The 103326-nt window shown below is 31.8% G+C and overlaps 9 protein-coding genes and 1 long non-coding RNA gene across 17 annotated transcripts; 7 read left to right on the top strand and 3 right to left on the bottom strand.

Annotated features, from left to right (window-relative positions):
- Window positions 1-9839: 9839 nt before the first annotated feature.
- On the bottom strand, window positions 9840-12115 carry LOC133698993 (putative cyclin-D6-1). 2 transcript variants are annotated; one of them, XM_062122116.1, is made up of 6 exons: window positions 11694-12115; window positions 11522-11608; window positions 11334-11429; window positions 11026-11230; window positions 10810-10940; window positions 9840-10687 (listed from the first exon to the last, which is right to left on the bottom strand). In XM_062122116.1, the coding sequence occupies exons 1-6, from the start codon at window positions 11868-11870 to the stop codon at window positions 10466-10468; spliced, it is 918 nt and encodes a 305-aa protein (XP_061978100.1). In that variant the 5' UTR covers window positions 11871-12115; the 3' UTR covers window positions 9840-10465. The 2 variants fall into 2 exon arrangements, with proteins under 2 accessions (XP_061978100.1, XP_061978101.1); XM_062122117.1 differs by having other exon boundaries at window positions 11522-11618; window positions 11694-11871.
- An 11769-nt stretch (window positions 12116-23884) lies between these two features.
- Window positions 23885-25536, bottom strand: LOC133700000 (protein PAL OF QUIRKY). The gene is made up of 2 exons (XM_062123551.1): window positions 25218-25536; window positions 23885-25119 (listed from the first exon to the last, which is right to left on the bottom strand). Exons 1-2 carry the CDS (start codon window positions 25459-25461, stop codon window positions 24101-24103), a joined length of 1263 nt encoding a protein of 420 aa, XP_061979535.1. The 5' UTR covers window positions 25462-25536; the 3' UTR covers window positions 23885-24100.
- Window positions 25537-31745: 6209 nt separating this feature from the next.
- Window positions 31746-35758, top strand: LOC133698424 (equilibrative nucleotide transporter 3-like). 3 transcript variants are annotated; one of them, XR_009843132.1, is made up of 11 exons: window positions 32265-32427; window positions 32507-32566; window positions 32666-32770; window positions 32978-33133; window positions 33226-33369; window positions 33464-33569; window positions 33944-34122; window positions 34251-34411; window positions 34742-35000; window positions 35095-35433; window positions 35579-35758. XR_009843132.1 is itself a non-coding variant. In XM_062121335.1 (10 exons), exons 2-10 carry the CDS (start codon window positions 32516-32518, stop codon window positions 35206-35208), a joined length of 1275 nt encoding a protein of 424 aa, XP_061977319.1. In that variant the 5' UTR covers window positions 31746-32246; window positions 32507-32515; the 3' UTR covers window positions 35209-35492. The 3 variants fall into 3 exon arrangements, 2 of the variants coding, with proteins under 2 accessions (XP_061977319.1, XP_061977318.1); XM_062121335.1 differs by lacking the exons at window positions 32265-32427; window positions 35579-35758 and adding an exon at window positions 31746-32246 and having other exon boundaries at window positions 35095-35492; XM_062121334.1 differs by lacking the exon at window positions 35579-35758 and having other exon boundaries at window positions 35095-35492.
- Window positions 35759-39175: 3417 nt separating this feature from the next.
- Window positions 39176-42487, top strand: LOC133699036 (equilibrative nucleotide transporter 3-like). The gene is made up of 9 exons (XM_062122157.1): window positions 39176-39587; window positions 39700-39804; window positions 40263-40418; window positions 40511-40654; window positions 40764-40869; window positions 41061-41236; window positions 41319-41497; window positions 41758-42016; window positions 42109-42487. The coding sequence occupies exons 1-9, from the start codon at window positions 39543-39545 to the stop codon at window positions 42208-42210; spliced, it is 1272 nt and encodes a 423-aa protein (XP_061978141.1). The 5' UTR covers window positions 39176-39542; the 3' UTR covers window positions 42211-42487.
- Window positions 42488-49722: 7235 nt separating this feature from the next.
- On the top strand, window positions 49723-52900 carry LOC133699966 (equilibrative nucleotide transporter 3-like). 4 transcript variants are annotated; one of them, XM_062123512.1, is made up of 10 exons: window positions 49723-49910; window positions 50196-50239; window positions 50331-50435; window positions 50743-50898; window positions 50994-51137; window positions 51245-51350; window positions 51646-51815; window positions 51905-52065; window positions 52327-52585; window positions 52679-52900. In XM_062123512.1, exons 2-10 carry the CDS (start codon window positions 50198-50200, stop codon window positions 52787-52789), a joined length of 1254 nt encoding a protein of 417 aa, XP_061979496.1. In that variant the 5' UTR covers window positions 49723-49910; window positions 50196-50197; the 3' UTR covers window positions 52790-52900. The 4 variants fall into 4 exon arrangements, with proteins under 4 accessions (XP_061979496.1, XP_061979494.1, XP_061979495.1 ...); XM_062123510.1 differs by having other exon boundaries at window positions 49724-49910; window positions 50110-50239; XM_062123511.1 differs by having other exon boundaries at window positions 49724-49995; window positions 50110-50239.
- A 3821-nt stretch (window positions 52901-56721) lies between these two features.
- Window positions 56722-57406, top strand: LOC133698335 (uncharacterized). Its single transcript, XR_009843093.1, has 2 exons — window positions 56722-57120; window positions 57318-57406. It is a non-coding gene; the product is annotated as an uncharacterized LOC133698335 (long non-coding RNA).
- A 1204-nt stretch (window positions 57407-58610) lies between these two features.
- Window positions 58611-66864, top strand: LOC133699937 (lysine-specific demethylase JMJ28-like). 2 transcript variants are annotated; one of them, XM_062123457.1, is made up of 13 exons: window positions 58611-59806; window positions 59888-60027; window positions 60333-60438; window positions 60531-60663; window positions 60776-60839; window positions 60947-61682; window positions 62668-62997; window positions 63626-64156; window positions 64229-64301; window positions 64390-64475; window positions 64882-65001; window positions 65087-65154; window positions 66449-66864. In XM_062123457.1, exons 1-13 carry the CDS (start codon window positions 59162-59164, stop codon window positions 66471-66473), a joined length of 3057 nt encoding a protein of 1018 aa, XP_061979441.1. In that variant the 5' UTR covers window positions 58611-59161; the 3' UTR covers window positions 66474-66864. The 2 variants fall into 2 exon arrangements, with proteins under 2 accessions (XP_061979441.1, XP_061979442.1); XM_062123458.1 differs by having other exon boundaries at window positions 58613-59806; window positions 65087-65184.
- Window positions 66865-74914: 8050 nt separating this feature from the next.
- LOC133699653 (uncharacterized) lies at window positions 74915-79054 on the bottom strand. The gene is made up of 5 exons (XM_062122995.1): window positions 78781-79054; window positions 77104-78442; window positions 76713-76982; window positions 76046-76201; window positions 74915-75345 (listed from the first exon to the last, which is right to left on the bottom strand). Exons 1-5 carry the CDS (start codon window positions 78786-78788, stop codon window positions 75226-75228), a joined length of 1893 nt encoding a protein of 630 aa, XP_061978979.1. The 5' UTR covers window positions 78789-79054; the 3' UTR covers window positions 74915-75225.
- Window positions 79055-92359: 13305 nt separating this feature from the next.
- On the top strand, window positions 92360-93175 carry LOC133698631 (major strawberry allergen Fra a 1.08-like). The gene is made up of 2 exons (XM_062121624.1): window positions 92360-92624; window positions 92749-93175. The coding sequence occupies exons 1-2, from the start codon at window positions 92438-92440 to the stop codon at window positions 93048-93050; spliced, it is 489 nt and encodes a 162-aa protein (XP_061977608.1). The 5' UTR covers window positions 92360-92437; the 3' UTR covers window positions 93051-93175.
- A 4231-nt stretch (window positions 93176-97406) lies between these two features.
- LOC133698632 (major strawberry allergen Fra a 1.08-like) lies at window positions 97407-98240 on the top strand. Its single transcript, XM_062121625.1, has 2 exons — window positions 97407-97682; window positions 97814-98240. The coding sequence occupies exons 1-2, from the start codon at window positions 97496-97498 to the stop codon at window positions 98113-98115; spliced, it is 489 nt and encodes a 162-aa protein (XP_061977609.1). The 5' UTR covers window positions 97407-97495; the 3' UTR covers window positions 98116-98240.
- The last annotated feature ends 5086 nt before the right edge of the window (window positions 98241-103326 follow it).

Here is a 103326-nt window from a genome sequence, read left to right as displayed (position 1 = left end):
TGTTTATATTCACTATCCTCTTCCAAATGCATACCACAATATGAGCCTGTATATTCAATTATCCAAGGAAATCTACTTACAAATTAAAAATCATAATCTCCCAAAAGTCCCACTACTTAGCCTTTCGTGCTTGTCTGCATAGACCATAGTCAATAGTTTAGTCATAAAAGTGGAAGGTAACCACATGCATTTTGATGAAAGGGAAGTGCTTTTAAATTTATTAAGCAAGGGAAGCCCTGGATCTGGATCTATGAATTTTCAATAATTATAACATCGTCTCAACCTACCCTTTTCTTAATATAAAATCCCCACTTTGAATTTTGATTATGCAGACATGAAAAGTCTTGGCCTTAGCTAAATTCTAGAGTACGTACATGTTTTAATTAGACATTAGTGAAATGTTTAGTCCTCCAGCAATATTATTCTGCTACTTGTCGGCTGTTTAACCTTGCTGTTATACAATTGTTACTGAACTTTTCATAGCTTAGTTGTTCAAATTAAAATCTAATTTTAAATCAATGTTTTTGGAATTATTTTTTTTAGGACATCTTAAGATAAAGTTATGTAGGGTTTGGCATCTCCTATTACTATTAGTTATTAAATAAAAAAAATTAAGGAAAAATCACTCTGATTTTAATAAAGTTTGCACGCAATTTCACTTTCCCCTGTAATTTCAGAAATTAAACTTTACGTTAACACCATTTTTAAATTTTAATAAAAAATTAAAATATTCCTTATTTTCTTTTTTCCCCCTTTTTCCTTTATTCGTTTCCCCCTCTTCTCCTTTCCTCTCCATTTCCTTTTTCTCTCCTGATCTCTTCTCTCTCTCTTTACTAGTAATATTAAAGCAACCAACACAATCCTGAACATACTAAAAATCGTGGACACCTGCTGCGTGAACAGTCTTCCTTGCTGTGGGCACCGTTTCTCACTGTTTATATGTTGTAACCAAGTAATGTTGTTTTTGCTTGTTCTTGATGCATCCATTCACCTCTAGTTTGTGAGCGCCTGGAATCTGGCTCTGTTTAGAGCTTTGTAAATATCACAAGGAAGGGAATGATGTTTTCAGGTTAGACTACATAGATAATTATAGAAGGAAAATATGAATAAATCTTGACTGGATCCTAAGACAATACTAAATTGCTTTCCCTATTAACATAAAAAGTTTGATTGATACTTCAGTAATTCTATCATTCACACTGATGAAAGGAGAGTATGCTGTTTGCAATAGTTTTTCTGGTGTTTGTTTGAACTTGAATTTTTTTTTTTTAAGAGAAGAAGATACTGATAATATCAGTTGAGTTATATAATTCATTGGTTTCTTACTGCTTTTAAGCTAAAGTAATTTTTGCTAAGAAAGATGCCAAAGACATGGTGGCTAGTGTTTTGTCAAACAAACGCATGCAAGAGCCGAATACGTGTAATTTACCATTAATTACATTAAAATTACTGTATAGTTGTTCCATGAAAAGTGTTTTGGGTATATATATATATATATATCTGTCTTGAAATGGAACTTCTGACCGTGCATGAGAATTGGTCGGCCGACGTCGAGAGAGAGGAAATAGAAAAATTAATGTCAGTTGCAATTTTCAATTACAATATAGTTATATTTTCCACACCCACATGTATGTGTGTGTGAACGTGCAATTTTCAATGTTTTTGTGTTCCCTTACCGATGAACGAATCACCTTTGAAGTCCTTTCTAATGTGAAAAAAAGAAATTTATTTTTTATGATATTCTAAAATCTAAGATATATAAATAACAAGTTATTTAATGTTTTGAATTGAATAATTAACATGTCCAAGTATTTGGATTTCATCTTTTTAGTCACATAAATTTCAGATTTGTGGTAAAATTTTGAGTACCTGCAAAGACAGTTCTAATGAGGGGGGGGGGGATAATAAATATCTTAAAAAAACTTTAAATTCAAGGAACACAAATGTGTGTTCTTGAGTTTTAAGTGGGTTAATGCTTTGAAATCTGGAGAGATAATAAATATCTTTAAAAAGCTTTAAATTCAAGGAACACAAATGTGTGTTCTTGAGTTTTAAGTGGGTTAATGTTCTGAAATCTATAAGAATTTATCTTATAGGATAGAAAGTTATGAATCTTTACCTGGATGGTTTAAGAAGTATTTATACCCCCTAAACCATCCCTGTAATAAATGTCTTAAAAGATTTTTAAATTCAAGGAATATAGATATTTGTTCTTGAGTTTTAAGTGGAATAATGTTTTAAAATCTATAAGAGTTTATTTTATGGGATAAAAAAGTTATGAACCCTCACCCGGATGGTTCATGGGGTATTGATACCCCCTGAACCATCCAGGTAATAAATGTCTTAAAAAAACCTTAAATTTAAGAAACATAAATGTTTGTTCTTGAGTTTTAAGTGAGTTAATTGTCTGAAATCTATGAGGGTAGTTATACTCCCTAAACTTTATCGTTTTTAGATAAGGGAAGGACTAGGAGGTCGAATGTTTTCGACGACATTAATAAGAAACAAATATCATTTACATATATTAATGAGATGATAAATATGATAGGTCCCTTTAGAGACCTTGTATACACCTATGAGTATAGCGAAATCATTATATCAATACAAATGATTATGCTAGATGGAGAGGCATGATAGTTTATCATACCTTCAATACTTATATTTTAGGAGATCATCTAGTATCAGATATATAGCCTTAAAACTTGGTAATGGTTGAATTCAAATGCTTTGGATCTTAACATATTTGTCAGACACACGCTGCCTTGGACTTGGTTGACTATCAAGTCCAAGCTTTTTGGGTGTAGCATATTTGTCAGACCTACGCTTCTTTAGGTTTAATTAATTGTTAAATCCAAGCTTTTTGGGTCTAGCATGTTTGTCAGACCCACGTTACCTTAAGCTTGACCGACTACCAAGCCCAAGTTCTTTGGGCTTAACTTGTTTGCCATACCCAATTTATATGGTTAAGATTTTTTCTATTTATAAAAATCTTAACCAAATATTTTAACTCATCACTTTTAGTACGTTGTAATTATCTCCCTCTCTTTCACACACAGGCATAAGATGGACTTTAGACATTTCAGCCATGATCATAATTTGGCTTTTTATAAGTAGACTGAGGAGAAAGTGAAAGAGAATGTATAGCTGACACATAAGAATGATGTAAGTGAGGCTCTCACTTATGAGGGGTGCATTCAAAGCATTCATGATCTTGCCTACGTTTATGAAACTTATGAGTATGATTTTTGTCTGTACAAATCGTGCTTTGAATTGCCAACAGGGCTAGTACATCATCTTCACTTGCCTAATCACTCTCTCACTCTCTATCCCAAAAGGTATCGATTTTTAAAAAATAAACTCGATTTCTGTTTTTTTTAAATAAAGGAATTAGTCCACCAGTTGGAAATCAATCAACCAATTGGATTAAATAAATTGGTCAACGAATTGAGAAATGATTGACCGATTCAGTAGGTAAAATACAATTCCTGCTTAGATTGAGATTTTCTTGTATTAGTTTAATTCATCAATTATCTAAAACTTTGTGATTATAAAAAGGCTTGTATTTCAGTATTATTAAATAACACATAAAAGAGAGAGAATAGATAAGAGAGCTTAAAGAGAAACACTTAATAAAACTTTATGATTTTAGGTTTGATTATTTAATATAGCCAATCCAAACTTCTCACTTCAATGTCATAGGTTGAAAAATAACAACTATGAAACTTGGTGTCTTCAAGAAAAAGCTTGGCTAGGTTCTTAAGATGTATAGGAGATGATTGAAAAAGACTTTAAGGAGCTTATGGATGGAGGAACGTTGACTTCACCCTAAAGGGAGACTGTGTAAAAGGCACAAAAAAAGAATCAACAAACACTAACAATCATCCGTCGAAGTTTGGATTTTGCCAGTTTTAAGATAGTGGCCAACACAACAATCGCCAAGCAAACATATGAAGTTTTGCAAGAATCAAACCAAGAAGCTGACAGTGTGAGAAAGGTATATCTATAAAAGCTATATGGTGACTTTAAAAAATTACATATACTTGAATTAGAGAATATTTCATAATATTTTGCAAGAGTATGCAAAGTATTGGCCAAATACAATCAAATAAAAAGATATGAGGAGAAGATGAAAGGGACACATGTGGTAGAGAAGATCATATTCTCGCCGCAAAAAAAGTTTCATTATATGGTGGTCGTGATAAAGGAGTTATAAAATATAGATGTTCTTTCAATACAATGTCTCATAAGAAAATTACGAGCAAATAAGGAAAGAGTCAATGAGGTTCAAGAGGATATGAGTGCACAAATACTTTTTTTAAAGCAAGATAGTTCTGGATATTCCCAATGGGGTAAAGGATGTGGACAAAGTAAAAACAAGAGAAGGAAAATGCAGATTTGAAAGAGAAGGTCATGACAGCCTCAATAAGTTGATCGGTCGACTAGTTACATTAAAAGTGACAATCCAAAATCCAGGCTTGATAAATCAATGGTTAAATGCTATTGTAGATCAGAAAGGAAAACTTACTTGTTAGAATTCGCTTTCTTATTCCTGGATCAATTACTTCAGTGCCACTTCAATTACTAGAACCAAAGTGATATTCCACAGTACGAACGTCTTTATAAATCTTATCAAGTTAATACAGAGAGTCAAGATGAGAGAAGAGAAAGAGACAACTATGTTCTTTCAATAATGAATAGTTGTTATTCCATATGGGTTATGTCCCTTTTATATATAATTAGAGAAGGTGGTTACTTCCTTGAGTAACTTCTCTAATAACTTGGACCAGGCCCATCCATCATGGGCAGACCAGGCCTAACCCAATAACCAACATCTCCCACTCGCCCATGAAGGACTGAATCTCTCTAATACATTATACTTCAAACTTGCACAAGAATTTCATACTTGACGAACGGACCGTGCTACCTGAAGCACACAATGAAAGGAGCTCTAATATATAAACCTAATTCAGGCCATATAGGAGACATCAACCTTATAATTAATTATTCCTTAAAGTGTACTAATATACCCCAAACATTTTTAGTTACACATGACTGAATATAATTCAATCCCTCAAGAATTTCATATTCAATCCATCCTTACAATTACAAGTATTCTAAATCATATCAAATCTATTCAAGTGATATGATCCCGGCCGGTGAATACAAGTAACAAGTGTAGAACTAAAATTACTTTTTTCTTTCACTCTCATATCAATCAAATCTGAATTAACTCGCTTTCCTAAGAGTATTCCTTTAAGTCGAATCATTCCATGACCATAGGATATACTCCTAAAGTAGCGATCATTAATACATTACCTAATGATATAATCAAAAGTCATAAAGGGTAAGATTTTGAGATCTTAGATATGATCTTCAGGACTCACATAATAAAGAAGCAAGGATCCATTCTTTATTCCTGTAATGGTCGCTAACACATGTAGTATGAAATACATGTTATAGTGGAGCTTACTCTTTTCTTTTCTTAAGACAAAGAGTGTATGTTGTTACTCTCCTTGTTAGAGGAAATACATTATACGAGTCTTAGTCTTGTTGCTAAAAACATAGACTTCAAATCAGAAATTCTCATTTGCTTATTTTTCATTAGTGGCAGATAAATAATTTCATACTCGGCTTCAATCATAATAGACACATGAATGACGGGAATTCATTCATGCCGATTCTTTTATTTAAGAACCTCATCTTGGTCCTAGCCAAGGTGACTTTTTAATAATCACTTTGAGTTAAAATTGCTCCCACTGCGCCCAAGTCGCTTATTGAGCATTAAAACTCAAATAGTCTCATCTCTACTCACCTTAAAAGTGCTAGAGGTGATTGCTCATGTGAGTGAGCCAATCAAAGTCTATCGACATACTTCAACAAATTGTACTATACAATACTTAATATAATCCATGAAACAAATAATGAATAAAATGATATTCTAATGGCATTTATTCATTACTCAATCATTGTAAGCTTTTGTATGATCCTTGAAACTAATTACATTCTACATAAGCCAAGGGATCTCACATGTCTAACAAATGCATCCCTTGTTATTGGTTTTGTGAGTGGATCTGCAACCATAGAATTTGTAGAAATGTGTTTTAGGATCATATCTTGTTCAGTAATTGCTTCTCTAATGTAGTGATATCTCATCTTAATGTGTTTGGTCTTTCCATGGTATTTTGGATCTTTGGCCACAACTATTGCAGCAGTGTTATCACAGTAAATTGTCACTGGGTCTGATGCTAATTTGACAATTTTCAAATAATACAGGAAATTTTTTAACCAAACAGCATCTTGTGTTGCTGCGGAACAAGCTACATACTCAGCCTCCATGGTAGATAAGGCTATGCAGGATTGTTTCTTGCTCCTCCATAATATTGCACTATCATTAAACAAGAAAGCAAATCCTGAAGTTGATTTGGATTGGTCGACATCTCCTCCCCAATCAGCATCAGAGAAACCAATCAATCGTAAATCTTTCTTTCCTTGGTAACATAGCATGTAATTTGAAGTTCCTTTCAGATATCGTAGAATCCTTTTGACTGTCATCCAGTGTTTCTAACCAGGGTTTGATTGATATTGGCTAACCAATCCAACGGCATAACATATATCGGGACGTGTGCACATCATTGCATACATCAAACTACCGACAGCACTGGTATAAGGTACTCTGGACATTTTCTTCTTTTCTTCTAGAGTCTTGGGACACATATCACAGCTTATGCTCAAACTTTTATCAACAGGGGTGTCTATTGGTTTGCTATCTTGCATGTGATAGCGCTCTAACATCTTTTTTATGTAAGTATCTTGAGTTAAACCCAAAAGCCTTTTAACGCGATCTCTTATGATTTTCACACCAAGAACATAGTTGGCCTCACCCCTGTCTTTCATTTCAAAGTTTGATGATAACCACTTTTTAGTAGTATCAATCATCTCTTTGGTATTTCCAGCTATTAAAATGTCGTCAACATATAAGGATAGTATTATAAAACTATTGTTAGAATGTCTTAAATACACACAATGATCTTTTTTCATCATTGTAAAACCATCCTTAAGGATAGCTTGATGAAACTTGACGTTTCATTGTCTAGAGGCTTGCTTAAGACCATATATGGATCTTAATCCTAAAGGTTGATCCATATAGATCTCCTCATTAGATTGCTCAAAGCAACTACTAACTTTTCTTCTAATTTCTGTAGATCTATTATATATTCATTTCTCATATTTACTTACGAGGTTGTTGGTTTGCTATAGTATGATGCGACTACTATCATGGATGTTTGTGAAAATTATTTTTTTCAAATCTTCGTCCGACACTTGTTCTTTTTGACTTCTTTATTTTCAATTTCAGAAAAACCTGCTCAATATGCCTAGCCAAGATGAAATCTGTTTTTTTTTCTTTTCAATTAACCGAACCGAACTGAAACTAGTCGGTTTAAACCGGTTTTGGTTTTTATTTTTTAAATAAAAATAAATTGGTTTGGTTAATTTTTAAATAAAAACTAGACCAAACTGAAAATGTTCACCCCCTAACCACTAGAACAATACCTTGATGTTGTCCCGTGTCCAGATGGATTTTGTAAAAAAAAGAGTACACTAGGAATCGAAGTAAACTTTCTTATCAACTTTGATAGGTAAAAATGCTGACATGAGGCCAAAATGTTGTCGAGGCCGTAGTGTTTTGACACAAAGTGCTATGATTTAAACCGGTGACAATCATGAAGACGAATATTATATCTCAAAACTAACGGCTACTAAAGTTAATTATGCTTTTTGACCAAGGTGAATTACAGTTTGAAAAGAAGCCAATCGGAGCATGTGCTATCTCTTTATCAATATTGTGGAATAAATTAACATCAGGATCCTTCATCTTTTAAGCTTCACTGTGGACTTTTCTAGTTCTGTTCGTATGCTCTACAGCTGCAAAGGGGTGTGCTTTTTCTTCTTGTTTTTTTTTTTTTTTACCCATTTGCTAAGCTTAATAGCCTTCCCACTGGGCTGCTTAGTGCTAATCTTGTGTTAGGAGTTTGATCCCCTCTCTAACAGGCAATATTACTTTTTGTGTGTGTGTGTGTGTGCAAGCAGAGAACAGGCCATATTTCATTAATTGCTCGAATATCAATAGTACTGATGGTGATGACCACCAGTCCCCAGTATCATAGGATCCCTTTCTCTTGTTATATTCTGCTGGACCAGACACCCTCAGCTTCTCTTTCCCTACAAGACAATCGTTTGTGGTTTGGGCACTTGCTTACTATCCTATCCCCAGTATCAAATCGTTCCTTTCTCTTAATTCAACCAACTTTCAGGAAATGAAAAGGTTATGAAAAATAAATTAAAAGGGAAGTTATTGTTGTTGATCTGTGCCTTTACTTAACGTTTAATTTAGTTACAATATATCTCGGGGAGCGTATTTTACTGTTCTGAAATAATAAAAATTCATTTTATAATCATCAATAAAAATAGATTTATAGAAATAATTATATTATTATGTGTTTGATGATAATTTTTAAAAATATTTTATTATATGAAAGTACATTCAGTAAATTAAAAATATATATAAAAATTAATATTGTTTTTTAAAGCAAAATATTTTGAAGAAGAAGTCAAGAATAAAAGCTTCGGTCCTTTCGAAGGTGTAATTATTATACTATAGGCCAATCAACGTAGGCTTATGGGGCCTTGGCCCATGTCGAAAACAATTAGGACAGCCTTCACCTTCAGTTACGTGCTGTCTTCTAACTTCCTCTGTCTTCTTTGTTTCACGAGTGTACTTTTTATGAAAACATTCCCAGAGGTCCAATTGGTGGTGTTGTGATCGCACAAATCTACCTGTTTGCCACAAATCTACCTGTTGCTTTCAATTCATTCACAAGCAGAATCTAGCTGAAGTGCTATTAACATCAACAAATTTTCTCTCCTTTAATTTTTGCACATTAAAACTAGGTTAAATTTCTCTTTCGAGTAGTCAAAAAAATTATGTGAAAGATGTGCTATTAGCACGGAATATTTTCTACTTTTTGTACCCTATTGTCGATGTATCGGCACACTCTTGGCTACGAGGTAAATACTTATTTAAGGTGTTTGTTTTTATATTTTAAATTATGTTTTTAGATTGTTTTGAGGTGTAGATGTGAAAAATAAATTTTTAAAAATAAAAAATAAATTATTTTTATATAAAAAATACTTTGAAAAACCACTACTACTATAGTACTAAAAACAAGTTAAAAATAATTAAAATATTATTTTTAATTTTAAAACATAATTTGAAACGCGACCTTCGCCGCCAAACAAACGGGTTCGTCCTCTTATTCTCTCGGCATTATAAACTAGTCCTTGTCCGATTCTCGAAAGCAAAAAGAATTTGAGTCTAACAGAAAATGAGGGCTCATTAACCATGGTCTAAAGCCCGAATAAAACAAGGTCAACAACGACCCATAATTTGCTCTTAACCAGACAAACCACATTAAATTATAAGCAAACAAAGGCTATAGCGGTCTTGAGGGTAGGTGTTTTTTTATTATTATTATAATTATAGGAGCTGTTGTCTTTTAAAAATTTTATATTTAGAAAAATGTTGAAATAATATTTATTTATGTATTTTTGATATTAGTATATTAAAACAATAAAAAAATACTAAAAAAATTAAATTAAAAATTAAATTTTAATAAAAAAATTAAAACTCAGTCTCAAACACTAATGAAAATCCAACTGCTTTCAAGTGTGAAGCACATGAATAGGTTATTTCTTCGACAAAGATACCATAATCTTAAAGAAAGCTACGTGTCTTGTACGTTGTTTTCTTCTCTCTTATCCCCACAAACACATGCACTTGGTTTTGATCCATACAACCACTGCGACTGCTACAATTTATTTCCCTCAAAATTCTTTACTGACTTTTTTTTTTTTTCCTTACATCATTTAATATTCTCCTATGCGTTGACCCAAAAAATGCACTTCATTTCTTGCAGTTTTCAGGTAACAAGACATTATCTTGGTAAATATAGGTAAATATACGTCTGTCTGTCGTCTCTGCCACCATGCGAGGGACACAGCAAAACTCCACCCCATAAACAAGAAGCACAAACAAAACTAGAAGTAACATTCAAAGTTGTCTTGTGAGCTTGTCCTTAATTCGTGGTCCCATTCCAATACCCTTCTCAGTACATCCCTAAGATCCCATAAAACCAAATGATTTGTTATTTATTTATTTTTTTGAGAAGATGGTCTCAATATTGCAAGCAGGAGCAATAATTTTTTTCTTTTTCTTTTTTTGACACAACCAACTGAGATAGCAATGAGTTTCTATTGCTTGAAAACATAGCTCTTTCTTTACTTTTGGCGTTTTTTATCGGGGGGGTTTTCTGTTGTGGTGGCGACATTGATGATGCTAAGAGATATGGACCGATTACAGAGTCCCAATATTATCAGAACTGAGAAAAACTGAAACAAAATATTGCCATCACTTGCTGCTGTGGCCATTCAATCTTCGCCGCTTGATCTCTGGCACTGTACTGCCATTGGTGATGCTGGTGGTGCTAGTGGTCTCACTTTCTGATTTTGTACATTGCCTATCTAGCACGCTCAATGGGGTTCTTGTGCATGACATTGTATCCAACATTGACTCGTACCATTCCATCTCCTCCATTTCTTGCACTGCATTAAAGCAGCTTAACAGCGTCTCCTAAATCATGATTAGTCATTAATTAATAATCATCAACTCTGAGCAGAGGATATAAATATATAGATATACAACCTAAAACATAATAAATAAATAAGTGGGGTGTTGGTTTATTTCTTGCTTACTTTATTTACAAATGCACAGGAGGAGATTGAGCACTTGAACAAAGGGAATTGCAATGGGAGTAGTTCATTGGATGCTACAAGAAGGGCTGATGCTGCAACAATAGATGGCTTGAACTCTAGAAACTTGATTTCTGCAACAAAAACGTAGGGTGAAGCTCTATAAGAAGGATAAAGCTAAAAGTAATTGCACAAAAGTTTGTGAGTGCAATGAGTTACCATTTTGTGCCTTAAAAATAATCTCTGTAGCTCTGTCTTTGAGAGGTTGTGAGGATGATGGATCTTTGAGTTCAAGTACAGAAATAAAGAAATGCACAAAGGAGAAAGGTGTAATCGATCTCATTCTCCAATTCAAGGCATCAAGAATGAGAAGTTCCATGCGATTAATGGTTTGTGTGTCAAAGATGAAACCAGCCTCCTCTCCCTGTTTCATTGCTTAAACAAACTATGCACATAAGTTTCCATCGCCAACTTTGTGTGACATTTTTCCAACTAATAATAAATGTGGAGATACGATGGTTTGTTACCTGAAAATCAGAGACTGAGAAGTGGGCGTTCCTCATCTTTGCAGCTAGAGAAAGGCAAGAGATTACTAGAAGTCTAAGAATCCATGGCTTCCCTTGCTTCAAAGAACCAAGAATTCAGCAAGAATAAATCAAGGATTTTAACAAAACAGCAAGACATTTTATATATTTTAGCTAGCTCGACTGCATACCGGAATTTCTTGTTTGGAAATGAATCGATCCATGTAATTAACAGCAAGGTAAGGTATGAAGGCGTCATAGTTGCAAGAATATTGTGCCTGCCAAAAGCTAAGACAACATTATTACAACACAAAACACAAGATCCATAAAAGTAAGTTACAGTCATTAGTGTTGTGTTTTTACCTGTAAAATGAGGGAAATGGCTTCTTGACGAAAGGAGACATAGAAACCAGAGGTTTTCAAGCATTGTAGGAAATTTCTTGAAGGCATGTGATCAGATTCAGAGGCAAAGAGATTTGGGACTGTATCAGATTGGTGTTCTTCCAAGCTTGTCAAAGAGTTCTCAAGATCAAACTCCATTTTTCACCTTTTGTTTCGAGTCTCTGTGAAAGTGTGTTTGTATTTGTATGGAAGTGTGTTTTTATAAGAAATGAGAAAGAAACAGAGTCAAGAAGAGCAGCGAGGGAGTGTGAGAAAAGTGAGGCAAAGAAGGTGAATAGTAATAATGATGGAAAGAGAAGCTTCGCTTTCTGTGCTTAAAAACAGAAGAAGAAGAAGAAGAAGAAGAAGAAAGACAATATTTTAGTCTTCAGCTTCACTTCTCAGTTTCCATTACTTTTTATATGCAAAAGTTGTAAGATTGGGTTCGGGTGGACCTTAAAAAATGTTTGGGTTATTAAGTTATTAGATTAACTTAATGGTTATCATGTAAATTTAGATTAATTATTTTTTTATTAAAGCAATGTTGTTTTGTTTTGTTTTTTTGAAAAGAAAGAAAACTGTTGATGTTAACCTAGAAATATATGTAAACCCTCTTAATTTACCAAATTTATTGGATAAATATCTTTTTCTGTCCAAATTAAAATATGATCTAGAATAGGTTTTGAAAAATAATTTTTTTTCATATTAATTTATCAGGACAAGTCAAATTAAATTAAAAATAAAAAATAAAAACAAAAAAAAATAAAGTTTTCATATAACCATAGGAATAAATCCATGGAATAGTGATTTGACAAAAATACCTCTAACCTGAAAAAAAACCTTTAATCTAGAGATCGGGGGCAAGATGGTTTTTTTTTCATTGTATTATTGTCTTTAACAATTTATGCATGGTTAAGTTAGTAATTTTTTTTTGCACAGTAAAATTACCAATTTAATAATACAGTGAAAAACACAAAATGTCTTTCAATCATAGATATTATGGTCTTTTTATTTTTTAAAAAAGATTAAATTACTTTGTTACTTTTAAAAACAAAATCAACGTAACTCTTTCACAAGATATTAACCTTTTACATTAGTTTGATTATTAATGTGAATGTTACTTAGTGGTATTATTGTAATTGACTATATAATTAATATTATTAAAAAAAATAATAGCATGTTACGCCTTTCAGGTAATTTGTGTGGAGCTTTCCGATTAGCAAACATCGCCTTCCGTGGTGGTGTTTAGAAGGTTTCGGTGCCCCTTCTGTTATGGGGCAGCACATACGCCAAACACGCCTTTAGTTTGAAGCCAACAACCATTTTTTTCCTTCACATTTGGTCTCTATTTTTTTTATTATAATTTTTTATTTTGAATAATCTAGAAAATTACAAATGTTTTATAATTTTATCCCCTTCTATTTTTTAATCTTTTAAATTTGACCTTTATTTTCTTGATTGCTATTTGTTTTGGTTGGTATCATTTTTTAGATTTCTTTTCTTATAATTTCATCCTTATTGGGTTTTTTTTTTATTAAATTTGATCTTCATTATTTTTATTGCTACCTTTCTTGATTTGACAAGTTTATTAAATTAATATTATTTTCATGATTTCATCATTTTAAATTAAATTGGTTGAGAATTAAACTTTTTAATTGAACCCAATGCTAGGATTTCACGAGTTACGAGTTTTAGATATTAGATCAAGTCTAGGAGGTTCACCCAGATTTACTTGTTTTGTTTCCTCTTTTTTTTAAGATAATGTTTTCTAATTTTTTTTAGAGTTTTGCTATTTTATTTTTATAGTTTGTTTTCTATGAGTTAGTCTCGGGTTCACAATCAAAGTCACCATTTTTAAAGGTTAATGAGAGTTGAGTTTTTTTTTATTTTTTTAATTTATTCATTTTAGTTTCATTATTCAACATTTGATTTATTAGAATTGGGTTATCCCGATCATAAACCCGTGTTTACGGGGTTAACAGTTAATTTAGGTTGACTTATATTTTTTTTTGTTTCTTTGTTTAATTAATTTTTTTTTCATTTTCATCTTTTAACATTGAGTTATTCGATAATTGAACTTTATGATTTTATTCAGCGTGCTTTTAAATGATATTACTATGGTATCACGATTGGATCAAAGATTTTGCATTTTGACCAAAGTGAGCTCGGATCGAGTTTTTTTATATTTTTTTCTTCAACATTTTATTTGATAAAGATTAAGCTTCAACCTTTTTTTTATATATATATAGAGTTATCATGTTCAACATAAGAAATTGATCTTTAGACTTTTTTTTGTTCCTATTTTTCTTTCTATGAGATTATCTCAATTTTATACCCATAATCATAGAGTTTGCAAGTTAACCTGGTTTCACTTAGATTTTTTTCTTTTCTTCATTTTTTTTATTTTACTATTCAAAATTTAATTATTTGGTAATATAGATAGCCTCAGGGTGAGTTTTTTTTGTTTGTTTTTTATTTTTATTTTTTTATTATTACATTTTTTTATTCGTATCATTTTAATTTATTTTATTTGCATTCTCTTTTAGGTGGAAAAAAAAATTAACCGGCCTGTGGTACAGCACTAGCCACAAATATCGTTTAATAACTATGCTTATACTGGTACTGGTCCCAGTCTCGCTCTCTCCGTTATTTGGAAAGAAAACAGTAACATTTATTGAATTCTTTTGTTTTTACAGTAGATAGACATTCAGAATAAATACTGTCAAGTAAGTAAGGTAAAAAAAGAAAAGAATTTCCGGTGTAAAGAAGGTCTGTTGAAAAGTAATTCCTTGGACCAAAATGAACGAGGACAAAAAAATAATATTTGGTTAATGATTATGTCTGAAAAAAAAAACAATTAAAGAATTAATCTTTACTAACCTGTGATACATTAAAAGTCAGATTAATTTTTTTTAGAATCTAAAAAAAAAATTTAGATATTATCAATATTTTTTTAGTACAAAAATAATAATAATATAGAGATAGATCTGATATGACTCAATAACCTTGACAGGTCTAGAAATAACCTAAATAACTGGTAAAAATATAGTTTGATCCAAAATAGATATTTAAGATGAATTATTTTTATAAATACTAAGACAATAACATACTGGATTGATTCGGATCTATCCAAGTTAACTTGCCAACCCTCATGTCCAGTCATGAGAATATGATAATTCCATACAAAAACAAATTATGAAACTCAATTTTTAATAAATCCAATGTTGAAGGATAAAATTAAAAAAAAATCAATTAAGAAAATCACTCGAGTCAACTTGATTAACCTACCAAACTCGTATTCTAAATCATGAGACTGAGATAACCCAATAGAAAGCAAATTAAAACAAATAATTAAGCTCAATTTATAATCAACTTAGTGTTGAAAAATAAAATTAAAAAAAATCTATTAAAAAAAGGACATAGAAAAATAACTCGAGTCAACTCTGGTTAACTCACCAAACTCGTGACCGAGGCATAAGAGGGGGATAATCTCATAAAAAGAAAACTAAAATAAATCATGAAACATAATTCCCAATCAACCCAATATTAAAGGATGAAATTGATTAAAAAAATGAATTAGAAAAAAAGAGTCAAACAAGCTAATCTGTCAAACTCTAGCCTGGATCATGAGATTAGAATAACCATATAAAAATTAAATTAAAAACAATTACGAAGCTCAATCCCCCAATAAACCTAATGTTGAAGGATGTAATTGAAATTGAAAAATTAATTAAAAATAAGATATAAAAAAAATAACTCGAGTCAATCTAGGTTAACTCACGAAACTCGTGACTCGAGTTATGAGATGAGAATAACCTCATAGAAAGCAAAAATAAATAAATATCGAAACCTAATTTCCAATCAATCAAATGTTAAAAATTGAAATTGAGAAGAAAAAAAAAAGTCAATTGAAAAAAAAACTTTGAATCAATCGAGTTAACCCATCAAACCAAGGTTAATTCGGATTAGAAGATTGAGATAACCACTTAAAAAGTAAATTATAAAAATTATAAAATTCAATTACTAACAAAACTAATGATGAAGGATGTAACTGTAATTGAAAAAAAACACTTAGATTAAAAAAAAACTTTAAGACAAAAAAGTTAATTAGAAAAAAATAACGTGACTTAACCAAGTTAAATTAAAATAAAAATAATAATAATAATAAGTAGTATTTTATATGAAGAATTACAATAAAATATCATTTTCCTTTAGTGTTTTTTTTTTTTAAATGTTTGCACAAAAAGCAATACCAAGGGCAGTTAGCTATACCCAATTTGGACTGTTGGTAATTAGCAATATTTAGCACTACTTGGCATTTGTTATCCATCACATCAACTGTAAATCAATAGATTGCAAGATATATTTAAATGTACATTTAAAATATTCATAGCACTGATTATATTTAAAATATACATTTAAATTATCCCTTCTGAAACTTTTAGGATTAGCTAGAATAATGCTAAGTAACTCAACGAATTATTAATTAAGCTATTTTAAATACGTACTCTCAAGTACTGTAGAAATGTTGCGACCCCTAACCTAAGTGATCACCACCCAAGTTTGAATCCTATCCATATACTATATATTTAACTCAATTAATATTAATTAAGATCTACAGATTAATTTTCTTACTAAAAAATGGATAGACACATGACTTACGTAGCTTAGTCAAACCGTTACCTTCTCATTCGCGTAATGGCCATTATTCAATCCCAACTGGTTACTTTTACTCTTTTAAAACATGAGATGCAAGACTAGGAACTTAAACTAGTGATTTCTTTATATACATAATGATTAATGATTAATTATCTCGGGCAGAAGTTCATTGGACTTGAAGTGTGATCAAGCATAAGATCGAGGAAATTTATGTTCTTGCAAGTAGAATTGCCAAGCCAATACAACAGCACCATACCAAGAGGAAGCAGCACCAAGATTGTAACATTATCAAAGATTGAAGCTTTACCATTCACTTGGCAATGGTGAGAACAGAATCTCATACGAGTAAATATTGGAATGAGTTAGCTGAGTAGCCTTGAGTCAGATAAGGATGCAACAGAGACCCATCATACTGTGAGTTCTTTTGCTAATTTAGTTACTGGACCATCAGATTGTCCTCCCCATGTAGCATACCTCTGCATCTCACTCACGTGTGTGTGATAAATGCCAAACTTGGTACAAGCTTTCCTTGTTTTTTCTTCAGAATTGCTTTTCCTTCTAGGAAAAATGAATTAGACAAGTGAAGATCCTTTGTGAGCAATTTCTCAACACCAAATTGCAGGGAACATGTTATCTGCAGAACCCCACCACTATAGCAGCGTCTCAGCGTCACAGAAATTTCCTAATTCTAACAGTAGCAAAAATATAAAGTTCACTAAAAAGACAATAGAAAAAAAAATGATTATAATAACCTCAAACTCAAATTTAACGCATCTAAGTATATGAAAGTCTTTCAATCTATAAAGAGATTTCTTTTTCAAATACTAACTATCAATCATATTGGTTTAATATACACCATCAACTACCAATCATCTAAATTTTTCATATCAAGCTATTAAATATCTTAATTAGAGAAAATAAATTAAATTACTTGAATTAACAGATGTACTAATTATTCAATACATAAATTTTATTTCTAAGTTGCTAGGATATTTTAGAGCCTCATCAACTTACCATATATATTTTTATTTTTATTTTGGGTCATTTGAAGAGAAATTATAAATATATATATATATATATTGGCAATGATATAGCAAGACAGAAACCATTAAATGTTACCTTCCAGAAAACAATACAAATGTAGATAAAGCTAAAGCAGTCCTGGACACCTCCATTCATAAATATCATTTACGTGGAAGATAAGACAAATAGAATGTCCTCCGACTGCACTACCAACCATATAGGTCACTCCAAGAGAAACCTTCAAACATCTTAATGCAGAATTCTTATATTTAGTAGATTTACAAATATAGTTAACGGTCTTTCCTTGTCATGGCAGGAAGACAGCTTGGTTTCATGTCCTAATGTTTAATGAGAGGTCCCATGCACAGTACAGGTCACGCCTTATTCATTGTGTTTTTTCTTCTTCATTTTATCATCCTTGCACTCAATTCAAATATCTCTAACATACCCTAAATCCCATCTTGTAATGTTTTTACGTTAAATATTAGGGTTCTATTCGTAGCAAAAACTCATTAGTTTGAAATTAACCAGAAGATGGCATTGCATATAAATTATTTAATATATAGACTTGAGAGCTACACGGGCTTCTCTACTAATCAAAACAAATTAAATTAAGGGAAAAGAGTTGGACTAATGCTCTTATTAACAAGCACCTCATAGCAATTTCCTCACTTTAATCCTTCATTATATTCCATCAATCCCATGATACACACACACACACACACACACACACAAGCCAGTCCCTATCAATAGTGATAGGACATTGTATCAGTAAATTCTGCATTTATTTTCGATTGATCCAGTGAAAAAATTCAATGTGTGATAGATATAGTAACAACACATATCAAATTCCTGAATGATTTGAAATGTATGAACCAACAAATCTTGCAACAAATATAGCTACCACATAAATGTGATATAGTTCTTATTGGTTGCTAACATTCTGCACCCCTTAAACCAAATATTTGTGATCATTCCTTTCCATTGAATAATAAGACATTCATTCATCAATTTGCACAGGCAAGAGTCCCCACTGTATTATGTGTGCATGTCAGTACTCACAAAAAATATCACAATCTAGCCACTTCCAAGAGTATAATACTAGCCAGCCCTCCTCTAGTACAATAATTTGCATGCACGAACAGGGCAATTAATGAGTCTTGCAAGAGATTCCAATATTATCAGTAACCAGGAATTAAACATATGGGATGTCCAACCTTAAACTTTTTTATTAAGACATGCGAAACGAGGACATGTATGCACGGAAGGAATGATACCTCGAAAGCAAGAACAATCAGTTCGCTTTAAGAACTAATTAAGCAAAATTATTATAGGGACACATTGCATCACTTGTTAACTCGAATGCCCCACGTTTTGCAATTGCTTTAAAGCAAAATTGGAATTCATTATCGAAGTAGACACAATTAAACAATGGCTATGAATCTTGGTTGTGAAATGTCGAAATGCATAGCCTCTTTGCTTCTTTTTTTTCTCCTCAAATGTACGTATACTGACCAAATCAGACCAAATATCAGAGAATTTCAACGTAATCTTTATTCATGATGTTTTTTAGAAGATGCTGTCAGAAATCCTAGATGTTGAGTAATTGTGACAATCATTGTAGGATTTGCAAGGAATTTTATTTAAGACGGGATTTGAAGAAGAAAATGACAGAAAATCTTGTTTTTAAAAGAAGGAAAACATTAACCACGTATTGAAAAAAGAAGGTAATAATCAGACAGTCTCAACAATCACCTTTTGGCCATTTCCTCTTTGTGGACATTGCCTTCAGGCCTCTTTTATCATTGTATTCTTCAATCATCATTGCCCTATGGTCAAACCATTTGAACAAAGTCTCTGTTCATCCTGAAGACATGCAGAGCATATCATCTTAATTACAATTGCAATAAAGGTGAACAAATCATTAGTAGCTTTGAAGACAGGAAGACTAAGTGAAGGTCTTCTTTTCATCAAGACCTTACCCCTTTTTTTTTTCATAATCATCAAGACCTTACCTTAAAATCATTCCAATTAATATTCAAATCATCTCATTTATTTTGGTTCACATGATATCCATATCATTTTACCATCATTAATTGTACTTTTAAGTCCAATTGGGAAATGTCTAAGGTTCTAGTGATTTAAATGATTGCATATCATAAAAAAATGTTATAAATGATGATTCCATATCATAAAAATTGCTATAAATGATTACATATCATTCATATTTCTGCCATTGAGTCAAATATATCAAAACCAAGAGAATGTGTATATATACCAAAGAAGTGAAGTTTCCTCACAATCAATGGCGCTAAGACATATATAGGTGTTCATACTAACCATTCTCTGATATTTTGGCCTAAGAGCTTAAGCCATTCATTATATATACATCTTGAAACCTTTAAGATCACAAAATGCGGATTAGCATCCTCATGTTAATAATCAATTTGCTAATACAAAAGGGAATTTCGTTTAATCTAATATGACATCATCAATATTAATCAAACAATAATCAAAGGGCCATGCTATAGCAAAATTACTCAGACAGCACGTGATTTAGCAACGTTAGGTGTTGGTATGCGACAATAAATTAAGTAAATCAACTGAGTAATGCAAGAGATCATGTCATTTTCTATATATTTATGAATACCAAATAAAGTAGGATTTGATGAGCAAGACATAAGAAGATATATAGGGATAGAGAATAATCTAAGATAGCTTAATTTAATCTTGACCCACCTTAATTTAGCCTAGAGAATGTACCTTTTGTTACATCTTACCTTTTATTTGTTCTTTCATTACTTTAATTTCTTATAACGTGTCTTTCTACTTTGCGACCCCAATGGATTCTCTTCTGCTCATTGATGCAAGAGAAAGCCCTAAAGCTGGTAAAAATCGCCATTTTATACTCATTAGGAGACCAATATACTTTTGCTTTTACTTTTATGTGTCTCAGGCGCTCCCCCCCCCCCCCCCCCCTCCCTCTCTCTCCATATGCATCTTTCTTATATTCTAATTTTTATGCCTAACTATATATGTATTCATAACTTGCCATGATTTTAGAGAAAAGTATGGTTGGTTAGGGTTTTTGGTTTTGTTGTTTCCAAGGGAATAGAGAAACTTGGTGAGGCTTAGATGGTAGAGACATTCATGTGAGAGTATGAGTTCATGTCCTTCACCCCATGCAGATAGCAGCATCATTATTAAGTTCTTGTGTAAGATAGTCAATGAAAAGCCCACTTCATCTAGTCTATGTTTGGGACAAAATCATGGAATTGCCACCATTATTCATGCCCTTTTGGCTAGTCTTGCATGGCATGTTGTGCTGCGTGCGATCGAGAACCGTTTGCATAATTTTTACTGGATTGTAAAGTCCTGATTTTGCATATAAACACACCTCAAGCTCGTGTATGAAATTTGAAAGGAATAGATAAGAGAAATACTAGACTAGCTAGTAATTTCAGGACTTTACAAAAATCAAATCAATTCATACCTGAAATCGAAATAAGAGAGATTAGGGAGGGTGGGGTTGCATAAATTAACCTCTACCAGCTTGTGCTAAAAAATCTCATTTTAATTTAGAAAAACAATGGAATGATATGTTTGATTATATAGTAATTTAAGAGTTTAATGATTAACCTCTTAAATGAGCCAAAATAAAGGAAAAACATTGACAAATTAATCATTGGATTGATTAAATAAGATTTACATTACCGATATATGGCATCATGGAAAAGGGTAAATCCATAGATAAGGTGTATTTGAAATATGTGTTTATGTAATTTTATTGTACCAATAAAGAACAAAAGCAGGCTTAATTAAAGGATTGTATATCTAATAACTTTTTTATAATAAAGGAAGATACGAGATGACATAAGTTTTGATGACTGTAAATTTTTTCTAGAGTAATTAACCGAAAAATAACAAAGTTATCTATAGTAATTAACCGAAAAATTGACTAGAAAATTTTAAAAAAATAGTTTGGTTTTGTTTTTTAGAAATCAAAAGGATCAAACCGAGCAATCAAACTAAAAAAACAAGAAATCAAACTAAAAAACCACCCGAGACTGTTTATAATTAAACCAAATCAAGCATCTTATTTTTTATCTAAAAATAACCAAAGCTCTCATGAAAATAACCTAATTTTTTCCCTACCAACTTGGACTTGTGTTGTTTTAACATAAATAAAAAAGAGGTGACCCGTTTAGTATTTTTATTTGATTCGGTTTGACTAGAACTTTAAAATAAAAATCAATTTAATTGATTTTTTTTTAATCTAAACCAAATGGTTTGAGTCGGGGCTCACCTCTAATCCATCTTCAATTGGGTAGGTGAAGGCCTCTCCGGCCTTCTAATGAAAGAAAAAGAAAGAACAAGAAGATGTGCAACTACAAGCCTTCTATTGTAGATCTATCTGGGCAAAAACCTGAAGACTTCCGTTCTAAGAATTTTGTTGTAAGCCCACTCATGTTGCTAGACTAGAGGGTTCCTTTTTTTCTTCTTTTTTTTTTGTCAGAACTGGCCTGCTCGATCCGACTTTCATTTAATAATTGGCAGCCCAAAGTCCTGATTCCGAAACTTATAAACCTTGACCATGCTATAAATATATTCCTTATTTAATTTGATTTATGCAAATTCCCAGGATTCTGTATTTAACTATACCTTTAATGGGATTTTTTATGGTGATCATAGAAGAGAAATAAAATAAAGATGTGAAAGAAATTTATATTCGGTTTCGTCAAAGAGTGATAAAAACTCTCTTTCCTATATATATATATATATATATATATATATATATTTTCTCTCTCTATTATTTCTTTTTTCTTTTATATATATATATATCAAATAAGTATACAGCTTTAATATCATAAAATATCTCTACCTTTAGCGACGTCTCAGCATTTGTTGCGACGGGGACTAAACTAAAAATGTTTATATTTTTCATGTTGTGTTAATAAATACCACCTCCATGAGCTCATGAGCTGAGGAGAAGGGAATTTTTTTTTTTTCCTTTTGCATTTATCTTGCCCAGGTCAGGATAATGATTATTTTGCGGAGGATTTCACCCTCAGTAGATGGCCTGAAACTCCTCGCACGTACGTATAACCCACCATTTGAATAGCCTAGGGTTTGATTGGGCCATCGGTTTCCAGGTGAAATCTGCATGAATTTTAGCTGTGTTCCTTATCATGTTTTTCTGTTTATACATTATAGTTTAAAAAAATATTAAAAATTTTGTATTTTTTTTCTTTGATTAAAATTAATTTTTTTTAGTGTTTTCATATCATTTTAATATGCAATGTAAAATTAATTTTAAAAAATAAAAAAAATTATTTTAATATATTTTTAAATAAAAAATACTTTAAAAAACAATTATATCATGCTCTCAAACATCACATCCATAATTTAACAATATCTTTTCTTTTTTATTTTTCAGGCTAGCTGTAATTTATCTGATGATGGTCGTCAAGATCTTGGACACGAAAAAATAGAACACCTGGGCTAGAACTCAGTTACTTCACTTCTAAAATGATAAAACTGAGAGAAAGAATATTCCTAAAAAATATATATATCCTCCACTTCCTTAAAAGTAGGGTGATTTTTTCGATTTGATTTAGTTTTTATCAAAAAAAAATAACCAAACTAAATTTTTTATAAAAAACCGAAACCGGGTCAAACCGACCGGTTTTGGTTCGGTTTGGTTTTTTAGGGCAAAAACCGGTTCAAACTAGCTTGGCTCGGTTTTTTCGGTTTTGGCTCAGTTTTCTCGATTTTGGCTCAGTTTTTTCTAGTTTGGCTTGATTTTTCTGGTTTGGCTCGATTTAGGCTAGGTTTTTCCGGTTTGGCTCGATTTTGACTTGGTTTTTTCTTGTTTTTTCGGTTCGGTTCGGTTTTTTTGGTTTTTTGCTTATAAAACCAAAACTGAACCAAACCGGCTATTTTTTTCTAAATTTTAATTAATTTTTTTGGTTATTTTTTTTAATTTTTTAAATTTAATCAGTTTTTTAATTTTTTTATTCACCCCTGCCTAAAAGGTGAGAATCGTCTTTTGCAAGAGGGACTGCCCTCCACCGCATTGCCCAATAATTGAAGCCCATAAACCATGTCTAAACCCAGCTGTCAATTATTCTCTTTTGAATGTACATGCATTTCTCTCTCCTGTCACCTCTACGAAAAAAAACAATTACAAGCAGCAATAATTCAATTATAGTTATTAAATCCCGTCTGTGATTTGAAAATATGTAACATGAAACCTCACCTCAGTTAAATTTTAAATTTTAAATTAAATTAAAAAAAAATCCAAGAAATTCAATTGACTTGACTTATTTCTTAATTACTCGATAAACCTAGTTAGATTTAATCATAACTTTATTATATTAATTTTTTTAAAAAATAAAACAACACTATTTTAAATTAAATTATTGATTTCGGTAGCTTTGATTTTTTTAGATATATGAATATGAAAAATATAAATAAAATGGAAAAATTGATAATAAAAAAAAAGTGATTTTATATAGAAAATTTATAAATCTCACCTACAGACAACCCATTCCAAACCATTCATGTTTCTCAATACAAAACGAACTAAATATAGAAAAAAAGAAGAAGAAGAAGCTAATTACAAGCCCAATTATCTGTTGTTCATTACCACCGAAACACAAAATTTACACAAATAAAGACTAGTCGAAATACAACATATACCGGGATTACTGGGATACCCGACCCGGATTTACATCGGATGCGGTCCTTTTCAAATCCTCCCCACCCGGGATAACCATGCCCGGATACCCTTGAACCATACCCGTGCTTGCATTCCGAACTCCGTAATAAACCTGTTGATTCACCCCATCAGAAACCACTCTAGCACCATCATACGGATCCATTGCCGCAACGGGCCTCATTGTCATTCCACTATACACTTGACCCATTCCTTGCACAGCTTGGTGGTATCGGATTGGCATTTGCCCAGTTGCTATCGGGTATTGTTGAGCGTATGCTGAGCGCATTTGAACATTCCCTGGTGGAATTGTACCCTGAACATAATAAACTGGCATTTGTTGTACTGGAGCACCAGAATAACGAGAATCCGGAATATAATGCATGACTGGGTTACCCGGATACCCGGCTGGTTGTGTCATCGGTGGTGGCTCCATTGGTTCAGAATAACCCTCAAAGGGTGTCTGCTTCACCTGTACTGTTATCGGATCTGGGTAATCGGGTTTGGTCTTAACAGGTGGAAGATCCGGAATTGAAGGCATAGTAGGCACAACCGATGAAGTTGAGCAATACGGGGAAGAAACAACCGGGGCAGGAGAACCCGGATCGGAAGCTGAAACATTATCGTTCATAACGAAACGGGACTTTTGTTTGGTCTCATCCGAATTCTCCAACCCGAATAGATAATCTGGTACTTCAGAAATAATTGAAGAAGCCTCAGACCTTCCACGTTCAAGCCTCCTGGCGCCGGAATTAAGAGCATCAAAAAACCAGTTTTCACGGTTAGTTGATCCGTCAAGAAGTGAACTGATACTACTTGCTCTTGATGACTCCTCATTTTCTGTAGAGAACAAGAATAGCCTAAGGCGAGCAGAACGGGGGTTTTGATTTTGTAAAACACGATCATATTCATCCATCATGTTCTCAACATCCTCGTCAGTTGTTACAGATATCAAAGCATCAAGATCTTCATTTGGTAGTTGATACTTGACACTCAAGTTAACAATTGCTGAGACAAATAATATTATAAACGAATCAGAACAGCGTAGAAGTACTGAATTAATGTTTATTTAGTTATGAATTAGGGTTATTTTTAATTCACAGTACCTGACAATTTTGATAATTTAGTGATGAGAGTAGAGAAAGTTGTGGAGCGATGGACAGCAACTATGCGAGTGTCACCACCAACATATCGGAGCTGATTGTCGTGAGGGCGGGGGAGAATTTTACCTCCGAAGCTGCACATGAAGCGCACGCGTGGATCATGCAACGAGTGATAATCGGACCGAGGAGAGGAGGCTACAGAATCTGTGGCGACTGAATCCAGCTCTGATGGATGCAGGGACGACATGTCTGAATATTACAGTGGTTTCGTTAGAAAACCAAGAACCATGTAAATATTGTAAACGAGGGAGTGAGTTTTGCTGCTTCGAATTTATTTAGGATGTTTGTCTCAGCAACGCAGAAGAGGCTGACATGGATAGGGGACCCACTTACTTTATATAATCATGATTTAGTATTTATTTATTTATTTATTTACTTACTTGTTGATAGCTGAAAATCAACATCTTGATGATGATGATGATGATGTACCCTACCTCGCAGGGAAAGAGGTTTTTATTGCACAAACGGGACTCGAACATGGATTTGCATTTTCTTTTATAGTGTTTGTGGTGGTGGGAGTTTGGGCGGTGAGATTGCTGTCTGTTTGATTGGTCATTGCTTGAATAAAGTTTTGTCAAACAATAACAATAATGATGCAAAGGAATCTACCTCATATATATGCTTTGATTTTTGTCAAGATTCATATGAACATATCGATCAAAAGTTCGCATTGCCGAAGTAGGTATTGGTCACCACTACAATCAAGCAACGGACATTTTCCTAATCCAAATTACTTAAATTGATCTCATCACGATATATAGAAATATAAATAATTCAGGAAATTAAATAGTTTTTTTTCTATATATATATATATATATATATATATATATCCATTAGTATATTTAATAAAAGGGGAGTTAATTGGTAGGTCCATATATATGGGGCTTGACGTATTAAATATTTTATTTAAAACCAACATGAATGATCTTGATATAAATTTCATTTTGCATATACATATATATATATATATATATATATATATATATATTGATCAGATCAATCATTTTATTCGACGATGCTTCAGATAAGATGAAGGCGCCTCCCTTGCCTTATTAATTCAATAATTTACTACGTGAGCAAATTAAGGAAAGGTCCAAATTAAGAAGACATATCACCCTTGAATTCGATGAAAACAAACCATATATATATGTCCTTACGATCATGGAAAGATCATATGCTTGGCATCAACGAACAAGATTTTGATCGATCGTGTCAAGAAATATAAAATAAAAAGGCATTTTCAATGAATGCTGGATTAGTTGCTAAAAGGTCTTGTTTTTTACAAACTAGAGATTGAATTGTCGATGGTGAAATGAAGGCTTCAAATAATCCACCGCGAGTTTGAGAAAGGACTTTTTCCCTTTGGCTTTTGGTGTTAGGTTGGGCACTTGGAAGAGGCAAGCAGAGCTCCACCAAATCTAGACCGGCTCGGTACGGTTAGGTCCCACATGTGTAACTGTGGCCTTGTCTGAATGGGTGCTTTAACGTGGTGGCTAGTCACCATTTTTTGTCCCTGAGGATAATGCTAGCCCCACTCGATTGCTTCCACTATGCAACTTACTGTCCAATCACATAACAGTAATCGGTGTGTCTTGTAGCATAGCATTGCATACTGTGGGTCAAGGCCCCTTTTGGCAAGTTTGTAATTGGTCATTAGGGTTGGGAACACGTTCATCGTTTCTGGTGCCTCAAGTACTGGAAAATTGGTCGTGAATTGCTCACGTGTGAAATATAATATATATATATATATATATATATATATATATATAGCCACTGCCCGTTGTAAAATTATTATTCATTGCATAAAGGTCTTAATAAATGCCCTATCGTTCTATTTACCTACCACCTCAACCCTTAATTAAAAGCTTTTTTGGGTTGGGAATAAAATGGAAAAAAGGGGACGAAAAGGAAAGAAAAAGAGGTGAAAGGAAAGTTATTTTTCTTCTTCTTTTTCTTTTTTCGTTTGAGTAGGTGAAAATGAAGAGAAAAAAAAAAGGAGACGGGAGAGAAAGTAGACGTTATTTTTTCCTTTGAAGGAATTTTTTTTAAAGGGAATAATTCTCTAGATGTGGAGCCATACTGAAAAATATCTGGCACTAAAAATCAAGAAAAACCAAGTCTAAATTAACAGTTCCCTGACTATACAGCGAATGAATCTTGATTGAGTTTTAAAGAAATTATTTTCTTTATTAGATCTGCAAAATTTCAAAAGGAATCATTAAAACTTATAGATGCGAAACAGGTTATGTTATTAGTCATGCCATGCCAATCTAACCAATATATCTTGTGCTGCTCTGTAACTTGTTCTTCTTGTATTATTAACATATTAAATATATATGTACTAAAAAAATCTGGGTTTATTTTTTGCCAAGAGCTTGTTCATAACTTGGTTTTTTTTTATCATTTTAAAACTTTTTTCTTGCACTTGAATCCTTCTTTAAAAAAAAATAAATTAAAAGAGAGAGAATTGATGATGTGTTTTAGCTTGTATAATGCATTTTGCCTTGATAAATAATACATCACTTTTAGATATACTGTTATGCTTTCTTTTAGATACTGTTATACTTTTATAAGTTTTAGATATTTTTTATTATACACTATAAATCTCAATAAGTAGATCAATAAAGAATTGTAAGTTTGTATAAACTTAAACGAATGAATTAAACAATTCAAAGTATGACCTTTTTTTTAATCATGAAGTCTAATTTCTGGTTAGATCATATCTTAGACAAATTATGGGATTTTCTATAGAGATATCATAATTTTATAAACTTATTTAAAAAACTATATATGGTATTTAGACATAAATACATGATGGATCAGACTTAAAATATGGTTTGTCACTCTTGTATATAAAAATATCCCTATAGAATAAGAATTTTTAAAGTTTTGTTTCATAACAAATAATTTTTTATTTGTTAAGAAGTGTTTAAGCAAGATTATGTTTTCTTCTTCCTTTTGTGCTATGATTGAAGAAAGAATTCACGGGTACAATTGTTTGTGGGGCTTATGCATTAGCGAGTAAACACAAGGACATGTGACGAGGAAGATAAAAATTAAAAATCTAAAATTATTGTAAAATCATAAAATTGATATTAAAATCATGATTTTACCGATTTTACGCTATTTACATGATTTCAATCTAATTTTATCATTTTTTTTATTTATACATAATTTTATATAATAAATATATATTAAACTTAAAAAATTTTAAATGTCAACTTACAACTTTAACATCCAATGTTATTTCCTAGTCAATAAAGGGGAAAACAATAAACCATGTCGTTTTGATTGACGTTGAAGTGCATGCATATATATAGTATTAGTTTGTTAGAACAAGTTGAGAGAGGGAAGTTATAACAAAGAAAAAAAAGGGACTGCTATGGCCATGGCTAGGGCTAGGATCATGCTGGTCGGTGACTAGCTGAAATGCCATTGGATGAGAAACCAAAGTTTAAAGTGCATTGGGCCAATGAAAGCAGAGAAAAAATTAAAGCTAGTACAAAAGTGATAAAGAAACGTAGAAAGCAACCTGCCTGTCCTTTTAATCTTAATTAGTTTAAAGTTACCAAACATTAGTGCTGTTTTTTTTTAATTCTTAATTAGTTTTAAGATTTGTTATGTATTTCAACACGAGATAAAATATCTATCAATGAACTCAGGTTAATTTTATTTTATTTTTTAAATGGTTATATCAATGTTATTTTGACCAAAGTTATTCTTAAAAAAAACACTGACGAGTTTTTTATCCGAGTTTTTTCTTGGATTAATTAGATAATGAGAAACGATACAAGTTTATTTAGATGAATTTACATTAATATTTCCTTTAATTCTTTAAAATTCAAATCAGTCTCCCGAATTATTCTATTTGTCCGATCTTATAACTTGATGTTATAACCTGGCTTGTGATAATTAAAAAAAAAAAAAAAAGAAGGAAAGGAAAGAGGAGCTGAGCTTATTTGACTTTGAGGGTGGGCTTTTCTCAATCTTATTCGTTTCTTCTCCGACCAAAAAGAGAAACCAACTCATCGTATCTTTGAAAAGTAACGAATGGGCTCAAAAGCTTCGGCCCACGGAAAAGAAAACTCTAAAGCCCATTTCGTAGAGATCTTTTGAATATTAACAAATTCGTGGAGTGTGTTGTTGGGATGTCAAATCTTACTTTGGACGTCACCCGACTCGAACTTTTAATCAAGAAATTACGGTTGTGTGAATGTACGAGAATTTGTGTTTTTATGTACTGTTTCTCTTTAAAAAAAAAATTGTTTACACAAACAAGTTGAATATATCAATTATACAGTGAAACGAGGTTCAAGCGAGTTGATTAATTTTTTTATATTATTAATGTGGATATTTAAGTTAGTTTATGTGTATTTTGACTAATTTTATAGATCTTAAAGTTAACGATTATATAAAGTTTTAATAGCTCTGAAATTTATGAGACTGAAACGTATGCTTTTTAAAAAATAAATTTTAAACATAATGGTTAAATTATATTTTTTAAAATTAAATTAATAATTTATAGCGGGAGACTGTGTTGGGTTAAGAAATGTGCCATGCACCTCACAAACATGACCGACCGTCTGTTATGAATTATGAAAATTCCAATTCTATTGATGTGATCTCGTGTGTACTCTGTGTTGTTAACGGTGTTAGACTCTCGGGATTTGACTTAGAAAATGGTGCAAGTTCTAAGAGATTAATTTGTCGGTCACTAGGTAAACCTCAATATATTATTTTAATTGGTATTGACGTAGTTGAGTTTGTGCTAATTTATAAGTCAACTAGATTTTATTAGGTAAGTATTAATATCAATTAAATTTGAATTAAATTTGAAATCATGAATTTTCCACTTCGTGTAATCAATCAAAAAATTAAAAAAAAACAAACAGAGTGAAATAATATATGTTGCTTTCAAGTGGAGATTACCCTGTAACTAGTTAATCACTTAGCTTAAGATGTCGGCATCTCTCGTCTATTTAACATGCAAAGGCAGTCTTGTTAGTTGACTTGTTCGAGAAACCGGCTTTAGATGATTTCTAATTTAAATTAATAGTTTTTTAATTTTTTTTAATGATCTTATATTAAAAATAAAAAATTATTTTAATAAATATATATATATTAAAAAATACCCACCAACTACAGTAACAAGTATATTATAAAACGTGGGCAGTATCTTCCAAATAAAAAATCACGACATGGTCCGTGCGTGATGGAAACAACTGCTTCGATAAGAGGGACTCCGCACCAATCATTGCCGTTTATTTGAAGATATTATTAATTGATAAAATACTTTCCGCCAGCTTTGGCCACCATCAATGAGTCCACACTCCACCACACTCAAAGGATTGGCTATCGTCGGCGCTCTTTCTTGAATTTCGTTTTATATCGTGTTTTATAAAAATTTATTTAAAATTAATTTTTATATATTTTTTATCAATATCTAAAATAATTTTTTTAAAATAAAAAATATATTATTTTAATCAATTTTCAGCTAAAAATTCATTTTAAAAAATAACTCTTAGTACATTCTTGAATATTCCTTCCTATATACAGCGTGATCTTTTACTGATTCAGGTTAGTTTTAATTTTAAAAAAGATTGAAAGAGGAAACAACATGTTCTTGGCCATTAAAGGTACATTCTTTATAGGCAAGTTGACCATATATATATATATATATATATATATGAAGATTTGGAAGTTGAGGAGCGCATCCTGTTCACATTCTGCGTTTTATAAGAGGTGTGGATGCTAATTATTATAGGACAGCTAGCACAGCATTCAACGATGAATCAGGAACAAATATATTAGGAAGGTCGGAGGATCCTTTCTTTTGATTCCTAGCTACGTAAATAACAGCTAAAATCAATATTCTAACATTGAATATTAATTAGTTCTTAACTAATTAATTCAGCATTTGAGATTGTAAACCAACCAATATTGTTATCTTATTTAAGTACTATATTATGAAATAAAATAGTTTTATATCTTAATGTTAATATATTAAATCATGGTTTTTGTTAGTTTATTAAAGATTTTAATGTGACTAAATTGGATGATGTCTTTGAATAACTGGTTAACTCAAAGTCATTTATGCATGTATATATGCGAGAAGTAATCAGTTTTTTATAGAGGTAGCCTACATTTAAAATTTTTGAGATTTTTTTTTCGTTTAAATTATATATGTGTGTGTGTGTGTGTGTGTGTGTGTGTGTGTGAAACGGAAGGCCTCAAATACGAAGATGATGTCAAGGAGATGAAGTCGCAGAGAGGCATCATATTATAGCCATAGATGCAGCAAGATATATATTCACCACTGCGATAAGGCGATTCACCACTGCGATAAGGCGATTCGTCAACTTGCAAGGGTTGATAAGATTTGCTTTCACATCAACAGCTTGTTTGTTTTTTTATATTTAGCCGTTCTCTCTGATTTTATTCAATTAGGGCATCTCTAATTCTGGAGGGTAACACCCACATGGACACAACCGCTTATTTTTGTACATCCACATTGGTCCTTTGAACAGCCACCTCTTCCTTTCACATTCCAAATTTATCTAAAATTTTGGAGTATCTTAAAGAATCTTTTCATCTCCTGATTTGTTTCTTAATCATAGCAACCTTTTATGTTAACACAATAGTATTCCTACACAACCTTAAAGATTGCTTGATGTCAGCATTTATATTCAGTGCTCAGAGCGAATAATGGGGTCAAACCAATCAATTTTGTTTTGGATACAGAGAACTTTGCTCTGGCAACACCACCTCCACACTCGAAGATTTAAAAGTGATCAAGATTCTTTGGGTTCCCTTTCTTATCTTTCCTAGCTTTATAAGGAATCTTGAAGGGCAAAAGCAAGGCAACATTGCTGTCTTATCTGCTTTAACGCGGCAGCCCTCCATTTCATTAACAGCAGTAGGAGTTTGCTTTGCAGATCATAATACAGCTCTCTTCAAAGATAAAGAAGGGAGGTGAGCCCGTCACTTCTTTTATGTGCTAATCTTGATACGGTGTCTTCTTCTATTGATATTATATGTGTGTAGATATTACATGCATCCATGTATATATTCAAAGTGGTTTCTTGAATTGACATTGGCTACCAGGATTCCAGATTCCGAATCGCAAGGAACTGCACTATTTTCATGTTCTGCTGTTAAGATTCCAGATTGATAGTTCTTGTTTAGTCATGCTTTTATGCTTCAAGATATAACGTTGGCTTATAATCTTGTAGGGGCTAGCCATGACTATTGCAAATGGAAAAATTGATGCTCCTACTCCAACAAGACCTGGGGTTCGTGTCAATATTTCTTTGCTTGCCTAATCATGGGATAGTGAGTTTCTTACAATCAATGAAGTTAAAAATGATGCTGACTCTTTCTGTGATGGCCAGGGAAAAACTAAAGGAATTGTAGTTTGCTGGTTTCTTGGACTAGGGTCTCTGATCTCATGGAACAGTATGCTGACCATAGGAGATTACTACTATACTTTGTTCCCGGTAGGTTTCTCATAAATATTAATTCAATAATTAATTTTTGAAAATTGCATAAGTACTTATATTTGTCCTTGTTCTTAAGAGTATGGTAGCGTTTAAGGTTTTGAGATTCATTGTTTAAACAGTCATTGAGCCTAAACAAGGTAATATGGTCAATTAATTGGAGTAGCAAAACTATCTGTTTGATTATCCTTTTCTTTGTGTTTGAAGAAATACCATCCTTCAAGGGTACTTACCCTTGTTTATCAACCATTTGCAATCGGAACAATGGCAATACTGGCATATAATGAGGCAAAGATCAATACTAGAAAGCGGAACATAGCCGGTTACATACTCTTTACTGCAAGTACTCTGATGCTTATGGTTGTAAGTAACATGAACAACTCCTATCTATTATGGTTTAATTTATTTCCCATCAATTTCAATTCATGACTCATTGATTCTGATAATTGTGACAGGTGGATTTGGCCACGTCAGGAAGAGGAGGCGTTGGACCTTTTATTGGTATATGTGCAATTGTTGCTGCTTTTGGAGTTGCAGATGCTCATGTTCAAGGTGGGATGGTTGGAGACATGGCTTTCATGTGTCCAGAATTCATGCAGGTTAGATTTCATGGCATTCGTTTTCAATTGGTCTTGCACTCTAAAATGCAAAGAAATTTGCATCTTACCACACCTTGGATGTCTTTTCCTGCAGTCTTTCTTTGCTGGGTTGGCTGCATCAGGAGCTCTGACCTCTGGTCTGAGATTGATCACAAAAGCAGCATTTGATAAAACTAAAAATGGTCCTCGCAAGGGAGTTAGTATGTCACTTTTCTTTGAGCAATAGAGAAACTTGCTATCTTATACTGTTATTTCTTTTATTGATCAGCTGGAATTTCTACTCGACACTTAACACTGGTCATATGACTCCAATTAGAAGAGATTAACCCTTCTCCTATGCTGTTGTGGTTTGTAGTCTCATAGTGATTAGTTTGTAATTCCTGAAAATGGAACTAGACCTTTAGCAGAAATGGTAAAAGGAGAATATACATGTTATATAACTTGAGCAGAAAAAAAATAATAGCCACACAACTTCAGATCAGTTGGCAAATCCGATTCGATTTTTTTCTTAGGACTTCTCGTTTTGTGCTGCAGACTTGATTGATGAGTATTTCTTGATTGCCAATGTTTGCAGTGCTATTTCTAGGAATTTCCACTTTCGCGGAGTTCCTATGCGTGTTGCTGTATGCATATCTCTTTCCTAAACTGCCAATAGTGAAGTACTACCGCTCAAAGGCAGCCTCTGAAGGATCAAAGACTGTTTCAGCTGATCTTGCTGCTGCTGGCATCCAAACATCAGCAGACCTGCATCAAGTATTTCCACTTTTTTTTTTCTTTGGTGTTCATTTTCTTGAAAAGATGACCTTTATTTCTCATATTGCATGCTGCTCAGGATAAGTTCCATGGCCTTGTCTAAAATTTATTTTCTTCCGTTCTTGCAGGCTTCTGATGTTGCCAAATCTCCGGAGCGATTAAGCAACAAACAACTATTGTTCCAGAATATAGATTATGCACTTGACCTATATTTGATATACGTGCTGACACTGTCGATTTTCCCGGGATTCTTGTATGAAAATACTGGTGAACACCAGTTGGGAACATGGTAAGTTCTCATTTGTCAAGCAAGATTCATTGCCATTGGGGACTGGTTAATCTGTAGCACTTGGAAGTGATGCTGCATAAGAAGAGGATGATATTTTTTTCCCATCTTGTTAAAACAACTGCAGTACCATTAATGTCTTCTACGTGGCATGTCATTTCTGTTTGATACTCCTAGGTGCATCCATTATACTTTTCTAGGACTGCATTTTCAGTTTCCTTTCTGATTTTTTAATGAAAGAACTCTACATGTCCAAACTTTGATCATGTTACGCTAGAAAATTCATGATTTGATCTAGAACTTTCTTACTTATCATGATCAATGATGTTTCAGGTACCCTCTTGTTCTAATTGCAATGTACAATGTGCTGGATCTCATCTCAAGATACCTCCCCCTTGTTCCATGGTTGAAGTTGGAGTCCAGAAAGGGCCTCATGATTGCAATTCTCTCTCGTTTCCTACTCGTTCCTGCATTCTACTTCACTGCGAAATATGGTGATCAAGGATGGATGATTTTTCTCGTTTCTTTCTTGGGACTAACAAATGGCTATCTCACTGTCTGTGTCCTAACAATTGCACCAAGAGGCTACAAGGTTAGTTACCATATACTATGATTTTCAGTGCTTCAAATGCAATATCTTTGTTTTGCTTACACATGACAATCTGTTGATGGCTTTGGTTTTGTAGGGGCCTGAGGCAAATGCACTGGGCAATTTACTTGTGCTGTGTTTATTGGGTGGCATATTTTCAGGGGTTGCCCTTGATTGGCTTTGGCTCATAGGCAAAAAGAATGCCTTCTAGAGAGCCAAATCTATCTGCAACTGATAAAGAAAGTCGGCTCCTTTCCATCGATGCTACGTTGATATTCGATGCTAGCCATTCCTCAATTTGTCACAGCAACAAAGTCACCTGCCGAAAGCCAGACATTAGGATGGTGGTAGTGATTTATCAAGGAATTTGATTACTGCTCTGTTAGTTCTACATATAATGATTTGTATTTTAAACCACATCACTAAAGAAATTGAGGTATGAGCACTCCAATTACAATTAAAATCAATATAATTAAGTTCGTAGGATATATTTAATTTGGCACTTCGGCTGAAATGAAACATTTAATTTAGCACTTCGGCTGAAATGAACTATAATAATATCTCCAATTTTCTGATTTCAGGCCTTTAGGTTTTCTGGTAACAGGCGGCCTCGAATTGAAATGCCCCTTCGATCGGTTTTAGGTTTAAGGGATTTGCTTCATGGGTTCGAATTTTTTACAAGATCTTGTATGCATGGATGCATCATGCATGCATGTAATATCTACGCACATATAATATCAATAAGTATCAAGATTAGCACATGATGGGCTCTCCTCCCTTCTTTATCTTTGAAGAGATCAGCTGTATTATGGTCAGCAAAGCAATCTCCTTCTGTATTAAAATGGACTGTAAAACAACATGAAAGGTGCAGTTTAACTAGTTAGTTCTAGGTTTGTTTTCTAAAAATTATTAATTTGAGTCTTATAAATCTTAGAATTACTAAAGATTTATATGATTGTTAATTTTAGGACCTGTGAGATTAGTTGAAATATACACAAACTGGTTCAAACATCCACGTTAATAATAATAAAAAAAAAGCCGCAAAGCACTGCTGTTAATGAAATGGAGAACGGCAGAGTTAATTAAACAAATTAATATAGCAATGTTGCTTTGCTTTTTCCCTTCAAGATTCCTTAAGAAAGCTAGGAAAGATTATAAAGGGAATCCAAAGAATCTTGATCACTTTCAGATCTTTTATCGTGGAGTTCATGTTGCCGGAGCAAAGTTCACTGTATCCATTTGCAAAGTTGATAGGTTTGGCCTGCGCGCACCTCATTATTTGCTCTTAGCACTGAACAAAAATTCTGAGTTTAAGCAATCTCCAAGGTTCTCTTGGATCAGAAATTTTATTTTTTTTTAAGCTTATCAAATTATTATCCGATTTAAAACACGCATTTAAACAATGATATAAAAAATTTAATAAAGTTATATTTTCAAATAAATTCAAAATCAACAAAATTAATAAATTTATTTATAAAAAAAACACAAATAAATTTTATGTCATTGTATGTCTCTATGTTGATAATATGTTAATTTTAGAAAGTAATGATTATATGATCAAGTTTAGTAGGAAAATATTAACTAACATGTTTAACATAAAAGACTTGAGCGTTATAAATATCATATAAGAAATATTGTATGATTATATAATCAAGTTTAATATCACCTGATTATATGATTATATGTTAATTTTAGAAAGTAATGATTATATGATCAAGTTTAGTAGGAAAATATTAACTAACATGTTTAACATAAAAGACTTGAGCGTTATAAATATTATATAAGAAATACAGATTTTTAAAACATCTAATATATTATTATTATGGATAATAATAACACTGTTAAAATATCAACATATATATATATATATATATATATATATATATATATATATATATATATATATATTCAAGAATATAGGATATCAAACCTACTTTTAATTGCTCAATTGTTTATATTTTTTTTAGATTAATGTGGGTGTCCTGCCTAACTTGCGCGCACCTCGACTAATCCCATGAGCCCTGAAGTTAACGACAATGTAAGTCTCCAGTGGCCATCATATGAACAACCACAAAGTTGGAACATGAAATCACATAGAAAACAAACTTTTTAATTTCAACTTCTTATTACTAGACCACCATCTAAATGGTTCAATTGTTTATATTTTTGTTTTGCTTACACATGACTAAAATAATTCATGAAAAGAAATTTAGGTACGAGCACTCCAATTACTATTAAAATCATTGTAATTAAGTTCATAGGATACATTTAATTTGGTACTTCCGGCGGAAAAGAACCATCAACTATAATAATATCTCGAATTTTCTGGTTTTGGGCCTTTAGGTTTTCTGGTCACAGGCCTGGAACTGAAATTCCACCTTCTGTTTTGGGCTTGAGGGATTTGGGTCTTGGGTTGGGATTTTTCATAAGACCTTTTGTTTTTTGTTTTTTGTTTTTCATTTAAGGGCTTTAAGGAATTTCGATCTTAGCATGGATTATTTTGGGCTTTTTACGATTTGAGTACTTTATATTTTATCATGAGAAAAAAAAATTAAATATTACTCTAAAAGGCTAAAAGAACGAGTTTTATTTATTTATTTATTGTATAAGACTTTACTGTTCATATTCTATATATTACTGGACTGTGCAAAATCTTATTTTTTTAATTTGATTTTTAAATATATTTTTTTATGATTTAGTCCAATTAAAAACCAATTAATTTTGATTTTTTTATGAAAAAATATGAGTTTTTTTTTTTTATTTCTCACATACCTGTCTCTTGATTTTTCAAGTTTTAATTTTAGGTATCATTAATGACTTTTTATTTATTTATTCACATATATAGTTTTTAATTTATTTAATTACATGTATGTATAATTTTTTTATTTAAAATTAAATATTTTAAACAATAGAAATACATTGAAAAGAACCTGTATATATAATTTTTTTATAAAAAATAAAAATGTTTGATTCGCGATGGAGCATGTGTCCCATAACTAGTTGAGTACCATTCAACTAGAATAAAAAATAACCAAAATAATAATAATAATAATAATAAGAACAACAACAATAAAAACTTTATGGGTCATATATATATATATATATATATATATATATATATATTATTTTCTTTTAATTTTCTTCTCATTTTAATTTCTGATAACATTTATTTGATCAAGACTTTAAAGGTAGTTTTGAAGCCCTGTACCCCTTAAGGAGGAACTCTGTCTTTTGTTTTTCTTTTTACACTTATAAAATGTCTAATTTCCTACACCATCCTTCTATAAGTTCATAGTGTTGTACGTTACTGAATTGGGGAAGTTTATGTCTTTTGCTGAACGCTGGTTAATTATACATATTTTTAAGTGTAGGAAGTACTGTAGTTTATGTTTTTCTTCCGTTTTACTTGGAAAAAAAATTAAATTATTATTTTTTTAATGATTTTAATATATTAATTTAAAAATTAAAAAGAAATATTTTAATACATTTTTAAAAACAAAAATTACTTTTAAAAATCACATCTTACCCTGATATGAAAACAAACTTATCTTTCAAAGTACGGTTTATGCATATAAACCAGTTTGAAGCAGCATGGATATTAATGTGTATAAAAGTGTGGTTGTAGTTATTTTTTAAAGTATATTTTATTTAAAAATATATTAAAATAATATTTTTTTAATTTTAAAAAATTATTTTTGATATCAATGTATTAAAATGATTTAAAAACACTAAAAAATATTAATTTAAATAAAAAAATTTAAATTTTTTAAAAATACTTTTAAAATATAAAAATATTAATTATTAGTACCGATTCGGTCCCTTTCTAAGTTTGAGATACACTCAATCGCATTTGGCACATGATTTTAATTAATTAATTAATTAATGTTTTATTTATTTATTTTATTTTTGGGTTTTACTTAGAAGCAACATCCAATTCACGAATTGACTTGTGAAATATACAATTCATGCAATTATTATTATTATTTAAAAATTAAAAAGAAATATTTTAATACATTTTAAAAATCTTGTAACATTTATGTTTCTTGAAATGCTAGCAAGGCTAAAAGAGGCACTGTTTACGAATCCACATCGCTTTCAAATCTTTGAAGAATGGGACGCGCGCGCGCGTGTGTGTGAGGACTTTGTTTTTTTATAATATTAAGGAAAATTTTTCGTGGTGCCTGCTGTCTTGAAGAAAAGAAAAACTGTTGGTGAATGCTAAAACTTGTGTTAAACGTTTTTAGATCAATTATCTATCATACCCTTTCCTTCAATTGCCAGATTAGTTAGAAAAACAAATTTAATAAATTATTGAAAAATAATTGGAGCTCTCCTGTTTCTTGCATGTGATTCATTCAGATAGTCAAAGTGATCAACACTGTCTTGAAACCCCACAGTTAGATTTGTTTTCTTGATCATCTGCTAGAATTCAAGATTGGTAAGTTAAGTTTGGTCATGCTTCTCTGCTCCAGGAAACATGGTAAGTTGATCGTGTTTGTTTCTTTTGAACATTGACTGATTGCTGGTATTCAGTAAGGTCTCGTCATGACTATTCCTAGTGGAAGTGGAGTGCCGGCACCAATGCTTAAGGTTTGTGCTCTCAAGCTTTGTTTCATTGATATAATAATGATGGGGTGATGGGATTTCTTCCAAGTAATGAAGTAAAACATGGCATTGACTCAATTTATGTGATATTGGCCAGGGAAAACATAAAGCCATTATAGTTTGTTGGTTTCTTGGACTTGGATCTCTTGTCTCATGGAACAGTATTCTAACCGTTGAAGATTACTACTATGATTTGTTCCCGGTAGGTATCTCACTGTTATCTTCTAGTATTTGTTTTTGAAGCTAAATTTTCTGACATTAGTTATATTCATCCTGCCTTTACTAGTGTGCTAGATTTTTCAATCTTGTTAAGGCTAGAAAAGCTTGTATGTTCACTTAGGAATGCATTGAAAGGGTTTGGTTTTAAGGTTGACTGTGTTTCTTTTCTACCCTTCAAAATTTAGGGAAAATCTTCAGCAAATAGTTAACTAGATTCAGTGTAGGACAGATTTGACTTTCTATCTCGTCCATATTAGATGGTTATGCTTGCTAGTGGGGGATTAGCATATTCTTTGATTTTGTGATAACTGAGCGAAGATTGATGGTCTGACTGATCATCCATCTGAGTATTTAGTAGTTGAAGTTTTATGTCTCACCACAATCTCAATATTTTGGATGGCAAAACTGTCTATCTGACAGTGCTTTACTTTCTGTTTGAAGAAATACCATCCTTCAAGGGTACTTACTCTTGTTTATCAACCGTTCGCCCTTGGAACAATGGCGTTACTGACATATAATGAGGCCAAGATCAATACTAGAAAGCGGAACATAGCAGGGTACATGCTCTTTACTGCAAGTACGCTGATGCTCATTGTAGTAAGTACTATACATGTCATATTCTCTTTTTATAGTTTAATTTGTCTCATCCAATCCAATTCATCTTTCGGTTCTGGTAATATTCGTGGCAGGTGGATTTAGTCACTTCAGGGAAAGGAGGAGTTGGACCTTTTATTGGTATATGTGCAGTCGTCGCTGCTTTAGGAGTTGCAGATGCTCATGTTCAAGGTGGAATGGTTGGAGACTTGTCTTTCATGTGCCCTGAATTCGTCCAGGTAATAACACCTCGTAGAATTCTTGTAATGTTGTTCACGAGCATATAGCTCTATCCTGGATTTTGAAAGAATTTTCCGATATTAAAGCATGTTGTTTTTTGTACTGCAGTCTTTCTTTGCTGGGTTGGCTGCATCGGGGGCTCTGACTTCTGCTTTGAGGCTACTGACGAAAGCAGTGTTTGAGAAGTCTAAAAATGGTCTACGAAAGGGAGTTAGTAAGTCACATTTTCTTCGACCAATACGAGACTCATTGGCTTTCACTACTCTTTCATAAATATCATTTGCAGCAGAGCTTCAGATTTTTAGGTTTACATATCTACATGAATGTAATATGAATCTTGGTATATGACCTGCCTTTGATGCTAGAGACTTGATTGATATATTACTTGATTACCAATTCTTGCAGTGTTATTTTTGGCAATGTCTACTTTCTTGGAGTTTCTATCTGTTCTGCTGTATGCATTTCTCTTCCCTAGACTACCAATAGTGAAGTACTATCGTGCAAAGGCAGCTTCAGAAGGTTCAAAGACTGTTTCAGCTGACCTTGCAGCTGCTGGCATCCTAAAACCTGAAAATCAGGAGGTGCTGCATTTTCCTTTTAATGTTTTTACCTGGTCTGTTTGGTGTTCAAAGAAATTTGTTTCTGATCCTTGAGGCATCTCAGTTTAGGGCACTCTTGCACGCTGCAGACGATGACGAACCCCCGGAACGGTTGAGTAACAAAGAACTATTCCTCCAAAATACAGATTATGCACTTGACCTGTTTCTCATATATGTGCTGACACTGTCGATTTTTCCGGGGTTCTTATATGAAGACACTGGTAAACACCAGTTGGGCTCATGGTAAGTGCTCATCCATGGCATAGCATAATTCATTTAAAAAGAACTTGAAAACAATTTTTCTCCCTTCTTCTTCTTCTTCAATTTCCTTGTTGTCCCGCATCAAGCAGGTTATTGTATCCAATGCTCCTTGCTATATCCATGCTTCAACTGCAATTTCAGTTTCCTTTCTGACATTTCTTTCAACGCAGAATGCATACTTGGCCAAACTTGATAACAAAGAATGATCTAGAAGTAAATTCTCATGATTGGTGATTTTCCAGGTATTCTCTTGTTCTGGTTGCAATGTTCAATGTGTGGGATCTTATATCAAGATACATTCCTCTTGTGGAATGCTTGAAGCTGGAGTCTAGAAAGGGTCTCATGATTGCTAGTCTTTCTCGTTATCTGCTCGTTCCTGCCTTCTACTTCACAGCAAAATATGGAGATCAGGGATGGATGATCATGTTAACCTCTTTCCTGGGATTAACAAATGGTTATCTCTCAGTTTGTGTCCTGACAGAGGCGCCCAAAGGTTACAAGGTTAGTCCATCTACATGCTGTTATGTACAAAGTGTTCATGTGATGGCACTTCATGAAAAATGGCTGATTAAACTGCTCTTCTGGTTTTGTAGGGGCCTGAACAAAATGCGCTGGGCAATCTGCTTGTGCTGTGCTTATTTGCTGGCATATTTTCAGGGGTTGTCCTTGATTGGCTGTGGCTCATAGGCAAATGATTCCTGAAGAGCCGAGTCTCTGTGCAACTGAGTGAATTAGAAAGTTGATTCCTTTGCCTCAATTTTGCAAGATTGGACCCATAATTATGCTAAAAGCCTTTCCTCTATCTGGGACAACAACAGAATCACCTACTGACATCCCACACACCATGATGATTCTGAAGGAACCCTAAGAGTAGATAGTTGGGCTTGATATGCTTGTTTAGCTACATTTTCAGTCATACCACGAGCATCTTATGCTAATAATTATGATATTGGTCTGTCTTGCAAGAACCAACACACCTATTTTCATGATACATAACTAAGAAAGAAAGACAAATACATATGCAATATGAAAACTGAAAGAAAATTAGATTTGTAAACAGTTTTCTTACATAAACCATCCTCGGGTAGGACAAATCCCTTCAGATGGGCCGAATAAGATGTCTTTGTCATAAAACTCAATCTTTCCTCCCTGAGGGTTCAAATTTCAGTCCATTCTGGTGAATTCCCTAATTTAATCATAGATAGTTATGAATTATTGACCCGCTATTTCTCTTAATGTAAAAGAAATATAAATATTGTTAAAACGTTTTCTAATAAAAAAATAATAATTATGGACTAAAATTATGATATATATTGGATGATATTTTTTTCAAATACTAAAATGATGACATATTAGATTGACCTGGTTAATATGTTAAATATTTGACTCGAGTCATGAGACCGCGATAATCCTATAGAAAACAAATTAAAATTTTTTTGAAGGCCAATTCCTAATCAACCTAATGTTGAAAGATGAAATTGAAAAAAAAAAAGAACAAATAAAAGAAACTACTCAAATCAACCCAGGTTAACCTGACAAACCTGTAACTCAAGTCACGAGATCAGGATAATCTCACAAAAAGCAAATAAAAAGTTTATAAAGTCCAATTTTTAATCAACTTCATGTTAAAGGATGAAAAAAAAATTAATTGAAAAAAAAGTCAGAAAAAACAAACCAATTATCTGAGCTAACTTGTTAAACCCACGACTCGGGTCATGAGACTAGTATAACTTCATAAAAAACAAATAAAAAAATTATAAAGCTTTATTTTGAATATATCCAAAGTTGAAGGCTGAAATCGAGGAAAAAACACTAAATTCATAAGACTCAGATAACTCCAAAAAAAAAATTGAGAAAAAAATCAAAGGATTGAAATTGAAAAAAAAAAAGGATTGTTGGAGAGTGAAACTAAAAAAATCAATTAAAAAAGAGGTAAACAAATTGAATCGAGTCAACCTGCTAAACCCGCGACTTGGGTCATAAGATCAGAATAACCTCATAGAAAACAAAAAAAAAATTATAAAACATCATTTCTAACAAATCTAATGTTAAAAATTAAAATTGAGGAAAATAATTAAATTTATGAAACTAGTATATAACCCAAGAGAAAAAAAGAATAAAAAAGCATAATTCCCAAATCAACTTAATAATAAACAATGAAATTTAAAAAATTAGATCATTATAAGATGAAATTGAAAATATAAACTTTATTTTTTTAAAAAAAATACAAATACTATTGGATGGAGTAATTTTTCATTGGCGTGACTACAATAATTTAACCACACTGTTTAGTGATTTTGCTAATATTTTGTGATCCGAGATGAACTTGAATTTGGATGCAGAAGCACTGATGTGAAGCCCATAATAGTAATAGTTGGGGAGAACCAGTATGGTTCCTTGGCATTGCAAGCACGGTGGTCCGATCATTAATATCCGGTCGAGCCACGAGGAGGCTCTGATATTAAGATATTTCGAGGCCAGTCCTCCTCCATAGCACCCATAAGGACAACGAAAGACGCACCAACAATGCCAAAACATACCACTCTATATGACCAGTAATATATCAAAAATAATTTTTTTAAAATAAAAAAATATATATTATATTAATATATTTTTAAACAAAAATAAATTTTAAAAAATAATTATTACAACATTTACAAATATCCTCTAAAAACCTGTTTAGTTGGAAGAGATCTTTTGCTGGAAGGTTTGATGAGGGAGTGTTAGGTTTGACTGTTCGGTTTGATGATTTTGTACATCATGGGCAACTGATGTGACTAATTATCAGGATTTTCATAAAATTGTGAGAGGTTAGACAATTGATGCAATGTCCCTTGAATTATTAAAAGAAAAATTATTTTTAAAAAAAAATAAAACATTAAATTATTATAAAATTTAACAAACTTGAAAAACCTTTATAGGATTATTGTTTGTGCGTTTGAATAAAAAAAATTAATATAAAAAAAATATTTAGATATTATTAATGTTTTTTAATAAAAAAATAATTTTGAATAATATGTGAATTGACTCAATATGACCCTAATAAATTTAATGTCAAAAGATGAAATTAAAATTAAAAAAAAACAACATAAATTGTTTAGAAAAAAAACTAAAAAAATTATCATTTTAATAAGTAGTATTTTGTGAGGAAGGTACAGTAAAATTCTCTTTTTTATTATTTTTTAATAATAATAATAATAATCTCAATCCTTTTAGAATTTGTTTTCAAAATATTTGTGTTTTTATCATTTAACAATATGAACAACAATGAATGGTATAATATCAAGGGAATGGAAAGGAAAATTCAATAGAGAATACTCAACCTTTTTATTATGAGTTTTTGTATTAGATCCAATGCATTTCTGATCACACAAACTTCGTTACAAATATATATATATATATATATATATATATATATATATATAGAGAGAGAGAGAGAGAGAGAGAGAGAGAGCATAAAAAATATGCATCAAACTAAAACACGAAAGATACATAAGGACACAAATATGTTTTTTTTTATGGTTAAAAAGTTTTTTGATCTCCTCATCACTGTTGTTGTGGGAATTACATTTGTAAAATTTACACGAGTGATTCACTGATTATAGTGTTAGGATACGCTTCTGAAAACACAGGAGCTAAAATTCCATCACAAGAAGATTCAAAACTCATAAAAAGTAATTTTAAAGGGTGTAGTTCAAGTGATTAAATTTTAAGTTTATGTTTTAGAATTCACTAGTTTAAGTTTTATAAATCTCAAGATTACTAGAGATTTACATAGTAGTTAACTTCAAAACTCGTAAAATTAATCAAAGTAAAATGTAAGCCAATCTAAACACCAATATTAATTAGAAAAAAATCATAAAGATCAATTCTTCAGCTTCACTTTTTTTCCCCAAATTCCTCTAGATTTGTTGTTAGAAAAGGCTAATTCTCATAAGGTTTTTTTAGTGTCCAAGTGCTGTTTGGACAGGGATTTTTCTAGTAAAGCAGTTAGAAATACAATATAATCATGCTGGCACCTCAACTTTTTTTTTCTTCCAATTAGACCCTTCCTCTTCTTATTTTTTTTTCAATTCTGCCCCCTTTTCTTTTCCATTCCCCCTTTTTTTATTTTTATTTTGTTTTTTCTCCAATTTCATCATTTGATTTTTTTTATCAGTCGTCCAAGTTATTTTTAGATCAATCAAGTTAACTGGATCATGCTAAAACAATTCTTATACGATTTCATTTTAAACTTGGGTTAGACAAGAAGTAAGGTCAAGAGTTTTTTTTCTTCTAATTTCATCATTTTTATTTTTTAAAATTTTATCCTCAAACTTTTTATAATGGTCAACCAAGTTGTCTTTGAATTGATCAAGTTGGTTATATCACGTCAAGACAACTCTCACCAGTTTAGTTTTAAATCGAGGCTAGACAAGAAGGTGGGTCAAGATTTTTTTCTATTAATTTTATCATTAAGATTTTTTTTACTGATCAACTACATTGTTTTTAGACTATCCAAGTTAACTTGGTTATATCGAAATAATTTTTAAAAAATTTAAATTTAAAATCAGGTTAGATAAAGAAATTAAATTGAGAGATTTTAAAGTTAATTTACTTTTAAAAAAAATTAATCCAACTACAGCGCAGTGTACCCGGTAGAGGAGTTTGTATGCTAACAAAATATTAAAAAAACATCAGCTGATAATTTTGCAAGGAGTAGATAATAGCCATGACTACTACTGTTCAGGGCATTGAGGCTCCAACAAGGCTTGAGGTTTGTGCTCAAACTTTGCCATAATCAGTAAAAGAACTATATTTATTCAATTTCTTGGAGTCTAGAACCTATTTGTTTCTGCGTTTCAAAAGCATTTTTGATAAAATTTGAAAATTTTTTATTTTTTTATTAACTTTAAATTAATATGTTTTTAGTGTTTTCAAATCATTTTGATGTGCTGATGTCAAAAATGATTTTTAAAAAATAAAAAAAATCATTAGCATGCATTTTGGCACGAAAAATTATTTGAAAAGCAACCATAACCACACTGCTAAACAAACCCACAGCCTGGAACAGATTGCTAACCATTGAAAAATTTTAGCATAGGGCATCTAAAACAATCTCCAGCTGGTCGACATGCTAGATGTAGAGGAATCTTATCGCTGCTCTGTGATTTTCTTACATGATTTTGACACACAGTCGACATGCTAGATGAGCATCCCGCTACGGAATGTTGTCATGCCGGTGTAAATTGAGAAGGCCTTTGGGCAAGTGATACCGAAAGAGAGGCCAAACATGATGATCTCACGCGCTAACACCACCGAAATGAATCAAATCACATCCAAGACTTGGGGCACAGCCTGACACGACATGGTGCTCAGTACATATTTTTCAGTATTTAGTTACATCATAAAAAATAAATTTAAAAATAATTTATTAATATTTTATTTAGAGATAAAATATTATTTGGTCCTTAAACATCACTTAACTTTTTTTTTGATAAATTTTAATTTTTTTAATTTTCTTATATTTTTTAAAAACAAGCAATATTAACATCGATTCAATGAGAAAAATCAATAATTTTAAAAATAACACGTGAAAAGTCAAACGTGTTCAAAAGACTTTTAAAAATTTAAATTCTTTCTAGACGATGCTAAAAATACTAAAAATGATGCAAATATATTAAAAAACAAATTTTTTTGGATTTTCGTTATTTTTCATTATTTTTGAATTTTTGAAAAATTTTATCAAAAAAATAGGTTAAAAATTGGGTAAAAATAGTGTGTTTGAGTTTGTGTGCAATAGGCTCAACTAACTCAACAATGGGGATGTTGAGTTAGTTGAGCCTATTAATCAATACATGACTCCTTCTACTCTTTTTACACACAACATTTATTAAATACCATATTAATGTTATTATGAATAATGATTACTAATTAGTTTCTAATGTATGTATATAGATTTATTACTTCGTACGAGAGGCTTGAAAAACAACAATAGCTGTATGTGAAGGTGTTGATGAGATGAGATGTATTGTGGCCAACACTACACTCAATTTATATCATGGTGGACTTTAAGAGGTTGAGAAGACTGAGCATCTTAAAGTGTCATTAATGGAAGATGACATTGTTTATTGTAGGAGTGTTAGGGATGTTAGTCCGTCCACGAGCATCCCAGCCAAGTCCATGAGTGTCCCGGGCCCGTCATCGAGCATCATAGGCCCGTCATCGAGTGTTTCAAGCCCATCCACAAGCGTGCTAGATCCATCAACGAGTTGGGATAATATTGCTCCTCCTCACACTTAAATGGATATTACAAACTCATTCTCAAGTTGGATGAGTTAGGATGGTGCTGCAGACCTATTCCCGAGTGTTCCAAACCCTTTTACAAGTTAGGAGAAATAGTTACATATTATTATATGATATGAGAATTATGAATAGATATATACTTAGTTTAATTTTAATAAAATGTTATGTTAATTGTCGGTTTAATTTTATTACTTATGATTAAAGATGTTATGTGTTGCTTATTTGAATTGTATTTTGATGATGAAAAAATGGTTATTTGATTTTATAAATCGTGGTTTTTTTGGGTAAAGAGTTAATGGTAGAAGAATTTTATAAGGAGAGCTTTTTAGTTAAGTTGCAGATCACATCTGCATTTTAAGTACTACAATTAGTATCTGTGACTCTCGAGTCGTAAATGAAAAATACAATTGTCAAGTCATAAAATATTATTTGTGATTTAATCAAGTGAGCTAAATTCCTAAATATTGTTTTGCTTGTGCTATTGTACTAATTTTTTTTAACAACTGTTCTAAGTATACTAAATAGTATACTCAATCATGCAGTGAGTACATATACAGTCACAAAATAATAGCCATATCTTGTAGGAATCCTTAACAGATAACAAAAACTTTTCTTTAAGGCCCCGTTTATTTGCTGGAAAGTAATTTTTTTAAAAAAATAAATTCTGGGGAAAGTGAATTTCAAAAAAGTGAATTCCAGGAAAGTATTTTCTGATGTTTGGTAGTGTAATGAAAAATAAGTTGGAAAACACTTTCCAGTGTTTGGTTATGTTATGAAAAATGAACCGGAAAATAACTTATTAACGTTTTATTTTTTTCAAGTTTATTAAAATGATGAGAAACAAATCTTAAAAATTAAAAAGTTGAATGGGAATGAAATTGAAAAAAAATATAATTTCATAAATTATCTCAGATAACATAAATAATAATCAAAATAATAGAGATCAAATAAAAAATAAAAAAAATTAAAAGATGAAGAAATTAAAAAATAATAATTAACATTTCATAAATTATTTCAAATAAAATAAGTAACAATCAAAAGAATGAGGACCAAATTTGATAGATAAAAAATTTCAATAAAAAAATGATAAGAAAAAAATAAAATAAAAATAATAGAGATCAAATATAATTTCATAAATTATCTCAGATAACATAAATAATAATCAAAATAATAGAGATCAAATAAAAAATAAAAAAAATTAAAAGATGAAGAAATTAAAAAATAATAATTAACATTTCATAAATTATTTCAAATAAAATAAGTAACAATCAAAAGAATGAGGACCAAATTTGATAGATAAAAAATTTCAATAAAAAAATGATAAGAAAAAAGCAAATAACAATTATAAAAATAAGGACCAAAGTTAATATAAAAATTAAATTTTAAGAGATGAAATTAAAAAATAAATATTCAAAACAAAATATTTATAGCAATCAAAAGTTTGAGGATCAAGTTTGATATAATCAGCAAATAATGATATTTCTAAATTTTTCACACCTTTCGGAAAGTGTTTTCCGTCCAAATTTTTCAGGAAAACACTTTCCTGAAAACCAAGCAAAATTTTCTTTTGATTGGAAAGTATTTTCCGTTGACCAACTTTTCTAATGGCAAACAAACACATGAAAGTTTGGAAAGTGTTTTCCCGGAAATTACTTTTCAAAAAACAAACACAGTCAAAAGAAAAAATACTTTTCTGGAAATTAAGTTAATTTTTTTTTATTAGAAATTGTTTTTTTGTTGATTGAAAAGTATTTTTTTTATTAAAATATATTTTTTATTGATTGAAAAATATTTTTTTATTGGCTATTTTTTTAACCACAAACAAAAATAAACAAGTGTGGAAAGTATTTGCAGAAACAAACATGAACTAAAGCATGTCAAGGTCCCCACAACTCTGTATCACTGACTGCACGTCACTCCTACGATACTCTCCTGGCTTATTCTAAATTGTGGTTGAAATTCCCCAGCTTCCAGACATCAATGGTTCTACCAATACAAACCTTTCAACTTTCAAGAATCTTTTCAAGTAAAAGATAACCCTGTTCTTTTCCTCAACTCCAAACTAACTATGGCGTTTCGGCTTCTTAGTCCATCCACGTTTGGAAAATTGGTAAGATCAACTTGCTTGCTGATCTTGCCGTGTAATCTTCTACCTAATATATGTGAATATCTTCTTTCATACATGTAAAAAATTGGTAAGATCACATTGTCTGCTGATCTTGAAAAATCTTTATTGCAGAAAATGGTTTGTTAATCTCCTTGCCTTCTTACAACTATTTCTTCAAGTTTATAAATATTCGGTGTTGTAGTTGTTCTTAGAAAAGCAACCGACCAGTTTGTAACTGCTGGAAAAAAAACATCACATCACGTTTACTAACTGTTTTCGGTGGAGTAGCCATGGAAGGTTCCAGTCAAAGTGAGGCTCCAAGAAGACTCGAGGTTTGTGTTCAAGCATTGATTGGTAGTTGATTAACAGAAATGTGAAAGATCTTCCAATTAATTGTAGCATTAATGTCCTATTGATAACCAGGGAAAGTATTTAGGGATGGCATGTTGTTGGGTTCTTGGACTTGCAACACTTGTCGCATGGAACTGCATGCTGACAATCGAAGATTACTACTATAAATTGTTCCCGGTAGGTAGTTCATTTTCAGTTTAATTTGGATGGAAGATGGTTTGGTTTGGCTGCCTGTGATTTTGGTTTTTATATTTAAAAATGCATAGGTTGTCTGAACTGACAGAAGAAGTGGAACTTCTCCATGTTCAAGTGATAAACATTGATTAGTGTGACTCAATAACTGATGCATTAAACTTTTTTTCTGGTTTACGAAATTGTACGATTTCTCTGCTTGAAATGTTACATATTGCTAAAGTAAACTGATGCATTGAACTTTTATGAGTCAAAGATTAGTTGTTTGACAGTGTTTTCCCATCTTTTGAAGAAATACCATCCTGCGAGGCTGCTCACTCTCATTTACATGCCGTTTGCTGTTGTATCTATGGCTATACTGACATATTATGAGTCCAAGATCGATACTCGAAAGCGCAACCTATCTGGCCTCGTACTTTTCTTTTTGAGTTCGTTGTTGCTTCTACTTGTACGTACCACAGATATTCTCTTTTGGTTTTTTTCAATTCACTAATTATTGCTTCTAACAAATTTGTTTCCCAAATTACTGTCATTTTGAAACAGTTGGATTTAGCTTCATCAGGTAAAGGTGGAATTGGAAATTTCATTGGTATAGGTGCAATTGCAGGTTCTTTCGGAGTTGCAGATGCCATCCTTCAAGGTGGGATGGTTGGAGACCTATTTTTTATGTGCCCTGAATTCCTTCAGGTAAGTCTTTTTTCCACATTTCATTCAATGTTAGTTGATTTCCATATGCATCCTTAGATTTTCAGTGTAATCTGATGACTTGAAACCAGTTGTTTAATTTTCTACAGTCCTACCTTGCTGGTATAGCTGCATCAGGTTTTCTAATCTCTGCTCTGAGACTACTAACAAAAGCAGCATTTGAAAAATTCCCTAATGGTCTTCGCAAAGGAGTTAGTATGTGACTTCTCCTTCGCTGATATATGACAACCTTTTGCTTTATATTACAAGTTTCTTTTACATTTTCACAGGAAATTTTGATCCCTTTTAGCCTGCCCTAGCTTCCCAAAAAGATCAAATTTTCTCACAGTGTGTCTAGTTAGTTCAATTGCTTAAGTCCTAAAAATGAACTGGCTAAGACAAAAGTAATGATTTGTCCAAATGCTTCTGGATTTCACAAATTTCCCCTCCAGTTCTCTACCATTTGATTGACTGCTCCATTGATCATTACTTATCTTACTATCTTTCGCAGTACTATTTTTAGTGATCTCCATTTTCTTTGAGTTTCTATGCATTCTGGTATATGCATTTCTCTTCCCCAAACTGCCAATAGTGAAGTACTACCGCCTGAAGGCATCCACTGAAGGATCAAACACTGTCTCAGCTGACCTTGCAGCTGGTGGCATACACATAAACCAAGAGGTATAGCAGCTTTATTTTACCTCAAAATACATTACTCTGAAAGGAGCTTTGAGAATCCATCAACCTTATTGGTTTTGGCATTTTGACAGGATGTAAATGAAGCGAAATGCCATGGGAGGTTGAGCAACAAGGAATTATTCTTTGAGAACATAGACTATGCAGTTGACCTAATTCTTATATTTGTGCTGACATTATCAATAGTTCCTGGCTTTATATATGAAGATACTGGATCACACCAGTTACATTCATGGTATGTGCCCGATTTGTGTCTAAGCTGCATTTATTTTATTTGAGAGCCATTTTTTTAAAATGTAGCTTTAAAATGATCGGTTGTTTTTTACCAATTGGTAAGTCCATTTTTGAATTCATGTTAGCACCAGATTAATGTTCATGAAAATTTAAACAGTCAGATCAAATTCACAGTACGAATTCTGAGCAAGCTAGAGTTCTTGTGTTTCCATGCTATGAAGGCCTCTACTTGTTAACTTTCATGTTGATGATGAATTTTCAGGTATGCACTTGTTCTGATTACAATGTTCAATGCATGCGATCTGATATCAAGATACATTCCTCTTGTGGAATTCCTGAAGCTGAAGTCCAGAAAGGGCCTTATGATCGCAGTACTCTCTCGTTTTCTTCTCATTCCAGCATTTTACTTCACGGCAAAGTACAGTGATCAGGGATGGATGATCCTCCTAATTTCCTTCTTGGGATTAACCAATGGCTATCTCACAGTCTGTGTTATTACAGAAGCACCCAAAGGTTACAAGGCAAGTTCATATCTGATGCAGCCATACTAATGTATCAATCTGCAAATAAGTTTTCTCAGTAGTAATAATAATATCCTGTTTTCTATCTTGCAGGGACCTGAACAAAATGCTTTGGGTAATTTGCTGGTGCTATGTGTATTATGTGGTGTTTTTGCAGGGGTAGCCCTTGATTGGTTGTGGCTTGTAGGTAAAAAGGAGTTCTAAAGTTTCATGTCTATACATTCTCAGGAACTCTAAACAGGCAAACAGCCAATTCTGTAATCATATGTTACAACTACATTACATAATTCCATCCATTACTTGGCTGTTATTAAAGCTCAAGCTTGAGTGACTTAACTAATGCACAAGGAAACAATTAGTAACCTTTTTGTAATCCGCATTGATTTTGTAAAAACAAGTTAGGCTCTAACCTTACCACTCTCTTCTTCCATAGTTTGATCATCCTTGGTACCCAAAAAATGATGATTGCAGTCAACTCCATCTGACCAATTCCTTAAGAGGTCAAACTTCACCTTTTACTTCTCTTTTTGGCCCCCCATGCTGAGCAAATGTGAGCCTAAGCTAACTGACGGGCATCCCAAAATACTTGGATGGACTAGCAGCAGCAGACAAATAAAGCGATGATTCGTTTTTGTCTACGAATAAAAACTGTGTATTGATGACGGTTAACATGGAATCGCTCTTTTCTTCTCATGCAATGCAAACCCTCTTTGTATATAACTAGTATTCATGCACTCAACCCTTCATAAAGACTCCATTGACAGAACATGTTTGATAGTTGAAGAAACCTCTCTGGCAATTTTCATTGCCTAGCTATTAGTATTGCTTTCAAAATGTGCCTTGTCCTTGTGGATTTGGAATATTCTACCTTGATTTCTCTCCACGCCAACTTCATAAATTCAAGGTTCAAGTAACCATGCAAACGTTGGTTTCGATTCAACACTTCTGTTGGGAGATTGTTAGGTTTAAACTTTTCATAAATTCCTTGAAGTTATAAACTATGTTGTCATTTACTAACATTTCGAGGTGCCAAATAAGAATATTACAAAGCCCAGTTCGTAGTTTCATTAGGAATTTGCACAGGGGTCCTATTCCGGTGTCATGGAAGAGACCTCAGATAGGTTGGACTAAATTAAACTTCGATGGTTCTTGCAAAGGCACGGCAGGCAAAGCCAGCATTGGAGGTGTCTTCAGGAACCATGAGGCCGAATTCTTACTCGGTTATGCTGAATCCATAGGAGGAACCACCAGCACCATCGCAGAATTAGCTGCGCTCCGAAGAGGCCTAGAGTTGGTGTTAGAAAATGGTTGGAGCAACGTATGGCTTGAAGGAGATTCCAAGTCATTAGTGGATATTATTGTGAAAAGGAAACAGGTTAGATGCAAGGAAGCTCAAAGACAAGTTAGCCACATAAACTTGATAATGCCAGAGCTTCAAAATTGCATAGTGACTCATGTTTTTAGGGAAGGAAACAGAGCTGCCGATAAGTTGGCCCGAATAGGCCATCAGTTGCAGAAGCCTAAGATTTGGAGGCACATTCCTCCTGATGACATTTTGCGGATTGTACATGAAGATGCCAAGGGTAAGATTGTTTTTCGAAGAAGATAAGCCGATTGTAGATACTGTTTAATTTTATGTAATTCTTTGCATTGGACAGACATTCTCATTCCTAAATGTAATATATTTATTAACAATTGAATTGGAGATTGCGAGGTTTTTCATTTTCTTTCAAGAAGCATAAATCTCAGTCGAAATGATCACACCCATGGGAGCTATGATACTGTTAGCTAGCCTGCATAAGAAAATACTTCAGCAAGGTCTTTATACAAGATCAAGAATCAACAACATGTCATCATTTATTTTAGGTATTATAAATTAATAGCATAGTTTAGGCTCTTCTTAATAACAAATTGAAAAACTCCATTATTGATATACGGAAATTAGTCGACTTAAGAAGAAGACAAGCATCATATGAAAATTAGGCATCTAACTTGTCACATACCTATCAAAAGATCAACATCAAGGAGTTATAGCATGAAAATCTCAATATTATGCCCACCTAAAAGGACCAAATAGGCAAATCTTGTTAGAACAAAAATAACCAGTATATCAAAGACAACAGTTATCCTTAAATTATATAACATTTCATCTAGTTGATAGGGGTAATGAGGTCTTTTGGCTTTTTAATGAACAGTATAAATACAAAAATACCTTTAAAGATAAAAATATAGGTCTAAATAGTATCTTTAACATAACACTAAACTTATTTTACCGTGGATTACAAAATTAAAACGACTATTTTTCTTCTAAATCAAAAAACATTTGGCTTGGCTGATAAGAATATGATTTTTTTTTAATGAATAATAAAAATACTAAAATATCCTTAGAGACAGAAAAATATGCCTGGTGTCTAGGGGTAGTTTTGATTTTTAAGTTTTAAATGAATAGTCAGATTACTTAAATGCCCTTTAAAGTAAAAAAAAGCCTTTGGTCAATATTATTTTTGACTTTCCAAGTTTACCTAAATTAATTAATATTAAATTTTAAAAAGTTATTAACATTTGCATTACAAGAATCAGCACATAGAAGATATCCACGCACTTTGTTTGATGCATGTATTGCCTCTCAATGGTAGAACTTGTCCTTTTCAGCTACGTCATTGGATGCAACGTTGTGTCATCTTCTTTCAAGTATAGTGCCTGTCAATGGCTGGTAAGTGGTTTGTCACCAATTAGTCTTTTTTTTTTTTTTTTCTTTTCTCCTCCATAAATTGCATATTGGTCTTCTTGGTTTTTGATATTTCTACTTTGGTAATCTTTCTCTTGATTTCTAATTTTTACCCATAGTTCATTTGTAAGAGTTTTTTTTTTCTTTTCAATTTAGACCTTAAATTTAAATTTTTATATATTATTTTTTAAAATTTTCTCCTTATTCCTTTAATTTTTTTCCTTAGTAATTTTATAAAAGTCTTATTGGTTTTCAATTTCACCATTCAATTCAAGTTTATCTTGTGTTATTATTTTTAATTTGGTTCTCATTCTTTTTTTTTGTTGAAGTTATTTTTCTTTTCAACTTAAGCCTCTAATAAAAATTTTGTGTCATTTTTCTTTTAATTTCTTAGTTTTTTCCATAGTTCTTTTGTAGAAGTTTTTCTTTTCTTTTCAATTTAGTAGTTCAATTCCAATTTGTAATGTATTATTTTTTATTTAGTTTGATTCTTATTTTTTTAATTTATTATTTTTTTCCTTAACTCTTTTATAAAAATTTTATTGGTTTTCAATTTCATCTTTCAATCCAAGTTGTGGTGTGTTATATTTTTCAATTCGGTCTTTATTTTTTTTTAATCTTTTTTGTTGGAGTTATTTTTCTTTTCAACTTAACCCTCTAATAAAAAATTCTTAATTGCCATCTAATTTATTTTTTATTTTGATTTTTACCTTTATTTTTTTAATTACTATTTTTTATATTTTAGACCCTTTTATCTTGTTGTTTTTTCCTCATGCTTCATTCTTTAATGTTTAATTTGCTAAGAATTATGCTTCATTATTTCCTTATGTATGATGCTTGTGGTTTAATGACTTGGATTATGAGTTTGAAAAATCAGCATAGATTGATATTTTTTATTAATTTTATTATTCATTAGTTTTTTAAAAAATTAATTTTATAATTTTATTTTTTTATTAAATTATCTTTATCTCATTATATATACTATAAATTTTCAGGGTAAGCTGAAATATACCTCCTCTTATTAACTAAATTACTTGTCTATAACATCACCTGAAGCTAGCTTAGGGTTTTTTTTTGTGTCTGTTTCTTTTTATCCAATTTCGTAACTTACTGATTTTGAATGGAGTCCAGCACCGTCAAACAAGTTTGTTAATATTAATGTTTTTACAATTTAAATTAAAATCTAACCAAAGTGAAGTTTCAAGCTGCCAATTTTCCGATTTAACCCATCAGACTTAGCCTAATTCTATAATTACGCTCCATGGAGGGTGACAGGTGACAAATGGAGTCCAAATAAAGCAGTGGTGCACATGCAATTGCATGTCATTTATTTGTACTCCTAGCCGCCAGCCAACATGAGAACACCAAGGTAGGATCAAAACTCTGTACTACAAACTAACACGTGTATTGTAACTGTACTCCATTCTACGTGTCTAGTTACTATTTAGACACGTGCATCAAGATTTCCAGATCCATTGCAATGGAAAGTAAGCTTGGGGAGGGAGAGGCTAATTATACACCATTGAGTGCAGCGTTGATGAAATTCTCTTGTTAGCTTACTAGCTATTTTCTCACGATGGCGTGGAATCATTTCACCAGCGCTGCATTCAACCATGTTTTTCCCTCTTCCGGGCATGGTGGTTTTGTATTGTGTATCAAGAGATTGTCGAGAAATTTTGTTGCGTTTTCAAGGACACTGCCATGACAGAGGTGTAACCTAGAGAACCGACCATTATGCGTGGCTTGCATGGTCGGCTAGAATCGTGCTGAGTCCATGCCCTTGCAACTGTTCTTGGTATATGAGAAGGTAAATTCTAGAAAAAAGGCATTCCCTGTTCTTTATTTTTTGTGCTAATATGCTATTTACAGGCTTATAAATTCAGATTATTTCTGCAATACTTCTGAGAGGGAAGCCAAGAATATTTACACCAATGACAGTGATTCACAGCCTCATTTCCCAGAAAATGCATAACCATTCTTCATTTTCTTTTGCGCAAATCTCAGATCAGTCTCCAAACTATGTGCTGATCTCAGACGGGTCCCCAAACCGTACATTTTCTTAATTGAATCTCCAAAGCATTATACATTCCTCAGCTAAGTCCCCCTAATCCCTGTGTTAATGCTTTTCATCTGAACTGCGTAGATTAAACAATAAAACAGTGCCGTTGAAAGGAAAAATTAAGGTTTTTTCATAAAAAAAGGGAGGAATTTAAAGGGAAGACCCAATTGAAAAATGTATGATACTTTAAAAAAATTCCTTCCAATGAACGCAGATCAACTCAGGACTCCCTGCCGGCTGCCCCTACACAGCAAAGGGTCCAGCGAGCCACAAAGGCAATAAACACTGTCGGACTGTCCGATTGATAGTGGGGTCAAGTATATAGTTGGCCATGTTATTGTTGAGGGCTCATCACGTAGCTGGCCGCGAAGCCTTATTTTCCAGGGCTGATGGTGTTCTTGCTGCCATAATGATGACTTCACATAAATCAGATAAACTTCTTCTTTGCTGTGCTCATTCCCAATTGAAAAGTCCTAAGAAGCTGGAAAAATTGCAAGCAATTTCTTTTTTCTTCACAGAAGAACCACTAACTAGTCTACCACCACTGATCTATTTATTGTTAGAAACTCATAAAAGCATCATGAAACATTGGAATCAGGGATACGAAGGGCCCCATGCTACAGACAAATCAAGTCTCTACGTATTTTTAGTTCAATTTTTTTTAAAATTTTTTCGAGACCTGCGTATGCTTTCCACAAGCATGGCAGAAGCTGCAATGCACCACATGATGCCACCACATTATTATCTGTTGGCATGCCAAACTGCTACTACTATTACTACGCATCTCTAACAGTTGCAAAATGCAATGACTGGTCGGAATTTAGGTTTAATGTCTCAACAAGAAACATCTAAAGATCCCTTTTGGTTATTAGAATATGGTAAGACCCACATTACATGAAATTGAACTAGGTTATGCTACTACTATTACTACGCCTCTCTAACAGTAATCTCAATGTTCATTTATATATCACAACTGCTATAAAATTATATATATATATATATATATATATATATATATATATATATATATAAAAAAACAAATGCAGCAAAATTTCCTTACAAAAGCTGCTGTCCTGCTTTCTCAATAAATAATTCAAAAACCTGAACCCAGCCAACCACTCTGAAATTGCCAAATTCCGAAAAATATTCAAAGGAACAAGCATAAACTAAGATCAAATCACAGAATCCAACTATAAACTAAGATCAAATCACTAAATCCCACTTAATTATATGTCATTGCACAATGACAGAAGCCTGAATCCTGAAACTGTTAAATTCTGAAACATTAGCAACTCTCTCTCAATTCTTACATCAAAGATAAAATCTTGAAGAAACCTCAGATTGCACGAACATAGACTAAAACCAGATCCCATGAACTAAAATTCCATGCAAACAAAAGGGAAACGCTACAATAAAAGCAGGAAACAAGTACAGAAACAGAAAGTCACTGCAGATATCCTATGTTGTAAGGAAAAAAAAAACACCTTGAAAAGATTGTTTTACATAAATACAATCAGCTCAAAAAGATAACACCTATTTATCAGAGTCCATTACTTGTCAATCTCTCTCTTTCTTGTGACCATAATTCAAGATTTCCTTTTCCTTATCCCAAAATCCTCCTATCCTTTTCTTCATAATTACACCACTTGCCACTCCCACACTCCCATGATAAAAAATCCCTTCTCACTCTCATTCCCTCACTTCACTCTATCTAATAAATCCAAACTTTCTGTCACTTTCCCGAGAAAATCAGGATTTTTCCGGGAAAATTTCCAAACTTTCTCTTTTAATGGAGCCGCTACCGGACCATCTCCGGTGCAAGAGGACAGACGGTCGGCAATGGCGGTGCAACCGGCGGGTGATGGAGGATAAGAAGCTCTGTGAAATTCATCACCTTCAGGGCCGCCATAGGCAGTATAGGAGGAAAGTGCCCGAGACTTTGAAGTTGCAGAGAAAGAAGAGCAAGAAATCATCAGCATCAAGTTCTAATTTTGAAGCCCTAAGTAGGGTTTCTTTGAAAGAGGGCAAATTAGGGAAATTTAAGAAGAAAGGAAAGAAATTGAAGAGGGGAGATTTACAGCTGGATTTGATAAGGATGGTTTTACAGAGAGAATTGGAGAAGAGAAAGAATAAGAAAACGAAAGGGTTTTCAGAGAAAGAGAGTGTTAATAATGGTGAAGGTAATGATAATGTGAATGATTGTAGTGGCAGTGATAGTGAAGAAGAAGGTGAAGGGGAAGAGTTAATGAGAGATTTGCCAAATGGGTTCATGGCAATATCACCTGCCAAGAATTTTGGGAATGGCAATGTGGGTTCTTGTTCTGGTTCACATGTTGACGTTAAGGTTGGAGGGGGTGGTTTCAATGGGGTTAATACTGCTAGAAGATGTTTTAGGTCTAAAAATATTGAGCCAATGTCAGTTGGGAAATTACAGGTTGGTTTTGTTGTTTGTTTGCTATTCGAGTTGTGTTTTGAAAGTTTTGTGTTTGAGTTTTCGATTAATTGGTCTTTGTAGGTTTTGCCAAATAAGAGGGATGCAGTGAGATTGAGGAAGGGGAAGAGGAAGTGCCATTGGTGTAGGAGTGGATCAAGGACATTGATTAGGTGTTTGAGTTGTCGAAAAGAGTTTTATTGCTTGTGTTGCATCAAAGAGCAGTATGTTGTTTTCTCCATGTTAATTTGTTTAAATTGGCTTGTATTCTTTGTTGGGTGTCTGATGGTTTATCCCTTTGGAGCTTGTGTGATAAAAGTTGTCATTTTTGTATAGAACAGTCATTATAATATGTGGATTGTTAATTAATAAGTGTATCCTTTAGGCCAGCTGTTTTCTAGATATATCTCTGTCTTGCGCTCAAAACAGTAACTATAAGCACACATCATGTCTCTCTGATTTCAGCTTAGTGCTCCGTCTTTAGTATTAAACTCTGACTTTTGATTCTTTATTTTTGAAATGAATTTAGGTATTTAGAGACACAAGAAGATGTTAGGATGAAATGTCCAGTGTGTCGTAGAACTTGCAGCTGTAAGGCCTGCTCAGCAATTCAATGTAGGGACATTGAATGTAAGGTCTGACTTCTAATTTTGCCAAGCGAACTAGTGCTTTCATATTTCTTACTGAACCATGTTGTCTCTAAATATATGCAAAAACTATGTTTCAGGACCTGTCCAAGGAGAGAAGTAAAGTTGACAAGGTTCTGCATTTTCATTATTTAATCTGTATGCTTCTTCCTATACTGAAACAAATAAATCAAGATCAGAGCATTGAGATAGAAATAGAAGCAAAAATAAAAGGTAGTCATCACAGTTACGCTTGTTGGCATTCTGCAATTAACTTGCAGTTATGATAGCTTATTGTACAGTATCACTATAAGTTCATTTTCTAATATCCCTCACTCTGCAATAGGCCTGAAGCCCACAGAAGTTCAAATCCAGCAGGCTGAAATCAGCTGCAATAAGCAATGTTGTTGGTATATAATCTGACTCTGAAAAAGTTATGATGATTTACCACTATTTAACATAGCTTATTTAAATTTGTTTTGTTGCTCTCTGGTGCATGATTTGACTTCCGGATCAGCAATAATTGCAAGGCTTCCATAGTGGATTTCCATAGGACCTGCCCTGATTGTTCCTATAGCCTTTGCTTAAGTTGTTGTCAGGATATTTTTCATGGGAGCTTACATGGAAGTGTTAAAGGTCTTTTATGCAAGTGCCCAAATGGAAGGAAAGCTTGTATATCTGGCAAGCAACTTTCAGAAATGAAATCACTTTGTGCCACAAAGCTGGGTTATGGCAGCAGATTTCTTGGTTCTACATTCTCACCATGTCAGGGTGCTGCGCATTGTAATGGAAGTATACCTTGTCCCCCTAGAGAGTTTGGTGGTTGTGGTGGTAGCCTTCTTGATTTAAGTTGCATATTCCCCTTAAGTTGGACCAAAGAGCTGGAAGTGAGTGCAGAAGAATTAGTTGGCTGCTACGAGTTGCCAGAAACCTTGGATGTTTGCTCAAGTTGTTCATTATGTGCTGGGTTGGATTGTGAAACAAATGGGATTGAGCAGTTGCAAGAAGCAGCTGCAAGAGAAGATTCTAGCGATAACCTTTTATATTATCCAACCATTATGGATATTCGTGGTGATAACCTTGAACACTTTCAGAAGCACTGGGGCAGAGGTCAACCTGTAATTGTTCGTAATGTGCTTCAGAGTACATCTGATGTGAGCTGGGATCCAATGGTCATGTTCTGCAATTATCTTAAGAATAATGCTGCCAGATCTCAAAATGGGCAAGCTACAGATTGTTTGGACTGGTTTGAGGTTGGTGTTTTCTCTCAGCCCTGTGCTGTGTCAATATGCAGTTTGATTGTTCAAGTGCCTATTATGTTTCCTTCTTAAATGTCGATTATTAGATATTGTCAATATTTTGTACCATGAAACCAGCATATTTTAAAATGATATCAAGGCTCTCTTCTACTTCTGGTGAACATATGAGTTATTAGAAGATGAAGTAGTCTCATTTACATTACTTGGTCATTACCTGTTGATTTTTCTGGAGTGGGAATTGAAAATTGGCTAAATTATGAATTTGGGGTGTTTAATGTTATGTACATGCAGATATGAAAAGAAATCTCTGTGCTATATGTTTGTGAGTTGTAAAAAAATTAAGAGGAATGGAAATGTGCTGGTATGATATTTGTTGAAAACAGCAATCCATTGTTTGTAGTTGGAAGGTCCCTTGTTCGATTCTCTGATTTTCAAAAGTTTGATGGTAGGACCTTAAGGAATGTAGCTTCTATCCATGGAAGATTCCTAGATGATGCTACAGAATCTCGGATAGTTCTCAGAGTATTTTAGCTTTTTCTTGAGATTGGCTTCTAACCACTCCAAACAAGCAGAATTTAGCATCCAAGCCTTTTTTTTTTGGGTGTTATTAAACCTTTCTCTATTACTTTATCCTCCTTACGGACATTTTCTTTTTCTAGTTGCAAAATGCCATTGTTCTTCCTCTTGATTTGACTGTGATTGAAACACTGCTAATAATGGAAAATGTTCATGTACATTCTATTTACTTGAAATAAAGTGAAACTGATTTGAACTCTAAGCTCGGCACTGCATTCACCTAAATATGATCTATGTTTCTGGGAACAGCTGAGTGTTTTCCATTTATCTTCTTTTCTTCTTTCTTTTTTTCCTTCTTCACAATTGCGAGCATTTGCAATTCTGATTTCCTGCTGTGTTTTGCTCCTTTTTTTGAGTCAAGACCACAACTCTATTTCTCAACTATTTTTCTATGGTATGACAGGTAGAAATTGGTGTAAAACAGATGTTTATGGGGTCTTTTAAGGGTCTGACAAATGGCAACATATGGCATGAGAAGCTAAAATTGAAGGGTTGGCTTTCTTCTAATTTATTCCAAGAACATTTTCCTGCCCATTACACTGACATCCTTCAGGCTCTACCACTTCCAGAATACATGGACCCCATCTCTGGTGTTCTAAACATTGCTGCAGAGTCGCCGCAGGAAACCTTGAAGCCTGATCTGGGTCCTTGTCTCTATATATCATATGGAAGTGGTGAGAGTCTTGCACAGGCCGATTCTGTGACAAAATTGCGTTATAATTCATATGATGTGGTATGTCTAGTTCTATTCTTTAGATTTTTCCATAAACTTGAATTTCAATTTACTTTATGATTTTCTTTTCCTATTTTTTTTCTTGATTGGCACGACATGTGCAAGATGTATGCACAGTACAGAATTGCTGCTCAAATCATTTTAGAATGCATGCAACAATTTGAGAAGCAAACATCAGAAACTGTTACGCTTCCAAATCTGAAATGAACCATCTCCATGAATTCTTCTTTATGCAATGTGTGTATGTCACAGTGTTCAAGTAATATGTTAGCAATGCGTGTTTTTCTCATTGATGCCTATTTGTAAACTTTTTTTCAAAAATAAAATAAAAAACCTATGCTCATATTTAGTTCGAGAAGCACTGTCAGTTATTGGTATTATCATCTAGGTGGGTTAGCCAAGGAAAGACCAAGATTACTGTAATTAGTTTTATTCTGGAATTGTTACATGCGGTGACTTGCATTCTTCCTTCTCATTGAGCACCTCTTGAACCTTTAGCTGTCACAGCCCCTTGCTTCTCGCCCCACAATTTAGCATGTTTGGTAATGGTTTCTGCATACTCTTGTTCTGGAGAGTTTCTGAAAAGACATGAAGGTCTTCACCATTCATTTTGTCTTTCTAATTTCAGGTTAATATTTTGGCACATACAACTGATGTCCCTGTATCTACAAAACAGCTTAATTACATAAGAAAGTTGATGACAAAGCACAAGGAACAGAATAAAGAGAGCAGTGAAGCAACTTTAAATGAGGAAAATATTGAAGTGGAATTGCATGATATGTTCAGAGAAGATATGCAAGTAAACAAGAAAGTTGCTAGAATATCTTGGTTCTCTGCTGCAACACATGAAGCTCATGCTTCGAGTCTGAAAGATCGAGAAATGTTTCATGATGGGGATTCAGATTCTGATTCTGACACTGATACTGATACTGAAGTATCAAAATTTTTCTTTGGACCTGTTAAAAGTTTAAGGACATCAGATAATCTTAAGTTTTATGGGGAGCACTCCGAGAGCTCCAATCATTTCAGAATGAAAAAACTCTCTGAGTCTTGTGGTGCCCAATGGGATGTCTTTCGTAGACAGGATGTTCCCAAGCTTGCAGAATACCTTAGAAGGCACTTTAATGAGTTCACTTACACATATGGCTTACAAAAGCATGTAAGTTCGGAATAAGATTTCAGCCTCTATTAGCAAGTCAGAGTGGATTGCTGACTAGTCTCTCTCTTGCAGATGGTTCATCCAATACTTGATCAGAATTTCTTTCTTGATGCATCTCATAAAATGAGACTTAAGGAGGAATTCAGTGAGTAACCCATCTATTGTCCCTTTTTTATTAAACGATGACTAATTTGCATCTATGTTTAAATTTCCAACTTGCCTGATGCTTCCAGAAATTGAACCCTGGAGTTTTGAGCAACATGTTGGAGAAGCAGTTATTATTCCTGCTGGATGCCCTTACCAAATTAGGAATCTTAAGGTAACATGTGCAACACGATTGAATTAGTTTTCAGAAATGTTGTTTAATCATTGCCCTGATTTTCTTGAATCCTTTGATAACCCATTGTTGGCTTTTTTATTCATTGTAATCGTCTCTATCTAAAGCTCTTTTTACCGAAGTTTCAAATATATTTGTCAAAGTTTCCTAAAGGTTTCTTTCTCATCAACCTTCTACCAATTTTCCCACATTTTTTTAAGCTGACATTGTTTACTAGGAATCTGAAAAGGAGAAAGGGAGATAAAGAGCTTGTAACATACTTGATTTTGTCATTTTCAAATTGATTTATTGTGAAAAATTTATGATTCTGTTTCTCAGGATCTGCATAAACTCCATTTGCGATATTGCTAACTGATTTTATTCATTTGACTTGCCATGTTAATTGCAGTCATGTGTCAGTGTGGTTTTTGACTTCCTCTCACCGGAAAATGTTACTGAGTGCATCCAGCTGATTGATGAGTTACGACAACTTCCAGAGAACCATAAAGCCAAAGTAGACAGTTTAGAGGTAAATTACACATGAAGGTTGACGTGTTTCTTCTCCACACTTGTCCATGTGATGAATATGGCTTTACTTTTGTTGCAAAAACCAGGTGAAGAAAATGGCATTGCACAGTATTAGTAGAGCAGTCAAAGAAATTCGTGAGCTTACATGCGCAGAGTAAATCCTCATTGAAATACATGAATTCAGGTCTTTTTATTGTCTTTTATCAGATTGGCGATCATGAAAGAATTGAAGATATCCACACCATTTCATGATTGCTGTGTTACTTTGTGCATGAAATTTATCAAGTTTCAATGGTGTGAATCAGATGCAGTGTCATTATATATTTAAAACAAACATCATCTAGAATGGGAAACATAGCTTGTATATATGTTTAGGAGAATGAAAAAGAGCCTGAATTTGCATGAATAGTTATGTTTGTTGCTAATACGTGGGACACCCTTTTATAGAGACATGATATCAAAATTCTTGGGACTGACAAGAATTACGGAATCATGAAACTTCTATATGATAAGCAATCAAAATATTCCATGTGAGTGGTGTCATTATCGACCTATATTTGGATCCCTTTACACCTACAATGGAAGGTTTTAACCATGGCATAGTGGCTCTGCTTTCATTTTCTAGTGAAGTTTAAAAAGAAAAGAAAAAAAAAGAATCACTAGCTACATTAGCTACATGCATTAAGAGAAAATGATCAACGTAATATATTGAAGGAGTTTTCGTGAAAATGTTGTTGTGGCATCCAAAGAACTTGATGTTGTCCTGGTTGGGATCTTTGCTGCATCCTGTGTCTCTTTGGAAATTGTTGCCTAGAATGTTCCTAGGAACAGCTTAGAGGCCAACTAATCTGCTTAGGACTTAGCAAATCCAACCACAAGAGGCTTACTCATAGATTAAGGAGTTGGAAAAACATAGCTGCAGCAAATCCAGATACAGCCAAAAGAATTTCCCACCAAGGCTGGCTTGAAAAAGAACAAATAAAGATAACCAGCAAACAAAAAGAAAGAGGTGCTGCCAAACCAACACTGCTTTCTCCAAATCAAACAAATCTGGTGATCCATTCTCAATAAAAACACGGGGTGTCAGTTTTGCTCCTATCTTTGTCCCATGCAATTATTTCCACCCCTTTTCTTAAACTTCCGGATGGACAGCTGATGTACTGCATCTTACACCAAAAGTCTTCCCAGAAAACCAAATTGATGAGCTTTTATCTTCTATATACTTTTATGTTGACTGACGAGTGCCAATCATGTTTTCTGTGTGTTTGTAAACATGATAGTGTATCTTCTAACACATACTGAATTATATGTGATGATGTTCTGTGGATATATTCTGAACATGTTATAGCTAGTCTTAGTTATTTGCTTCAAATGGATGTTGAGTTTTTAGTTAGCATGCGTTGCAAGACTTTCCTGTACAGGCAATTTATACATGCTACATGATCCAGGGCCAGCATGGATCTCAACGACTAACTGCAAGGACTAAAAATGGATAGATAATCATAGCAGGGAAGGATCTGACATGGTGGCATTTGAGCTTCTGCTGTTATTTCTAGATGATTGTGCAGGGTATTTTGGTTTCTGCATCAGCATGTTTTTTTGCATCCAGAAATTTTGATAGATTCCTCCTGCTTGGTCATTAAAAAGTTAATTTTATCTCATGGTGCAAAACACCAATTTTTCCAGATCAAAGATTGGCATTCATGGTCATTTCAGCAACAGCTTGTACATGTGTTCATTAAGATTAGCATTTTTTTTCTCCTTACTGCAACAGCATGTATATATGATAGATCCATTTGGCTGTATATGATGATTAATCCATTTGTTTTTAATAGTGATTGATCCTTTCGGGTTTTTTATACAACGTTGAGACGGTTTCTGCGGTCATATTATTATAATTTAATTTTGACCCCCTATTTTTTTTGAAAAATTAGAAAAAAATCAAAAAAATATTTCCAAGAATATTTTCTTTTCGCCTTCCCATTTTTTCTTTTCTCGGTATTTGGATATCCAAGAATCACAATAACTTCACCAAGCTTCAGCAGCAATTCCCAGAAACAACAGTAGTGTCTTCAAGCTAGGATCAGTGTTGGATTTCTTGACAATTTCCTCAGCCCCAGCCTGGATCTTCTCCCAAGCTCTAACTGTCAAACCAGTAAATCTTTGGTGACCAGAAAGTTTTGTTCCCAGGTTTTGGTAACAAGAAGATCTTGGGTCTTAAAGAGGAAGAAAATAAAAAAAGACAGAGGAGGAACAAGAAAGGAGACATGGGGGGGCTAGTTGATTTTTAAAGGGGGCTGGAGACAAGAATAGAGAGGGGGGAAAAAAAAAAAAAAAGGAGACAGAGATTAAAAGACGATACAGAGGGAAACACCAGGAAAAGAGAGAGAGAGAGAGAAGGCAAGTTCCAGAAGCAGATGCTGTAGAGGCCAAGGAGCAACATCTTTCAAGATGTCGGTATGTTTCTCTAGGCCTCTTTGCTATGGTTTGTAGCTATGTAAAGGAGCTCCTTTAACCACCAGGATGCATTTCTTTTCTTTGGAACGTTCACTGTTTAGCTATCACAAGGACATGGGCATATGAACATTGTGTTTGAAGCTACGCTTACCAGAGAGTGCATGGGAACATTTTTTTTTTTTTACATCCCTTCGTAGGCTTAGTTGCTGTCTTTTGAAGACAGTTTTTCCTTCTGGTCTCTATTAGATAGCTTGCCTGTGATTTGCCGTTGGTTATTTTGAAGTGTAAAAATATAATGATTAAGTGTTACAGCTTACAAGTGTCTTTTTTTAAAAAAAAAAAATTAACTATTCAACATCGTAAAAAGATAACTGACAAAAAATGATTGTCAGTATCCAAGAATTAAACCAATGAAAGATGAAATAAAAAAAAAATTAATGAACAAAACAAAGTAAAAAAAAAAAAAAGAATGCCTGCAAACATGGTTTATAAAATTGAAAAAAATTAAGATTATAAATCCCATGAGAAATTAAAAATAAATTAAAATTTGATAAAAAAAAAAAGCTAAGAATAAAAATAAAAAATCAAAATATTGAGGGTTAAAATCTCAAACGTCATCAAATATTAAATTGAAAATTCTTATGGCCACAAATTCATAAAAAAATTCAAAATAAAAATAAAAATCAAGAGAGAGAATTAAATCTAAATTTTTTTTGAAAAAATCAAAATCAAAATATACTATTTTAAAGTTATGCTCAACCTGATAGGTTGACTTGTGACCTAGTGGATCCAGAGCTTATGCTAGCTCAAGTTTCAAAAGAAATCCCGAGTTTCAAAAGAAATTGAAATAGATTACCAAAAACATTTGATGTTTATACTTAATTCAAAAAAAAAAATGAAATCATCCTAAAAAAATAAAATTAAACAAAGCTAAAAAAACCACTACATAACACGTGTTTTTATCAAAATGAATAAAAAATCCTATAGAAATTATAAAAAATAAGTAAAAAAATATTTAAGGATAAAACCGAAAAAAATGAGCTCATAAAAAAGATAAACCAAGCAAATCTGGAAGAACTTTTTAAATCTAAATGACTTTTTTAAAACCGCAAACTATTAAATTCTACACTTGGATTTAACTAAAAAGCTAAATATAAAATAAAATTAATATTAAAAAGATGAGATGAATTAATTTAATTAAAAATAATAATTTTAAAAGAACAAGATATAATAAATAGCACAAAAAATCAAGGCAACTTGAAGATTTTGAATGGGTACCGAGTTTGAAGATTTTGAATCTACAACATCTCCATGACCAACGTTAAAACCCATCAAAAACCGTCACAGTAAGAGGAGCAGATGAAAGAAAAGAAAAGGACGGGAAATAACCACCGCCACGACAGCTGCGGTTGCCGCCCACATCAAATAATCACCGTCATGAAGTGGGTTTATGTGGGAAATGTGGGTTTGAAGGAACCTGGAAGGGAGAAAGAAATTGTTTAGGGTTTGTTTTTTATTTAGAAAGTACAGGATTTCTTCAACCTTGCAGATTTGGAGACAGATTGCTTGCAACTTGTTCAGAAAATTAAGCTCTGAATATTATTAGAAAAAACCACTCCCTCAAGATGTCCTTAACTTTTATTTATTTATTTATTTATTTTTCAATATCGGCTTTCCTTACCGTAAATAAATTAATTGTAGTTTTTTCTTATTATCTTTTCCAAGACATTAATTTTAATTCTCTTAAGACATATAAATTTCGTGTTTCTAAACACTTATTTAAAGACACATGTCATGTTTCATGCCCGGTAGATTAACAAAATGATATAATTTTTTATTAGAAAATAATCTATAATGATTAAGTTAAGATTTTTAAAAATTAAGAGTTTATCTTAATTTGAAAAAATAAATAAATTTAAAGGGATTTGAGGTGATTTAGAGCGTGTTTGGCAGTGTGGTTGCGGGTGCTTTTCAAATAATTTTTCGTGCCAAAATGCATGTCAACGATGTTTTTTCATTTTTTAAAAATTATTTTTGACATCAGCACATCAAAACGATCCAAAACGTACAAACTATATTAAATTTTAATAAAAAAAAAACAAAAAATTTTTAAATTTTTTAAAAACACGGCCGCAGCCGCGTTCCCAAACGGTGCCTTAGTCTTGTCTTTTTCAAGAGACTTGAAGCCGTCAACGTACGCTCGGCAGCTAGGAACCTTCAGCTGCCTCTTACAAGGGATTTCAAGTGATTTTACTTCAACCGTTTAGAACGTCTCTAACTACTGTATGCTACCGACAAACACGGCAGCCGAAAAGCATCAATATCAGGAGCCTATAGCTTTGTAAATTCGAAGTAAAATTGCTAAATAAGGATATTAATAAAATCACTCATTTCTTTATATTTTTCTCTCATCTTGATTTTACATCCAAAACTTCAAAATGACTTCATCGGGACTTGGAAACACTTAATAATATTTCAAAGAAATTCATAAGAGCTTACGAAAAATTAGAAAATGAGATCTCCGTTAAATATTGTTACTAATTAATTAATAGCAAGATATGCAAATTAATTGGGTGAGATGAACAATTAAAGTTGATATTGAGATTCTTTAAACAATAAGATCTCCATTATAATTGTCCAAAACTATAAGACCAAATTGTAATTTTTGTTTGAGTAGTTTATATTTGTTAAAAAATAATATAAATAATATCTTGAAATATGACCTAACAGTTTAAATTTTTGGGTTGAAATGGTTCTTTGATATAGTATCAGAGTCTTGTTAACCAAGCGGTAATGAGTTTGAATTGCACTATCTCTATTTATTTGATAAAAAATAAACACAAGGTAATGTGGGTCTATAAAAGTTTCAAGTCTAAATAGTTTTCACTTAAGAGGTGTGTTAGAGAATAATATAAATTATTCATTTAAACCTCATCTAACAGTTTAAGTTTTTAAATTGGAATGATTCTTTGACAATATTCTTGTGCTACGTTGCAAGTCGGATAAAAAGCATTAAACAATAATATTAAATGTAACAAAAATGAATATTTTTTTAGTATAGAGAAGATTTTTTTTCGTGCGGCATTGGCTATGTCTCCTTGACTTTTAATTCCAGTAATTTCCCTGTGGTTTCATTTGTAAAGTGTAACAAGGAAGGGGAAAAGGAAAGAGTGGTTGAGTGAGCGGACTCGCTGGCGGGGGACTTTCTTTTCACCTAATTAATTTGCATATCAGACTGAGGAAATATTGTCATTTTTTTTATTTTTTTATTTTTTGGAATTCTGTTGAGTTTTCTCTTTTCGGTTTCATTTGGTGAAATCTGAAAATAACTCAATTTCAACAAGCTTTTACTGTTGTGAATTTCATTATCTATTTTTATTTAATCTTCAGATAGTGTAAGAAAGTTCGAGATTTATTACACCAATAAAACAACAAATTTGATAAAAATATCAAACTAGAGATATCACTTATTTTAGAGGGTGTTTAAAAATATGGTAGTGTTTATTTGTTAAAGTGTATTTTACTCTGAAATATATTAAATTAATATTTTTTAAAAAAATATTTTTGATATTAACATATCAAAATAATATAAAAACATAAAAAATAAATTTTTTAAAATAAAATATTTTTAAAACATAAAAATAAATAAACTTTTTATAATATTAACCCGGAACGCTACTTTCTGGTTGCTCGTCTTTCGTCTTCCAAGGAAACATTGAAACTTGTATTTGGAACTCATACTTTGATTCTTACAGTTTTTTTCAAATGTTTCATCATTTCCATTATTGTTTTTTTGAAGAAAAAATCTAGACATCAATCCTTTATTTTTTTTCAATTCTCACTCTAATTTTTCTGTCAAACTAGAACTCATTATAATTTGAGGTGTTATGGTAATTTTTGTTTTATAAATTATTTTTCAAATTATTTTTTGTTTAAATTCTTATATTTTTATGTTTTTATTATTATTTTAATTTGCTACGTTGAAAATAAAAAAATATATAAAAAAAATATTTTTTTAATATTGTTTTTTTCAAAAAGCACCATTACAAAACTCACACTTAATCATTCTCTCTCCAACTTCATCCTGGCTCTTCTCTTTTCTTTTTTTTTTAATCTTTCCCTCCAAAAACTCCAACTATGTGACAAAAATTCATAGAATTAATTAGGAAAAATTTAGCAAATTATATAATTCACGCGTAGCTTCCCTGTCTGCTCGGTTAATTTGCGAGGAAATTCCTAGTAGCCGTAGCTAGGAGGAAATTAATGTTTTTCATTCTTTTATTTTCGATTTTATTAAAATAATCTTTAATATCCTAATTCTTACTCTTTTCCTTCAACGTATAGAAAAGAGGAAGAAGAAGAAAGTAATTCTGTATCCGTGGTTGGTACTGCATCAATGGGGTGGAGAGTGCGTAATAGCGAAGAACTTTCATGGCAAACACACTACCGGCCTTTTTCTAAAAGAACGCGGATGGGGCACTAATTTCCTTCCTATTTAAAGGGACGTCTCCTTCTAGTTCGACATGCAACGAGGAGGAGGATCTACTGCTGGTGTGCGTGCTCCTTGGTCTCAGTGCTTGTGCCCTTTTCATGGATGGGATCAGCAAGGGGCAAAGATGCATAAGAGAGATGTACAAGGGTAGGGAAGGGGAAGAGAAAGATTGATATCGACTACCCTTCCTTTTCTCTTATGCATTTTTGTCCCTAGCTAGTCTCACCCTTATTGTTAATTTTATTTTTTTTAATTAACATGGATGTTCGGACTAATTTGCGTGTATCTCGACTAATTCCAGTAGCTCTGAAGTTAACAATCATATAAGTCGCTAGTGGCCCTAAAATTTATGAGACTCGGGAAAGAAATTCAGGATCTGGTCAGTTGAGCTATACTCATCAAGATTGTCCGTATTATTAATTTGCTCTAATAAGGCCATGGTGCAATTCACTGAAATAAGGTATGTTCTGGTTTTCTTTTTTTAAGATGTGTATAATTTGCTCCCTCTCTCAAGAAGGGGAGGGGTTCTTTGTTAGGTGGAAAGAATTTGCAAAAACAGTATGGAAGGGGCAAGAAAGGAAGCATGTCGGATTGGAGTGGAAAAGGATGCCATGGGAAGCTGAGGTTGTTGCACATCCTGGAGAATATTTGGTATTGTGTTAACTTGTGTTTTTTACTTTGATCATGGATAAAAAATTATTTATTTAACTAAATAATTTTTTTTAATGTTTTAAATATTAGTTTGGTAAAAGTTAAAATAACATATTTTTCATTCAAGATGACGTATTTTTTTATATTATTTTACATGTAAAAATCCATCTTATATCAATTTTAATCAAACATATATTTTTTAAATTTATTTTTTTTAAACTATGACTAAAAATATATTTTTAAAATCTAATTTTTTAAACCAGCAACAATTAAGAGAATTCTTTTTGTTACTTGATTTGTTTTTACTTTTTTTAGATCAATACATGAGTATACCTTGATGCAAAGGCTTATATAATTACAGCGGGTATGTAATTACAGTGGGTTGTTATATATTGTCTTGGCTTTGTTAATGGGTTATTCTTTGGGTTGTATTTACTGGGTTTGATGGTTTTGGGTTAAGCATACTCATGCTCAAGAATTAAAAATAAATAAATAAAATCAAAATAAATATAGAAATAACATCAAATTTACATGAATATATATTATGTGCGCATGAGGCCAAGTATTTCAAAAAAAAACATTTTGTATATTCTATCATTGTTAAAAAAAAATGTCTTTTTAGTTTATTTTTTATTATAACAAAAAAAGGTCAAAAATATTTCTCATGATAAAGCATTTGATAAAAATATCTGTTTTAACATTTTAAAAAAATAGAAAAACATAAGGATATATATTTATGCATGTATATTTGGATTTAATAATAAGTTTTTTAAGTCCTTGGCCAAAATAAATTGGCTTATTGGGCCTACATACCAAAAAAATAAAATAAAAACCATGTTTCTTTCAAAAAAAAAAAAACAATAAATAAACAATAATTCTCAATTTACAAGATTTGTTTTGAACAAAAGACCAAAGTTTATGTTCCCCACTCTTGGGTCTGAAGCCCAATTATTATCATTTATATAGATCCAACATTTATTTTTTAGTAATCTCGATAAAATCTCTTCTTTTCAGGATATCATTTTTTACACATTTCATTTTAAAAAGGGACCAATGTCTTGATTTCAAAATCAAATAAGGGTTATGTCTATTTCTAACGATTTCAATGAAAAATATTTTAGGATTTAATGTCTAAATACCAACAAGTCTAAATACCAACATCAAACTTTTCACAAAATTAAAAAAAAAACTGAAAATAATAAGGATAATTAATTGCAATCACAAAAACCAATTTAGAAGAAAAGCACAAAATAAATACAACCTTTCATAGTAAGAATGGCATTTTTTTCCCTCGGAGAATCTTTCGAACCAATGCTAACTTTTAGAATCCTTATTTTTCTCTAATTATTAGATGACGAATTCAATATTCCACAATGTATATTTTTATTAGATGACAAATTCAATATTCCACAATGTATATTTTTATTATTTTTAGTCCCCGTCACCAAGGTGGATAAAAGTGAAGTCAAATCAATGAAGTGAACAGCCCAACCTCTTTGTTTGAGTTGAAACTTTTCCAGTGGAAGCTCCCGAACTCTTCGATGAGGATGACTCCTTCCTTTGAAGAAGGATGAAAACAGAGTTCCAAACCGAAAAGCATCGAGAAGGTTCGACACATGATGCTTGACAAACTGTGTACCACCATGGTTGAATGACTATGTTGCATCTGCTTGAAAAAAGCTATTGATGTTCTTGCAAAAATTGCCATTGGTTGGAGTAATGGGTTATGAACCATGAATAAGTATATGTAGGTATCGTGTAACTCTGACGAAACTTATTTAAACAATCTAACTGAGCCATCAATGAAGAGAAGAGAGATTGGAAAAGCGAGGCAGTTTGATGCTGTGCGTGCGCCTTGATGGACTCTTCTTTCAACTCAAGTAGGATAATAGGCCTTACATGCATTCGACTTGCTGCTGCAAATTAGTATTATAAGGAAATGAGAGGGTAAACATTATCAAGAAACCCGATACCATGATCCCTTAATTTTATACTCGGATATGTTCTATGATTGAAGAAATGCCCAGGCAACCATGGATTATAATATGGACATCAACCAGTTAAATGCATTCCACTACAAGTTCCACCCATAAAAAGCCCTTTGCCAAGAAGACGGTCAATATAACTTGTCTCCTGCCATGTCTACATTCACCATCAAAATGCCATAATGAGATCAAGAACCAATTCGAGCAGCATTGCCATTACACAGACGAAAGTGATGAACAGAAATAATGAATAATTGTTCATGAGATCTACCTAATGATTGTACTCCTGTTTTGTTTTAGTTCCTCGTGAGGGAAGGAAAAAAGCTAAATGTACAAAATAATATAAAATAAAAAACAAAAGGAAAGGAAAGAATACAATAGAATGTCAAGACTTTATTACATTCCTCCGCCCCATCCCCATCACCATTTTGCGAGTTTTGAGAAATGATATGTTAAATTCAGCATAATGAATACAGAAGGGTAAAATTTCACCGAAAAAATGGAACGGCAGGAGATTTCAAGGGGGGGACAAAAACTGAATTTTGTTATTTCTTAAAAACCGGTATAATTTCCGAGTCCTCGGACTGTCAAAATTGTTTTTTCAGAAACAGTAACTTAAAAAGAAAAAAACAAAACCTTCTTATGGGCCCATCAACCCATCAATTGTATAGGAAAGAGACTTAGCCCAGTCAGCTCGAAGAAGCAGTGTTTGTAATGTCTGCATCACATTGTAACCTGGATCTAGCTTCCGTTGCCAGCCCTAAAGGAAAACCACCAAAAGAAATGATATTGAATTACATCCCCTGTTAATGATAACAAGCACTAATATATGGAATAGGTCCCCTTACAGCCAGTAAGCAAGCTACTTCATATAACATATCACTATGTAGCTACTTCTGAGCCTCTTTTAGCAAACATCAAATTTACTTTCATTTTGCAGACATCAATAAACAAAAACTACAATCTTTAAGGAAAGCAGGAAATAAAAAATTAGGAGTGAAGAAAAAATCAAACATTTTGCAGTAGGATCACTTGTATTTTACAATTCCAAGTTGCAAATCTGACCCCAATTCAAATCTATACAGTATAACCAACAAAGAAAAAGTTTATAGCCATGATCACCCATTCAAATCTGAACCCAATTTTCAAACATTGTATTCGTCAATTCCCAAGTTCCACAAATCTGAACCTGATCTCAACCGACCAAAGATTTCCCCCATTCGTCTTAGATTTTTTTGTTCTTTTAAAAAAAGTCTTGGATAAATTCAGTTCCCAAATAATTAACATGTATATGCAGAAAGCCATTTTACTCCACATCTTCTCTTTCCTCATAAAAAGCACTTTATGTTTTGCCTAAGAGTTCTTGTCCCTACCCTGTTGCTAAAAACATCAAAGAAACCAGGCTATTGTCCTTGTAATGAAACATTAAGCCTTAAGGTAAAAGGAAAGAACTAGGTTACCTCAAGAACCAAGGTTGTGACCATGACAGTGCAAACATTGCCATCAATATTAACTCTATGACGCCTGACTTTCTCAAGTAATTGTTGCATGCAATCTGCAGGATGGACTAGATCACCTTCAGGAGTACCCCAGAAAGTGAAGGACTCTTCCACTTCCTGTTAGAAAAGGAAGTTATGTATTGCAAATTAAGATATAAAGTCAGTTATTTTTAAAACAAAAACCCCAAATGAAAAGAAGCGTGGGAAGGATATCAAAATGTTCACAACTCTGTTATGAAACAATTAGTCCACCTTTTTTTCTCCAAAAAAATACAACCCAGAGGAATAAATTGCATGCATACTAAAAACTCACTTCACTAAAAAGATTAAAATTTGAAAACACTGCAAAGTTCCCAATAACCTTAATAGACTATTATTCTCTTCTATTCACAATAACTCTTCGCTTAGAGAGATTCAACTTTCAAGCCCACGAGTTTTACCACCTAACCCAGTTACAATGGGAAAGCAATTAATAAAACAAGAGAAATAATATACCATCTTCTGATTTGTCACCACAACCTAAAAACAATGTACAATTCAACTATCCTGATAGAGAAGGTAACTCGTTGCATTTTTAACACAATTATTCCCAGAAAAGGAGAAAATAACTATGCACCCCATATCTTACTTCAATAAAGGCCTTTGGATTTGGGCAGTTTTGTCGCTTTGACAAGCTTAGTGCAGATTCTGCTGCAGTGCGGCCATCCCGGGTGGCTACTGCTTTAAAAAAATTGATCAAATTAATGCGATCACCCTGAGAAAGTTCGGCAGTCATGCCAACATCAAGGAAAATGACATGAGGCTTTGATTTAAAAAGCCGTTTCCGAGAAGAACTGTTCTGAGAAAGCCGGACAAGGATATTTCCAGGATGCATGTCTGCATGTATAAAGTTGTCCACCTGAAATAAGAAATACCCCATTTTCTAAATGAAAAACCCTTAACAATTTTCCACTCATAATTGAGAACTTCTAGACAATACATTGACATAGGCACCTAAACAAAGTAAGAAATTTTTTTACCAGAAGCATTTTCAGAAGTGCATGAGTTCCAATGTGAGCAAGGGCACTTTTAATTCGATTATGACCTTCAAGGTCATCTACATAGTGCGAGACACTTTCTCCTTGCTCATATGATTCCACCAAAACAGCAGGATGCACAAGTGGATACACAGGCTTGGGAAAAGAAACATCTTTCCACCTTCGGAAGTTATATATAAAGCGGCTTAATTGCGCAGCTTCCCTTGCAAGATCCACTTGAGACATCATGAAAACACCAAACTGTTGCAGGCTCTCATCCAGTCTCAGCCAATTCAAAGTTGGAATAAATGTTGATATCTTTGCAACCAAGTTTATTATCATAAAGTCTCTTCTAATTGATTCACCAACACCAGGATGTCTAACCTTTACAGCAACTATGGTAGGCTTTGTCTGTTTTTTACCAGGGTAACGAAATCTCAGAGAGGCCCGATGCACTTGAGCAATACTTCCAGATGCTACAGGAACTTCTTCAAAATCCTCAAAGATTTCAGAAAGCTTGCGACCAAATGCTCTTTCAATAGTTTTCTTCGTGTAGGCAAAACTATGTTCAGGAGCTTTGGAATGCAGCTCTGAAAGCTTGGTGCATAAATCTCTAGGGAATAGATCTGGCCGGGTAGCTGCCCATTGACCCCATTTTATAAATGCTGGACCTGCTTTCTCCAGCGTCCGATGAACAACATGAAGCCATATTTTCCTAAACTCTGGTCCACAAGAATCAGCAAATGGAGCCATCATCATGCTGGGCGAGAACAAAATTGCTAAATATATAGCTCTCACTAACAACACAAATGCATCTACAACAGCAGATACTAACAACGTGACATAAGCATGCCCATCTTGTGCACGCATATACAAAGAATTCGGATAAAAATCCGATTCCACCAACGTTCTTTGTGCCCATGCCACCTGCCCACATGTAAATGCTAAAGCACTGGGAACCACCAAATGAGACCGTGTCAAAGCCAAGCTAACTGCTTGAGCTATCCTACTTATTCGAGGAAAACTCCAGCCATTAGCAGAACCTTTCCTGCATAGCCTTTTCCAAGCAAGCTGGGCATTGCGTGTCACCACATCACTCGTAGATGAATAACACCTTGTAAAACACCTCCGTCCAAACTGCTCTTTAACATTGTACAATGCAAAAGACGAATACCCTCTACTCGGAAAGCTATACTGCGAGTAATATCTAAATTGCGGTAAATGCAAACCAACTGAAACTACTGTCCCATACTTTTTTACTTCCAATAATTGATTACTACTACTTTTCTGTTTACTGAAAATCAACCGTGCCACTTTTTTAATATTTCCAATCGTCAAAAACCTGCAATTCACATCAAATATTTCAATAATAAAATCTAAAATACTTAAAAATGTAAAACAAAAGTATAACTTACATACTCAATAAAAGACCTTAAGTAAAACAACCATATTTTAGGCTCTATATATAATATCTACGAAATATACAAATAAATACCATATACCAAGCACCCATGATGCTTAAAGTTGTAGCTAAAGATAAATTAAATATAAAGATCATAAATTTCCTATAATTTCTAAATCCTAGACATGGAATTACAAACTCATTTAAAATTAATCAAAATCAATAGCTCAAAATCTAAAAACGAATTTGCTCAGAGAGGATGGCGGGGATCAACCAACCTGGACATAGCGATCGAGAAGCAAAACGATTAGCTGATGAAGCTAACGTGCGGGAGGTGAAAAATGGAAGCTCTGTTGATGATTGTTGTTGATGCAAGCATTTTCTCATGGATTCTCCTCCTTTTGAGGAGCTTTATGGATTTTTGTTTACCTGCCGACCTTGGTGAAACGCATCAACTTGGGGGGCTTTTGTGTTTTGGGAGGTGGAGGGCGAGGAGGCAACGTATTGAATTTGAGACCTAAAGATTGGAGGGCAAGAAAGAGGGAGAAGGGAGAGACAGGAGAAACGTTGGGCCTGTGATTGGGCCCATCGTATCAGCGCTATTTTACGCGGTTCATTTTGTATCCACGTCTATTGTTAATTAACTAGATCTACGCTATTATTTTTTTAATAAAATATTTAGATGCTTCAAGGATTTTTATTTTAAAAAATAAATTTAATAATTGGTGTTATAGTCCCAAATAATTAAATTAATTGGATTTATTTAAATCACACGGGAAAAAGGTAATAATATCAAATGAGAAAAAAAAATTATATATATATAACTAATAAATGAGGACCAAAATTATTTTAAAAAAAAAGAGAAAACAATGAACTATTAACTTGGAGTAAAATTAAAAACAATAAAACATTTATAAAAGAGTTAAGAAAAAAAATCACAAGAATAAGGATTAAATTGAAAACACCAACACATGATGAACCTGAACATATAGAATTTTTCAACGTATTTTTTTAAATAAAAAAATCATAAATATAAGTCAAAAAACTTATGCACATATTCAATTAAACAAATCACAAACCATTGTGTAAATAAATGAAAAAAAGTTATTAATGATAAAAAATAATAACTAGAAAAATTAATAAGCCAATGTAAATCAAGATATTTAATATCTTAAAACGAGTTATTTATTAGGTTATGTTTAATAAATCTGTTTATGAAAATCAATTTATAATAGAGATTGACATACATAAAATGTATTGAATAAAATAAAAAAATATTATTCATGGTTAAACATATTAAAAATATTATAAAAATAAATATTTAATCTATAGAAAATATGTAAAAAAAAAATTAAAGATGAATTATACTAACACTAGAAAAATTATTGTTATTCAATGAAGGATAAAAATCCCAAAAAATCATAGAGAAAAAGTAGTAATTAAAACATAAAAGGTCAAAGCTTGATATGAAGTTTAGACAATATATCTTTAGGGAATTAGAATTGGGTGAAAGGTTTCAAGCTTTGGAATTCAAAAACAAACAAGGTGGTGATTAGTAGAAATATGATTTTCGATGAAAAAATTATATTATAGTGTACTTAGGAATAAAAAAACAAATCCTATAAAATTACAGCAATAATGACTATGATATGTAGGTGAAGCTAGATACTCATATTAAGGAAGAAACCAATTAGAATTCACAGAGTTCTAGTTCAGAATATCAACAATATGATAATAAAGCTTTGGGTAAGTCTAAACACATTATCAAGCCACCTATTAGATATGATTTTGAATATTTGAATTTTTATGCACTTATTACTAGTAGCAGGGATCCTACTACTTTTTAGGAGGTATTACATAGTCATGATAAAAGTAAATAGATGGGTGCATAAAAGAAGAAATGAAGTCTCTGTGTAAGAATCAGACATGGGAGTTGGTTGAACTTCTAGAGGGGAAGAGGGTGATAGGATGCAAATGAATGTAGAGAAGAAAAAAGCAATATCAAAAAAGAAATGTGAGATGTTCAAGGCTCATTTAGTAGCAAGATGTTACTCACAGAAAAAAGGGGTTGACTATGATGAGATATTTCCCTTTGTAGCTAGATATATTTGTATCAGGTAATGTTAAGTTTGGTAACACATTTTAATATGCAGTTAAAGTAGATGGATGTCAAGATAAATTTTCTCTATATTGACTTGGAAGAGAAAATTTACATGGTACAACCAGAAAGGTTTCATCAACCTGGATATTAATATTTGATTTGTAAATTGAGAAATTACTTTATGAACTGAAACAATCTCCAAAGCCATGATACAAATGATTTGACTCCTACATGATCAGGATCACCTACAAAAGATATGTGTATGACTATTGTATTTATGTAAAGAGCCTTGATGATGATTCTTTCATTTATCTATTACAATTTTTTCATATCATAAAAATATACCAATAATGTATTAAAAACATAGTTGTTATTAATCAAAGCATGTCCACAATTTGAAAAGAATATTCAAACTTGGCTGCGGACATTATAACACCTATTTCATCTTTTCTTCCTAACTAATGAAGATGATATTATAACTGAACAAAAGTGGTAAACCAATTTTACAAAAGCTGTTTTAAATGTATTTCATTTCAGCTTCAAACCAATACAATAAACTCAATATTATACAAATTATGATGCATCATTTGAAATCCAGTTTTAATATTGTTTATTTTTACATTTTAAAAGTGTTTTTAAAAAAAGATATTATTTTTTTTGCTTCAAATCAATATTTTTTGGTGTTTTCAGATCATTTTGATGTGTTGATATCAAAAATAATTTTTTAAAAATAAAAAAAAATATTATTTTGATATATTTCCAAGAAAAAACACTTTGAAAAACAATTGCTACCACACTTTTAATCATGAAAAAAAAAACAAAAACAAAACTGTTTTAATGAGTTGAAAAGAAGAAGGAAATCGTCGAAGATGGCAATCAATCCATATTTAGCCATGTTGAAAAGCTATTGTTCTCAAGGAATTAAAAGGTTTGACAGATAGCAGATCTCAAGGAATGATCAAAACAACCTCAATAACATAACTCTACCTTGATAAGGTAAAATTATACAGATGCCTCGTGAGAAAAAAACCAGCACAGCTAGTGAAGGCTTCCATGGGTGAAACTACAGTCACCAAGGTATGAAAGCCAACCAGCCAGCCAGCTTGTAACATCAAGAAATGGAATTGGAAGGATGAGAAATGTGTGTGACACGTTGCAAAAGGTCTTAGAAGATTGACACGCACAAGAAGTTCAATGATTTGCTAACGGGACACGTTTTGGTCTTTGTCATTTCTGTCGGTTATGGATGGAGATTGATGGATTCTTTTACCATGGACGGGTGAATTTTTTTCTCTCTTTTTCTTCCTTTTCTGAGGAACAATGGACTTTATTTTTTTGACACAAATCTTCGGTTTCCATCACGGTTATAAAACCTCAATTAGTTTTATAGATTAAAATGAAATTCAAGACCTAGATAGGTTCGAGCTAGAAAAACATAAGAAGGAAAAAAATTGATTAACCTAATAAAAAAATCTGAGTTAATTTGCGATCTCAAGCCTAATATGATAAAAAATGGGTCCATCATCTATAGACTTTATATATATATATATATATATATATATATATATATATATATATATATATAAAAGACTCATTAGTCATTATAAAAAAGAATAAGGTTAATTTATATTTTTATATCTTTGTTACGTAGTGTAATTACTAAATTACTTTTTTAAAAAAAAATTATGCTTAGATTAAAGGGCTTTTAGAGCTTTTTAATTTTTTTTATACAGTGTAATTACTTAAATGCACTTAAAAATAATCTTTATTAGCTTTCAATGCAAGGACACTTTAGTTATTTTCTTATGATTTTTTTTTTGTTATTCTCATATGATGTCAAGGGATCTTCGGTCTTTTAATTTATAAAATATAGTTTAAATAAAAAAAAAGGTTGGAGCATGCAAGCACGCGTCAGCAAATAGACATCACCCGCACCGACACGATGCCAAAATAACTTTGAACGACACTGTTCAGGACAACGTTCGAAGTACTTCACCACCCCTATCATGATGGTGAGGCTCGTGCTACTAGAAGATTGTCGGTTGAGCTCTGATCACATGTTTTTTCTTTTTTTCCTCTCTCCCCTCCTAAAAAACATGCTAGCCATTGCAAAAAAAAAAAAGTCTGTTTATTTGATTATTAAATCAAATTATACAAAAAAGCTAAAAGAGTTCAACAATTCACTATACATACACTTATATTTCATTGTAGATTCGCATGGTGAAATTACTATTTTGCCCTTGAAGGTCAAACTCATTTAACATGGACTTAGGGGTAGGAAGATATTTTCCATGAGATTTATTAGTCATTGCAAGAAAGAACAAGGTTAATCGGTATTTTTACATCTTTGTTACATAGTGTAATTATTAAATTACCCTTACAAGAAAGAAGAATTTGCTTAGGTCAAGGGGCTTTCTAATTTTTTTACAGTGTAACCACTTGAATACCCATAAAAAATAATTTTTCTTGGCTTTTGATGCAAGTGCACTTTAGTTATTTTTAATGGTTTTTTTTGTTATTTTCATGTAGGGTTAGACGGAATTGTTTTTTTAATATATAAAATATATTTTAAATAAAAATGGTTGGTATATGCCTCTCACACACCAACAATTGACCATCGCCCACACTCTTCAGGTGGCGTGTGTAGCACCAAAGCAACTTTGAGCACCTCCATCCGGGACAACATTCGATGCGCCTCATTGCCCCCATCATGGTAGTGAAGCGTGTGCTACTAAAAGATCAGCGGTTGAGCTCTAACAACATGTTTTTTCTCCCCTCCCCCTTCCCACTCTCTCCTTCTAGAAAACATGTTAGCCATTGCAAAAAAAAAAAACCAAAAAGTCTTTGTATTTGTTTGTTGTATCAAATTCGGTCCTCATTCTTTTAATTGCAATGTATTTGGTATTGAATCCTTTATTGAATTTATTTAAATTTCATCCATTGACGTTTAATTTTTATATCAAATTTTGTCATCATTCTTTTGAATGCAATATATTGGGTCTTGAATCCTTATTGAATAATGTTTTTTTTTTAATTTTATCCATTGACATTTGATTTTTCTATCAAATTTGGTCCTCATTCTTTTTATTGTTAGTTTTAGTTTTTCTTATCCTTTTCTTAATTGAAATTATTTTTCAATTTCATCCCTTATGATTTGATTTATTTTCTTTTTGTGTCAAATTTGGTTCTTATTCTTTTCAAATTTACAATTTTTTTCTTTTTTATCCCTTTTTTTTGTTGAATTTGTTTTTTCAATTTTATCCCTAATTATTTTGATTGGTTAGGAATTTGACATTATTATTTTTTGGGATTGCCTTTTATGTTGTAATCACCCTCAAGATCCATGTCACAAGTTTTGAAACTTGGATGAGATTGGCTTCAATTATTTTTAATATTTTTTTATTTCATCTATTATCATTTGGTTCATTAAAAATTAGTATTTTTTATTTTTTTATCTTTTTTTTTATAGATCCTGATATCATGTCTCGAGTCATGAATTGAGCAAATTCATCTCGAGTCATGAATTCAGCAAACTCAGTATGTTTGACTCGAGTTTATTACTTAAAAAATATAACATGAAGGTAGTATTTTATAAACAAGAGAAATGCCATAAAAGGTATAATAAAAAAATGATATTCAAATTGTGATTCTCGGGACAATAAAAAACAAGGCTAAGTTATAGGATTAAAGTTTAAATAACTTGATCAAATATCGGTTGATATATAGTAATAGGATTTTCTTACAGGGATGTATGGTGATGATAGGAAAAAAAAACACAAAAAGGGTTGCTAAATAAATTTTCTAGGAAGAGATGTATGGTAATGATAGAAGGAAAATGTCAAAAATAAAAAGGGTTAACAAAAGAAAGTAAATAAAGATTAAAAACAACTAATGTATTAATTACTTTTTTTGATATCATGTTAAAAATAAAAAAACTTTATTAATAGGATGTGTTATTATAATCAATCAATTATATATATAGACACACACACACAACCAAACAATTATAGAAATAAATTACTAATGATGAAGAATATTATTATTATTAATATTATTATTATTTCTTTAATCGATGCATGCGGGGTTTCAAGCATTTATTAGTTACATCAACATCTCTAACGAGCAACTCATTATTTAGTTTTCTACTTTAGCTCTTTGGTGCGCAACAATGGCGTCCCCCAGAGAGAATTGACCATTACAATGGCACTTGTGATCAGACCCACAATGGCAAGATGAACAAAAGAAACATCTATTGCCTGTGTTGCAATCTTCATCTTTATTACAACGGAATGTAATTATTCGGCCTCTTGCTGCTGCCAATTGTGAACCTAACAATCAAGTTTTCAAAATATTAATTAATTAATTCTTAATATATCGCAATAAATAAATATATAAAACAAAATAATTAAGAATGAAGCAAATGCTACATTTGAGAGAGAAAGACTAACAAGTTGCAATGGTCAATAGCACAACGAAAAATGCCAGTTTGAGGGAAGATTTCTCCATAGTTTTTTTGCTTCCTTTTCTTTTGTCAGCCAATTTCTCTTGCACTGAATATGCCAATGGCTCTTCTTGGTGCCATGCTATATATAGATGGGTGTGGTTGTATGACTGTAAAGAGCAGAATCTGAAGAGTATAAATGTATTGCTGGATTTTTATTGATTGCATACCTTTAATTTCTTTAATTTGATTTCCTTAGATATTATGTAGATCCACTTTCCCACAAATATCTCTTTTTAACTATATATATATATATATATATATATATATATATATATATATATATATATATATATATATATATATATATATATATATATGGAATTGGTAACCAAAAACCCTCAAAATTTAACCTGTATATCTCCCATTTATTCAATTCAATCTAATTATATAGACTACATTACTGGTTTTGCCTTACATTATTAAAAGTTGTTAGATTATACTATGGTGGTCTGTTTATAATTTTTCTAAGTGAATATTTTACTATAAATACTTCAAACTCTAGCGTTGGTAAATATTATATAGACAAGAAAAGAAAAAAAAACATGGCATTTCTAATTCTAATACCAGTAAATAAACCAATAAAAAGAATTGAAATCAAAGCACACTTATTTTTTTAGGAGAGGAAAAAAATTATTATATTCTGAATTTGCATTTCACAATGATAAATTATATAATAAAATCATAAAAAAAAGTGAGGGATTCACAAATAAATAAAAAAAGACCTACAATTTTTTTTGAAATTTTCTAATATCCTTAAAAGCTTGTTTGGCATACATATCAAAATAAAAAGGGTGGAACAAAAGAGATAAGACGTAGTGTATTTTGTCCTTGGCACAAAACAAATTGTGCCAGCTAGACCTGAGGCCTGCCCGGCCTCCACTGTTATTTTTTTTAGGCCTGGTCCAGCCCAGTTGTACTGGCTGGGCTGGACCCAGCAAGTCATTGCTGTAACTCTAGAGAAACACTGGAATTCTCTTTTTTGGGTTTTTTCGTTTCTCCTATTCTCTCTGTACTGTCAGCTAGAAATAAAATTAATATAAAAATAGTTTAGATGTAAAGTCTATAATATCTCAAAAAGGTATATTTGATATTTTTCTAAAACTAATTCTTTATCATTTGAGGAAAAAAAGGTTAATTGCAATCAAGTCCCCAGTTTTAAATTTTATACCAATTTAGTCCTCAAGAAAAAAAAATCAGTCCTTACTTATCAGTCTTTTGCGTAATCTATGGTTTGTTGAATTATAAAAAGTAAACTATTTTTCATTTGAAATAAAAATAAAAAATATCTTAATAACAATAATAAATTATTATTATTATTATTATTATTATTATTATTATATAATTGTGTCGTGAATTTTCTTTTACCAAAGGAAAATCAAACGCATTGTTGTTTACCTGATCATACTAAAACAGAACGCTCTCCTTTAATGGTCTACCATATTGATTAAAATTGTTTTTTTTAAATAACACAATTGTTTTGAAAATAAAAATAAATTATTTTAAAATAATATTTTAAAATAATAATTCCTTTTAAAGTTTCATAATTAGTTTTAAGAGGTTTTAGGTAAGGAGCTGGTTATACTTAATAAAACATGAAAATTATCTTAAAATATTATACCCAAGATAAGTTGATTTACATTTATTTTTAATAATAAAACATACATATTGTGTTTACACGTTGAGAATTTACCTAAATTTACATATGTGAACTTGTTATTGATGTTAAAATACTATATGAATCTAAAATAGTGATTTAAAACCAGACCATAACTTTACTTTTGAAATACATGCGTTGGACTTGAGAAGAACATAATGGTTACTTAGGATTTGACCCATTCAACTTGATTATGATCGTAATGGGCTAGAAGGTTGTCATTCGTCCTCAACAAGTTAATCTAGTGCAAATTCTCTTGTCACATTATAGAATAATATCACCTATAATAATTTTGCACATATATATCAATTGAATATAACAAAAAAAATACATATTCAAATAACCAATGAATTATATCACTTTTCTATTATTATTTTTTAAATAATTAAGGAGTTGCATGGTAATTAATTTATTTTATCATCCACTTGCATATGTCCTTGAATAATACTTAATGATGGTTTATTTATTCTATATTGACTTATTCTCCCAATCTCATATAAAATTTACAGTACCGAGATCAAATAATTGCAGCTTGGATAAGTCAGTTGTGACTTATTCTCCCAATCTCATCATCACGTACGTGGTATTGATTTTAATCTTACCGCACCTTTAAGGATAAATTTCATCTGATTTTATATTTTTGGGGTTGCCATGACATGGACACCAGCACTCCAAATATGAATACGCTTAAAAAACTATTACTTAATTTGAAAATTATTTAAAATTAAAAAAAAAATCATTCAAGGTTTGAAAATGACCTTCATGAACTACGTACTCGAGATGGCCAAAAGCTGTCGAAAGTGAATTGGGTAGAGGTGGCAAATGAGAATGACACGGGGGTAGTGGACAGACGTGCGGAGACAGCAGCGCATTGGTTGCACACACCGATAAGGATGAGATCCTTAAACCTGTTGAATCGAGTTCGCTCGCTCCTCCTCTTCCATTCTACACTGACAATGAATTTCACCGTCACTCGAGGAGGGGGTTAGATGCCAGGAAAACTTTGAGTTTCTTTCTCTCTCGGTTTTCTCTGTTCGCGAGTTCTTGGCTATTGCTGCTGCTACAGCTGCTGCTGTTGTCGTTGTCTATTGATGGTCGTCGGGTGGCTGATGCGTGGAGAAGATGGAGGAGGGACTGTGGCGGTTTTATGTGTAGATCGATGCTGACAATGGCTATGGGTCAGTTGGATGTTTCGGCAGGGATGAAGGAGACAATGGTCGTGGTCTGTGGTGACGCTGAGATAGGCTATCATGTAGAGCTTTTACTGGCGTAGAGCGGAGCTGCTGTTTGGTGAAGATGGAGACAATAGAATAATAAAAATTATATTATGGTTCTATTAAGTTTTTAGAATGAGATAGTTTTTTAATATGATATCAAAATTTTACTCATTAAATGATTATAAATTCAAATTTTATTATCTCTATTTATCCAATAAAAATTACGCACAAGATATATAGTGTAGATTTGTATAAGTTTTAAGTTCAAAGAGTTTTGACTTGAGGGATGTATTACAAAAAGTAATATAAATTATATCATAAAATTCATCTAATAATTTAATTTTTTAAATTAAAATGTTATTTGATAGAAAAAAAATGAATAGCTTGCAGTTAATTGCTAAGAAGAGGAAGGTTTTTTATTTTTTACACTTTGCCTAGACGAGTTGAAGTGAAGAAAATATCATCATGTAAAACTATGCTAATACAATTTTAAGCGATTTTAAAGGATAAATTATATATAAAAATAAAGTTTAATGACAAAAAATAGTATTATTTACTTGAGAGCAGTGTAATTATAGTTATTAAACCCGATCAAAAATTGATTTAGCCAAAGAGTTAAGTCCTGAGTCACACAGTGAGCCAACATAGAAAAATAAAAAAATATATATTTGAGATTTTAATAATTTACATGGAAATTTTTTGAAACAATGCACATAGATATAATCATATATAGTTATTCCACTTTAAAAAATTAAAAAACAATACATGTGGAGGCTATATAAAAAAAAATGTGAAGTATAGAATAATTATCATATATTGAAAATCAAAAAAATAATTCATATGAATGTAGCTATATATAGTTATCTCACATTGAAATATTTACAAACAATCCATGTGAATGTAGCCATATATAGTTATCTCATATCAAAAAATTAAGAAATAATGCATATAAATGTAGACTATAAAAAAATAAATGTGAAGTGCAATAAAATTATCTCACATGGAAAAGTTAAGAAACAATTCATATGAATTAAAGTTACATTTAGCTATCTCATTTCAAAAAATTAAGAAACAATTTATATGGATATAAGTTATATAAAAAAAATTATGTGAGATTAAATGTTCATATATTAGTTTTATATTTTTTTGTATTTATTAAAAAATATAAAAAAATAAAATTATATCTCTATTAAATTATATTGGGTCACTCGGACTCGGATTTCAGTTAACTCAACAAGTCAGACAATTTTTATAAAGTTAATTACAAGCATGAGATTTTATAATTTGAAATTCAAGAACCCAGATCCTTGATAATTGATCAACCCACCTGCCGAGTTTCATAAATATGAGTGCAATAAACAATGGATTTGGATATGAAGGAACTATGCACAATGCACGGTTCCCGTCCCTTAGTTTATTTTTTAAATTTTAATTTTATGTAATGTTCATTTTTTTTTTAGATATTGACTTTTTTTTTTTGAACAAATACATTTACTAGCTTACAATAATGTTTTTGTTTTACCCGTTACATGTCTTGCATATTCCATCTTTAATGTGCCCAACACACATCATCTGTTTTTTCCTGGACTGGTGATGCTCTCCTGGGTCTCCCGTCAAGCTAACAAGTTGTTATCCCTCGACTTCAAAATCATATCAAGGCAGGCAATATATGATGCATGCGGAAGCTATCTGGGATAGGATAGGATACGAAAATCACAAGAAAAAGATATAGAGAATTTGATGAGAAAAGAGAATTTATGAATTTTAATTTATAATTTTATTTTTTAAAATATAAAATATATAGTGACTACCTTCTTAAAAAGTTTACAGACTTTTAAATAGGTTAGAAAATCATAATTTTGTTAGAGAATAATATAAATTATATCTTGGAACCTTACCTAACAACTTAAATTATTGGATTGAGATTGTTCTTTGACATGGTATCAAAACTTTAATGATCAAACGATCACGAGTTCAAATATTATCATCTCTATTTATTTGATAAAAATTAAGGATAAGATAACGTGAATCTGTGCAAATTTTAAGTTCAAAGGACTTTCACTTAAGGAGGTGTGTTAGAGAATAATATAAATTATATCTTGATACCTCACATAATAACTTAAACTATTGGATTGAAATGGTTTTATGACAAGTTTTATTAAAAAACAACTTAAAATCTGAAAACATGAAGGTAATAAACAAAAAATCTGAATTAAAACATATAGCCTAAAAAAATATAAGAAAAAATTGTCATATCAGGAATATATGTGCTCAAAACATAATTATGAAATTAAGCCAAATCCAATAATCAAATATCCTATTATTGCAGTTTTAAGAAAATAACCAGTCTTGACAATTCCAGATTTGTTTTTGATTTAAACCTATTCTATTGGTCTATAAAAAATTGCTAAGCAATAAACATGATCTATCCAAATTATATCCTCATCTAATAATACTATATCACCACCCAAATACCCAAAACCAATAGTGTCGATAAGCCTAACTATATATATACCAGTATAGGCCTTAAACTTCATTACGATTCAAGAAAAAAATGGAAACTACATCTGTGGTATATCACAATGTGGTTACCACCTAATATTGAAAAAAATGGTTTTAGTACAATATTTATATATTGTCTAAAACCATGTGAATGTAAAATGATTATTTTTTTTTATCTTGTTAAATTCATTGGTTCTGCAAATTTAATGAATTGTTAAGAATTAATTTTATTTATTGAATCTTCTCAGATTCATTATTTTTATAATTCAATGAATTATTAGGAATTAATTATAATTACTATTGAATTAATCGCACACCATTGAATCATCTTATATTCATTGATTCTGTAAATTTATTAAATAATAAGAAAATAATTTTAAATTAATTATGCATCCCTAGCCTCATGTATAAATAAGGGTAGAGAGATTTCATTCTTGGGAGTTAGAGAAGAAGTTTTGTTATTGAAAATCTAGAAAGCGAGTTAATGCAGTTTGCACCTATTGATCGGCGATTTGCCTTAAAGATACAGAGAGGATACAATTCTCTGCGACAACCTTATTTCATGTCCTGGTTTTGATATAAAATTCGACAAGTTTTTTATATAATCAACACTTACCTCAGGTTTAGGACTTAAATCAACACTTACCTCATGATTAGGACTTAAATCAACACTTAATTGTGTCATCAAAAAATAAACTCTATATTCATTTTCATTTGTTCCCTCGTGTCTAGCATACTAAAAATTAACATTCTAATTAAATAGATCAAGAAAAAATAAAAATTATATAGCTCAGCTAATAATCTATATCCCAACAATACTAATAACATGGTAAGTAGTATGTTTCGTCTCTAAAGTTTTACTTTTTCATATTTAATCCCTCTTCTCTAGGCTTTCTATGTCATCTGCTCCTTTTGAAAAATATTTAAATCCAGGAGTGCGTGCCTTGATTTTTAGGCCTCAGCACCGTTGGGAGTTATGGATTGGGCCAAGCTTTCGGGCTAATATCTCAATCCTAGTTGCTCATGATTATTTTTTAAATGACTGTAATTTCTTTTTATATTTTATAATAGAATTGACTTTAAAACAATTATTTAAATGATATTTAAATAATTATCAAATTGTGATATATTTTTTAAATAATATTATATCATTTTATTATAATATATATATATATATATATATTTATAAAAGGTTTTCCTCATTAACATTCAATACATATAAAATATCTATTTAATTATTTTTAATTTTATATATTTTTTTATGTTTTTCTCATATTTTTTATATTTCACATGGAAATCATCTATTTATGATTTTTTTTATAATGTTTTTAAAGACTAATAAGTTTGGAACAAATTGGAATGGAATATTTCCAGGCATGCATAGACAAACTGGAATAAATTAAAGCCAGCCCACATCAATTGGAACAAAAATGATCAGCTGGCCGGAAAGGTAGACATGATTATTTTACAGTTAATGAACGTAGCTTAACTAGTTGATATATATATATATATATATATATATATATATATATATATATATATTAAAGAAGTGAGTAGGAGTAGGTGAGTTTACAAAGTCAACTTCGAGTCCCTTAAAGAAGGGGTCGTCCCTGAAAGAACAGGATTGGAGCTGGCCACTGTTCACGATACGGTGCAGGTTGTCATATATAAATACTTATATAAATCAAAATCAAGGTAATTAATTAAATTAATAGCAAGTAGAAAATTATTGTGAGACCCCGCCAGTGCACTAATTAAGGGATGATCATGGGTTGGTAGGTTTTGTTTTGTTTTTTGATTTGGTAAACGAAGGAAAGTTGGATGCATGAACTGTTCACCAATTGATTGTCCCCTCAAACCTATATAAATCTACTGATCTGCATCAAATTTCTCATCATCTCATCCAATTCCTTAATTTACATTGATATCTTTAAATCTTTTGCTTCACTTAACAACCATGGTTTCTGGAACCATTTTGGCAGAGCACACCTCTGCAGTCCCAGCAGATAGGCTATGGAAAGCATCATTCTGTGATGGCCATAACCTCATCCCTAAACTTCTTCCCGGAATCATCTCAAGCATTGATATACTTGAAGGAGATGGTGCTGCGGTTGGCTCCGTCAAGAAGTTCAACTTCACTGATGGTTTGTTTGAGCTTACAATTCCTAATTACTCATTATGCATAGTAAACAACTATACATATACATATACACGTACATGATGGAGTTGCTCTATTTTGTTTTTGACAATAAGATTCACTTTGTGCAGTTATCAAGGACTATAGCTATGTCAAGGATCGTGTGGAGGTGATGGACCAAGAGAATCACATAGTCAAGTATTCTACCCTTGAAGGCGGTGTTATTGGTGTCAAAGTGAAGTCCTACAGTGTTGAGATTAGTTTGACATCAAGCAATGAAGGAGGATGCTTGTCCAAGATGAAGATTGAATATGAATCAATCGGGGACAGCTTACTATCCGAGGAAGATGCCAATGATATGCAGCAAGGAATCTTTGCTATGGTGAAGGCTATTGATGCTCACCTGGTGGAAAACCCTACTGCTTATGCGTGACCAAATATGAAGTCTTGTGGGCATCTTTAATGGGTTCAGAATTCTGGTGTTTGCTACGACGTTTGTGTGTATTTGATGTTTTATCGCAAATGAAATAAATTACTCCTGTCATGGAGATCCATAAATATGCAAGAAACTACTCTACTATCCTTGAGCGTTTACCACAAAAAGAACGAAATTAGTGCACAATTGTCATCTTCCCTTCAGCGAAGAATGGGAAGGGGGGCCACTTTCCATAACTTGAATGAGCTTTAATCTGTTTTTATTTCTGCATGCTGGTTGGACAACGACTGAGAAAATTGTCCACTCCAATACAAATAAATGCGTATAGTTAATATTTATTATAGCACAAACCTATGGGTGGATAGATCATATCATGGAAATGGCCGGCGATCTAAGGAAGATGAGCAAGAACAACTTATGTATATTAGTTTGTATAGCATGTATAAGATGTTGCGATGATTATCTTTATGGATCAGGATAGTTAGGAATGATATGAGTAGGAAAGATAATAAATTTTTTTTTTTATCAGTAAAAAAATAATAAAAAATAAAAGTCACCACTTAATATTTTAATAATTAAAAACTATAACTAGTATTAGAGTGGGCAAAGCCTTTTACAAGGCTCCGTTGGGCTGTAGCCTAGGTAGGATAATAAATAAATAAAAAACTCAAAAAAACTCTGGTGAGTCAAACCTCTTTCGAGTCATCAATGTTGCAGCTACTCAGTTACTTTTCTTCGCCATAGCCAACCATATGTTTACAATTGTTGGTGATGATGCCTCATATCTCAAGTCTTTTACCATCTCACTCATCATGTTAGGACCTCGCCAAACCATGTATGTTTTGATCTCTGGAGATCGATTACCTGGTCGATATTATACAACAGCCTGAGATTATCAAGGTGCATAAAATGCACCATTTGATAGCACTACAACTAGGGGTGAAGGCATGTTAAAGGTTTGGGTAGGCTTTCAGGTTAAAATTTTATTAATATTTTTTTTTTTGCTAGTTTTATGTATAAAAAAATTTGTAATTCTCGATTGAGTTATTAAAAAATTCTGAAAATTTATATGGAGCCTTCTAATATGATGTTTTAGCTTGTGTTAAAATTTCAAAAGTTTTGGAGAAATTCAAAAATTTGATGAAAAATCACAATTTAACTTGTTGGGCCTAATTTTCAATCCGACTATCAGATTGAGCTTAAATTTTACGAGGGATCTTAAAATATATTGAATACAATTTGGTTAAAATTTTAGGATGAACGGGGCTTGGTAGTGCTAACAAAAAAAAGACCGTCAAATAAAAGCAAAACGACTCATTAAGGATAAAATGGTTATTTGTCATTAAAAAATAAAACATATCAGCTCTTCCTTCCTTTTATATGTTTCCAACTGGGTAGAAGCATAATAGGAAAAGAAAAAAAGAAAAAGTGAGAGAAAAAGAGATAAAAGTAAGGGGAAAAAATAAGAAAAGTGAGAGAATAACCTTGTAAATTTACAAAAATCAGCTTATAAAACACTAATCTAAGGAAGAATCAAGTGAAGGATGGAGGAATTGAGAGAGGAAAAAAAATTTAATTATTTTATTTTCCAGTTGACATGAGATTTGTATTTTATCCCGATTGAGAGGTTGTTACAATATCGATTCAGATTCGATTACAGATGAATTGTATTCCACAAAACATCGAAGGATGTAACTTCAATAATGAATTTATTTTTACTTTCACTTCAATTTTATGTATTTTCAAATTTATTTTTTAATATTTTAGATAGTGTATTTGAATTAAAACTTTACTGTTAACTTTAAAAATTCATGTACATGAGGTAATAATTGATCTTAACAAAAATTTATATATTTATTTAATAGCCTAGGGCAGGAAAAATTCCCAGCTCCGCCCTTAATTAGAGTATGGAAAAAAAGGGCTAATTTTGTAACTAAAAGGTATTGACACCCCTAATATATCTTACATGAGGTAAGTTGTATTGTTTATTTATCTGATATAAACTAAGAAAAAGTTATGTTTTATAATTGTTGATTTGTCTAAAATTTAAGAAAAATCATTCTCAGTAAAGATGTCTTTATGTTATCACATTAAAAACCTAATTGTTATAATGCCAACAAAAAAATAAATTGTCTTTTTATTTAATATTAAGAATATGACTTATGTATAAGTTTATAATCTCGCGTATTAAAAGAAACAAAATAAATTTTTATATATATTTTTGAAATATAGGCCAAAATCCTTTGGATATTTACATATTTGTTGTGCAATACATGCAATATTTTTTAAAAACATGTTAAAGTATTTTAGATTTTAAAAAATGCATAAATAACTTTAGGATTTTTAGCCATATGCAAGAAAAAAAAGAAATTATTTTTTATTTGTTTATCTAACCCAATTGGGTTGACCTGAAATTTTTGGTTTGACCATAAACTGAACCAAAAATTCTGGTTTGACTCGAAAAACAACCCAAAAACAAAAATAAAGCAAAAAAACAAATTAAAAACCTAAAAAAACACAAAAACTCAAAAAATCTTGACTGAAACAGATCATACACAAAAAAATAAACGTCAAGAACACCCGAAACAAACCCAGCAACATGAACTCAAATCCAAACCAGATTTCATGAAATCAAAAGCACAGAAAGGTTGTAAATCATTTATGGATCAAGAATTAAGAGTTCATTCACTTCGATTATCATTAAATCATCATGATTTGGCCAAAATGAGTTTCGGTTCAAAACTAAAACTCTAGGATTAAAAATCATTATAAACGTATTATTGGTGTAAATAATCACTAGATTATTGGTTAATCATGCATAAGAAAAGGTTTTGTGAAAATAAAGGAACCAATATTGATCCAAATTAAGGGTCTAAGGCAAAGTTCTTTTAAAAAACACGAAGAACATTGCCTAAAACCCAGCAAAACACTCAATCATGAGGCAACCATTGCCAAGCCCAAAAATGAGCATTTTTTTCCTCTAAAACATGGTTTTTATCCCGACAAGTCATGATATTATACATAAATATGTTTGAATCTAAAACTAACAAAAAAAACATCAAAATCAAGCATGAGATACCAAATCTAAAAACAAACAACCTAAAACACCATACACGTTTATGTAACATGGATTCAAAATTGGTTTCTTGAACCCATTTTGTGCAAGAATAAGTTTAACAGGCTAAGGATAAAAACTCTTACTATAACATGTATAGCTTAAGTTAAACCAAAGCTAAAACAACATTTATATATCAAAAAGAAAACTTAAACAACAACTTTAATACATAAAAAATATAAAAAAAACTTTTAAAAAACTTCATTAAATAAAAATCAGAGTAAGAAAGAGGTGAATGCAACATCATTTGGAAAACGTTTCTAACCTCTTTTCTATACTTGTAACTATAAATGCAAGCCAAAACCAATAAATAAAAAACAACAAAAGCAAGCTATAAAGGACCTCTTTTTGGGTCTGCAATATTGTATACGTAGAACAATTATTCTCTTTTAACTTTCATTTATAAAATTTTACCTCTCACAAACTTACAAAACTTGAGAAAACTTTTCTTTAGGCTTTTAAACCTCTATCCTTTTATTTTTTATTAATATTTCTCTACTCTTTCTTATCTTTTCTTACCTTTTTTTTTTTTTTCAACCCTATTCTTGATCTTGAGGGGGGTGTTTATAGAAATGTTTTAAATTTATTTTTGACCTCTTGATCTTAAGTAGAGTGTAGTGAACCCTTAATAAGATCTTATTGACGAGTCTTTGTGTGTGAATACACGAAAACTAAACCAATTTTTGCTTGATAGTTGCAATATTAAGATTAACTGAGTTGTTTATTTTTTATGTCTTATTAAAGTAATTCTGACGTCATCATTATTTAAAATCATTTAAAGTTAGTAAAGAGGAACACATCTTTCGTTTAGATCCAATCTTATTTAATTTAAAAATTTATATCTTCACATTAATTCATCAAAGTTTTCAAAGTTTATATATATAAAGAAGTGAGTAGTAGTAGGTGAGTTTACAAAGTCAGCTTCGAGGATCCCACGTCCCTTAAAGAATAGGTCGTCCCTAAAAGAAGAGGTGATTAATCACAGACTTGGAGCTGGCCACAGATCATGGTACGGTGCAGTTTGTCATAAATAAATATTTATATAAATCAAAATCAAGGTAATTAATTAAATTAATAGCAACTAGAAAATTATTATGAGACCCCGCCAGTCCACTAATTAAGGGATGGTCATGGGTTGGTAGGTTTTGTTTTTGTTTTGTTTTTTTGATTTGGTGAACGAAGGAAAGTTGGATGCATGAACTGTTCACCAATTGATCGTCCCCTCAAACCTATATAAATCTACTGATCTGCATCCAATTTCTCATTATCTCATCCATTTCCTTAATTTACACTGATATCTTTAAATCTTTTGCTTCACTTAACAACCATGGTTTCTGGAACCATTTTGGCAGAGCACACCTCTGCAGTCCCAGCAGATAGGCTATGGAAAGCATCATTCTGTGATGGCCATAACCTCATCCCTAAACTTCTTCCCGGAATCATCTCAAGCATTGATATACTTGAAGGAGATGGTGCCGGGGTTGGATCCGTCAAGAAGTTCAACTTCACCGATGGTTTGTTTGAGCTTACAATTCCTAATTACTCATTATGCATAGTAAACAAACTATACATATACATATACATATACATGTACATGATGGAGTTGCTCTATTTTGTTTTTGACAATAAGATTCACTTTGTGCAGTTATCAAGGACTATAGCTATGTCAAGGATCGTGTGGAGGTGATGGATCAAGAGAATCACATAGTCAGGTATTCTACCCTTGAAGGCGGTGTTATTGGTGTCAAAGTGAAGTCCTACAGTGTTGAGATTAATTTGACATCAACCAATGAAGGAGGATGCTTGTCCAAGATGAAGATTGAATATGAATCAATCGGGGACAGCTTACTATCCGAGGAAGATGCCAATGATATGCAGCAAGGAATCTTTGCTATGGTGAAGGCTATTGATGCTCACCTGGTGGAAAACCCTACTGCTTATGCGTGACCAAATATGAAGTCTTGTGGGCATCTTTAATGGGTTCAGAATTCTGGTGTTTGCTACGACGTTTGTGTGTATTTGATGTTTTATCGCAAATGAAATAAATTACTTCTGTCATGAAGATCCATAAATATGCAAGCAATTCTACTATCCTTTAGTGTTTACCACAAAAAGAACGAAATTAACTCCCCATTTATCAGATCATGTCCAATAATAAGAGAATTACTGCACATTAACACCCCATTTATCAGATCATGTCCAACAGCTGCCAGCGTACGGCTCCAGCAAATCAATTCAATTGATCAATATATTGATTTTGCATGAAGAAAGAAAGTAGAGTGCTGCTTTCTTTAAAGTAAAAAATCGAAGCATTACGAATTTGCTAAAGTTTAGTAATGGGTTCTCAAAGAAGCAGTTCGAACACCCTCTTCGAGCCATGGTGCGAAGTCCACTCATCCGTAAGGGAACAAACAGGGGGCCTATGCTTAGTCTCCTGTAACCTCGATCGATTCTAAGAACAAGCATGAGAGCATGTTCAATAAGCACAAAAGGAGCTAGAATTTGGAGAGAGTTTATCTAGATGAATGAAGGACTTTTGTCAATAGCCTACGAATATAAAGAACGGAGAAACACATAATCAGCAGATTCTCTTGACTGCGCAACAATCCAAATTCTCATGTGCAATCAATTCAATACCTTTTAAACTTCCTTTGCTTCTCTTTCTCCATAATCTCATGAATTTCAGGATGACAATTGGAAGAGGGTAGTTTCCATGCTCCAACCGGGGCACCACGAGACTTTTAAAAGTTTATTTAGAAGTGTGGTTATAATTTTTTTAAAAGTATTTTTTATTTATAAATATATAAATATAATATTTTTTAAATTTTTAAAAATTATTTTTAATATCAAAATGATCTAAAAATATCAAAAAAATAACTTGAAATAAAAAAAATTAGTTTTTTAAAATAATTTTAAAATATAAAAACAAACAATAAATAAACCTACATCCATTACAACCCGTTCAGAAGAATTTGTCATCCATGATAAAGATGATTGAGAATCGTCATCTCTTGGTCTCTTTATACACACTTGATGACCCAAAATGCTAAATTGCTCATCTTTAGTTTTATTTTCTTCATTATCGATGTGGGTTTCTTCTTCTTCTTTTTTGGTGTAATTGTAGTTGAATCATATCTTGTTGGATGTCGCTGCAAGGTCAAAATATATTAAGGGAAAATAAAGAGTCACCATTTCGTAATTAAAAATAAAAAAAAACCTAGAAATCCTAAAATATATTGTATTTTAAAATTTTAAAGTAAATGATTGGTTATCTTTGCTATGTATTTATTCTTAAATTTATTTTTTTTATTGTTATTAATTATCTTTATTTTTTCTTATTTTTTAATTTTAAATTATTTTTGTAAAAAATTTAACATCAATCCTCAGATACATTAAAAAAATAATATTAATTCTTAAAAATAAAAGACCGATCAAAAATACTAAAATTAAACCCTAAAAAATAATTTTTATCTAAATTGCTTAATTTTAAAATTTTCACACCAATCTCTTTTAAAAAAAAAACATGTCATGGGATTATGATTTTAAAATGGGTTAGACATATAAAAATGCTAGAAATTTATATTGAGCTTTGGCCCACTAATATGATTAGTTTTGAAATGGATCTTTAAGACTGTCATTATTATTTTATAGATTTTAATATATCTCGTTTAGTTGATCCAAATTGTTAAATCATATGCTTGAAAAATATTATAGAATGATAATTGAAATTTTATTGTTGTTGTTGTTATTATAATTTAAATCTTGTTGTTTTATTCATTTTTTTATAATAAAAAAATAAAAAAAATTAAACTGAAACAAAAAACAAAATCGTGGGTTGGGGGTTGTGAGGGTGAGGCTGTGTTTGGCTGGGTTTCTTGGGAGAAGGAGAGGGCTGGAGAGATTATGGGTCACGACTGGTTCAGGTTGAGACAATTGAGTAAAAAAAAAGTGTTGCTGGGTTGTTTTTGGGTCTTTGACAGCGAATAGAAGAGACGAGAAGGTGGTTGTGAGGGAGCTGAAGTGTTTAGGTTTCTGGGAATAGAGAGAGGGAGTTGAAGAGTTTAACAGTGAAAGGGGGGACTATTGGGTCTGTAATGGCTGAAGAAAAAAAAACGATGGTATGGATTTGGGCAATCTTGTTGAAGAAAAGGAATGGTGGTTGTGGCCTTGGAAGAAGACAAGGCTGTATTTAGTTTCTGGCAGGGAAGATGATGGGGAAATGAGTATCACCGTGGGTTTGGAGATGGCGGCCCAGTGGTGTTTTCTTCGTTTGGTGAAGGGCTAGAGGCTGGTGTTTTGGGCGAATGAATTTTTTTGGGTGTGTATTTTGCGGTTTTAAAATGTTTTTTATTTTGAAATATATTAAAATAATATTTTTTTTATTTTTTAAAAATTATTTTTAAAATTAACAAATCAAAATAATTTATAATATAAAAAAAATTAACAAAAATTTTTTTAATTTTTTTTTAAAATATAAATTGACCTACGTTTCCAATCACCTTTAAAAACTAGTTTGGGTTTATGTGATGAGATGGGGGATGAAGATGGATGAAGGGGAGAGGGACAGTGTTGTAGTGGCCACCGGTCTGTTAGGATGAGAAAGTGAGGACAACATTGGATGTTTGGGAGGGAATAGTAGTTATTTTTTAAAGTGTTTTTTTATTTAAAAATATATTTAAATTATTTTTTTATTTTTTAAATTTTTTTTTATTAACACATCAAAATAATATTAAAAAATTAAAAAATTAAATGTTTGTAAAATATAATTGACACCGTATTTCTAAATAGTATCTTTAAATCCCAATGGGTGGAGATGAAGGGTATCCTGGGAAAATTCCAGTGATGGGAAGAGATGGAAACTGATTATTATTATTATTTAATTAGAGGGAAAAGGTCTTGGTATAAGCTAGGCAAGTAATTGGTCTCTCAAAATTCATTAATCTTTTTTTTATTATTGTTGTTACCCCTATCTAAATCAATTTATTCCTTTAGATTTCATTATTTGTTGCAAAATTATTCTTGGTTCTTTTAATTTTTATTTTTAAACTAAATGGACTTTTAATTTCAACTGTATTTTCAATTGGGCTTTCAAAAAAATTTATTCGGCCCGTAATAAAGCACGGCCATCAATTTAGTACAAGTTATTATAAAAATAAAAACACTATAAAATCATCAATTCTTAATTATATTCTAATACATGCTATTAAACCTTCGTATTGTAGCACAAGAATATTTGATCTCATTTTCATTACACTTAAACACCTTCAAATCTTATAAGTATTATCATGTGAAATATAGAGATATTAGAAATTTTAATTGTATTTTCTTTTCTATTAAGAGAGTTAATTGTAATGACAAAATCATACTTGTATTAATTGTAATAACAAAATTACACTTGTAAACTGGTGAAAGTTAGATAAAAACTTTTAACATTAACAAAGTAATTTCATTAAAAAAAAATCTTGAAAAAAACATATCTTCAAGTGAAAAAAATATCGAAGAGTGTATATAACTTCAAGTAATGAGAAAATATTAAAGAGAGAATATCTCCAGATAGTATAAAAATATCAATGTGAATTCATCAAGTGGCTATTGTACGGATTGATATTTGAGGTGTATATGTAAGCTTGCCGAACCACATTAAAAACAAGTCTATAAATTTATTTTTCTTATTTCTTTACTTTAATCATTTTAATTATATTATTGGTTATTGTATTTATCAAATAGTGATATATATAATCCAAACCCCCCTCTTAGATACTATAATTGTCATAATCGCTTAACAATAATAGGTTTGTGTAAAGTTCAATGAATATGGCTTGGATCTCTTAATCATGCTTAAAGTAATAATAATATGTTTGGGAGTGTCTTAGTATATTAAATGATATATTAGAACACCCCCAAACATAGCATGGCATGTCTGATTTGTATATCATCACTTAGTATTTTTCACATTAAAAAAAAAAAAAACTCAAGTCGTAAGATTTCCCTTTTTCTTCTCTTTATTTGAGCCATTCGCTGCTGCTTGGATGTCAAGAAGGGTTACCTAAGAATTCCCAGAGGCCCATGTGTTTCCAAACTTCATTATCCATTCCTTATTTTGAATCCTACGTAGGGCTTTGATCGATACAGCTCAAATTAGGTTATGATTTAGGTCCTTATTTCTCAACAGCACAACTTTCTTCACCACAGGCCCAGCATAGGATAAATAGCAACATGAAGAAACCGAAGGAGGATGATAAGAACATAAATAAATCCAAGAATCAAGAACAGAAACTAATAACCAGACCTAATGAGGCCAAGTTTGACAGGGAATTCCTGCTTCTGCACAGCACTTGGAGGCGAATTTATTATAGGTAAGCGAAATCTCACACCCACCAATTAGCTAGTGACAAAAGTCATTTTCCAAAACATAAACAGCAAAAAGGCTACAATCACGACATAACAAGTTGATCACAAACATGATTTAGTCCAAAAACATTCTTGACTCCAAAGACATGAGAGGTGCTGTTTTGTTTTTTCAAAAACCAAAGTTCCATCACTCAGCCGAAAGTTTGATTAAGATGACCTTTTCCAATGGAGAACATGACGGGAAGAAGGAATTTTGTAACATATTTTTGATCGATTAGCTTGAATACAAAATAATGAAGACTATTTTGTAATTAAGAAGAAATTAATTAAAGAAAAACGAGACCCGCAACATTCAATGTACGTACTCTTCATATGGTGGAGCTATAGCTGTGAAGGATCACCTGACTTTCTGTTATATGGATTGCCAAGGTTACAATAGAGCATATGATTGTACAAATTAATGGAGAATAATATAATATCAAACCTCGATGATTTATTTTAAAACTTTTATTTTTAAAAAATATAATATCACACTCAAATAAGCATTTTTAATAATAATAATTATTATTATTATAACCAATATACTTGTAACTTTTCTTTGAGTAAAAAATTAAAAAAAAAACAACTTAAACCAATTTTTAAAAGTCATATCAAACATTAGTTAATGTTAAGAAATTAATAACTTGAACTTATTTATAAAAATCCTTTCAAACGGAATATAAATATCTATCATTTTGCATTTTGATTATATTGGGGATGACGGGTACTGATTATACATGAGAGAGATAAATGCAAAGAAAAAAAATA

This window comes from Populus nigra, chromosome 7, assembly GCF_951802175.1.
Source record: "Populus nigra chromosome 7, ddPopNigr1.1, whole genome shotgun sequence".
Lineage (NCBI taxonomy): Eukaryota > Viridiplantae > Streptophyta > Magnoliopsida > Malpighiales > Salicaceae > Populus > Populus nigra.
Note: the sequence above shows the minus strand (reverse complement) of the source record. Positions and strands in the feature narration are given on the sequence as shown.

Excerpts from the sequence above, each read along its gene's own strand:
- LOC133698993 (XM_062122116.1), bottom strand. The coding sequence starts at position 11,870 with ATGGAGTTTGATCTTGAGAACTCTTTGACAAGCTTGGAAGAACACCAA. Across the intron at positions 11,609-11,693 it reads CCATTTCCCTCATTTTACAG|GCACAATATTCTTGCAACTA; the intron begins GTAAAAACACAA and ends AGCTTTTGGCAG. Across the intron at positions 11,231-11,333 it reads TCTCAGTCTCTGATTTTCAG|GGAGAGGAGGCTGGTTTCAT; the intron begins GTAACAAACCAT and ends GCAATGAAACAG.
- LOC133700000 (XM_062123551.1), bottom strand. The coding sequence starts at position 25,461 with ATGTCGTCCCTGCATCCATCAGAGCTGGATTCAGTCGCCACAGATTCT. Across the intron at positions 25,120-25,217 it reads TAAATTATCAAAATTGTCAG|CAATTGTTAACTTGAGTGTC; the intron begins GTACTGTGAATT and ends TATTTGTCTCAG.
- LOC133698424 (XM_062121334.1), top strand. The coding sequence starts at position 32,326 with ATGCATCCATGTATATATTCAAAGTGGTTTCTTGAATTGACATTGGCT. Across the intron at positions 34,123-34,250 it reads CATCAGCAGACCTGCATCAA|GCTTCTGATGTTGCCAAATC; the intron begins GTATTTCCACTT and ends CCGTTCTTGCAG. Across the intron at positions 34,412-34,741 it reads GAACACCAGTTGGGAACATG|GTACCCTCTTGTTCTAATTG; the intron begins GTAAGTTCTCAT and ends ATGATGTTTCAG.
- LOC133699036 (XM_062122157.1), top strand. The coding sequence starts at position 39,543 with ATGACTATTCCTAGTGGAAGTGGAGTGCCGGCACCAATGCTTAAG. Across the intron at positions 40,419-40,510 it reads GTACGCTGATGCTCATTGTA|GTGGATTTAGTCACTTCAGG; the intron begins GTAAGTACTATA and ends TATTCGTGGCAG. Across the intron at positions 40,870-41,060 it reads TGGTCTACGAAAGGGAGTTA|TGTTATTTTTGGCAATGTCT; the intron begins GTAAGTCACATT and ends CAATTCTTGCAG.
- LOC133699966 (XM_062123512.1), top strand. The coding sequence starts at position 50,198 with ATGGAAGGTTCCAGTCAAAGTGAGGCTCCAAGAAGACTCGAG. Across the intron at positions 50,240-50,330 it reads AGGCTCCAAGAAGACTCGAG|GGAAAGTATTTAGGGATGGC; the intron begins GTTTGTGTTCAA and ends ATTGATAACCAG. Across the intron at positions 50,899-50,993 it reads GTTCGTTGTTGCTTCTACTT|TTGGATTTAGCTTCATCAGG; the intron begins GTACGTACCACA and ends ATTTTGAAACAG.
- LOC133699937 (XM_062123457.1), top strand. The coding sequence starts at position 59,162 with ATGGAGCCGCTACCGGACCATCTCCGGTGCAAGAGGACAGACGGTCGG. Across the intron at positions 60,028-60,332 it reads TTGTGTTGCATCAAAGAGCA|GTATTTAGAGACACAAGAAG; the intron begins GTATGTTGTTTT and ends AAATGAATTTAG. Across the intron at positions 64,302-64,389 it reads GAGACTTAAGGAGGAATTCA|AAATTGAACCCTGGAGTTTT; the intron begins GTGAGTAACCCA and ends TGATGCTTCCAG.
- LOC133699653 (XM_062122995.1), bottom strand. Across the intron at positions 76,202-76,712 it reads ATCCAAAGGCCTTTATTGAA|GAAGTGGAAGAGTCCTTCAC; the intron begins GTAAGATATGGG and ends CTTTTCTAACAG. Across the intron at positions 75,346-76,045 it reads TCACAACCTTGGTTCTTGAG|GGCTGGCAACGGAAGCTAGA; the intron begins GTAACCTAGTTC and ends GTTTTCCTTTAG.
- LOC133698631 (XM_062121624.1), top strand. The coding sequence starts at position 92,438 with ATGGTTTCTGGAACCATTTTGGCAGAGCACACCTCTGCAGTCCCAGCA. Across the intron at positions 92,625-92,748 it reads GAAGTTCAACTTCACTGATG|TTATCAAGGACTATAGCTAT; the intron begins GTTTGTTTGAGC and ends CACTTTGTGCAG.
- LOC133698632 (XM_062121625.1), top strand. The coding sequence starts at position 97,496 with ATGGTTTCTGGAACCATTTTGGCAGAGCACACCTCTGCAGTCCCAGCA. Across the intron at positions 97,683-97,813 it reads GAAGTTCAACTTCACCGATG|TTATCAAGGACTATAGCTAT; the intron begins GTTTGTTTGAGC and ends CACTTTGTGCAG.